Source organism: Salmo salar, chromosome 04 (genome assembly GCF_965601325.2).
Source record: "Salmo salar chromosome 04, fSalSal1, whole genome shotgun sequence".
NCBI lineage: Eukaryota > Metazoa > Chordata > Actinopteri > Salmoniformes > Salmonidae > Salmo > Salmo salar.
Genome location: NC_138294.1, coordinates 70,315,146 through 70,420,827, shown reverse-complemented (window position 1 = coordinate 70,420,827; position 105,682 = coordinate 70,315,146). Strand labels below are relative to the sequence as shown.

Genomic DNA, 105,682 nt, shown 5'->3' with positions numbered 1-105,682 from the left:
TATGTTTATTTTTTGCTGCCTCTTGGGCCCCCCACGGGCCTGGGCACAGGGGCTTTAGCCTCCGTAAGCCACTGCATTAAGCTGGCCCTGGCTGCATTGTCTTTCATGTATTTCCTAGTTAATGTACAGAACATGGGAGTTTATCTCTTACATAATATGTAGGCCTAGGCTGTGCAATATGCAATCATGTGTACCAATGTACCACGGTTCTATTTGGGATTATAAACTGGGTCGTTTGAGCCCTGAATGCAGATTGGCTGAAAGCCATGGGTTCTCAGACCATATACCATGGGTATGACAAAACAAATTACTTTTTACTGTTTTAATTAAGTTGGTAACCAGATTATAATAGCAATAAGGCACCTATGGAGTTTGTGGTATAGGCTATATATGACCAATATACCATAGCTAATGGCTGTATCCAGGCACTCAACATTGCGTTGAGAGCAAGAACAGCCATTAGCCGTGGCATATTGGCCATATACCACATCTCCTCGGGCATTAATGCTTAAATAGAACTGCTGCACCGGTAGTGCGCGTGGAATTCCGAGAGGGTGTTGCTAATGAGCACAGGTGTCGCTCGTTGAGGTGGCAGGGCAGAGCTTTCTCATGATGACAACTGGTTTATCCAAATATTCCAAAGGCAAAAGGGAAAGTTGACGGAAGACTTTTTTTTGTAGGCTTGGGCACTTGCCGAAGTAGTTCACTGGAATAATTCCTCGCGCCCGATGCTGAACGCCAAACGCGAGTCTGTGTCACGTCAACTGCCGCTGAGGTTACATTGCCTACTGTAAACGCGCTACCCCTTGTCTTTTCTCTGGCGGAAGGAAGCAAATTGAAAGACTTCACCACATTACCCAAAGTGAAATTGCGCACAGATAACGGGGAGACCGTATACATTACGACTGGAAACAGCGATTGTGGGGTGACCGAAGGCGCATACTGAACTATGGAGACGTATACTAAGCGGAAATGTGGCACCTTGCTGTCACTTGCATTTCTCTTGTATTTTCCAGGTAAGACAATGGTCATTTTGAGTTTGAATTAACGCATTTTTTCCCCTTAAGTGGTAGTTGATTTTCAATAGCTTATTGTGGATATTTTAAGGTGTTTGTAACCAACCAAATATTGTCGCGTTAACAACACCGACAACAGAAACAATTTTCTTGGTGCCTCTGAATGACAGGAACCTACAAGACCTAATAGCTAGTAATACTAACATGAATCATTGAATTATGGAGAAGTGGACGATTAATGTTCACCAATTTAACATTCTGATTTAAATCTGAAACACCGGTTTGTTTTCCATGGGATTTGAAACAAGTGTGTTATGCATAGTTCTGCTGGCTGAGGCAGGGAAAAATAATTCCTTTATTAGATGGACAGACACTGCCTGAACAGCAAAGTGTTGTTTCGTCACTGTCTAGCATTCTAACATCAACAGTCTTGGTCATACTAGTGAGATTACTCTTACAATTTAACCACGTTTTAAATAAAACCTTAAAACATAAATAAGATAATGGTGCTAGGATTGCAAAATTCCAGTAACTTTACCCACATTCTCAGGTTTTCCAGATATCCTGGTTGAAAGAACTGGAATAAAGAGGGAATAACAGGAAATCCAGCAATCCTCCAATCAGGTTTTCTAGAAGTCCTTGTAATTTTGGGAAAGTTTACTGGAATTTTGCAACCCTAATTATGGTACTAATTCTGTGTTTATTGATCATGTAAAAAAAAAGGCTGCCATTTGTCTATGGTTTTAGAATTGGACACACTATTCAAAATATTGTACACTTTAACTAACCAACAATTTTAAATCGGTAATGTTTTTGTCAAATATTTATCCTTCCTTCAGTTTATACCCTTTTGTTTCCAAAACAATCACATGTGCTGATGCAGGCAATCTCACCCTTAGCTTATTTCACCTTAACAAGGTGAGGCATTGCCAATAGTATTTCAAATAGTAAGGAGTATTACAAGGACTCATTCCTTGACACATGGTTAATGCAATCTATCCTCACACTCGTGTCTTGAGTATGAAGTGCAGAAAAAAACTGCTAGGTAGCTGAACAATAACCTGTCGGACTTACTGCTATTATAATACATATTTCTCAACATGAGTTTTCGGCCTTTACTTCAGCTGTTTGACTCTACAGCAGGTGTGTCCCCAGAGGGCCAAATTATGGGAGGAAATGGTTGTGAATAGCATCCTGCTAATAGGAAGATAGCTCATTCTCTGGGCAAGCTACAGATTGTTACACAAGCTAATGTGATAACACCATGTTCTTGTATACATTACTTGGAGTTACAGGTTAGGTACTGTTTGGTGTAGCACAGATAATGTTCGACCAACCTTGAAGGGTAATGTCGTATTCATCATCTCCAGCACCACCCCAACAACATAAGTGAAAATTGTGAGTCTATGTTTTGTAGTAAAGTGTTTCCAATGACTACATTGTTGTGCATTGTGATTTTAACCAATTATGAGTAGGCATTGCCTACTAATTGGTTGATGTCATTGGAAACACTACTTTTATCTGTTTTATTGCAGAACATAGAAATGTGCTATTTTCACATGATGTTGGGGTGGTGCTGGAAAGATGAATATGAAGTTGAACATTTTAGAAATGTCCCTTTTTAACTTGGCTATACATCTTCATTCTCGATTCGGCCAAACATGCATCTTCTAAAATGTCTGTGTCCAGTTGCAGGTGGTTCGTTTTGAATTTAGAAAATGCTCCGTTACTAAAATAAATTCTCCATGTAGTAATCCAGCAATGTGTACGCCGCCATCTTGTCTATTTCAAATCTTCTCTCGTTGACCGAGACGGGTGAGTGTCATCATGACATGCAGCACCACCTGTCTCAATCAATGAGAGATTCTCCATTTAAAATATGGCGGCACAAACATTGTTGGACACGTACATTTTAGAAGATGCATGTGTGGGCGACTTGGTTGGTCGAAAATTCTGTGCTACACCAAACGGTACTTAAACTGTAACTCCCAGTACTGGATACCAAAACTCTGTGGTAAAATCACATTATCTGGTGTAACAATCTGTAGCCATCTCCTGGCATGCCTTCATCCCTATGGCTATGTTTCATAATTAGTCATGTAAGGAATTTAATTGTGTTCTTGATAACATGTGGTGGTGTTTTCTTTTGCCTTTTCAATGAAATGATTGAGTAATGGGTAATGTAAATTAGTTTTGTGTATGAAGTTGGGAAAACTAGTGTCTTGGAACTGAAGTCTGGAGTTAAAGTAGGCTACATTAGACTAATGAGTATTGTTAGTACACTGCTGCACTGTGTGTGTGTGTGTGTGTCATCCCATTAAAATACTATCAAGCCAGGCGCCAGCATTGTTGTTTTCATGGCAGCTTCTTGCGCAGTTGGTCATTTAGAATCTAGGTTTGTTTAATTTGGGACTTTAGCATGCTCTCTGTTCTTTCAACACAGCAGGACATGTTGCCATGTCAGGCACTATAAGACATACAGTAATCATATTTCATAGGACCATCACATTGTGTTAGTTACATTGTCCCGAGATCCCTAAATCAATTAGGATTGTCAAGTCAGATCCTAGTCATTTTGGTTTAGCTCATTTGAATTCCATTAGTCTCAGTTCAATTGGTTGACTATATAATTATGTTGTAATTGTTTAAATGACCTTGTGGTGTTTCCAGTACTTTACAAAATCTCATTCCAAAAATAAATGAGTTTCATTTTTCACCCACAACTTGATGTCCCTGGACTTGTTTTTGCTAATTACTGAAGTGGGTAAGGTGGGTCAAAGGAAAGCTGTACCAGTATTGTTACACTTGAAAGCTTTTTGCTCTTTCAGTCTGATCGCAAGAGGTGGTTCAGGGTTATCTGGATAATTTGGATCAGTAATGTATATGGAGAATATACGGTTGAAGTTGGCAGTTTACATAAACTTATGTCGGAATCGTTAACTCATTTTTTCAACCGTTCCACATATTTCTTGTTAACAACTATAGTTTTGGCAAGTTGGTTAGGACATCTACTTTGTTAACGACACAAGTAATTTTTCCAACAATTGTTTACAGGCAGATTAATTCACTGTATCACAATTCCAGTGGGTCAGAAGTTTACATACACTAAGTTGACTGTGCCTTTAAACAGCTTGGAAAATTCCAGAAAATGATGTCATGGCTTTAGAAGCTTCTGAAAGGCTAATTGACATCATTTGAGTCAATTGGAGGTGTACCTGTGGATGTATTTCAAGGCCCATCTTCAAACTCAGTGCCTCTTTGCTTGACATAATTGGAAAATCAAAAGAAATCAGCCAAGACTTCAGAAAAAGATTGTAGACCTCCACAAGTCTTGTTCATCCTTGGGAGCAATTTCCAAACGCCTGAAGGTACCACGTTCATCTGTACAAACAATAGTACGCAAGTATAAACACCATGGAACCACGCAGCCGTCATACCGCTCAGGAAGGAGACGCGTTCTGTCTCCTAGAGATAAATGTACTTTGTTGCGAAAAGTGCAAATCAATCCCAGAACAACAGCAAAGGACCTTGTGAAGATGCTGGAGGAAACAGATACAAAATTATCTATATCCACAGTAAAACGAGTCCTATAGCGACATAACCTGAAAGGCTGCTCAGCAAGGAAGAAGCCACTGCTCCAAAACCACCATTTAAAATAGCCATACTACGGTTTGCAACGGCACATGGGGACAAAGATCGTACTTTTGGAGAAATGTCCTCTGGTCTGATGAAACAAAAATAGAACTGTTTGGCCATAATGACCATCATTATGTTTGGAGGGAAAAGGGGGATGCTTGCAAGCCGAAGAACACCATCCCAACCGTGAAGCGCGTGGGTGGCAGAATCATGTTGTGGGGGTGCTTTGCTGTAGGAGGGACTGGTGCACTTCACAAAATAGATTAAAATGATGTGGATATATTGAAGCAACATCTCAAGACATCAGTCTGGAAGCTAAAGCTTGGTTGCAAATGGGTCTTCCAAATGGATAATGATCCCAAGCATACTTCTAAAGTTGTGGCAAAATGGCTTAAGGATGACAGTCATGGTATTGGAGGGGCCATTACAAAGCCCTGATCTCAATCCCGTAGAAAATTTGTGGGCAGAACTGAAAAAGCGTGTGCGAGCAAGGAAGCCAAGAAACCTGACTCAGTTACACCAGCTCTGTCAGGAGGAATGGGCCAAAATTCACCCAACTTATTGTGGGAAGCTTGTGGAAGACTATCAGAAACGTTTGACCCAAGTTAAACATTTTAAAGGCAATGCTCCCAAATACTAATTGAGTGTATGTAAACTTCTAACCCACTGGGAATGTAATAAAAGCTGAAATATCATTCTCTCTACTATTGACATTTCACATTCTTAAAATAGTGGTGATCCTAACTGACCTAAGACAGGGAATTTTTACTAGGATTAAATGTCAGGAATTGTGAAACGGAGTTAAAATGTATTTGGCTAAGGTGTATGTAAACTTCTGACTTCAACTGCACTTATTGAATAATTAGACCTAATTTTAATGACCTTTTTACTTATATTTTATGAACAATAAATAATTTCAATTCAAAATGCTATACTTGTTAGACGATGTGATAGGGAGATGGAACAAGCAACACGCTGGTTGATGACACAATACAGTCCTAACTTATAAACTGACAGTGCACAAGCAAATGTTAATATTACCCAGCTCGACGATAATGACTATCCTCATTAATGTTCTGCCAGAACGATTTATCACTCCCCTGTTTCTAGAGACATTGATTGACATTATGTGCAATGAAGTTGCACATGTTCTGTGTGTGACATTGTAGACCATGTGTCGAAACGGAGAACAGATTTTGGGGTGTGTGAACACCCGATAAGACCAAATTACAGGTCCCTTATGGAACCTGTTGTTCACAACCATGGTGTATGGAGCCCACTTTATCCGAGAGCCAAGCCAATCTCTGTGCAATTAATCTTCCATTCCAAACACCATCCCTGGGAAGAGAGGATCTTAATTTGTTTTCCAGGTGTTCTCCACAAAGGACTGACATATTTAACAAGATCATCCCATTGAGCTTGATGATTGGAGACTCGTCCCTGAAGACGCAATTCCCAGTTCACCTACTTCAGTGCCTTTAAAAAAAATGGTAATAATGATCAAAGTTCTCTGAGCAAAAAACAAAGTTTACATTTTTGTTTTTTGAGGGGTTGTGGGGGGGACAGACATAAGAATGTAAACACCAGGAAATCTGCTCCAAGTGATTTTAATTGTAATTTGTTCTACAGTATTCTCACACATAATAGAGATGTGATCGTATATAAATGTAAGCAAGGTTTAAAATGATTGTTTTAGTCAAACATATCTGCTTGGTCTTCTTGCGGTCAATTTGCAGTCTACTTATTATTTGTAATTGTTCCCCTGTCAATCCCCACATCCCAAAAGACCACTGAGGGGAGGACTCTGGAATGCAATCGATCAAAGTTGTAACTTTGCCTTATCTCTAATTGCTTATTTCTTAAAATAATATGGACTGAAGGCTTGCCAAAGGCCCTGTGTTTAGAGCCTGAATTACAGGCCCAATTTGAAGTCGCTGGTCCCTTGTGTGGGACTCGAGCAACTGGTATGCTTTTAATTTGTCACAGGGGATTGCGGATTTATCTGGACTATTATTACAGATGTAATGACTAAGAACAACAACCTGTGGCACTTGTTCTCACAAGGTGAAATGAGGGTTGTCTAATTTCGAGTCCAAGAGAACCGTGGTCAGTTGTGATCCTGTGTATTGCCTCTCGCATATACAGTGAGCTCTAAAAGTATTGGGGTAGTGACACTTTTTTTAAATTTTTTAATATTTTTTTTTGCTCTGTACTCCAGCACTTTGGGTTTGAAATGATACAATGACTGAGGATGAAGTGCAGACTGTCAGCTTTAGTTTGAGGGTATTTTCATACGTATCAGATGAACCATTTAGATATTACAGCACTTTTTTTGTACATATTTTGTGTCCAATAGAAACTAAGTCAATGTATTCTTTATTTTTGTAACTTTTTAAAATTCTAAATAAGAATATAATATATTTCTAATCATTTCTAAATGAATGTGGATACTGCCATGATTATTGATAGTTCTGAATGAGTGATTGCGAAAGTTAAGACTCCCATCATACCCCCTCCCAAAAAAATGCTAACCTCTCCTGTTATTGCAATGGTGAGCTGTTGGCATGTATTGGGGGTATGATATTTGTGCATCAAACTTTCTCAGTCAATTGGATTATGAAATGTTATAGCCTACAATGAATGCATTTTCTTTTTCTCCCAGTGCGGGAGGAAGAGGGGGAGTGAGTGGCTCGCTCATCACAGCAGCAGGCCCCAGCAAAACAGGATCAGTGCAGATACTTTTAATTATGAGGATAATGCGCATTATTGTTTGAACAAATCATGGTTTTAGTCTCTCCCCAAACATGTGACAGTTTGCGTGAGGTGACTATGTAGAATGTGCAGCTTTCTGATGCAACCAATTAAAAATGTAACTCTCACAGCCAAGTCAAAGGATTTACAAAATATGCCTACATGGTCGCAGTCTGGAGCCCTGCTATAGTGATCTCTGATCCACAGAGGGAGCGAATATGGGGGGAGGGGGCAACCTTTTCGAATGAATCTCAGCCCAACTAGTGGCTTCTACCACACAGGCCATCCCCCGGACGACTGTCTCAGACAGACGTCACTTTCCTGCTGCTCTGCTCTACGACTCCCGGCATGCACTGTCCCACGAAGTACGGCAGACTCCACGCCGGCCAGGGGTCATGAGAAAAGCAGTGGGCGACTTTCCCAAGTCCCAACACTGAGCCTGGCCTATGGCTTCCCTTAAAGACACACCCACTCTCCCCTCTTTCTTGCTACCTCCCACTCTCCCTTTGCCCATTCTTCTCCATCTTCTTTTATGGAAAAGGAAATGGACTGAGCCAGCACTACCGATGGGCAGAGGAGGGCTATGCTTACAATAGCTTTCACATTACTGCCCCCATTAGTGAGTGATTCATGACTGCTGTGTTAATCTTTCCTGAGAAAAATGTTATTGTATATTGCTTGCATATAGAGGACTGAGTGTTATTTTGAGTCTCCAGCAAAGTTTTTATGGCTAACAATTAATTTGTTCCTCGGTATGGCATTGTATATCCTTCTGAAGACACCAAACAAATGCCGGGAGATATTTATAGATGGGCTATACTGGTTTTGAAAGGGCTCTTCTGACTCCTAATGAAATGTCTTAAAATTACATGTCAAAGCCACAGAATAATTTTGGTCAGTGACAATTTGGTTACTAATGACTATTTACACACCTTCAAGCTTATCGGATGACATGACAGGCTGTCGAGCTGCTTTGTTATCAACTCTCAGTTTACGTATCCCGACAGGCTGCTGATGTCAAGCCTCTCCCATATCGATCTGCCTTTTAGGAAGCATTACAGGAAGTGCGGCATAAGAACTAATAGGTCATCAACTGAGATGACACAGACAGATGTTGTCATGCATCAGATTCCAGCTGCGACATTATATTCTCCTGACACGCTGTCACTCGTCCTTAAAAACGCTGAGGGACTGAGTGGGGTGGGGGAAGGGAGAGGGAGCGAGAACATTATGAAATCCCTCTTAAATGCACAGTAGGCCTACATGGAGTTACTGGTGTGTGTGAGCATGATTGATTATGATTTAGTATTAATAATACTGACAGTTGTCTACCTCAGATGTTATTTAAACTACACTGCTCAAAAAAATAAAGGGAACACTTAAACCACAATGTAACTCCAAGTCAATCACACTTCTGTGAAATCAAACTGTCCACTTAGGAAGTAACACTGATTGACAAATGTCACATGCTGTTGTGCAAATAGAATAGACAACAGGTGGAAATTATAGGCAATTAGCAAGACACCCCCAATAAAGGAGTGGTTCTGCAGGTGGTGACCACAGACCACTTCTCAGTTCCTATGCTTCCTGGCTGATGTTTTGGTCACTTTTGAATGCTGGCGGTGCTTTCACTCTAGTGGTAGCATGAGACGGAGTCTACAACCCACACAAGTGGCTCAGGTAGTGCAGCTCATCCAGGATGGCACATCAATGCGAGCTGTGGCAAGGTTTGCTGTGTCTGTCAGCGTAGTGTCCAGAGCATGGAGGCGCTACCAGGAGACAGGCCAGTACATCAGGAGGCCGTAGGAGGGCAACAACCCAGCAGCAGGACCGCTACCTCCGCCTTTGTGCAAGGAGGAGCAGGAGAAGCACTGCCAGAGCCCTGCAAAATGACCTCCAGCAGGCCACAAATGTGCATGTGTCTGCTCAAACGATCAGAAACAGACTCTATGAGGGGCCGACGTCCACAGGTGGGGATTGTGCTTACAGCCCAACACCGTGCAGGACGTTTGGCATTTGCCAGAGAACACCAAGATTGGCAAATTCGCCACTGGTGCCCTGTGCTCTTCACAGATGAAAGCAGGTTCACACTGAGCACGTGACAGACGTGACAGAGTCTGGAGACGCCGTGGAGAACGTTCTGCTGCCTGCAACATCCTCCAGCATGACCGGTTTGGCGGTGGGTCAGTCATGGTGTGGGGTGGCATTTCTTTGGGGGGCCGCACAGCCCTCCATGTGCTCGCCAGAGGTAGCCTGACTGCCATTAGGTACCGAGATGAGATCCTCAGACCCCTTGTTAGACTATATGCTGGTGCGGTTGGCCCTGGGTTCCTCCTAATGCAAGACAATGCTAGACCTCATGTGGCTGGAGTGTGTCAGCAGTTCCTGCAAGAGGAAGGCATTGATGCTATGGACTGGCCCGCCCGTTCCCCAGACCTGAATCCAATTGAGCACATATGGGACATCATGTCTCGCTCCATCCACCAACGCCAAGTTGCACCACAGACTGTCCAGGAGTTGGCGGATGCTTTAGTCCAGGTCTGGGAGGAGATCCCTCAGGAGACCATCCACCACCTCATCAGGAGCATGCCCAGGCGTTGTAGGGAGGTCATACAGGCACGTGAAGGCCACACACACTACTGAACCTCATTTTGACTTGTTTTAAGGACATTACATCAAAGTTGGATCAGCCTGTAGTGTGGTTTTCCACTTTAATTTTGAGTGTGACTCCAAATCCAGACCTCCATGGGTTGATAAATTGGATTTCCATTGATTATTTTTGTGTGATTTTGTTGTCAGCACATTCAACTATATAAAGAAAAAAGTATTTAATAAGATTATTTCATTCATTCAGATCTAGGATGTTATTTTAGTGTTCCCTTTATTTTTTTGAGCAGTGTAGTTTATGGACTCACAACTACTGTGATAATTGAACTCTGGAGTCTGGTCTTTATTTCAAGTGCGCTATCCCCCTCTGTAGACTGTCTATTCTGTCAAATGAGCTGGGTTTTCGGTTCACTACAACCCGCTGTAACTTGTTTTGTGCACACTCACCTAATCACTATAATAACGGGTTATCTGGATACTTGGGTAGCTACTATTGAACAGAATCCCGGTCTTTTGTTGGGTCTGACATTTCTCCTCCCCAAACTATGTAAATTGCTTTGAGATACTGGAAAAGTGTTATATACATCTAATTGATTAACCATTATGATAGAGCAGTTGATATCAAATGGTGATCATCGTATATTGTCATGTGCAAGCTAAGTTTTTGTGGTTTGTCCCTTTTTTTTTTTTACAATGACGAAAGCCATTAACCTGGTGTTTAAAATAATAGTTGTAGTGTCATCTTGACCTCTGCGTAGGTTCCCCCCCCCAAGCTGAATCCCCTACACCCCTTACAAACATGCGTTGTTTTGATGAATGAAGGACGGATACCAGTGTTAATCTTATCCCTTGTCCCCTATTTGTCATTCTGGTTGGGACAGGTGATATAGCTAGGAATCTGAGTCGATTTAATAGGAATTGGATAAATGTGCCTTATGCCTGGATTTCCTTTATGGGCAAAACCCCACTGTCTCCCCTCTGCTATAAAATGACTAATGTCCTCTGAAATCCTCTGCAAATCAAGGCCCAGGCTCCATCAGCCAATCCTCCTACTGCAGCATACAGGAAATGTCAGAGAACAATATGCAAATGAATGCTAGAACATGCCAATATGATCTCACTAGCTGGTGCTTGGCTCTGTCCACATCCATGCTTGTTCTGCCCACTATGATTAATTTGCGCCTATTGGAAACGACAGGCTGTCTATATTGGGTTAGTTATAAAAATGTTTGACCTCTCTGAAAGCCCCAGCTAGCTAGACCAGAGCCTTACAGGCAGGAGGGAATAGCATTGCAATAGTTCTGGTGAATCTCTCTCTTAAACAACAAATATAAATTCAGCAAAAATCTTGGAAATTGTTGTTTTTCATTAGGCCCTAATCTATGGATTTCACATGACTGGGAATACAGATACCGTTTAAAAAAAATAAATGGGTAGGGGCGTGGATCAGAAAATCAGTGAGTGTCTGGTGTGACCACCATTTGCCTCATGCAGCGTGACACCTCTCCTTCGCATAGAGTTGAGCAGGCTGTTGATTGGAATGTTGTCCCACTCCTCAATGGCTGTGCGAAGTTGCTGGATATTGGCGGGAACTGGAACACACTGTCGTACACGTCGATCTAGAGAATCCAAAACATGCTGAATGGGCGACATGTCTGAGTATGCAGGCCATGGAAGGACTGGGACATTTTCAGCTTCCAGGAATTGTGTACAGATCCTTGCGACATGGGGCCGTGCATTATCATGCTGAAACATAAATTGATAGCGGTGTATGAATGGCACAACCATGAGCCTCAGGATCTAGTTACGGTATCTCTGCATTAAAATGCAATTGTGTTCGTTGTCCGTAGCTTATGCCTGCCCATACCTTAACCATGTGGCACTCTGTTCACATCGGTAAACTGCTCGCCCACACAACCTCATACACGTGCTCTACGGTTGTGAAGCCGCTTGGACATACTGCCAAATTCTCTAAAATGAGGCAGTTTAAGGTAGAGAAATGAACATCCAATTATCTGGCAAAAGCTCTGGTGGACAATTGTACGCTGCCTCAATTTTAAGACATCTGTGGCATTATGTTGACACAACTTCACATTTTGTGGCCTTTTATTGTCCCCGGCACAAGGTGCACCTGTGTAATGGTCATGCTGTTTAATCAGCTTCTTGATATGCCACACCTGTCAAAGGGATGGATTATCTTGGCAAAAAAAGGAAATGCTCACTAGCAGAGATGTAAACAAATTAGTGCACAAACTTTTGTACGTATAGAACATTTCTAGGATCTTTTTTTATTTCAGCTCATGAAACATGGGACCAGCACTTCACATGTTGCATTTTTTGAGAGGGAGGTGGTTGTGTGTGCACTCCAGCTTTTGCAACAGCACTGTAGCAGCCACAATATCCACACTATTAAGTGAAGCCCTTCCCAGGGCGGAGTGGATGCTGCATTTTCCTAGTGAGGTGGAGTAGGTCATCAAGCGGCACTGGGTAAAGCGGGCTAGGAGCTGCTCCAAGGGTCACGTCGCTGTGCTCCACACCCGTCATACACCTTCAACCCCTCTGCCTCCCATACATTTGTATACCACGCACATTCCTCAGTCCAGCACCTCCATAGTCAGTAGCATCTTGCATATCTTTCACACCTGTCACAGGTTGCCCCTCTGCCTGCTCAGCAGAACTTTACCCCAGGGGGGACAGGTCAGCCTCCCTCCTCTCCATCCCCAGAGGGCTGGAGCTCAAGCGTCTCATCAGCACATCTTAGGTCAGCCATGAGGTTAAAACAAGTACACCTCAATACACTGAAAACAAGCTGGGAAAGTTGTGTGTGGGTGTTATATAGATCCATAGGCAAGCCTTTACTTTGTGGCTTTAACCTTTTTTTTTTTTATTATTTGCTCTTACCTTCCCTCCAGTCCTCTCAGCCTTTCCATGGTGCTGTGTAATTATAGGATTTGTGGTTTTTGGTCACACAACAGTCCTCTGGAGCCATAGTGTGTGTGGGGCTCGGAGGTGCAGCTTTCTCACTTTAACCTGTAATTGTTGTTTATGTAAGGCATCATCAGTGTGCTGTACACACATTGTATAATGTGCTCCTTGTGCAGAAAAGTATGAAAGATATCTCCATTTCACCATTTCTATCAATCTCAATCTGTCATTGTTGTCTGAGAATTGTCATAATTAAATCATACTCCTTAATTCTACAGAGAAGTGACTGCAGCCTTGAGATAAAACATGGAATGCTAATCAAATTAGGAACCTCGAGTGTATTGGTGGTTTCCCTTAAAATTCTCACTAAAATAGTATTGTACAAATGTAATTTCCTTGACCCTTGCCAAAGGAAGTGCTTGATAAGCTGTTTTTGGAACCAGAAGTCACTTTCTGTCATCACTTGTAGTAGAGACAATAGCCCACCAGAATTAAATGGCCATTAAAGGCATTGATTTGAGGACTATTTGCCTCTGGGGTTGACTTTTCCATCGTTGTCGCCAACTGTTTAGTCAACGTTGCTGTGGCCCCTTTCAGTTTTGAATGGCCATGTTGGCTTCAGTAGCTTCCCTTGCTGTATTAGGAAGTGATGAAAAATAAATGTCTAAACTAAATGCAAACTATGCTATACCTTTGTAAGACGCTGCATTAGCATAAAGCAGTGATTCCCAAACCTCTCTTTGAACGCTTCCTCCTCCCCTATATCTTTCTCTGCCTTTTTGGTTTGTCCCCTTCTGCTAGCGATTGAGGAATTTCCCCTCATTTTGGTGGTTTCTTGCTTTTGATGTATGCATCTACAGTAGCCTACAAAGGCACAGCACCGTACCACACAGAGAGCCTCCATAATCTCTCTGGATGTCTTTTGAAGAGGTAGAAGTTTAAACTGAATGCTAAACAGGATCTATTAGGATTGTCTGGAGGCAGTCTAGTGTGACTTCAATGTTTTACTGGCAAGTGGAAGGAAAATATGTAAATGCTACTGTTAACCAACCTCAGTACAAATAATACATTTCCCTGAGGGGGAACTAGCCACCTTGAGCATGGGGATTCAAAAATATGCATAAGATCTGTAGGTAAATGGGTGTGCTCTGCTCTGTAGGTTTAGACAGCCACAAATGGGGCTTATAACGTGTACATTACAAATGCTTTGTACTGAGACAAACGGTTTATGCAAAGACAGTGTGATGGTCGAACATTTGTTGGTCTCAACGTGGTCATTGACGTTTTGAAACTTCATTAGTGACTGTTCATTACAGCGATTGATTTCTCAGGGAGTTACAATCCATGGGAGTCATGTCCATTAACCTAGTCATTAAGCTCAGTTAGCTAGGTTAGTGGGCCACTTGGTTTAGATCTTGTTTGGGTTTCCACACCAACTCTTTGCCCTGAAATATATCCATGACACAGTAATTGACCTGGTCTCAGCCTCTACCCAGGACAGACTTGTCGTGACCCGTGATGCTGCATAATTGCACTCATTTTGAGATGAGGCTTGACAGAAAGCAGTAATACTTGAATCCCCAGAAGATTGTTTGGTTTTGACTGTTATCCTGAACTGGGAAGGAGTACGCACACATTCAGACACACACAAACTCTAACAGTCTCACAGATCCATGTGATGAAAAAGCACTGTAGAAATGCAATGCAGCAATCATCCAAGTTACATTCAGAGACCAACTTCTAATCAGTCCCCATAACGCTCTTTGCATACCCTACTGCTATTTGCTCTTCCATTGCAACCCGCTCACCACCAGCGACTCAAGTTTCATCCATTTATCTCTTCATTTTGCCCATAGCCAGTCGTGTCACCCGAGAGGACGTCTCATACTCTTCCTTTTAATCTCCTCCTTAATCACTCTGGGTCTCCCCACCTCGGCGGTTGAATTCGTCACCGACAATAATAACCTCCCATCGCAGTTAATAACACACATTTTCGGATTCCTAAATGGCAACGGTATTACCCCCTAACATTACCTGTCATCAAAGAAGACCTAAGGAAGACATATCGCCTCATTTCTCAACGAGAAATTATCAGGCCCCTAACAGTGCTAGGAGGCTCATCGCCTCATCGGTCTTCACTGCCAGTGTAAAAATAGCCATGTCGCTGTCAAGGACATCCCACAATATTATTTTCCTTGACAAGCTTTCAATAATTCAGTCTAATTATCCCTCGACTTGACCAAGAGACCCTACTCCTTCAGATGAACTGTTTCGCCCATTACCTGCCAATCATAGGGAACACAGCTACTATGTCTTTCTTTTGGAATACTGATATAAAGCAATACGGATCTAAAGGCACAATGTTGCTACTTTCACGTGACGATAGACGAACCGGTAGTCCAGTGTTATTGTTGAGTCTTATCATTATCGGAGATTGGGATTGTTTTCCCTGAAGACTTCAAAGTTGGGTGTACGGTTATACACTAAGTGTACAAAACATTAGGAACACATTCCTAATATTGAGTTGTACCCACTTTTGCCCTCAGAACAGCCTCAATTTGTGGACTCTACAAGGTGTCAAAAGTGTTAAAAAGGGATGCTGGCCCATGCTTCCCACAGTTGTCAAGTTCGTTGGATGTCCTTTGGGTGGTGGACCATTCTTGATACGCATGGTAAACTGTTGCGGGTGAAAAACCCAGCCGCATTGCAGTTCTTGACACACTGAAGCCAGTGTGCCTGGCACCTACTACCATAGGCACTTAAATATTTTGGCTTTGTGATAGGAGGGGGGGGGGGGGGTGTGTGTGTGTGTGAATGATATAGTATTAGGGGGATGGGAAGTGTCTACTGTGTAATCTTATGGTGGTGGAGGGTGGATGAGACTCACTGACTCGCCTGGTCCAGTTTATACTTTATTTTGTGTCTTAGCATTGTTTTGACTTTATATCACTAGCCAAGTCTTTATTGTCATCCTCAGACACTTAAACACATCTAATATTTTACAGCTGTTACACTTAAGTCAACATAAAATGAACTCTCCAATAAAAATTACATTGAAATTACCTCCCAACGCAATGAGGATACAGTGTGCTTTAGCAGCCCTAGCCACACATGTTCTAACGTACAGATACAGGAAGACTCCAGTCCAGAATTACCTAGAGACCGGTGAACGATGTGTGTAGGACATAACCAGAAAAAAGGAACACCATGGATATGACTTCTGAAAATGGAACAAATGTAGACTAATAAGCCTTACCACCGGAGCAATGCTTCATGAATACCATTTTGAGAAATGAACGGCCACATAAATTACGTCAAATACCTATTTTTCCCAGATTTTTGAAGTGAAAGCGGGACCACCTCAGTACTGGCTGCGATACTTCCAGTAGTGAGCAGCAGCCTTTCTGAACCCTGCTCGGTGCAGATAAGTCACAGACCCATGAAGAGTGGAGGTGGCCCCGTCAGCCAACCGAACACCTACCATACATTTTGCCACCAGAAACAGAAAAGTAAGGTACATCTCATGCCATTCACATGATTGCACCTCTACAACAAGAAAAAAAATAAACATCTGACACACAACCTTATTAATGCCTCGAAGATGTGCAGACGGGAAGCCAGTTGCTTACCCAAATAGTTTACAACGTACTGACTAGCACCATTTATTAATATTTCTTAAAATCCCCCCCGTGTGTCTATTGCAATCAGAGGAATAGGCATATGCATTTTCTGCCTGCTCCGCTGGATGCAGGTCTGTCTGCAGCCGGTTAGTCCGTCTTACATTTGCCCATGCCATGCTTCACTCTGCACCAGAAGCCTCAGAGTAGTTGCCAGTGTATTAGAACTCTTAACTAGCACACCAAATAACTTTTTTATGTAACCGAAACACTCAAGGTATATTAAACTCTATTTACTGTCTTAAGATTTGAGGTAATGCGATGGCAGGCAATTTGCGTTGGTTTCCTAATGTATAGGTTTGTGGCGAGCATATTTATTCACATAGCGTACTGTATTGTTGAATGGCTAGGTTATTCATCTTTGTTTCTTTAGGAATAAAATGTAATATAAGACAGGTGACCCATCCAGTTCAAATGTGGACTATTCAGAGGAAACATTCCCGTTTTGATTTCCTGCACTGATACAATTTCCCCATTAGCCTTGCATCATAGCAAACTTTTGACCGCTGCTCTCGTACATATTATATAATGTGGCCATCATTTTGAAGGTGTATAAAGGGGCTGGTGTGGTGTAACTAAGTCTACACAGCCTAGTTTTCTTTGCTCGACTAATCCCTCTCAATCAGTGATTTGTTTGTTTTAGTGTATAGGCGTGCGGGGCAAGGCCCAAAATCTCCACGGGACATAGGAGTGCAGATCCATGCTATTCCCACATCTGAAGGGAAGGGAGGAGCCCCATGCATAGTGACCGCACCACACACGGGCAGAACTCTGAACAGACACCAGGGTGTGTGTGTGTGTGTGTGCCCACACATTTTAGTCTTTTACTGGGGGTCCTAGATATGTATTTACTGTCCCCTCTCCTGCAGTACTCATCTTAGCCACTTTTGGTGTGTGTGTGTCTCGGTCATAAGAGAAACTACTATGAAGGCCCATAGCATTTCCATCTCAACCCAATAGCCTAGCTTCCCTTGTGCAGGGGAAGAGGACTTGCAGTGCCTTTGGAAAGTATTCAGACCCCTTGACTTTTTCCACATTTTGTTATGTTACAGCTCTATTCTAAAATATATTTGTATATATCTATACACAATACTCCATAATGACAGTGAAAACCAGGTTTTTAGAAATGCTTGCAAATGTATATTTTTTTTAAATGATACCTTTGTGTTCAGACCCTTTACCAGAAGAGTTGAAATTGAGCTCCGGTGCATCCTATTTCCATTGATCGTCTTTGTTTCTAAAACTTGATTGGAGTCCACCTGTGGTAAATGTTTCAATATATTGGACATGATTTGGAAAGGCACACCTGTCTATATACGGTCCCACAGTTGACCGTGCATGTCAGAGCAAAAACCAAGCCATGAGGTTGAAGGAATTGTCCGTAGAGCTCCGAGACAGTATTGTCGGCACAGATCTGGGGAAGGGTACCAAAAACTTTCTGCAGCATTGAAGGTCCCCAAGAACACAGTGGCCCCCATCATTCTTAAATGTAAGAAGTTTGGAACCACCAAGACTCTTGGTAGAACTGGCCGCCCAGCCAAACTGAGCAATCATGGGCTAAGGGCCGTGGTCAGGGAGATGACAGAACTCGATGGTCACTCTGACAGAGCTCCAGAGTTCCTCTGTGGAGATGGTTGTCCTTCTGGATGGTTCTCCCATCTCTGCAACACTCCACCAATTAGGCCTTTATGGTAGTGGCCAGACGAAACCCACTCTTCAGTAAAAGGCACATGACCGCCCGCTTGCAGTTTGCCAAAAGGCACCTAAAGACTCTCAGACCATGAGAAATAAGATTCTCTGGTCTGATGTAACCACGCTTGAACTCTTAGGCCTGAATGCCAAACGTCATGTCTGTAGTAAACCTGGCACCATCCCTACGGTGAAGCATGATGGTGGCAGCATCATGCTGTGGGGATGTTTTTCAGCGGCAGGGACTGGGATACTAGTCAGGGTCAAGGGGAAAGATAAATTGAGCAAACTATAGAGATCCTTGATGAAAACCTGCTTCAGAGCGCTCAGGCCCTCAGACTGGGGTGAAGGTTCATCACCAGGACAATGGCCCTAAGCACACAGCCAAGACGATGCAGGAGTGGCTTCGAGACAAGTCTCGATGTCCTTGAGTGGCTCAGCCAGAGCCCGGAATTGAACCAGATCGGACATCTCAGGAAAGACCAGCAAATGGCTGTACAGCAATGTTCCCCATCCAAACTGACAGAACTTGAGAGGATCTGCAGAGAAGAATGGGAGAAACTCTCCAAATACAGGTGTACTAAGGTTGTAGCGTCATACCAAAGTAGACGCAATGCTGTAGTCATTGTCAAAGGTGCTTCAACAAGGTACCGCGTAAAGGGTCTAAATACTTATGTAAATGTGATCATTTTATTAAATAACTTTTTGCTTTGTCATTATGGCATATTGTGTGTAGATTGAGGGGGAAAAATGCAATTTATTCAATTTTAGAATAAGGCTGTAACGTAACAATGTCAAAAAAGTCAAGGGGCCTGACTACTTTCTGAAGGCACTGTACATGTGGCAATATGATTCCAGTCGTACAGAACTGAGTATAGAATTCGGATACACTAGTTGGTCTGAATAACTGGTGATTTCTTCAACATTCACCTTCTGCTACCATTTCTGTCAAGCAGTCTACGCATACAGTTTGAAGCATACTTTCAATAAATCCAACGTATGCACCACACAGAACGCACTGCAACTGCCTCTGCAATGCTGCAAGGCAAACACAGCGTTCCACTGGAAATTGATGTACTTCTGGTGTACCAAAATGCAATAACGCTGTCGGTGGGATTGAGGCATAAATTGTTCATCTAGAACAGGAGTGTCAAATTCATTCCATGAAGGGCCTAGTGTCTGTTTTTGGGTGGGGTTCCTTTTAATTAAGCCCTAGACAACCAGGTGAGGGAAGTTCCTTACTAATTAGTGACCTTTTAATTCATCAATCAAGTAAAAGGGAGGACCGAAAACCTGCAGACACTAGGCTCTCCATGGAATGAGTTTGACACGTGATCTAGAAGCCTGGCACGTTGCATACGATGTCCATACCTGTAAGCTTAGAAAGCATAAGTGGGGAAGAGTCCCTCTGGAGTGACTTGTCGAGCCACTCGCTGCTCTTTCCATACAGAAATTGTGGTTGGCCACGTAGCCTCTCAGCTAGCTAGCATCTCTGATAGCCTCTCATGCCTTTGACGCGACCACAGTCCACCTGTGTGCATTCAGCAGAGAAAAGACTGATGGTGGTTACTGGTGCCCAAAGATTCAATTTTCCCCTTGGTTTCTAAGAACTGTACTTAGTTGGGTCAGGGTGTTGTATTCTTATTACTGCAGGTACATTTCGTCTGCAGTTTGGGGAAATTGTTTACCCATCCAAACGTTTACACCTAGATATGTTCTAGTGCTTTTGTGCCCTTCAGACAGACACTTTACTCTTCTTGTATTCATGTCCAGCGGTTTAAAATGGTAGCTTAAAGGCTTTAAATGTTCACCCTGGAACATAATTATGACAATTCCCAGCTTCTGCAATCCACACAGGGAGCAAATTTGCACGTATTTGTTCATTGCAGGTCAGACAAACCGAGTTGAGATGAAGAGAACCTGTGAGGCTGAGCAATACCTAATGATTTGCTGAGCTATCAGTTACCTACTGCCTGTCCCATGCCCTTCTCTCTTAACACTGTTGTGTACAATCACTGAGTGGTGTTTGTTTAGCACCTATCAAGTAAAGGGTACTGTACATTGCAGCTCTATTACACTGTAAGCTCTAACTTGTCACAAAAAATGTTATGCCAGCTGTTTCCACTGCAGAAAATGCATTTCACTCATGGTATTTGTAGGTCTAGATATCACATGATCATGGCACGTGTGTGCGCAACGTGTATTGCCTTATAACGAGGAAAGTTCAGAAGGCTAAGTGAATTCTAATCAGAGTTAAGGTGCAATCCATTCACCAGAGGATTCATTGACCACTTGTTCACCCCACCCCATGAATAGTTAAAGGGATGGAAACAAAACTCACATTCTATTAGACCTGTCATAAACCAGATCCCTTTTGGTACTACATGTACATTGAAATAAGTCTCTTCACATTTGTTATTCTGAATGCAAGCCAATGGACAACAAATCACACTGCCTTTTTGGCTGCATTTTTTTTAAAGTTCAATTTGGACCCTCCGATACAGAAGGGGGAAGAAAAAAAAACGAGAGGGGTAAATGGAATAGTGAAATGCGCCGGAGAAGAGCCGATCCCCTGGTGCTGTCTACCAGCAGGAAAGCTCTGCGTCCTGGCCTTTTCCTCTTCCCTGACACTCCACTTCCTCTCCTGGCATTCCTAGATAAACTCCCGGGAACATTCTGCGGCCACGCACAATTCCATCCGCACTGATCCCACCCCCGATAACACAGAATGCCTTTTTCCCCAAGTAAATACATCTCTGGATTCTCAATTTAACACAATCTCAATACAGGAGACTGCTGGTCTGGACCAGAGCGTGAGCACCAGTGAATCCTCATTGTAGCTGGAGAAAAGCATCCGGGGGTTTTTATGATGAAATATTGAAAAGCTGGGATCTGAGGGGTAATTGTGTGGATTGGGGTCTGAAGAGCAACAAAGTATTCTTTGCCCAGATGGAGGCTACCAATTCAAAGTCATCAGTTTGTCCCAGCTTTATCATAGGTTGCACTGGAATTAAATATTCACTCAGAACTACATTTCCTACAGCATATCAGTCATTCCTAGTAGAGAATACCACTAAACCATTGTTGGTGGTTTAGTCATTCCCGTGAAGAGATGACATTCCGCCGATCGTTTATGAAAGGATGACAAACCAGCAAACTCAAGGATGGGAAAACCATACACAGAGGAAGACTTTGTCGGCGATTGCACTGCAAAACCAAACAGCAGTCTTCATTTGATCAGTTATACACTGAACAAAATATAAACGCAATATGCAACAATTATATAGTTTGACTGATTTACTTATATGAACTAACTCAGTAATTTAAATAAATTCATTAGGCCTTAATCTATGGATTTCACATGACTGGGAATACAGATATGCATCTGTTGGTCACCGATGCCTTAAAAAATAGGTAGGGGCATGGATCAGAAAACCAGTGAGTACAGTGGGGGGGGAAAAGTATTTGATCCCCCTGCTGATTTTTTTTTTTTTACGTTTGCCCACTGACAAAGAAAGGATCCGTCTAATTTTAATGGTAGGTTTATTTGAACAGTGGGAGACAGAATAACTACAAAAATATCCAGAAAAACGCGTGTCAAAAATTGTATAAATTGATTTGCATTTTAATGAGGGAAATAAGTATTTGACCCCCTCTCAATCAGAAAGATTTCTGGCTCCCAGGTGTCTTTATACAGGTAAAGAGCTGAGATTAGAGCACACTCTTAACCTCTTACATCTAGATGTTTCGCTAGCGGAACACTGCTCCAATATCCAATGATAGGGCGTGGCGCGAATTACAAACTCCTCAAAAATCCCAAAACTTCAATTTTTCAAACATATGACTATTTTACACCATTTTAAAGACAAGACTCTCCTTTATCTAACCACATTGTCCGATTTCAAAAAGGCTTTACAACGAAAACAAAACATTAGATTATGTCAGGAGAGTACCCAGCCAGAAATAATCACACCCATTTTTCAAGCTAGCATATGTCACAAAAACCAAAACCACAGCTAAATGCAGCACTAACCTTTTGATCTTCATCAGATGACACTCCTAGGACATTGTTATACAATACATGCATGTTTTGTTCAATCACTGCAGAGTCATCATTCCCCGTTCTGGCGCCTTCTGAGAGCCTATGGGAGTTTTAAAAGTCACGTTACAGCAGAGATCCTCTGTTTTTGATAGAGGCTATAGAAGGCCAAGAAATGGTCAGAGGGCACTTCCTGTTTAGAATCTTCTCAGGTTTTGGCCTGCCATATGAGTTCTGTTATACTCAGACACCATTCAAACAGTTTTAGAAACTTTAGGGTGTTTTCTATCCAAATCAAACAATTATATGCATATTCTAGTTTCTGGGCAGGAGTAATAACCAGATTAAATCGGGTACATTTTTTTTATCCGGCCGTGAAAATACTGCCCCCTATCCTAAACAGGTTAAAGGGAGTGCTCCTAACCGTAGCTTGTTACCTGTAAAAGACACCTGTCCACAGAATCAATCAATCAGATTCCAAACTCTCAATAATGGCCAAGAAAAATGAGCTTTCCAAGGATGTCAGGGACAAGATTGTAGACCTACACAAGGCTGGAATGGGCTACAAGACCATCGCCAAGTAGCTTGGTGAGAAGATGACAACCGTTGGTGCGACTATTCGCAAATGGAAGAAACACAAAAGAACTGTCAATCTCCCTCGGCCTGGGGCTCCATGCAAGATCTCACCTCGTGGAGTTGCAATGATCATGAGAACCGTGAGGAATCAGCCCAGAACTACACGGGAGGATCTTGTCAATGATCTCAAGGCAGCTGGGACCATAGTCACCAAGAAAACAATTGGTAACACACTATGCCGTGAAGGACTGAAATCCTGCAGCGCCCGCAAGGTCCCCCTGCTCAAGAAAGCACATATACATGCCCGTCTGAAGTTTGCCAATGAACATCTGAATGATTCAGAGGACAACTGGGTGAAAGTGTTGTGGTCAGATGAGACCAAAATGGAGCTCTTTGGCATCAACTCAACTTGCTGTGTTTGGAGGAGAAGGAATGCTGCCTATGACCCCAAGAACACCATCTCCACTGTCAAACATGGAGGTGGAAATATTATGCTTTGGGGGTGTTTTTCTGCTAAGGGGACAGGACAACTTCACCGCATCAAAGGGATGATGGACGGGGCCATGTACCGTCAAATCTTGGGTGAGAACATCCTTCCCTCAGCCAGGGCATTGAAAATGGGTCGTGGATGGGTATTCCAGCATGACAATGACCCAAAACACAGGGCCAAGGCAACAAAGGAGTGGCTCAAGAAGAAGCACATTTACATTTTAGTCATTTAGCAGACACTCTTATCCAGAGCAACTTACAGTAGTGAATGCATACATTTCATGCATTTTTTTTTTTTGTACTGGCCCCCCGTGGAAATCGAACCCACAACCCTGGTGTTGCACACACCATGCTGGCATTGCAAACACCATGCTCTACCAACTGAGCCGCAGGGAAGTGGCCTAGCCAGTCTCCAGACCTTAATCCCATAGAAAATCTGTGGAGGGAGCTGAAGGTTCGAGTTGCCAAACGTCAGCCTCGAAGCCTTAATGACTTGGAGAAGATCTGCAAAGAGGAGTGGGACAAAATCCCTCCTGAGATGTGTGCAAACCTGGTGGCCAACTACAAGAAACGTCTGACCTCTGATTGCAAACAAGGGTTTTGCCACCAAGTACTAAGTCATGTTTTGCAGAGGGGTCAAATACTTATTTCCCTCATTAAAATGCAAATCATTTTATAGAATTTTTGACATGTGTTTTTCTGGATTTCTTTTGTTATTCTGTCTCTCACTGTTCAACTAAACCTACCATTAAAATTATAGACTGATCATTTCTTTGTAAGTGGGCAAACTTACAAAATCAGCAGGGGATCAAATTATTTTTTCCCTCACTGTATCTGGTGTGACCACCATTTGCCTCATGCAGTGTGACACCTCTCCTTCACAGAGTTGATCAGGCTGTTGATTGTGGCCTGTAACGATTTCCCACTCCTTTTCAATTGCTGTGCAAAGTTTCTGGATATTGGCGGGAATCTGGAACACGCTGTCGTACACCTCGACTCAGAACATCCCAAACATGCTGACTGGGCGACATATCTGAGTATGCAGGCCATGGAAGGACTGGAACATTTTCAGCTTCCAGGAATTGTGTACAGATCCTTGCGACATGGGGCCTTGCGTTATCATGCTGAAACATGAATTGGTGGCGGCGGATGAATGGCACCACAATGGGCCTTAGGATCACATATATATATTGCTCAAAAAAAAAGGGAACACTAAAATAACACATCCTAGATCGGAATGAAATAATCTTATTAAATACTTTTTTCTTTACATAGTTGAATGTGCTGACAACAAAATCACACAAAAATAATCAATGGAAATCCAATTTATCAACCCATGGAGGTCTGGATTTGGAGTCACACTCAAAATTAGTGGAAAACCACACTACAGGCTGATCCAACTTTGATGTAATGTCCTTAAAACAAGTCAAAATGAGGCTCAGTAGTGTGTGTGGCCTCCACGTGCCTGTATGACCTCCCTACAACGCCTGGGCATGCTCCTGATGAAGTGGCGGATGGTCTCCTGAGGGATCTCCTCCCAGACCTGGACTAAAGCATCCGCCAACTCCTGGACAGTCTGTGGTGCAACGTGGCGTTGGTGGATGGAGCGAGACATGATGTCCCATATGTGCTCAATTGGATTCAGGTCTGGGGAACGGGCGGGCCAGTCCATAGCATCAATGCCTTCCTCTTGCAGGAACTGCTGACACACTCCAGCCACATGAGGTCTTGCATTAGGAGGAACCCAGGGCCAACCGCACCAGCATATGTTCTCACAAGGGGTCTGAGGATCTCATCTCGGTACCTAATGGCAGTCAGGCTACCTCTGGCGAGCACATGGGGGGCTGTGCGGCCCCCCAAAAAAATGCCACCCCACACCATGACTGACCCACCGCCAAACCGGTCATGCTGGAGGATGTTGCAGGCAGCAGAACGTTCTCCACGGCGTCTCCAGACTCTGTCATGTCTGTCACATGTGCTCAGTGTGAACCTGCTTTCATCTGTGAAGAGCACAGGGCGCCAGTGGCGAATTTGCCAATCTTGGTGTTCTCTGGCAAATGCCAAATGTCCTGCACGGTGTTCGGCTGTAAGCACAACCCCCACCTGTGGACGTCGGGCCCTCATGGAGTCTGTTTCTGACCGTTTGAGCAGACACATGCACATTTGTGGCCTGCTGCAGGTCATTTTGCAGGGCTCTGGCAGTGCTCCTCCTGCTCCTCCTTGCACAAAGGTGGAGGTAGCGGTCCTGCTGCTGGGTTGTTGCCCTCCTACGGCCTCCTCCACGTCTCCTGATGTACTGGCCTGTCTCCTGGTAGCGCCTCAACGCTCTGGACACTATGCTGACAGACACAGCAAACCTTCTTGCCACAGCTCGCATTGATGTGCCATCCTGGATGAGCTGCACTACCTGAGCCACTTGTGTTGGTTGTAGTCTCCGTCTCATGCTACCACTAGAGTGAAAGCACCGCCAGCATTCAAAAGTGACAAACATCAGCCAGGAAGCATAGGAACTGAGAAGTGGTCTGTGGTCACCACCTGCAGAACCACTCCTTTTATTGGGGGTGTCTTGGTTATTGCCTATAATTTCCACCTGTTGTCTATTCCATTTGCACAACAGCATGTGAAATTTATTGTCAGTGTTGCTTCCTAAGTGGACAGTTTGATTTCACAGAAGTGTGATTGACTTGGAGTTGCATTGTGTTTAAGTGTTCCCTTTATTTTTTTGAGCAGTGTATGTTATATATATGTATATCTTCAGATTGCCATCGATAAAAAGCAATTGTTCGTTGTCCGTAGCTTATGCCTGCCTATACCATAACCCCATCACCATAGGGCACTCTGTTCACAACGTTGATATCAGAAACCTGCTCGCCCACCACGTCATACTTACTGTCTGCCCTTTGCCCGGTACAGTTGAAACCGGGATTCATCCATGAAGAGCACACTTCTCCAGCGTGCCAGGTGTCATTTGAAGGTGAGCATATGTCCACTGAAGTCGTTTACAACTCCAAACTGCAGTCCGGTCCAGACCCTGGTGAGGACGACAAGCATACAGATGCGCTTCCCTGAAACAATTTTTGCACAAACTGTCAAACCATTAGTTAAATCCATTTTCGTCAGCTGTCCGGGTGACTGGTCTCAGACAATCTATCAAGTGAAGAAGCCGGATGTAGAGTCCTGCCAAATTCTCTAAAACATTGGAAGCGACATCTAGCAATAGCTCTGGTGGACATTCCTGCAGTCAGCCTGCCAATTGCACGCTCCCTCAACTTGAGATGTGACGTTGTGACACAACTGCACATTTTTAGTGGCCTTTTATTGTCCGCAGCACAAGGTGCACCTGTGTAGTGATCATGCTGTTTAATCAGCTTGATATACCACACCTGTCAGGTGGCTGGATTATCTTGGCAAAGAAGAAATGCTCACTAACAGGGATATAAACAAATTTGTGCACACATTTTGAGAGCGAAGCTTTTTGTGCTTATGGAACATCTCTGGGATCTTTTATTTCAGCTCATTATACATGGGACGAAGACTTAACATGTTGCATTTTTGGTTTAGTATAGAACTGTGAGCGTACAATCACACACGCTTGGAAACGGAAACATGAACCCTGATGCTGCAAACCAGCACCATGCCCTATCCTTCCTACAACTGGGTACCCAACTGTGGATAGTAGTAGAGAAGAAAAGCTTGTGGAGAGAATGGATGAGTGGGGGGGGAAGTTGTTGGAAATGGATGAGTGGGGGGGGAAGTTGTTGGAAATGGATGAGTGGGGGGGAAGCTGTTGGAAATGGATGAGTGGGGGGGAAGCTGTTGGAAATGGATGAGTGGGGGGGAAGCTGTTGGAAATGGATGAGTGGGGGGGGGGGGAGCTGTTGGAAATGGATGAGTGGGGGGGGGGGGAGCTGTTGGAAATGGATGAGTGGGGGGGAGAGCTGTTGGAAATGGATGAGTGGGGGGGGGGAGAGCTGTTGGAAATGGATGAGTGGGGGGGGGGAGCTGTTGGAAATGGATGAGTGGGGGGGGGGGGCTGTTGGAAATGGATGAGTGGGGGGGAGCTGTTGGAAATGGATGAGTGGGGGGGAGCTGTTGGAAATGGATGAGTGGGGTGAGGCAGGGGGTAACTCGAGTCCTACTTTCAATGTCTATTGTCTTGTGGGAAGGGCGCTGGGTGATGCCAGAGACAGACTGCCAATGCTCGTCATTCATCACGGTGACACATTCTGGCCCAAATGGCACCTCATTTCCTATTAGTGCACTACGGTTGAACAGGACCCATAGGGATCTGGTCAAAAGTGCACTATATATTGAATAGGGTGCCATTTGGGACACAGGCTCTAAGGAGCTGGGCCTGGACCCTTATCTGGATAGGAGTAGAGCACTGTTCCCTTTCTATCTGGCTCCCCATTAGACTACCAAGCCTTCGGAATCTCTTTTCAATTAAGCATTTCAGAGATCCAGTAAGTGAACCCAGAGAGGGAGGGCTCTGGAACAGCTCTGTCTCCCAGACTTACTTTATAAGAAGATATCATGTTTGACATTACTTTGATGTCGTTGTGGGCTTCATGTATGCCTACCTGGTTATACTGAAATTGTACACAATGAACATTAACCGTTTGGCTACTCCATGTAATTCCTTTTATCAATTCAAAAACACCTCAGACCTTCAGCCAAAACATCATATTCTGTGCCAACCACTAACAGTCTTAACTGGCAGGTGTTAATATTGCTGGCTTCTTGTGAATTCTCTCTCTGGGTGAGTTGGCTGTCAGTCATGTGATGTATTTATAGCCATGTGTGTTCATGTCTGCATGCATGTATAGATTTATTTTGTTTTTTTGTCAGACTTTTTTTTTCTTGGGAGTCATCACTAAGTCATACTTTCCATCTGGCCTGAGGTTCTGCCTGTCTTTGGGGGCCTTACCTTCAGAAATGGCTTTGAAAGCTGATAGGATTAGAGCGTGACGAGCAGGTTTAGCATGGGCCCAGCACTCCCAATCTCCAAGTGTGCGATAGGACTGGGTGCAAGGAGGAAGGAGGTGGAGGGTGGAACTGTCACCAACCCCTGTGCCCACACACCCCTTATCTCGCTTGGTGCATCTAGTCATCTTTCATCAAAGCAATATTGTCCACTGTGCCCCCCCACCCCCCCCCCAATCTCTCTGGGTGTCATACACTGTCACTGTGGAAATGGTGCCTTCAGAAAGCATTCACACCCCTTGACTTTTTCCACATTTCGTTGTTACAGCCTGACATTTAAAACTGATTTAATTGAGATGTTGCTGGATCGAATCCCTGAGCTGACAAGGTAAAAATCTGTTGTTCTGCCCCTGAACAAGGCAGTTAACCCACTGTTCCCCGGTAAGCCGTCATTGTAAATAAGAATTTGTTCTTAACTGACTTGCCTAGTTTCTCAACTGATTGCCTTGCCTGGTTTACCAACTACTTCTCTGATAGAGTTCAGTGTGTCAAATCGGAGGGCCTGTTGTCCGGACCTCTGGAAGTCTCTATAGGTGTTCAATTCTCGGGCCGACTCTTCTCTGTATACATCAATGATGTTGCTCTTGCTGCTGGTGATTATCTGATCCACCTCTACGCAGACGACACCATTCTATATACTTCTGGCCCCTCTTTGGACGCTGTGTTAACGAACCTCCAGACAAGCTTCAATGCCTTACAACTCTCCTTCCGTGGCCTCCAACTGCTCTTAAACGCAAGTAAAACTAAATGCATGCTATTCAATCGATCACTGCCCGCACCTGCTTGCCCGTCCAGCATCACTACTCTGGACGGCTCTGACTTACGTCAAATACCTGGGTGTCTGGTTAGACTGTAAACTCTCCTAAACTCTCCTAAGCCCCATATACTACCCACCATTGCGACCTGTACGCTCTCGTTGGTTGGCCCTTGCTTCATACTTGTCGCCAAACCCACTGGCTACAGTTTATATACAAGACTCTGCTAGGTAAAGCCCCGCCTTATCTCATTTCACTCCTCTGACTTCTCCACTGTCTGTCGCTCACAGTCTCACATATTCATATTACTAAACGCTTGACAATCAAGTGCATCATCCACTGATGTCTACACAGGCTATTCAACACAAGTCTGGTTTTGATGTAATGGAGATTGTTCTTTGGCTCATATCACACAATCTTTGTGGAGGATTTTGTCATTGTTAATATTGTTACATGACGTCTGCATTTCCATATTGTGGTATTTGCGCCATAGCATCACATTGAGCAAGTTCTTTCCCCCTGATGCTTGGCTATGTCACGTCCTGCTGTACCACTGACCCCTCAGTGGAAAGTGGCTTCTCATAGCAGCTGGGGACCGTATAGAGTCAACACTCACTCACACTCCTGCTGGTGCAGACGGTTACTCAAATTGTGTAATAATCAACCTTGCTGGATCCAGCTTATTTCACAAGCATCAGTCTGTCATTGTATATTTAGTCAAACAGATGTGCATGTGGTTCAAGGGTCCTATTGTCAGAGCTTTGAATGGTGAAAGATACAAATGCACCTCCCTCTTATAGTGTACAATTGTAGCACCTCGTTTTGCCCACCAGCGTCTGGTGGCTGGCGTGAGAACCGACCGACTAGGCATATGAACATGGCAATGACCAGTCGTATCTCCCATAGCCATTCCGAGGTCTCTTAGCAACTCGGCACAAGCATAGTTCCCTTGTGGTATATCTGTAATAAGCTGCATGTACCGAACAGATTTCAACCCCCCCCCCCCCCTTGTAACCTTGTCTAAAAACACATTTGAACAATCACCATAACAATGGGGCTAATATGTCTGTGTATTTATTACATGACGTGCCTCAAACGCTTCATATGCAAAAACTTGGCCCATATCCCCCACAGACATCGAAAGGCCACTCCAGCTGTGCTGACCAAATTCAACAAATTTGCTTATCTTTTTCTGAATGTTCAGGGGAGTTGTGTATGAAAGCTAAGCCCTGTTAAGAGTCCTAAGTAGGGTTAAGCAAATGCTTCTGGTGGGCTTGGCGGTGAACAAACAACTACGCATTTCAGCCCAGTAAAGCGGCTCTCTCAAGGTCAGAGCTACATTACTGTGCAAATTACTTTTTTCTGCAAGGAAAAAAATGCTTGCAATGCTAAAAACCTCACAGGCAGATGTGACTCCCAAGTGGAAATGTGATGTCCGGAGCGTGTTTGTTTTATAGGCTCTGTAACAATCAGTACATCTTCCTGTCGACTGAGGATTTGTAAAAAAATGTTAGGTTTGAAGTCTTTATTTATTTTTTATTTTTTTACTACTCGTTGTGGAACGTGTTCAAAGTATTTGCTAGAACAGTGCTGATATGAGGTCATGACAAAGGAAAGTGCTACTTGCTTAGAAAAGCGATTGTAGAGTAAACATTGAGCATTACTAAATTGATCCTTCCATACCTTTCACAGGTTACTATGACTCCTATCAACCAGCCTCATAACACATTCCATCAAAATATGCAACAATGTCCAACTCAACTGACCCTGCGTAAGGAAGACTCATGCATTTGCTCCTCATACTCTTTGCTTATTTACTCCATGGGCCTCAGATTTCTCTCTTTGGCCACGTTGTCATTGTTGGTCAGCCAGAAACTGGAGACATTGAGCGACTGGATATTTTTCCATAAAGAATTCCTCGCAATCCAAAGATTCTGCCAAAAAGTGTCTACAGTACACTGCAGTTATTCTGCAATTACTTTTTTGTAAGGGATATGCGAACCTGTTCCAGTGGCATTATGACTTTCTAATCTTGGCCAACCAGAATGTTTCTTCTTTGTTCAAGAGGGGGGTGAAAAAAAGTTTACTCAAAATGACATCACAGATTGCTTCTATGGGGTGTTATTAGCATGTTGAACAGCCCCAATTAGTATTGCTACACCAGGCCTGTGTAGTCACTGCCATTCGAGTGAACCGTTATCAGTGGCCACGTCAAAACAAGATTAATGCCTCACTCCGCCTTATCTTTGATATTGAATCCCTCTCCTGCCTTCTCAAGTGTGTGTAAGTCAGCCTCTTAAATATTTAACACATTGTAATTATCGTTTCTGTAAGATTGAATCAAGGTCTGACACAGCTGCTGTCAAGAGTATAGCAGGTGTAGAATACCATAATCAGCCTGAAATAGTTTGGTGTGTGTGTGTGTGTGGAGTGCTAGCTTCGTTAGCCTAGTTCTGTAGTGTCTTGTCTTCCTAGGAGCACTATGGGATGGGCGCTAGGAGTAATAAGCACTTGGCTACATGGACATGACAAGGCCATTAACAACATATGGTCTTTTGGGGTCTGGTGTTCCCTTAGGTATTAGCCACCTTGGTAAGGTGATTATGCTGATGTCACGCCAGTGGGGCTGTCCTCACACGTTCCACCCTGCTTTTAACTCTGTTCTGGCAGCCACAGGAGTCCACCCTCTGAGGTCTGTCTGTGGTCCTCCCTGCCCAAAACATTTTTATTTAACTAGGCAAGTCGGTTAAGAACAAATTCTTATTTACAATGATGGCCTACCGGGGAACACAGTGTTGTTCAGGGGCAGAACGACCGATTCTTACCTTGTCAGCTCGGGGATTCGATCCAGCAACCTTTCGGTTACTGGCCCAACGCTCAAACCACTAGGCTACCTGCCGCCCCAAAGCCTAGCCCTTCGCCAACCTTTCACTCCTTCATCAAAGACTCATCTTTCTGCTACTGGCCACTTTTATCACGATAGTCCCTGTGCTCTAAAGACTGTTTGCTCTCCACTGAGCCTCTATCCACTACTGAACTCTCACTAGAAACTCCTAACCAGAGGTTGTGTTGACATTTTGGCTGAGGTTGGTGGAACAGCATTGAAAATAGATAGGCTTTCGGTAACCACACTGTTTGATAAGTGATCATTTATACTTTTTTTTTTCTCCCTCAAACTCCATTCTACTGCATCCCTACCTAATGTAACCTTTTCCCCCTCCAGCATAACCCCTCTCCTGTCCCCCATAAAGCCTCTATTACTGTCATGCACATGTCAAGACACAATCAGCTTCCCTAGTGACCACTTTGATGCCGACCACCCATACCCGACACCAAACTACAACGGAGAACCATGACAGCCCTGATGACATCTGCCAGATGATCCCAGCCAGAGTTTGTGCATGTGTGTCTAACTTTTCTACACTAATCACTCACAGAAATGTACACAGTATCTCTCTAACTCACACACCCACTTGCTCTCACACAGCACACTAGAATCAGGTATTGAATCCGGTGTGTTGAAATGTCACAGCCTAGGCTTCATCATGGCTATAATCCAATGTGTCCTGAGAGGATTGTCACCTGCCACCTTTCAGTATTGTGCAGATTGATCTTCCCGTCAGTCTGTCTGATCGGAACCCTGAAGAGATCAGATGGCGTTGTGGAGGCCGGGTAACGTTTCAATCCATTGCCTAACACCATGTTATTTATTTTCATCACCATGGACTGAGACATGATGGCTTGTTTCAAAATGAAACACATGGGTTTCGACGAGTTGAGGTTGTCTACCTTGTGTGGCGTAATGAATGGATTATGCACTGTGTTCCGTTACTTTACATTTTGAGTGATGTTTTTTTTAAATCTAGATTGTATTTTTACACGATCCAATCAAAGTAGTTACAGATCATATGGATTAGTGATATAAGTATTGTAGCGAGCTGTGAATTTAATTATATTTATGCTTTTACAGTTCTACCTTTCCCCAGTTCCTACACTGACTGAGTGCAGCATACATTTAGCCCATCTGATATGACATCACAGGTCACAATTGTGAGGTAAGTTACCAGAGGTCTTGGGAGGAAGTCGTATCGCAGAATGCCTGTTTTTGAAGCCAGGTGTCCACAGCTGTGTGTGACTAGTTGGCTTCCTGTCTGTCACTTCCATCTTGACCTGTGCTTCTCTGACACACCGCTAATTCTGGAGCACGACCCGATCCTGATCTCTCTATCAGAAGGCCCAGGTTTTTCCTGTGCGCCTCGATCTGCACAATGTAAAGGAAGTGTGTGAGGGAGGGGGGTTTCTTTCATTTTGACCCTGTGTAGAGGATGCTGACTTCTGAGCTTTGTAGTAGATCAGCAGCACTCTACTCAAAACACTTCTCTCAAATGAGTAATCTTCTTTCAGGACTTGTAACTCTTACTATTGATTGACATGATCATGTAAAATTGTGTGGTCTGAGGCAGCATTCATTCTTTGGAATGGAAACTGAGCTGTTGCTTTCACATCATCATACTTACTTATCGTCAAATGAATATAGCCTATTGGGAATATGAAGGCTTTTTGTTATCTATGTCTATATGAAGACCATTAAGCTTCGGAAGTCTGTACCTGATTTCCCTTCGCCAATACACATGACAAGCGCTCGGTAATACCCACCCTGTCTCTCACTCTGTCCCCCCAAAAGACCATCCCAATCAGTTCCAACTCAAAGCTGTCATTACCGCTTCAATTAACCTCAACGTCTCTGCTCAGAGCTCCTCCAGGCTCAGCCTCTGTCAACCCCGCACATCACCGCTACACATACACACTACGCTACACATGCACACAAATATACTCCCACTAAACACACATTTACAAATATACTAGCACACATGCGCAGTAAACATGCATGTGCACACCCGATAAACTTTGTACTCGCCCCTGCAATTAAACTAATGACTAAAAATGTTTTCTTGTCTCTCTCGACTGGAAGGCTGTACAGATGAGCCAAGAAGGGAGCAGGTGAAACTGTTTCTGGGAGATGGGGTCAGTACTGAAATCTGCGGTGTCTTTTAGTTATACTGGAAGACTGGGCTGGGAACGAGAGAGCCTTATCAGATGATGAGCAAGTCTTCACTGTCACCGAGAGGAGTGTGTTTGGACAGACTACAGTAGATTGCCTACTGGCCTCAATTCTGCATGGTTATCGCCTAAAAGTCCAGTCATCTCTCACACACAGTTTAAATAACTTGTCTATCAGATAGAATCAGACAACTATCACGCCACCAGTCTGTCACACTCAGTGTATGTGCTGTTAATCTTGTATTTCCTGATCAATATTTAGACCTAGTACTACTATCGTATAATTTAATTGCTCAGACATCATGTACTTACAGGGAATCTTTTGTTGTGAGTCTGTTTCAGCCCTTAGCGCCTACTGCTTTGATTTGGAGACGCTGATCCCCAATCTAGGACATATTCATTAGGGTGTGCAATTGAAAACATTTTTCAATGGAAAACAAGTGAGTATTTCTTATTGGAAGCCCCTCCCTGTTTGTGTTAGTTTTCTTCCGTTTGGTGCCTGGTGTTAGTGGGTTACTTTTCCCTGGAGCCCGTTTGGTGCGTTATCTCCATGAGAATTGTGCTACTACCCCCATCCTATTCGATGTGCCTCTCTCTCTGTAGCGTGTCCAATCCTCTTCAGAAGAAGTACTTGGACTGTTTCGCCGAACAGTAATCATCAGATCGACTCAATTTATCTCCCCCTCTTTTTCTCTCACCCCCCTTTCTTCTCTGAGTTGTGCGTGGATTCATCTTTTGCTTTGATTATTATCGATATTCCCCTAGATTGTCCCCAATCGTAATCACCACGATGACGTAACAAGTTCTTTGAAAGTACACTTCTTCATCAAACCCAATCACTTATGAGAATTTCATACAGGCTCTAAAAGATCTTCCCCCAGTTATCACCACCATCCATCCATCATAATACAGGGACGAGACATTCCTACAAAGTGACTTCCTCTTAACTTTGTGCTGTTGAGGAAGTTAAATGGGTGCCTCCCTCCACTTAGCTTTAGCTTTTAGCATGACGGGACGCTATATAAACCAGCACCTCCTTCAAAGAGCTAGCTACAGATTTATCTACTGGTAGGATTCTGGAGTGAGTAAACAGGACCTAGCTACAGCCCTTCCTGTAACTTGGGTTTGCTTACATGAGACACGCACTGCTTTTCCCTGGGGGGGGGGGGGAATAATTATTAATCTTCACCTCTGCAAACCTGCCCCTAGACTGATGCTGTCCTAATATGGACACCATTCTACTCCCATTCACTATCCATTAATCCCACACCTCTGTGATCAAAAAGGCTATAGCTTCTCAATGAGTCCTTGTTGGAGAAAATTGACTTAATATACGTTTTGAATCTGTAATAGTTCATTGAAGCTAACAAAACATCACCCTCCTGTGTTTTGGTAAAAAGCTGAGGGAGGGGCCTGGAGAAATGTAACCAAATTCAAAGCGAGCGCTATGTATGCAAGGACTGACTATCCATGATATCTGAAGTATAGTTTTGAGGCTATACAGTGTTTAGTTTACTTTCACTTTGTTTACAAACATTGGAGTTAAGCTACCTGTAGCTTATATTTTGACTTCTGATTGGGTATCAAAGTGGAACTAAACTCATTGAACATTTATATATGTTGTATCATAACTTATCTATCATGACACTCTTAACCGCAGCAGGAAGCCTAGCGGCTAAGAGCATTGGGCCAGTAACCGAAAGGTCGCTGTTTCGAATCCCAGAGCTGGCGAGGTGAAGAAATAAAATAATCTGCTGTTCTGCCCTTGAGCAAGGCAGTTAACCCTCAACGACAACTGCTTCCCGGGTGCTGATGACGTTAAGGCAGCCCCCCGCACCTCTGATTCAGAGGGTTTGGTGTGAATGCATTGTTGTGGAACTCACTAGGTATCCCCTTTTCCTGCCTCTCGACACCTGTCACTCCAAATGCAGGTGCTCTCACATTACCTACTGACTAACTAGATACTGATGGTGTCAAGGGCCTCCCCTCCAGTGAGGTTCTCAACCTGATATTTCAGTCAGCACTCATTTGAGGCCCACATCAGGAGTATTACCAAAGTCAAATGTGTCCATCTACGGAACATTGCCAGGTTAAGATGTATATTAATTATCACGACCTGCAGCTGTGCGACTCATCCATGCCTTTATCCCGTCTGGACTATTGTAACAATCTTTTTGTTTGGCGCATCTGCCAAGTCCCTAAACAGGCTACAATATGTCCAACTGTGCTGCACGTGTCCTCACCCATAACTCCCCCCACGAGCGCATCACTCCAATGCTGTTCAACCTCCACTGGCTCCCCATATGCGCATGCATCAACTACAATTTCCTGGTTCAAACCAAGCTATCCACAACTCTGTGCCCAAATACCTGTCTGACCTCATTCTATCCTCCTGCCCCACACGCACCCTTTGTTCCTCTATGTCCGTCTCCCTTCAGCAGCCTTGCAGCACATACAAAAAATATTGGTGACGGGGCTTTCAGTTGTGCGGCTCCGCTGCTGTGAAACGCACTTCCAGACACTATTAGGGCTGCAGAGACTGTCCTCCATTTAAGGCACAGCTCAAGACCATGCTGTTTAGAAAAGCTTTCAAGGACCTCTGCTAATTCTGTTCTCTTGTCTTCAGGTGTTGTCAGATCCAGTATATGGCTTTGGGTTGTTGGGATTTTAAATGTATTTGTCTTTACCATAGCTATACTGAACATTTAACACATGATTCATGAGCTGAAATGAAAGATCCCAGAAATGTACCATACACACATTGATTTGTTTACATTTTATAAAGCCCTTTTTACATCAGCCGATGTTACAAAGTGCTATACAGAAACCCAGCCTACAACCCCAAACAGCAAGCAAAGCAGTTGTAGCTGCACGGTGGCTAGGGGAAAAACGAAAGGCAGGAACCTAGAAAAAAAACCTAAAGAGGAACCAGGCTCTGAGGGGTGGACAGTCCTCTTCTGGCTGTGCTGGGTTGAAATTATAACTACATCGCCAAGATGTTCAAACGTTCATAGATGACCAGCAATTAGTAAGCATTTCTCTTTTGCCAAGATAATCCATCCACCTGACAGGTGTGGCATATCAATAAGCTGATTAAACAGCATGATCATTACACAGGCGCACCATGATCTGGGGACAATAAAAGGCCACACTAAAATCTGTAGTTTTGCCACACAACACAATGCCACAGATGTCTCAAGTTGAGAGGGAGCATGCATTTGGCATGCTGACTGCATGAATGTCCACCAGAGCTGTTGCCAGAGAATTTAATGTTCATTTTCGCTACCATAAACCGCCACCAACATCGTTATAGAGAATTTGGCAGTACGTCCTGCAGACCAAGTGTGGGCGAGAGGTTTGTTGATGTCAACGTTGTGAACAGTGCCCCGTGGTGGCGGGGTTAAGGTATGGGCAGGCATGTGCTACAGACAGTGAACACAATTGCATTTTATTGATGGCAATTTGAAGGCACCGAGATCCTGCGTCCCATTGTCGTGCCATTCATCTGCCGCAATCACCTCATGTTTCAGCATGATAATGCACGACCCCATGTCGCAAGGAATTGTACACATATCATGGAAGGTGAAAATGTCCCAGTTCTTCCATGGCCTGCATATTCACCAGACATGTCACCCATTGACCATGTTTGGGATAATCTGGATCGATGTGTACGACAGCGTGTTCCAGTTCCCGCCAATATCCAGTAACTTCGCACAGCCTCTGAAGAGGAGTGGGACAACATTCCACAGGCCACAATCAACAGCCTGATCAACTCTATGTGAAGGAGATGTGTTGTGCTGCATGAAATGGTGGTTTTATGATCCACACCCCTACCTTTTTTTAAGTTATCTGTGACCAACAGATGCATGTCTGTATTCCTAGTTATGTGAAATCCATAGATTAGGGCCTAAAATAATTTATTTCATTATGAACTGTAAAATCATTCAATTGCATCTTGTTTTATAGTTTTGTTTGCATACATCCAATGGTTTCTGTGTTTTTTTTATAAGAGAACAAGGTCGTATTCTGTACACCAAATGCTAGAAAATGTACAAACGGAGGGACTACCTGAACTTGCACAATAAGACCTGCTTGTTTTCATATCCATTGTACAATGTAGAGATACAGTAGTTGAATGCAGCCCGCTGGACCTCTGACACTGGACTCCAGTCTCTGTCTACGCAGCAGCAAGTAGCAGGCTCTCTCACCTTTCCTCATACCACAGCCAAGCAGCTCGCCTTACCCAGGTTGCTGTATCAAACACAGCATGGACCAGCACACAGTCACACTGTGCAGATATACACATGCAGCGGGTCCTCTTATTAGTTTGACACACACACACACTGGCTCCTGAGCCTGGAGGATCCCTACCCCCCCCCCCCCCCCCCACCTCCCCCTATATGAGTCTGCTAAGTGACTCCTGCCTTCACAGCCACTAGAAGGTACAGCAGCAGGGGGGAGAATCTCAAGAAAGGCGTTAGGCCAGCTAAAACTCTTGTAGAGGGAGAGTGGCTAGAAGAGGAGAGGGGGATGATTAAAAAGGAATGGAGGAGAGCTTCTCCACTTAATGACAGCAGTCTGTTGTATACTCTGGTTCCCCCTCGCCGTACGTCCCTCTGCTGGGTTATTCCCCCCTTAGCAGACTCTCAAATAGCGGGAGGGGTGTCTCTCCTCTCTCTCTCTCTCTCTCTCTCTCTCTCACACACACACTCACACTTAGCCTTACAAGAGGGGGCAAAATACATTCATTAGACTATTTTAAATACTGCTAATTATAGCAAACATGCATTAAACACACCCACACACCCTGTAATCATGAATATTAACACGTGGACTCCACTCAGAGCACCTTCACTTCTCACATCTGCAACCCACTATGCCTTTTTTCTTCTGTTAAAGCGATGAAATGATACTCTAAAGGATTTAGACATTTTAAGACGGGAGTGAAGAAATATTTATTTCTTTCACCTCTTGAGAAATGAGACTGCTCGTAATGTTACTATCTTTGACACTGTTATGCAAGCAGACACCCTGAGGAAGGCACAGTGATGCCGAAACATTGGTAAATACCCATTAAATTGCTGGGAGGTTATACATGGAGTGTGCGACTTTCTTTATTTTGATAGTTTATGCAAGCAGACAACCACATAAAATATGCACCTAAGACGAACTGAAGACTTATCAAAAATGTGATTCAAATCAAATTTTACTAGTCATGTACTTAGATGTTATTGCGGGTGTAACGAAATGCTTGTGCTTCTAGCTCCGACAGTGCAGTAATATCTAACAAATTACACAACATATACACACATCTAAGTAGGAATGAATTAAGACCTATATACATATGGACAAGCGACATCAGAGCGGAATGGACTAAGATATAGAATACAGTATATACATATGAGATGAGTAATGCCAGATATGTAAACATTAATAAAGTGACTAATGTTCCATTCCTTAAAGTGGCCAGTGATTTCTAGTCTATGCCTATAGGCAGCAGCATCTGTGCTAGTGATGGCTGTTTTTAACAGTCTGATAGCCTTGAGATTGAAAAATAGCTTCTGTCTCTCGGTCACAGCTTTGACGCACCTGTACTGACATCGCCTTCTGGATGATAGCGGGGTGAACCGGCAGTAGCTCAGTTGGTTGATCTTTTTGGCCTTCCTGTGACATCGGGTGCTGTAGGTGTCCTGGAGGGCGGCTAGTTTGTACCCGGTAATGCGTTGGGCAGACTGCACAACCCTCTGGAGAGCCTTGCTCTTGTTGAGTGAGGTTGTTTTCCAGGCACCACACTTCCAGAGCCCTCACCGCCTCCCTGTAGGCTGTCTCGTCATCGTTGGTAATCAAGCCTACTACTGTTGTCGTCTGCAAACTTGATGATTGAGTTGGAGGAGTGCATGGCCACGCAGTCATGGGTGAACAGGGCGTACAGGAGGGGGCTGTGCACGCACCCTTGTGGGGCCCCAGTGTTGAGGATCAGCGAAGTGGAGGTGATGTTTCCTACCTTCACCACCTGTGGGTGGCCCGTCAGGAAGTCCAAGACCCAGTTGCACAGGGTGGGGTTCAGACGCAGGGCCTCGAGCTTAATGATGAGCTTGGAGGGTACTATGGTGTTAAATGCTGAGCTATAGTCAAACAGCATTCTTACATAGATATTTTTCTTGTCCAGATGGGATAGGGCAGAGTGATGGTGGTTGCATCGTCTGTGGGTCTATTGGGGCGGTAAGCAAATTGAAGTGCGTCTAGGTTGTCAGGTAAGTTGGAGGTGATATGATCCTTGACTAGCGTCTCCAACCCCTTCATGATGACAGAAGTGAGTTCTACGGGGCGATAGTCGTTAAGTTACCTTTGCCTTCTTGGTACAGGAACAATGGTGGTCATCTTGAAGCATGTGGGGACAGCAGACTGGGATAGGGAGAGATTGAATATGCCCGTAACCACACCAGCCAGTTGGTCTGCGCATGCTCTGAGGACGTCTGGGCCGCCAGCCTTGCGAGAGTTAGCACGTTTTACTCACATCGGCCATTGAGAAGGAGAGCCCACAGTCCTTGGTAGCGGGACGTGTTGGTGGCACTGTTATCCTCAAAGCGTGCAAAGAATGTGTTTAGCCTGTCCGGAAGCGAGACGTCGATCTCGGTGACATGGCTGGTTTTCCTTTTGTAGTCCGTGATTGCCTGTAGTCCCTGCCACAGGAGGCGGTTGTGTGTTTGTGTGTGGGGGGGATGCGGCGGTGTGTGTGGGGGGGGTGCGGCGGTGTGTGTGGGGGGATGCGGCTGTGTGTGTGTGTGTGTGTGTGTGTGTGTGTGTGTGTGTGTGTGTGTGTGTCTGGGGGGGGGGGGGGATGCGGCGGCATGGGGGGATGCTGTGGGGTGTTGTGTGGGAGGGATGTGGTGTGTGTGTGGGGGGAATGATGCGGTGGTGTGTGCGGGGATGTGAGGGTGCCCTGAGTGGACCATGGACTGAATATACTTACTCGTTTTGGCCAAGCTGGCGCACCAGACGGATGGAGATTGATCCACTTCCTTTTTCTCCCTCATATTTATTCATGTTCTTTTATTTCACAGTTGATCCACTTCCAACTGGACAAATAAGTGCTGCCTCGAATCCATTTCTACCCCGTGTGTGTGTGGGTGTGGAGATGCGGGGTGTGGAGATGCGGGTGTGGGGGGGTGTGTGTGGGGATGCAGCGTTGAGGATGCGGCGGTGTGTGTGTTCGTGGGGATGCGGCGGTGTGTGTGGTGTGGGGGGGAATGCGGTGGTGTGTGTGGTATATGTGTGTGGGGGGGATGCGGGTGTGTGTGTGTGTGTGGGGGGGGGGGTGCAGTGGGGGGTGTATGGACGTGTGTGGGGATGCGGTGTTTGGGGATGCGGGATGTGTTTGGGGATGCGGGATGTGTTTGGGGATGCGGTGTGGGTGTGTGTGGGGGGATGCGGTGTGTGTGTGTGTGTGTGTGTGGGGGGGGGTGTGGTGTTTGCGGGTGGGGATGAGGTGGCGTGGTGCGTGTGGGGGGGATGCGGGGGTGGGGATGAGGTGGCGTGGTGCGTGTGGGGGGGGATGCGGTGGTGGGGGGTGTGGGGGGGGGTGTGCGGTGGTGTGTGGGGGGGGAATGCGGTGGTCGGGATGCAGTGTGGGTGTGTGTTTGGGGATGCGGTGTGTGTGTGTGGGGGATGCGGTGGTGTTTGTGGGTGGGGATGAGGTGGCTTTGGGGGGGATGCGGGTGTGTGTGTGTGGGGGGGGGGGTGTGGTCTGTGTGTGTGTGTGTGGATGGATGGGATGCGGTGGTGTGTGTGTGTGTGTGTGTGTGGGGGATGCGGTGGTGTCTGTGTGGGGGATGCGGTGGGGTGGGGGGGGGGGGATGTGGTGTGTGTGTGGATGGATGGGATGCGGTTGTGTGTGTGTGTGTGTGTGTGTGGGGGATGCGGTGGTGTCTGTGTGTGGGGTGGTGTGTGTGTGTGGGGGGGGGGGATGCTGTGGGGTTGTGTGTGTGTGGGGGGGATGCGGTTGTGTGTGTGTGTGTGTGTGGGGGGGATGCTATGGGGTTGTGTGTGGGGGGGATGTGTGTGTGTGTGTGTGGGGGGGATGTGTGTGTGTGTGTGGGGGGATGCGGTTGTGTGTGTGTGTGTGTGTGGGGGGGGGGATGCTATGGGGTTGTGTGTGGGGGGATGCGGTGGTGTGTGTGGGGGGGGGGGTGCTGTGGGGTTGTGTGTGGGGGGGTGGATGCGGTGGTGTGTTGGCGGGGGATGCGGTGGTGTGTGGGGGGGGATGCTGTGGGGTTGTGTGTGGGGGGGATGCGGTGGTGTGGGGGGGGGGGGGATGCGGTGGTGTGTGGGGGGGGGATGCGGTGGTGTGTGTGGGGGGGGGGGGTGCTGTGGGGGGGGGGGGGGTGCTGTGGGGTTGTGTGTGGGGGGGATGCGGTGGTGTGTGCATGGTTGTGTGAGGGTGCCCTGAGTGGACCATGGACTGAATATACTTACTCGTTTTGGCCAAGCTGTCGCACTGGACGGATGGAGATGTGTTTTATTTCACAGTTGATCCACTTCCAACTGGACAGCTAAGTGCTGCCTCGAGTCCATTTCTACCCCTCTGCTTCAATGACATCATGAGATGTCTTTTTTTTTTTGTATGTAGGTTAGTCGCTGTGACTTGTTGGGACCGAGTGACCATCTAGCATGGGGTTTGTTGTTCTGAAAACCTCCCCAAGTGCTTGTCTGTTTGTATATTTTCCCATCTTTGGTTGGTAGGAACAATTGTTTCATGATGTTTTATGGGTTGTGCACAAAGTGGATGTCTCCATGAGCTGTGGTTGGCAAGCCTGTGATGGCTTATTATTGGTTCCAATAGCTCTGGAAGAGAGCGTCAAATACGTTTTTTGTCTTTGCAAATTGTTTCCCTGTGTCCCTACTAAGCATTGTCATTTTTTGTTTTCATAGCTGTTTTTTTACAGTATGAGGAATCTCGTGAAGTAGATGTGGCTTGTCAACATTTTGACTTGGCAAGTGGCAGTCTTGTTTTTGTTTTGATATGAAAGTGGACTGTACATGTGATTGATTGCCTCTGTGTCCACCGATAATAGTTCTGAGAAAAGACGTTTTGACATGACATGTTTTAAGTGCTTGTCAACAAGCCACAACCGCTACAGCTTTTCCTTATCAAAACTTGTATCTTGAGAAAATAAACATGCTTGCAGTGTGTGAAACAAAAGCATGGCAGGTTATCAATTCAAACACATCTTGGGAAAAGCATGTCTTATTGTTTTTTCCATTCTGCCAGAAACAATTGCAAAACGCAGGGGCTTTATTTAATCTATTAAGCCAGATAGTCACAACCACACTCGGACAGGTTCCTTAAGTAAGTACTCTGTTTTTCCCCTCCTCCTCTCCGTCCTCCAGGTGTGCTGGCCCAGATCCAGATGCCCCAGAGTATCATGAAGGTGATCGAAGGTCAGAAGGTGGTGCTGCAGGCCTGGTACAGCACCAGCTACAGCATCGGCAAGAACACCGTCCTCTGGAACTTTGTAGCCAATAACTCTCAACTGGTGAGTGTTTGCGCTCTGTTATGTTCTGTGTGTGGTGCCTTTAGCATCTGTGCTGATTGTCTGACGGTTTGGGGCCGTTCTTACTTGAGACGTGTACAGTAAGTTGAACTTTCGCACCAAACATTAAGGCAATGGCATATTTGTGCGAAGTTAAAGTTTGTGCGTCTTGGGATGTGTGAAGATCCCTTTCATCATGCAGTGGTCATGATTAGTCTGTGACATCCTAAGGCTACAATATAATGTCCCAGAGGCCAGTAAGGTACCTGCATTAGCTCTGCATACCAGTTAAATCCTTTTTTTAAATGTATTTTTATTTAACCTTTATTTAACTAGGCAAGTCAGTTAAGAACAAATTCTTATTTACAATGACGGCCTACTCCGGCCAAACCCTGACGACGCTGGGCCAATTGTGCGCCACCTATGGGACTCCCAATCACGGCCGGATGTGATACAGCCTGGATTCGAACCAGGTACTATAGTGACGCCTCTTGCACTGAGATGCAGTGTCTTAGACCGCTGCGCCACTCGGGAGCCCAGAAGTACTTTATACATGAAAGTTTATTTTTTGTAAAAATGTATCAAATCTGTAATATGACTTTTGTAAGTCAACTTGAAATGATGAATGTGTTCAATTTTGTTAGGGTTTGTTTTAATGTTTAACTCAGACTTCTGTGATAATTATCATTTGTCTGTTGATTATTACAGATAATATGTTTGCTCTTTTGTGCAATTTCTGCTCAAAAGCTCCCAACTGCTAGGACCAAAAGGCTCCTCAACAGCTTCTACCCCCAAGCCATAAGACTGCTGAACAATTAATACAATTGTCACCGGACAATTGACATTGACACCCCCCTCCCCCCTCCCTTTTGTATACTGCTGCTACTCGCTGTTTATTATCTATGCATAGTCACTTCACCTACATGTACAAATTACCTCAACTAACCTGTACCCCCACAGACTGACTCGGTACCGGTGCCCCCTGTATATAGCCTTGTTATTCTTATTGTGTTACTTTTAATTCTAACTTTTTATTTTAGTCTACTTGGTAAATATTTTCTAAACTCTTCTTGAACTGCACTGTTGGTTAAGGGCTTGTAAGTAAGCATTTCACGGTAAAGTCTACCCTTGTTGTATTCAGTGCATGTGACAAAAAATTAAGTTTGATTTGAACTACAACTGAAAATCTTTCTTGCTTGGCCATCTGTGGCGGAACGTGGGGGATTATTATCATGAAGGATGTTGACTGCTGTTAATCTGGCAAAGCTCTTCCTCAGGAAACCCTCAGAAATGAGTCTAATAAAATGCTTAGCTCTCCATCTATCCAATGTATTTTAGCCCTGCTTGAAAATGCATAAATATAAAATAGCTTGTTTTTGGCTTTTTCCGACCATGACATTTCAGAAAATTAGGCCATGAAGTGATATGACTCTAAACCACTTGAGTTTCTATTTTGGGGTTAGGTTGGGGTTAACCCTTTACAAAACAAAAACAAATTAAGCTGGTGAAAGTGGGCAGTTGGCCATAAGGCTCTCATCTGACTTGGATTTTCAAACTTGCATCCACAGACAGTACTATCTAGGGACGTGCATGGGCTTATATTTGCTAATTACAGATTTGTTTTACAGTAGTATACAGATGGACCAAGTCCCAAAGGGGAAAAACAAAGAGAAAAAAATCCAGTTTGAGTCTAGTAGTTACCATTCCACTACAGTAGCACTCACCAACAGTAGATTGGGAGATTGCAGTTGTTGACTTGAACAGAGCAAGCTGCTTTGGCTAAAGGTCCAGTCATGGAGTGGTAGTCGGATTTCACTACAGAATGTCTGAGTTGTGCGCCATTATCTCTACTCTGAATCAGACTGTTCGTCTTTAGCTCCAAATGATAATTCTGTCTTGTTTGTTTGCATAATGATCTATATGATATTTTAAAGTACTTTACTTCTATTCATACTCCAATGCACTAAATATTGCCTTGTCATGGCTCTATTAAGAAAATAACATTAGCTAAGAGAACCTCTTAGTAATGGTAGACCACATGGTGTAAAATAAAGAAAAAGAAAAAGGATATTCTAGGGACCTTTTCAACAATCTTCATGGATCTTGTCCCCTCCATCCAACCCACACAGATAATCTCCTACACCCTAGACTCAATCAGTTTAGGCAGCCCGCAGTTTGAGGAGCGAGTGGGCTTCACAGCCACCATGCCCTCGGCCAACCTGTCTCTGTACATCAACAACACGAAGGAGTCAGACTCGGGACGCTACTTCTGCCAGGTCATCATCCCCGGGGCCCAGGGCTTGACCGGGGAACTTATCCTCGACGTCATTGGTAAGGACGAGGGGACCCCTTATGTAGTTCTTGTAGTCATGCAGCACGCCATCTTTGTATTCTTATAAGCTGTACATGTAGAATGAGGCATGCCTGCATGTATGTATACAGTGCATTCAAAGTATTCATACCCCTTGACTTATTCAAAATGTTACAGCCTGAATTCAAAATTGATTAAATTGACGGACTGCTTTCGCTCACCAATCTACACACAATACACCATAATGTCAAAGTGAAAACATGTTTTTAGGAAAGTTGGCTAATTTATTGAAAGTGAAATACAGATATTGAATTTCCATAAGTATTCACATCCCTTTGCTATGACACTCCATATTGAGCTCGGGTGCATCCAATTTCCTTTGATCATCCTTGACGACACTAGAACTTGATTGGAGTACATTTGTGGCCAATTCAATTGTTTGGACATGATTTACAAAGATACATACCTTTCTACAGTATATAAGGTCCCACAGTTGACAGTGTATGTCAGAGCAGAAACTATACCATGAAGTCAAAGGAACTGTCCACAGATCTCCTAGATTGGTACTGTATGCCTCATCACAATTCTGTCAAAGTTTGGACACCAATTCATTCAATGGTTTTTCTTCATTTTTTACATTGTAGAATATAGTGAAGACATCAAACTATGAAATAACACACATGGAATCATGTAGTAAGCAAAAAACTGTTAAACAAATCAAAATATTTTATATTTGAGTTTCTTCAAAGTAGCCTTGATGACCACTTTGCACACTTTTGGCATGATCTCAGCCAGCTTCACCTGGAATGCTTTTCCAACAGTTTTGAAGGAGTTCCCACACATGCTGAGCACTTGTCGGGTGCTTTTCCTCCATTCTGAGGTCCAACTCAACCCAATTGAGATGGTTTGGGATGAGTTCGGGTGATTGTGGAGGCCAGGTCATCTGATGCAGTGCTCCATCACTCTACTTGGTCAAATAGCCCTTACACAGCCTGGTGGGGTGTTTTGGGTCATTGTCCTGTTGAAAAACAAATGATAGTCCCACTAAGCGCAAACCAGATAGGATGGTGTATCGCTGCAGAATGCTGTGGTAGCCATGCTGGTTAAGTGTGCCTTGAATTCTAAATAAATCAGACAGTTTCACCAGCAAAGCACCATCACACCTCCATGCTTCACGATGGGAACCACACATGTGGAGATCATCCATTCACCTACTCTGCGTCTCACAAAGACACGGCAGTTGGAACCAGACATGTGGACTCATCAGACCAAAGGACAGATTTCCACCGGTCTAATGTCCATTGCTTGTGTTTCTTGGCGTCCTTTTAGTAGTGGTTTCTTTGCAGCAATTCAACTATGAAGGCCTGATTTATGCAGTCTCTGAACTGTTGATGTATTTTACTTGAACTCTATGGTGCAATCTGAGGTGCAGTTAATTGCTGATTTCTGAGACTGGTAACTCTAATGAACTTATTCTCTGCAGCAGAGGTAACTCTGGGTCTTATTTTCCTGTGTTGGTCCTCAAGACAGCCAGTTTCATCATAGTACTTGATGGTTTTTGACACTGCACTTGAAACGTTCAAAGTTCTTGAATTTTTCCGGATTGACTGACTGACTTCATGTCTTAAAGTAATGATGGACTGTCGTTTCTCTTTGCTTGTTTGAGCTGTTCTTGCTATAATATGGACTTGATCTTTTACCAAATAGGGCAACTTCTGTATACCCCCTGACTGGTACTGTATATCTGGGGAAGAATATGAAACAATTTCTTGAGTGTTGAAAGTTTCCAAGGGCACAGTGGTCTCCTTAATTGGGGGGGCTTTGAACTACCCAAACTCTAGAGCTGGCCAAACTGAGCAACCGGGCAAGAAGAACATTAGTCAGGGAGGTGACCAAGAGCCCAATGACCATTGACAGAACTACAGAGTTCCTTGGCTGAGATGGGAGAACCTGCCAGAAGGACAACCGTATCTGCAGCACTTCACCAATCTGGGCGTTATGGGAGAGTGGCCAGACGGAAGCCACTCCTGAGAAAATGGCATATCGCAGCACACCTGGAGTTTGCAAAAAGGCAAGTGAAAGACACTCAGCATAAGGCAAAAGATTGTCTAATGCAAAGGGCTATGTCTTGAGAACCAGGCACAGCTCATCACCTGTCAAACACTATCCCTTCCGTGAAGCATGGGAAGGCTTTTCATCAGAGGCAGGAATTGGGAACCAGGTAAGGATAGAGGGAACAATGAATGGAGACAAATACAGGCAAATCCTTGATGAAAACCTGCTTCAGAGTGCAAACTACCTTAGACTGGGGTGAATATTTACATTCCAACAGGACAATGACACCAAGCATAGAGCCAAAGCAACGCTGGAATGGCTTCAGAACAAGAATGTGAAAGTCCTTGAGTGACCCCGACAAATTCTGTCTTGAATCCCATTGAAAATCTGTGGAAGACTTGAAGATTGCTGTTCACCGCCACGCCCCATCTAACTTACAGATTTTCTCAAGCTCTGTTAAGGAAGAATGGGAGAAAATTGCAAAACACAGAAGTGCAAAGCTGATACAGACATACCCAAGATGATTCAAAGTTGTAATCGGCCCCAAAGGTGCTTCTACAAAGTATTTACTCGGGTGTGAATACTTAACTAAATTAGATATTTTTCTCTCTAATTTTCAATACATTTGCTAAATTGTATCAATTTTGAATTCCGGCTGTAACCCAACAAAATGTGGAATAAGTCAAGGGGTATGAATACTTTCTGAAAGCACTGTATATGATCAAATGCTGATAAGACACACACACTTACAGATGTGCTCTACTTGCACATATACCCGCACACAGTACATGCGCACCCGCATACCTGTACACACGTTCCTGTATGTATCTTAACACAATAGTTTCACTGTTTGCCACTACCCTAAATCCTTAACATTATTTTATCTATCATTATTCAAATACTGTAGCTTAGCATCTCATCACAAATGTTCAATCTCTCTCCTATATCTCAGTCCCTCCTGCTGTCCCAGAGTGCTCTCTGTCGGGGAAGCCAGTTCTGAAAGGCAACGTCACGCTGAGCTGTAAGTCCAAGTCAGGCAAACCCATCCCCATGTACAAGTGGCAGAAGACCAGCCCCACGTCTGAAGTCTTCTTCTCTCCCATGCTCAGTGAGTAACTAACTGCAGTCTGACATCTGAAACGTGGAGGTCTAACTTTATTAACCAACATCATAAGCAAAACCTTTTGTTTACTCAGAAATAGTGTATTTATTGTAAATGTACTGTATTTCAGGGAGAGCTTGCTCTCTTTCTGCAATTGGATAAGACTTTGAACTTAGAGTACTGTAATAGTATGTCGTTCAGCCAAGTTGTTGTGCACACGTAATGTGAGTTGCTCTGGATAAGAAATGTACACAGAATATACCATAAGCAAATGTAATGATAAAGCAGAGGGTATAATTTAATGACAAAGCAGAGGTTAATATTTTGCCAATGGCAAAGGGATTTTGAAAAAGTTAAATTTGAATTGAGGCAATCAGGTCTCACTTTACGTTAAGTGTCCTAAAGTTACAGGTACTATGTATTGTGTAACCACACAACCAACTGGGTATAATTTGTGAGTGTGTTGTATCAATCTGTACTTAGTAATACACTATACATACATACGTGTGTGTGTGTGTGTGTGTGTGTGGCTGCCATATACAGTTGAAGTCGGAAGTTTATATACACTTAGGGTGGAGTCATTAAAATTTGTTTTTCAACCACTCCACACATTTCTTGTTAACAAACTATAGTTTTGGCAAGTTGGTTAGGACATCTACTTTGTGCATGACACAAGTAATTTTTCCAACAATTGTTTACATACAGATTATTTCACTTATAATTCACTGTATCACTATTCCAGTGGATCAGAAGTTTACATACACTAAGTTGACTGTGCCTTTAAACAGCTTGGACAATTCCAGAAAATAATGTCTTGGCTTTAGAAGCTTCTGTTTGACTAATTTACATAATTTGAGTCAATTGGAGATGTATTTCAAGGCCTACCTTAAAATGCAGTGCCTCTTTGCTTGACATCATGAGAAAATCAAAAGAAATCAGCCAAGACCTCAGAATTTGTTTTAGACCTCCAAGTCTGGTTCATCCTTGGGAGCAATTTCCAAACGCCTGAAGGTACCACGTTCATCTGTACAAACAATAGTAAGCAAGTGTAAACACCATGGGACCATGCAGCTGTCATACCACTCAGGAAGGAGACACGTTCCGTCTCCTGGAGATTAACGTACTTTGGTGCAAAAAGTGAAAATCAATCCCAGAACAACAGCAAAGGACCTTGAAGATGCTGGAGGAATCAGGTACAAAAGTATCTATATCCATAGTAAAACAAGTCCTATATCGACATAACCTGAAAGGACGCTCAGCAAGGAAGAAGCCACTGCTCCAAAACCTCCATAAAAAGCCAGACTACTGTTTGCAACTGCACATGGGGACAAAGATTGTACTTTTTGGAGAAATGTCCTCTGGTCTGATGAAACAAAAATAGAACTGTTTGGCCATAATGACCATTGTTATGTTTGGAGGAAAAAGGGGGAGGGTTTACAAGCCGAAGAACCCCATCCCAACCGTGAAGCACGGAGGTGGCAGCATCATGATGTGGGGGTGCTTTGCTGCAGGAGGGACTGTGCACTTCACAAAATATATGGCATCATGAGGAGGAAAATTACGTGGATATATTGAAGCAACATCAAGACATCAGTAAGGAAGTTAAAGCTTGGTTGCAAATGGGTCTTCCAAATGGATAATGATCCCAAGCATACTTCCAATGTTGTGGCAAAATGGCTTCAAGACAACAAAGTCAATGTATTGGAGTGGCCATCACAAAGCCCTGACCTCAATCCTGTAGACAATTTGTGGGCAGAACTGAAAAAGTGTGTGTGAGCAAGGAGGCCTACAAACCTGACTCAGTTACACCAGCTCTGTCAGGAGGAATGGACCAAAATTCACCAAAAACTACCCAAAACGTTTGACCCAAGTTAAACAATTTAAAGGCAATGCTACCAAATACTAATTGTGTATGTAAACTTCTGACCCACTGGGAATGTGATGAAATAAATAAATGCTGAAATAAATAATTCTCTCTACTATTATTCTGACATTTCACATTCTTAAAATAAAATGGTGATCCTAACTGATATAAAACAGGGAATTTTTACAAGGATTAAATGTCAGGAATTGAGTTTTAATGTATTTGGCTAAGTTGTGTGTAAACTTCCGACTTCATCTGTATCTATGGATTTAAGGACACTTAATGTGAACTGGAACAGGCAATCAAAAGGAGTTTCAGTAGGCATAGCCATGTCATTATTTTGTTTTTGTTTTGACTTGGAGATTTAGGGGCTAATCTGTTTGGGACTAGATTAAAGCACACAAGGTTGCATCCTAATGTGACTCTGCTCAAATCCACTATTTTTTTCCCAAACCCATAGTCAGTGTTCCCATACTTAGATAATGTATTTCCTCTCATTTATGGGGTGCACGAATTGGATAAGTATCTCACATTGTTTGGTACATTTGAATTTTCTGGTTAGTAGTGATTTAATGATGAGGGAAAAGCGCATATAATCAATGCACAGTGTCCATATAAGGACAGCCGCAGAAGTGGCAGGACTGACAATGCTGTCCTAATATGGACACTGTATGGGTGAGTAAGGGGAGGACCATCCTCATCAGTGAATTTCATAAAAATAGTGAAACATTAAGTTACCCTTTTACGCTATACTACATATATTCACGTCACCAAATAATTGATTAAAACACACTGTTTTGCAATGAAGATCTATAGTAGCTTCAACATCACTCTGTAGGGTAGCACCATGGTGTAGCCAGAGAAATGCTCCTTTCTGTCCTCTGGGGACATTGACTTCAATACAAAACCTAGGAGGCTCACGGTTCTCACCCCCTTCCATAGACTTACACAGTAATTATGACAACTTCCGGAGGACATCCTTCAACCTATCAGAGCTCTTGCAGCATGAACTGACATGTTGTCCTCCCAATTTTAAAGGATCAGCGAATTAATGTAGTGCTGAAAGCATAAGCTACAGCTAGCTAGCACTGCAGTGCATAAAATGTGAGTAGTTGACTCAGAGAGAGAAGACAATAGTTATACAGTTTTGAACAAATTTAATTTATTCAAAAATGAAGGAGATGCAAGAGATTTGTTTTTACACTTTCACTTAGCTAGCGAATTCAGTGAGCTAATTTCGCAGACTCAAAGTCCCGGCTCCCACAGAGAGGGATGCTATGTTAGCTAGCTGGCTATGGCTATCCAACACTGGAACTCTTCCAAGTCAAGGTAAACTTTTGGTTTTATTAATTTATTGCCACGAGACCCACCTGTGTAACTGCTTGCTGATGACTGTACACTCTATTGCATGATTGTATGTGGTTTACTATAGCATTAGTTTTAGTAGCTATGTTGACTGACGTTAATATGGTGACAAAGATGTATAGCGGTTATAATATGAAGGTTTGGCTTGGAAATGTTTTTTTTACAGCTGGTCACAGAAAGCTGATGTGTTGTGCACTGAAGTCCACAAGCGAATTAAAAAGGTGCGAGAAGGAATAAAACGACCAAAGGGATTATGTTGTTATGTGACTGCTATGAAAGTGAACTACACTGCTCAAAAAAAATAAAGGGAACACTAAAATAACACATCCTAGATCTGAATGAATGAAATAATCTTATTAAATAATTTTTTCTTTACATAGTTGAATGTGCTGACAACAAAATCACACAAAAATAATCAATGGAAATCCAATTTATCAACCCATGGAGGAGTCGCACTCAAAATTAAAGTGGAAAACCACACTACAGGCTGATCCAACTTTGATGTAATGTCCTTAAAACAAGTCAAAATGAGGCTCAGTAGTGTGTGTGGCCTCCACGTGCCTGTATGACCTCCCTACAACGCCTGGGCATGCTCCTGATGAGGTGGCGGATGGTCTCCTGAGGGATCTCCTCCCAGACCTGGACTAAAGCATCCGCCAACTCCTGGACAGTCTGTGGTGCAACGTGGCATTGGTGGATGGAGCGAGACATGATGTCCCAGATGTGCTCAATTGGATTCAGGTCTGGGGAACGGGCGGGCCAGTCCATAGCATCAATGCCTTCCTCTTGCAGGAGCTGCTGACACACTCCAGCCACATGAGGTCTAGCATTGTCTTGCATTAGGAGGAACCCATGGCCAACCGCACCAGCATATGGTCTCACAAGGGGTCTGAGGATCTCATCTCGGTACCTAATGGCAGTCAGGCTACCTCTGGCGAGCACATGGAGGGCTGTGCGGCCCCCCCAAAGAAATGCCACCCCACACCATGACTGACCCACCGCCAAACCGGTCATGCTGGAGGATGTTGCAGGCAGCAGAACGTTCTCCACGGCATCTCCAGACTCTGTCACGTCTGTCATGTGCTCAGTGTGAACCTGCTTTCATCTGAGAAGCGCACAGGGCGCCAGTGGCGAATTTGCCAATCTTGGTTTTCTCTGGCAAATGCCAAACGTTCTGCACGGTGTTGGGCTGTAAGCACAACCCCCACCTGTGGACGTCGGCCCCTCATACCACCCTCATGGAGTCTGTTTCTGACCGTTTGAGCAGACACATGCACATTTGTGGCCTGCTGGAGGTCATTTTGCAGGGCTCTGGCAGTGCTCCTCCTGCTCCTCCTTGCACAAAGGCGGAGTTAACGGTCCTGCTGCTGGGTTGTTGCCCTCCTACGGCCTCCTCCACGTCTCCTGGTGTACTGGCCTGTCTCCTGGTAGCGCCTCCATGCTCTGGACACTACGCTGACAGACACAGCAAACCTTCTTGCCACAGCTCGCATTGATGTGCCATCCTGGATGAGCTGCACTACCTGAGCCACTTGTGTGGGTTGTAGACTCCGTCTCATGCTACCACTAGAGTGAAAGCACCGCCAGCATTCAAAAGTGACCAAAACATCAGCCAGGAAGCATAGGAACTGAGAAGTGGTCTGTGGTCACCACCTGCAGAACCACTCCTTTATTGGGGGTGTCTTGCTAATTGCCTATAATTTCCACCTGTTGTCTATTCCATTTGCACAACAGCATGTGAAATTTATTGTCAATCAGTGTTGCTTCCGAAGTGGACAGTTTGATTTCACAGAAGTGTGATTGACTTGGAGTTACATTGTGTTGTTTAAGTGTTCCCTTTATTTTTTTGAGCAGTGTATATTGGCGTGTGATCAGGGGTGTATTCATTCTGCCGATTCTGTTGAAAAATGTTTCTTAACCTACCGAAACGGGGATTAACATACCTGAATTTGTCCAATAGAAAATGTAGTTTGCACACCCTAGATCAGCTAGATGCAGGGAAGAGTGCAAGGTGGTATTGAATGAGTCAATGTCTGTCACCTTGATTGCTCAAATGTACCGCGACCTGTGCACCTACCTATGTTGTAAACTTGAATTCATAGGCTAGGTTGTAGCAACCTCATGATAGGTATAGGGAAAATGAGTGTCATGTAGAAGCCTAAACCTATCGATGTTACGTTGAGCTGGGTGAATGGAATATGAATGACAGTCATCCAATATGCTGTAATAGAAATAAGGCCATGCTTATACAAATAATAATCATCCTCCCTAAACGGCATGACCACCGTGTGTGTGTGTGTGTGTGTGTGTGTGTGTGTGTGTGTGTGTGTGTGTGTTACAGATGAGAAGACAGGCACCCTGAAGCTGAGCAACCTGAGCAGCAACATGTCAGGGAAGTACGTGTGTTCGGCCAGCAACACGGCCGGCACAAAGAGATGCTACATCAACCTGGAGGTCATCACCTGTACGTACTTTTATAGTGCAACACTGGACACACACACGACTCACTATACACTATGTGGGCCAGTCAGAATGTAGAGAAATGGGCTTCCTAAAACAGTTGGCACCTGGTACGTGAAACGGCTTTGAAAACCAGAGCATGCAGATATCCAGAGCAAGTAATTAAGAATGCATTTTAATTGGGACTGATTCACTGCCTTCACTTAAATTGAGTTTTCCTTCATCTAATGTGCACTTAAAAAACAAATGATAGTCACACTAAGCGCAAACCCGATGGGATGGCGTATCGCTGCAGAACACTGTGGTAGCCATGCTGGGTAAGTGTGCCTTGAATTCTAAATAAATCAGACAGTTTCACCAGCAAAGCACCATCACACCTCCTCCATGCCTCACGGTAGGAACCACACATGCAGATATCATTCGTTCACCTACTCTGTGTCTCACAGACACGGCGGATGGAACCAAAAATCAGAAATTTGGACTCAAAAGACCAAAGGACAGATTTCCACAGGTCTAATGTCTATTGCTCGTGTTTTGTGGCCCAAGCAAGTCTCTTCTTATTATTGGTGTCCTTTAGTAGTGGTTTCTTTGCAGCAATTCGACCATGAAGGTCTGATTCACGCAGTCTCCTCTGAACAGTTGATGTTGTGTCTGTTATTTGAACTCCGTGAAGAATTTATTTGGGCTGCAATTTCTGAGGCTGGTAACTCTCTAATGAACTTATCCTCTGCAGCAGAGGGAACTCTGGGTCTTCCTTTCCTGTGGCAGTCCTGAGAGCCAGTTTCATCATAGCGCTTGATGGTTTTTGACACTGCACTTGAAGAAACTTTCAAAGTTGTTAATTTTCCGGCTTGACTGACCTTCATGTCTTAAAGTAATGATGGTCTGTCTTTTCTCTTTGCTTATTTGAGCTGTTCTTGCGATAATATGGACTTGCTATTTTACCTAATAGGGCTATCTTCTGTATACCACCCCTACCTTGTCACAACACAACTGATTGGCTCAAATGCATTAAGAAGGAAAGAAATTCCACAAATTTAACTTTTAACAAGGCACAACTGTTAATTGAAATTAATTCCAGGTGACTACCTCATGAAGCTGGTTGAGAGAATGCCAAGAGTGTGCAAAGCTGTCAAGGCAGGGTGGTGTACTTGGAAGAATCTCAAATATGAAATATATTTTGATTTAGCACTTTTTGGTTACTACATGATTCCATATGTGTAATTGCATAGTTTTGATGTCTACAATGTAGAAAATAGTACAAATAAAGAGAAATCCTTGAATGAGTAGGTGTGTCAACGTTTGACTGGTAGTGTGTGTGTGTGATAGATGTGTCTGTCTGTCTGTCTGTCTGTCTATCTATCTATCTATCTATCTATCTATCTATCTCTACACACACAGTGTGTCTGTATGTGTCAATTCCTACACTTGGTAGCTGTCTCTTTCTGTTATCTATTGCCCACTAACATTTCTTTCCTTAAAGTTTGCTGGGAGACTACAGTATAGAATAGGACAAATGCAATTAAGCTTCTTTAAAGGAAACCTCAATTTGGTGGAAAAGGGACATTGGCTGGTGCTACTCTGTTAATTAAATTGACTTTTAATTTAGACAGATCTCTGCCTAGTCATTGAAAAACACTGAACGGTCACAGGCTGCTGTACTTGCACTGTTGGGTTAAGAGAGCTGGGTATTGAGTGAATGTAAGAACAAAACTAATGTACAAATAACATGATGCTGCCGTAGTTTTATTATCTTTTGGACCGCAAAGGGTAAATTACTACAGCATCTAAACAGTGTATTTATTAAATTTTCCCTGGAGAGTGAAGGTGCTATACCACAGATCTGTAGTGCAAGTGTGTTTTAATGTTGTGTGTTTCCCCAGCGACCAACACAGGGATGATTGCTGGGGCCACGGTGGGCTCGGTGCTGGGCTTAATCTTCATCATCCTCTTCCTTGTTGGTCTCCTGAGGAGAAGGAGAGACTCTGAGGAGGACCTGGCCAATGACATCAAGTTAGATTCAACTTCACGTGTGTGTGTGTGTGTGTGTGTGTGTGTGTGTGTGTGTGTGTGTGTGTGTGTGTGTGTGTGCAAATATAAGTAAGCTATACAAAGAAAATACCATATGTATACTGTTATATACCTGTGACGTGAAGGTGTGCATATGCCAAATGGATGTCAGCCAGTCTCTCACCCCTTCTCTCCCTCCTCTCCACCCCCAGGGAGGACGCTCAGGCGCCCAAGCGCGTCTCGTTGGCCAAGAGCGGTGGCTCTGGCCCGGACGTGGTCTCCAAAAATGGCACACTCTCCTCCATCACCACTGCCAACAGACCCCACCAGAGGGAGCCCTCTTCCCAGCAGTATCCCCAGCGCCCTCCCTCTGACACCGCCTCCATCATCACTGCCACAGGCAGCGTCTCTGGCTACCACCTCGGGCCACGCCATGGAGCCTCCACACCCACCCATGGCCACGCCCTGCCGGGCTACAGCTACAACATTGATACAACCCTGCCCCGCGGACAACTGGCTAATTCTGCAGCACCCAGTGCCAACGGTAGTCCCAGAACCCAGCACCCACAGACCTATACCCAGCCCCAGACAGCACGTCCAGCCCCGCGCCCGCCACCTCTGCCCACTGTCGTGACCGCGTCCAACATTTCCCGCATGGGAGGGGTTCCCATCATGGTGCCAGCTCAGAACCAGGCCGGCTCGCTGGTGTAGTGCCAGTCTGTCATGGTGCAGTGTCCCTTTACCCTTCAACTGTACTTACTCACATAGATTTTCAAAAGGAAAAGATTCAACTGCCACAAGGATATAGCTAACTCGAGGGTTAAAGCTTGAATTGGCCATCGAAGATGGAGCATTTGACTCTCACTCAAAATGCAGTGAGATCATTGGTAAGACCTTAAGAGATGGACTGTGTTGCTATACAAGGCTAATTTATTTAATGAAGTATACGGAAGTACATTTATTTTTTTTTTTTTTAAATGTATACTCCGTATGTATACAAAATATGTACAGATCTGGATTTCATACATTTGGGAAGTGTTTTGTATTTTTTTCTATTGCACATTCAATCAGTGTATTTTTTTTACAAAAATTTACGAAGTTTTCCAATGCAACTATTTAAGTAATCGGTCTTTCTCTGACAAGATTGTTTTCACTCTATCTATCACGTCCTATCAAGGCCATTGTATGATGTCACTTTCAAAACGGGGACTTGACAAGATGTCATGGCATACTGGTGTTATTGCGTAGATCCCCTGATTTTACTTCTTCGTGCATTCCTGCAGATGTATATGACAATTTAGATTATGAAGGACCAAATTAGTTAGAATAAAATGAATAATATGCTGTTCTTCAATCTATTTTAACTTCTCAAATGAGTATATTAGTATAAAAATATGGTGGACTACTGCTGAATACCTGCCTAGCATCATGCAGTTAAGAGAAGAAAATCACCAGGCATACTAGATTGAACATTTGCTACTACATTTTCTAAATGCAAAGTACACTTTTTGCCTTTTCATGTTCCTTGTTTCAAACTTCATGACAATTCTCTTTAGACACAGCCCTTAAAACGTAGGTCTTTTACTACATAGGAATAGCTTTTCATATTAAATAAAATACAATTTGACACATTTTGTCAATTACATGGACTAAGTGGTTATATGGTTACACCATCGGGCTGTAATGATTTTGGGTCGCTCTCTGCAAGGAAATTGTAAATAAGGTTTGCTTTCAATTGTATTTGAGGCTGTTCATTAACACTTGTGACTGACTGGATACAAAAGCAGAGTTTCTACTTGTCAACATCCCAAACATCATGTAGTAACCAAAAAGTGTTAAATCAAAATATATTTCATATTTGAGATTCTTCCAAGTACACCACCCTGCCTTGACAGCTTTGCACACTCTTGGCATTCTCTCAACCAGCTTCATGAGGTAGTCACCTGGAATTAATTTCAATTAACAGTTGTGCCTTGTTAAAAGTTAAATTTGTGGAATTTCTTTCCTTCTTAATGCATTTGAGCCAATCAGTTGTGTTGTGACAAGGTAGGGGTGGTATACAGAAGATAGCCCTATTAGGTAAAATAGCAAGTCCATATTATGGCACGAACAGCTCAAATCAAATCAAATTTATTTTATATAGCCCTTCTTACATCAGCTGATATCTCAAAGTGCTGTACAGAAACCCAGCCTAAAACCCCAAACAGCAAGCAATGCAGGTGTAGAAGCACGGGGGCTAGGAAAAACTCCCTAGAAAGGCCAAAACCTAGGAAGAAACCTAGAGAGGAACCAGGCTATGAGGAACCAGACTGACCCTAGCCCCCCGACACAAACTACTGCAGCATAAATACTGGAGGCTGAGACAGGAGGGGTCAGGAGACACAAATAAGCAAAGAGAAATGACAGCCCATCATTACTTTAAGACATGCAGTCACAAAAACCATGAAGCACTATGTTGAAACTGGCTCTTGTGAGGACCGCCACAGGAAAGGAAGACCCAGAGTTACCTCTGCTACAGAAGATAAGTTCATTAGAGTTAACTGCACCTCAGATTGCAGCCCAAATAAATGCTTCACAGAGTTCAAGTAACAGACACATCTCACCATCAACTGTTCAGAGTAGACTGCGTGAATCAGGCCTTCATGGACAAATTGCTGCAAAGAAACCACTACTAAAGGACACCAATAAGAAGAAAATACTTGCTTTGGCAAAGAAACACAAGCAATGAACATTAGACTGGTGGAAATCTGTCCTTTGGTCTGATGAGTCCAAATGTGAGATTTTTGGTTCCAACTGCCATGTCTTTGTGAGAGGCAGAGTAGGTGAATGGATGTTCTCTCCATGTGTGGTTCCCAACGTGAGGCATGGAGGAGGAGGTGTGATGGTGTGGGGGTGCTTTGCTGGTGACACTGTCTGTGATTTATTTAGAATTCAAGGCTCACTTAACCAGCATGGCTACCATAGCATTCTGCAGTGGTACACCATCCCATCTGGTTTGCGCTTAGTCCCACTATCATTTGGTTTTCAACAGGACAATGACCCAAAACACACCTCCAGGCGGTGTAAGGGCTATTTGACAAAGGAGAGTGATGGAGTGCTGCATCAGATGACCTGGCCTCCACAATCACCCAACCTCAACCTAATTGAGATGGTTTAGATGAGTTAGACCACAGAGTGAAGGAAATGCAGCCAACAAGTGCTCAGCATATGTGAAACTCCTTCAAGACTGCTGGAAAAGCATTCCTCATGAAACTGGTTGAGAGAATGCCAGGAGTGTGCAAAGTGGTCAAGGCAAAGGGTGGCTACTTTGAAGAATCGAAAATATAAAATGTTTAACACTTTTTTGGTTACTACAGGATTCCATTAGTTATTTCATAGTTTTGATGTCTTCACTATTATTCTACAATGTAGAAAATAGTAAAAATAAAGAAAAACCCTTGAATGAGTAGGTGTGTCCAAACTTGTGACTCGTACTGTATATTTTTTGGATGTTGTGTATCCCTGGGGTAAGTTAAGCCACGGGACAGGGTACATTTAATCCGCATACAAATTTGTGTACTTAATGAAATATTACCACAACCTTTTTAAAACCATGTCTAGCTTTATTTCCCAAACTGAATTCAACACAATCACAATACCGTTGTTTTATTTTAATCTTTTATCACTGACTTAACACCAAACAAACTTTGTACTGTCACCTCATATCCCAGCGATAATGCCTTGCTTTGCGCCTCGGAAGGAGACACTTAAACTTGCCATTGGCTCAATTTACCCCATGGCCATTGACTCAACTTACCCCAATGCAAACATTTTGACTAAATTAGCCCACACTGCTTCAAGGATGCACTTTCATGCTAAGTTTAGGATCTCATATTGAAGATTATAGAGACTCCAGCTGATTTATAGAACAATATAAAAATGACCTATTATGGTTTCGATACAAGAATTATGACACCTCTAACACAATAAATTGGACCTAACTTACCACTTTTTCCATGTGGTTTCTTCAGGCTCCATGAAATGATGATCTCTTAAATATTTGGTGAAATGGTATATGTTGTGTATGATTTCCTAGAATCAACGTTGGCTCAACTTACCGTACCCCTTTTCCTGAACATCCAACTCTCCCTTATTGTTCAACGATGATTAGGTTCAGCTTTGTAGATGTTATTGACTGCTACCAACCTGACCTTGCAATTTGATAAAGTGATTTGGCTGTCACTGATCAAACTACCCTCGAGTCAATCTGGTGTTATTTGATACCATTTACTTTTGCAAGGCTCTACTGTCCAGTTTTCATTCTAAGTCTTGATTGATGTATTCAGACATGTTTGTGTAGCAAGGTAATGGTGTTCCCCTAGGACCTAGGTTATGAACAAGACTTGTAAGCGATCCAAGAAACTAAATGTTGCACTTAAGACTACCCTTTAAATATGAAAAGGTGGAAGTTTGTGTCACTTTAAATTGGTGGACTGGTTCATATTAATGGCTGGATTGAAATGAATACAGTTTCATTGAAGCATGTCATTTTTGCTTCTAACCCTACTCTCAACATCAACCTCTATCACTTGAGAGTATATATTGTCAGTACACTTGAGCAGAGAGTGACACTGTCTTGTGTCTGTTTCCATGAGCACAGAGGGTCAGGCTTGGGGAGGGAAAGGCATATGCCAAAAAGGATTGTGTGTTTGTGTGTGTCCTGTAGCTTTGAGTATGGAGACTTGCTCAGACTCAAAATAAGTATATGTAGTAGTAATCATCAACAGCAAATTATTTTGTATTAAAGGGAAAATATGAATACTGGCCTTTTTCATTTTGTGATATTGTAATGTATATGCATTGTAACACAGGAATAGAATTCAAAAAGAGAAAATAATTATATAAACATTGAATGTTACAGAATATTTTTTAAATACTAGCTTAGTTTTAACTGATAATGGAACAGCCACACTGATGGCCAAGGTGGTGGATATATGCTCAACCATAGACCACTATGTGCATGAGTTTCTTATACTTTTATGTATATGGAAAATAATTGTATCAATTTTATTAAAAGATTAATTGTGTGTAATAAAACATTTGTATAATTGATTTATTTTACCTCCTGGAGAAGCATTACGATTGTATGATCCAATAACATCTCAAACAGGAAGAGTTAACAATATATTGTATGCAGATCCCAGTTGTGTGAAGGCTTACAAAATTATGGCCTCAATCTTGACATTGATGCATGATTTTATTAATCGAAAGTGAGTCACTATGTCACCACCCTGTGGCCTAAATAACTTAGCATTTTGTGTTCATAACAGAGGTTTTGAGTCCAGAACTAATCAGTGTCTGGGAAACAGATCTTCATTGCATTGTGTTGCGTTGATTCCGTCAACAGAGAGGGGAGGGACAAAAAAAGCACTTCTGGCACACAGTTTTAGGGTAGCATGTTTATTTGAACTTGTGATTAGCAATGTAGTATTCTCATACATGGCTCAAAGGAATTCATAAAATGAGCCCATTTCATCATTGACAAACTCCATGATATAACTCCATGTGGCAGAATGGGGTGACACATACACTATTCATTAAATAAAAGTATAAAATGAACAAAACAGTATCATGATGACCTATATCAAATATCAGATCACAGTAAAAATAAATTATCAAAAGAGCACTGGATATTCAAACATCATTGGCTGAAAAAAAACATTCAAATATACAGCACCTGTAATAAGCTACAGTGCTACCATGGCAGGCAGAAAAGATAAATGGCTTTTTTATTCAAATGAGTTAAGTTTGTCAAATAATGAGAGAACTGTTCAGTCCAAATTTCCTACATGTGAGTGAAACCCATCAGTCCTCAATCTTTTTTAAAACATTTTTTTAAACTTTTACCCCTTTTTTTCTCCCCAATTTCATGGTATCCAATTGGTAGTTACAGTCTTGTCTCATCGCTGCAACTCCCATACGGACTCGGGAGAGGCAAAGGTCGAGAGCCGTGCGTCCTCCGAAACACGACCCTGCTTCTTGACACAATACCCATTTAACCTGGGAAGCCAGCCGCACCATTGGGTCGGAGGAAACACCGTACACCTGGCGACCGTGTCAGTGTGCACTGCGCCCGGCCCGCTACAGGACTCATTAGTGCATGATGGGACAAGGACATCCCTGCCGGCCAAACCCTCCCCTAACCCGGACAACGCTGGGCCAATTGTGCGCCGCCCCATGGGTCTTCCGGTCGCAGCCGGCTGCGACAGAGCCTTGACTTGAACTCAGAACTCCTCTATAATCTTTACAATGTGACATTTGGGTCTACAGACAAAATGGCATCCGAACCAAACCCCTTTGGGCCTGAGGTACAGTGAAGTAAAACATAGCCGTGTGAATATCTGATAACATCAAATGATCTCTGTAAAAACAATTCAACAAAACAAACTCTTCCCTGTATAACTGTGTGGTCACTGGACAGTATTTGCTTGTCATGCTCTGAATAGAGATGAGTTAGTCAGTTTTTCAGTGGGGATACAGTGGCCCCATAAAGTAGTTTTCAGGAGGCAGCCATTTTGGCTCTGGATGGATCTTAGTGTGCAGGAAGGACAAGGTGAGCTCAGCAAAAAGGAGTAGTTTTATTAGATGAGTAAGGTACAGAGTTTTAGATGGTAACGATCCATGGCTGACAATGAAAGCGGGGGTAGCTCATGCAGCTTGGACGGGTGGAGGGTTGCCAGATTGGAGAGTCCCCTCCAAAGTCTCCGTCAGACAGCAGCCCATGGCTTCAATTCTTTAAGTAGGACACAGCACTGGAGAATTAATTTTTTTGTTAATTAGGGATACTTCAATCATCGTTATAATAATTATATGCTTTGTCAACTATCAAATTAGCTAAACATTATCATTAGCCTGTATTTTTTTTACAGCCTCATTTCACATGACATAAGTTTAGACAGGAAACACATTAATTTAACAATTTATTAGAAAATAGATGACAACACATGTGGTCTTGGCGTTAGGCTCTGCTCCTTCAGTGGAGCTCACTGCCAGAGCCATGTGTCCATTAGTGCCATTAGAATAAAGGCAGTGAGCGAGATATACCAATCCCCCAGACGGGAACAAAAGCAGAACCAAACAGCTGGAGGCTGGGGTGGTAGTAAGTAGGCTAACAGAAAACAGACAATAAATAGCAGGTGGCAACAATGGCTGCAGCAGCAGCAATATTAAGCAGCAAAGAGAAGCCAATCATATAGGTTAGCACAGCAGCAGATGATGTGTGTGAAGAACTGATCAACTCAAATAGAGCCCCACAGTGGAGGTGTCATAATACCAATAAAACTTAGCGGTCAAACAAGGAAATTGTTCCAATTGTTTTTCCACCATTAATTTTTCCCATAGGTGATTTTCGAAACACTTAAAATAAGGGCTCTGTTTCGTGTAGGCTTACCCTGGCATAACATTTTGATAACTGTGTAAGACAGTTCACAGAATTGTCATTTTTTAAAGAAATGTGGCCAATTTATTCATTACTAAATGTAGCTAACATTAGATCGTTAATCCAGAGATTCTTACCTTTGTCTCAATTCGGAAGTCTCGTCCAGATCATCATGGCCTTTGTAGTTATTTATGATAGCTACATTAGCAGATAATTATTTCATTTTTGGAGGGTAAATACAGGCGAATATATGGATAAAAGTCACCTTGTCCTAGAGAGATTTACAGTTATCAAAATGTCACGCCAGAGTAAGCATACACGAAACACAGCCCTTAATTTAAGTGTTTCTAAAAACAAATGATGGGAAAAAATGAATGGTGAAAAAGCGATTGGAACAATTTCCATGTTTGACCGCTAGGGTTTATGGGTATTATGACTCATACTGTGGTACTCTATAGACCTCCATATTAAGGTAGGAAGTGTTGTTTGAATCCGATTGGTACGATTTCAGCTGATGCTATCAAACACACTATGTAAACACTCGAGTTCCCCGTCTGAACTGGCTTCTCTTAATTATTATACCAGTATAGCCCCTTTAGGTACCATGTATCAGGTTATGTTGTACTTTCCACTTTTGTTGACCCTTACTTGGACAATATACTGTAAAGGCTTTTCAATTAGTTATTCCCTTACACTTAGAGTAATACCTATGTAATGTTAAGTGTTTCTAAACCTAATAAAGCATCAGTTACCTTTTAATATGTAGTCAGTTAGCAGTGTAGGCACCTTCTCACTGTCCTCCTTCATGGCATAAAGAACTGTGGGGAGAAAAATAAAGCAAGGTGGCTCTTAGCGCTGAGTATAGCACTGCTGGGGATTGACACACTTTTGGAGTTCTTTGAACATTGTAGGTATTGACTTACAAGTTACCTAACAGACGGGACACAGACTAACCAAATAGAAAATTAGGTTTGTACCAGACTATCTGAACAAAACTAACTTTGAGGGTAAATTTGTTTGTTTAAGGCAGCGTTTCCCAAACTTGGTCCTGGGGACCCCAAGGAGTGCACGTTTTGGTTTTTACTCTAGCACTACACAGCTGATTCAAATAATGAACTCTTCATCAAGCTTTGATTATTTGAATCAGATGTGTAGTGCTTGGGCAAAAAACAAAACTAGGAAACGACCCATTAGCTTAACATTAAACTACTTACTATTAGTGATCATCTGAAGGTCGTCCACAGTTGGAGGAGTTGCTTTCTTGTCATATGGAATTACCGTGTTTAGATACTGAACAATGAAGACAAAGAGAGACAGTTACGGAAGAAATGTAGCAGTGTTGAACCCACATGCTTCATTGTAGATTTAACACACTGATATACTTGGTGGCTAAGAGCTGTAAATGCTTAAGTGTCTGACCAGTTTGTCCATCCCTGTGCTGCCAAATGTCTGTCTGATGCCTGTCTGCAGGATGTTGGAGAGACCCTCCATACTGAAACGCTGGAACACAGACAATCACTAGCGGTGAGTAACAACAACCCTCTGTCATCACAACACAGATTTAGTAACACTTTCTATGAGACAGCTTTCTTGTGATGCATTCTAAATACATTATAACATTTCTCTATGCATTCATACAGCTTATACGGAGTTATTATGAATATAGTATATTAGCCTGTTTTGTAATGAGTGAAAATTGCGCCAGAAGAAATGGCAGCAGTTTTATGGGCGCCCAACCAATTGTGCTATTATGTGTGTTTTTTCACGTTATTTGTAACTTATTTTGTACATAATGTTTCTGCAACCGTATCTTACGGCAAAAAAGAGCTTCTGGATATCAGGACAGCGATCACTCACCTCGGATTAGACGAAGATTTTGTCTTCAACAAACAAGACGCACAAGACATTCTCCAAACACCCGGTAGGGCTGACATCCCCGTTATTTTCAAGAGGAAGTGACGCAGCTACAGAGGACAAAGAGCCGGATGCCTGGTCAGGACCCGGAAAAGGCGAGTGGGAAAGCTGCCGTTACCGTCAATACTACTCGTCAACGTGCAATCATTGGACAATAAACTAGACTAGGTACGATCACGAATATCCAACCAACGGGACATCAAAAACGGTAATATTCTATGTTTCACGGAATTGTGGCTGAATGACGACATGGATATTCAGCTAGCGGGATACACGCCGCACAGGCAAGATAGAACAGCACACTCCAGTAAGACGAGGGGGGGGGGGGGTCTGTGCATATTTGTAAACAACAGCTGGTGCACAAAATCTAAGGAATTCTCTAGATTTTGCTCGCCTGAAGTAGAGTATATTGTGATAAATTGCAGGCCACACCACTTGCCTAGAGAGTTTTCAGCTATACTTTTCGTGGCTGTTAATTTACCACCACAGACAGATGCTGGCACTAAGACCACACTCAGTCAGCTGTATAAGGAAATAAGCAAACAGGAAACCACTCACCCAGAGGCGGCGCTCCTAGTGGCCGGAGACTTTAATGCAGGGAAACTTAAATCAGTTCTACCAAATTTCCATCAACGTGTTAAATGTGCAACCAGAGGGAAAAAAATTCTAGATCACCTGTACTCCACACACAGAGACGCGTACAAAGCTCTCCCTCGCCCTCCATTTGGTAAATCCGACCACAACTCTATCCTCCTGATTCCTGCTTATAAGCAAAAATTAAAGCAGGAAGCACCAGTGACTCGGTCCATAAAAAAGTGGTCAGATGAAGCAGATGCTAAACTACAGGACTGTTATGCTATCACAGACTGGAACATGTTCCGGGATTCTTCCAATGGCATTGAGGAGTACACAACATCAGTCACTGGCTTTATCAATAAGTGCATCGAGGACGTCATCCCCACAGTGACTGTACGAACATACCCCAACCAGAAGCCATGGATTACGGGCAACATTCGCACTGAGCTAAAGGGTAGAGCTGCCGCTTTCAAGGTGCGGGACTCTAACCCGGAAGCTTACAAGAAATCCTGCTATGCCCTGCGACGAACCATCAAACAGGCAAAGCGTCAACACAGGGCTAAGATTGAATCATACTACACCGGCTCCGACGCTCGTCTTATGTGGCAGGGCTTGCAAACTATTACAGACTACAAAGGGAAGCACAGCCGCGAGTTGCCCTGTGACACGAGCATACCAGATGAGCTAAATCACTTCTATGCTCGCTTCGAGGCAAGCAACACTGAGGCATGCATGAGAGCATCAGCTGTTGAGATGACTGTGTGATCACGCCCTCCGTAGCCGACGTGAGTGAGACCTTTAAACAGGTCAACATACACAAGGCTGCGGGGCCAGACGGATTACCAGGACATGTGCTCCGGGCATGTGCTGACCAACTGGCAGGTGTCTTCACTGACATTTTCAACATGTCCCTGATTAAGTGTGTAATATCAACATGTTTCAAGCAGACCACCATAGTCCCTGTGCCCAAGAACACAAAGGCAACCTGCCTAAATGACTACAGACCCGTAGCACTCACGTCTGTAGCCATGAAGTGCTTTGAAATGTTGGTAATGGCTCACATCAACACCGTTATCCCAGAAACTCTAGACCCACTCCAATTTGCATACCGCCCAAACAGATCCACAGATGATGCACTCTCTATTGCACACCACACTGCCCTTTCCCACCTGGACAAAAGGAACACTTATGCTATTCATTGACTACAGCTCAGCGTTCAACACCATAGTACCCTCAAAACTCATCACTAAGCTAAGGATCCTGGGACTAAACACCTCCCTCTGCAACTGGATCCTGGACTTCCTGACAGGCCGCCCCCAGGTGGTGAGGGTAGGTGGCAACACATCTGCCACGCTAATCCTCAACACTGGAGCTCCCCAGGGGTGCGTGATCAGTCCCCTCCTGTACTCCCTGTTCACCCATAACTGCATGGCCAGGCACGACTCCAACACCATCATTAAGTTTGCAGACGACACAACAGGAAAAGGAGGACCGAGCACGCCCCCATTCTCATCAACGGGGCTGTAGTGGAGCTGGTTGAGAGCTTCAAGTTCCTTGGTGTCCACATCAACCACAAACTAGAATGGTACAAACACACCAAGACAGTCATGAAGAGGGCATGACAAAGCCTATTCCCCCTCAGGAGACTGAAAAGATTTGGTATGGGTCCTGAGATCCTCAAAAGGTTCTACAGCTGCACCATCGAGAGCATCCTGACTGGTTGCATCACTGCCTGGTATGGCAATTGCTCGGCCTCTGACCGCAAGGCACTACAGAGGGTAGTGCATACGGCCCAGTACATCACTGGGGCTAAGCTGCCTGCCATCCAGAAGTCCCTAAAAATTGTCAAAGACCCCAGCTACCCCAGTCATAGACTGTTCTCTCTACTACCGCATGGCAAGCGGTACCGGAGTGCCAAGTCTAGGACAAAAGTATTCTCAACAGTTTTTACCTCCAAGCCATAAGACTCCTGAACAGGTAATCAAATGGCTACCCGGACTATTTGCATTGTGCCCCCCCACCCCTCTTTTTACGCTGCTGCTACTCTCTGTTTATCATATATGCATAGTCACTTTAACTATACATTCATGTACATACTACCTCAATTGTGCCGGCCAACCAGTGCTCCCGCACATTGGCTAACCGGGCTATCTGCATTGTGTCCCACCCGCCAACCCCTCTTTTACACTACTGCTACTCTCTGTTCATCATATATGCATAGTCACTTTAACCATATCTACATGTACATAACTACCTCAATCAGCCTGACTAACCGGGGTCTGTATGTAGCCTCGCTACTTTTATAGCCTCACTACTGTATATAACCTGTCTTTTTACTGTTGTTTTATTTCTTTACCTACCTATTGTTCAACGAATACCTTTTTTGCACTATTGGTTAGAGCCTGTAAGTAAGCATTTCACTGTAAGGTCTACACCTGTTTAATCAACGCACGTGACAAATAAACATTGATTTGATTTGAACCCAACAGCATTTATGAAGGCTGTTAATTTAAGAGGAGTGGTTATGAATGCTTATGATATTAAAATCAGACATCACCACAGGTCAATGGTATATTGACTGGTTGTACATTATGATGAGGGCTACAGTAATTGACTCTAGCCTCCATTCTTACATTGTCATTACTAAATAGATAGAACTACCATGGTATTGGACAGGTACAGTACCAGTCAAATGTTTGGACACACCTACTCATTCAAGGGTATTTCTTTATTTTTACTATTTTCTACATTGTAGAATAATAGTAAAGACATCAAAATGATGAAATAACACATATGGAATCATGTAATAACCACAAAAGTGTTAAACAAATAAAAATACAATGCGTCAATGTGACAAAATCTGAAATTTGGATTAGTCAGACCAAAGGACGGATTTCCAATGGTCTAATGTCCATTGCTCATGTTTCTTGGCCAAGCAAGTCTCTTCTTTCTCTTCTTCTTATTGGTGTCCTTTAGTAGTGGCTTCTTTGCAGCAATTCGATCATGAAGACCTGATTCACACGGTCTCCTCTGAACAGTTGATGTTGAGTTGTGTCTGTTACTTGAACTCTGTGAAGCATTTATTTGTGCTGCAATTTCTAAGGCTGGTAACTCTCTAATGAATTTATCCTCTGCAGCAGAGGTAACTCTGGGTCATCCTTTCCTGTGGCGGATCTCATGACAGCCAGTTTCATCATAGCGCTTGATGGTTTTTGCTACTGCACTTGAAGAAACTTTCAAAGTTGTTGAATTTTTCCGCATTGACTGACCTTCATGTGTTAAAGTAAGGATGGACTGTCGTTTCTCTTTGCTTATTTGAGCTGTTCTTGCCATAATATGGACTTAGCCCTATTTGGTAAAATACCATCTTCTGCATACTATCCCTACCTTGTCACAACACAACTGATTGGCTCAAACGTATTAAGAAGGAAAGAAATTCCACAAATTAACTTTTAACCAGGCACACCTGATAATTTAAATGCATTCCAGGTGACTACCTCATGAAGCTGGTTGAGAGAACACCAAGAGTGTGCAAAGCTGTCATCAAGGCAAAGGGTGGGTACTTAAAAGAATCTAAAATATAAATTATATTTTGATTTGTTTAACCCTTTTTTGGTTACTACATGATTCCATATGTGTTATTTAATAGTTTTGATGTCTTCACTATTATTCTACAATGTAGAAAATGGTAAAAATAAAGAAAAACCATTGAATGAGTATGTGTGTCCAAACTTTTGACTGGTACTGTATGTTCGTTGATAATCTGTTCCTGGATATGGACGGGCTGGTCTATGCTGTTTCTAGGGTTGCACATTTTGGGGAATATTCAGAGGTGGAAACTTTCCGTGGGAATATATGGGAATTAACGGGAATATATGGGAATTAATGGAAATATATGCAAATGAATATTAATACCATTTAAATGTAGATGTTTTTTGCATTGGATATATTTACCGTATCATATGGAGACAGAAACATAAACCTTTTACCTTATCCTAAGTAGACATCATTTGCAAATTATTAAATCCTTCCAATAGAAAAAAAAACGATTTAGTTACGAATTGAACTTTAATTGAGTTGACTCTTCACATAGGATGATTTCACTGAACAACACAAGAAATGGAATATTGAATGATCCCCAATGATCCATCGCATCTCCCAAAAATGTTTGCTTCATACATCTGTAAAATGATAGTCTAGAAACGAAAGCTTTGGTTGTCTTCCTCTCAGGCTTCCATGTCTTCTTCCTGGGCCTCCTCAATGTCCACCTCTTGAACATCAGACTCTGAGGCCTCATCTTCACTGTCACTTTCCAACCTTGTTGAGAATGGCTCGTTGTCAGGCTCAAAAAGCCTCAAATTTGCCCGGATGGCCACCAATTTTTAAACCCTTGTATTGGTCAGCCTGTTGCGTGCTTTTGTGTGTGTGTTCCCAAACAAGGACCCAGTTGCGCTATGAGGTGGCTGATGTTGGTGGGATTTGGAGGATGATGGAGGAAACAGAGGAAAGGGCCTCAGATTCACAAAGTCCCTTCCACCAGGTGGCTGTGAGATATGTTGGCATGACTGCCATCCCAAATAGCTTACTTGGAAGTGTACTTCGCCAGACTGCCAAGAACCTTGCCCTCATCCAGGCCAAGGTGGCGAGACACGGTAGTGATGACACCATAGGCCTTGTTGATCTCTGCACCAGACAGGATGCTCTTGCCAGCATACTTGGGGTCCAACATGTACGCTGCGGCGTGTATGGGCTTCAGGCAGAAGTCTTCTTCAGGCAGAAGCCGCTTTTTGATGTATTTCAGAACTGCAGTTTCCTCTGCTTGGAGCAACAGTGAAGTGGGCAGGGCAGTACGAATTTCTTCTCTTACATCTGCAAGCAGAGTCTGTACATCAGACAGGATGGCATTGTCTCCCTCAATCCGTGCAATGGCTACTGCTATAGGTTTCAGGAGTTTCAGACTGCTTACCACTCTCTACCAAAATACATCATCCAGGAGGATCCTCTTGATGGAGCTGTCCATATCGGCAGAGGGTGATATGGCCATTTCCTGGAGATCCTCCTTCCCCCCCAGGAGACTGTCAAACATGATGACAACACCACCCCAACGGGTGTTGCTGGGCAGCTTCAATGTGGTGCTCTTATTCTTCCCACTTTGCTTGGTGAGGTAGATTGCTGCTATAACTTGATGACCCTTCACATACCTAACCATTTCCTTGGCTCTCTTGTAGAGTGTATCCATTGTTTTCAGTGCCATGATGTCTCTGAGGAGCAGATTCAATGCATGAGCAGCACAGCCAATTGGTGTGATGTGTGATGTGAGGGTAGGACCCCTCCACTTTAGACCAAGCAGCTTTCATGTTCGCAGCATTGTCTGTCACCAGTGCAAATACCTTCTGTGGTCCAAGGTCATTGATGACTGCCTTCAGCTCATCCGCAATGTAGAGACAGGTGTGTCTGTTGTTCCTTGTGTCTGTGCTCTTGTAGAATACTGGTTGAGGGGCGGAGATGATGTAGTTAATTATTCCATGCCTACGAACATTCGACCACCCATCAGAGATGATTGCAATACAGTCTGCCTGCTCTATGATTTGTTTGACCTTCACTTGAACTCTGTTGAACTCTGCATCCAGCAAATTAGTAGACAAAGCATGTCTGGTTGGAGGGTTGTATGCTGGGCGAAGAACATTCAGAAATCTCTTCCAATACACATTGCCCGTGAGCATCAGAGGTGAACCAGTTGCATACACAGCGCGAGCAAGACATTCATCAGCATTTCTCTGACTACGTTCCTCCATTGAGTCAAAAAAAAATTCTGATTCCAGGAGGACCATGAGCTATTGCTATCGATAAGGTGTCTGATTCATCATTTTCACCTCGAATAGAAGTAGAGGGACTTTTGTCAGAGGTTGCTTGTTGTGAGCGCTGAGGGAACTTTAAGCACTTGGCCAGAGGATTCTGCATCTTTGTTGCATTCTTCACATATTATTTGTCACAGTATTTGCAAATGTACACAGCTTTTCCTTCTACATTAGCTGCAGTGAAATGTATCCACACATCAGCTAGAGCCTGTGGCATTTTCCTGTGAAGATTAGAAAAAAATGAGTAAAAAAAAACAAATATAATTCCATGTACAGATAAATAGTTAAGCACTTAGATTAAACAACTCCTTTGTAAGATAAATGTTTTAAGATGAAACAGGTGAATTAACCCTCCTCAGTTAGTAGGCTCAAGCAAGCTAAAACTCACATGGTAGCAAAAACTAACTAGCAGAAATTGTTAACAAGTTAGAAATTATTTAAACACACTTTGCTGTAGGCTACTATTTACTAGTTAACAAAAAATCATGTATGTCATTTAAAATATATTCACACCACCCAGTATTGTAATCAATAGCATCTCATTAGTGTGCAAGATCTTGAGAATGAGCTTTACATGTGATCGAAGACTGCACTGCACATGTGATAGAAGAGTGCACTGGGCATGCAGAGGGTTGCAATTCCATTGAATTGGGGATAGTTTAACCAAAATATGCCACAAGACCTAGAATTGCCTTATGTGTATCCCACAAAAAAGGTTCACTGTTATAAGCTAACTTTTTGATGAATTTAAGAAAAGTTCCCCAAATTCCTGGCCTCAAATTCCCATGGAAAATTTCCGACCTTTTGCAACCCTAGCTGTTACTGTAAGAGAACCTATGGTCACTTCCTCTGTGAGTACTCTGTCTGTTCTTCCCGTAAGTTCAGTTAGTTAGGACCTAATGGTATCTCGGTCCATTATCTATGTTGATGTGTGAGGGAGAGAGAGAGAGAGAGAGCTGTCTGGCTTGGAAATGGATGTGTATGGACATTAAGCCCACATGCGTGTGTGTGTGCATGCATGTGTGTTGACAGATACACGCATGCACGCACACGCGCACACACACACACACAGAAAACTACAGGAAAAGGAGGACCGAGCATGCCCCGATTCTCATTGATGGGGCTGTAGTGGAGCAGGTTGAGAGCTTCAAGTTCCTTGGTGTCCACATCACCAACAAACTAACATGGTCCAAGCTAGAGGTCAACCGATTAATCGGAATGGCCGATTAATTAGGGCCGATTTCAAGTTTTCATAACAATCGGAAATAGGAATTTTTGGACGCCGATTTGGCAGATTTTAATTTTTTTTACCTTTATTTAACTAGGCAAGTCAGTTAAGAACACATTCTTCTTTTCAATGATGGCCTAGGAACGGTGGGTTAATTGCCTTGTTCAGGGGCAGAACGACAGATTTTTACCTTGTCAGCTCGGGGATTCAATCTTGCAACCTTACGGTTAACTAGTCCAACGCTCTAACCACCTGCTTTACATTGCTCTCCACGAGGAGCCTGCCTGTTACGCGAATGCAGTAAGAAGCCAAAGTAAGTTGCTAGCTAGCATTAAAGTTATCTAATAAAAACAATCAATCAATCATAATCACTAGTTAACTACACATGGTTGATGATATTACTAGTTTATCTAGCCTGTCCTGCGTTGCATATAATCACTTAGGTACACGTTGCTCCAACCATAAACATCAATGCCTTTCTTAAAATCAATACACAAGTATATATTTTTAAACCGCATATTTAGTTAATATTGCCTGCTAACATTAATTTCTTTTAACTAGGGAAAATGTGTCACTTCTCTTGCAAAGCTCAAAATTCAAACTACAGAATTATAAATATTTAACTTTCATAAAATCACAAGTGTAATACATCAAAATAAAGCTTAACTTCTTGTTAATCCAGCCGCTGTGTCAGATTTCAAAAAGGCTTTACGGCGAAAGCACACCATACGATTATCTGAGGATAGCGCCCCGCACACAAAAGCATGAATTTTAACCAGGCAGTTGCGCCACGAATGTCAGAAATAGCGATATAATGAATGCCTTACCTTTGATGATCTTCTTCTGTTGGCACTCCAAAAGGTCCCAGATACATCACAAATGGTCATTTTGTTCGATAATGTCCTTCTTTATATCCATAAAAATTCAGTTTAGCTGGCGCGCTTCAGTCAATAATCCACCCAGTTTCCCTCCATCAAAATGCATACAAAATGAATCCCAAACGTTACTAATAAACTTTTCCAAACAAGTCAAACAACGTTTATAATCAAACCTTAGGTACCCTAATACGTAAATAAAGGATACAATTTAAGACGGAGAATCGTTATTGTCTTTACCAGAGAAAAATACCAAAGAACGCGCTCTCTTCCACGAGCTTGGAAACACTACAGCCAAAATGGGAGCCACCTAGAAAAATTACAATTTCTGGCTCATTTTTCCAAAAACCTTTATGAAACTCTTTCTAAAGACTGCTGATATCTAGTGGAAGCCCTAGGAACTGCAATCTGGGAGGATTTCACCTTATAATAAAAGTGACAGCCATTGAAAACAGTGGTAGGCTGAAATGTTTTTGGGGGGATGGTTTGTCCTCGGGTTTACGCCTGCCATATCAGTTCTGTTATACTCACAGACATTTTAACAGTTTTAGAAACTTTAGAGTGTTTTCTATCCAAATCTACCAATTATATGCATATCCTAGCTTCTGGGCCTGAGTAACAAGCAGTTTACTTTGGGCACGCAGCAAGAGCGACATCGCTGATATATACAGAGAACAGAGTCTGCCCGAGAATTGAACCCTGTGGTACCCTCATAGAGACTGCCAGAGGTCTGGACAACAGGCCCTCCAATTTGACACACTGAACTCTATCTGAGAAGTAGTTGGTAAACCAGGCGAGGCAGTCATTTGAGAAACCGAGGCTGTTGAGTCTATCGATAAAAATACGGTGATTGACAGAGTCGAAAGCCTTGGCCAGGTCGATGAAGACGGCTCCACAGTACTGTCTTTTATCGATGGCCGTTATGATATCGTTTAGTACCTTGAGCGTGGCTGAGGTGCACCCGTGACCAGCTCGGAAACTGAATTGCACAGCAGAGAAGGTATGGTGGGATTCGAAATGGTCAGTGATCTGTTTGTTAACTTGGCTTTCGAAGACAACGAAAGGCAGGGCAGGATGGATATAGGTCTATAACAGTTTGGGTCTAGAGTGTCACCCCCTTTGAAGAGGGGGATGACCGCAGCAGCTTTCCAATCTTTAGGGATCTCGGACAATACGAAAGAGAGGTTGAACAGACTGGTAATCGCGGTTGCAACAATGGTGCCTGATAATTTTAGAAAGAGAGGGTCCAGATTGTCTAGCCCAGCTGATTTGTACAGGTCCAGATTTTGCAGCTCTTTCAGAACATCTGCTATCTGGATTTGGGTGAAGGAGAAGCTGGGGAGGCTTGGGCAAGTAACTGCGGGGGGTGCGGAGCTGTTGGCCGGGTTTGGGGTAGCCAGGAGGAAAGCATGGCCAGTCATAGAGAAATGCTTGTTGAAATTCTCAATTATCGTGGATTTATCAGTGGTGACAGTGTTTCCTAGCCTCAGTGCAGTGGGCAGCTGGGAGGAGGTGCTCTTGTTCTCCATGGACTTTACCGTGTCCCAAAACTTTTTGGAGTTAGAGCTACAATATACAAATAAAGCTAGCCTTTGCTTTCCTAACTGACTGCGTGTTTTGGTTCCTGACTTCCCTGAAAAGTTGCATATCGTGGGAACTATTCAATGCTAGTGCAGTCTGCCACAGGATGTTTTTGTGCTGGTCGAGGGCAGTCAGGTCTGAAGTGAACCAAAAACTGTATATGTTCTTAGTTCTACATTTTTTTGAAAGGGGCAAGCTTATTTAAGATGGTGAGGAAATTACTTTTAAAGAACGACCAGGCATCCTCTACTGACGGGATCCTCTACGGAACTTAATGATGGTGTTGGAGACGTGTTTGACCATGCAGTCGTGGGTGAATAGGGAGTACAGGAGGGGACTAAGTACACACCCCTGAGGGGCCCCAGTGTTGAGGATCAGCGTGGCAGACATGTTGGTGCCTATCCTTACCACCTGGGGGCGTCCCGTCAGGAAGTCCAGGATCCAGTTGCAGAGGGAGGTGTTTAGTCCCAGGGTCCTAGCTTAGTGATGAGCTTCGTGGGCACTTTGGTGTTAAACGCTGAGCTGTAGTCAATGAACTGCATTCTCACATAGGTTTTTCTTTTGTCCCAGTGGGAAAGGGCACTGTGCAGTGCGTCATCTGTGGATCTGTTGGGGCGGTATGTGAATTGGAGTGGGTCTAGGGTATCCGGGAGCACACTGTTGATGTGAGCCATGACCAGCCTTTTTAAGCACTTCATGGCTACCGATGTGAGTGCTACAGGGCGGTAATCATTTAGGCAGGTTACCTTCGCTTCCTTGGGCTCAGGGACTATGGTGGTCTGCTTGAAACATGTAGGTATTAGACTCAGTCAGGGGGAGTTTGAAAATGTCAGTGAAGACACTTGCCAGTCGGTCCGCGCACGCTTTGAGTACACATCCTGGTAATCCATCTGGCCCCGGGGCTTTGTGAATGTTTAAAGGTCTTGCTCACATCGGCTACCGAGAGCGTTATCACACAGTCATCCAGAACAGCTGGTGCTCTCGCGCATGCCTCAGTGTTGCTTGCCTCGAAGCGAGCATAAAAGTAATTTAGCTCGTCTGGTAGTCTCGCTCACTGGGCAGCTCGTGTCTGGGTTTCCCTTTGTAGTCCGTAATAGTTTTCAAGCCCTGCCACATCCGACGAGCATCAGAGCCGGTGTCGTAAGATTCAATCTTAATCCTGTATTGATGCTTTGCTTGTTTGATGGTTCGTCTGAGGGCACTAACCACTAACCCACACATTGACTCTGTACCGGTACCCCCTGTATATAGTCTTGCTATTGTTATTTTACTGCTGCTCTTTAATTACTTGTTCTTTTTATTTCTTATTCTTATTCGTATTTTTTTAACTGCATTGTTGGTTGGGGCTTGTAAGTATGCATTTCACTGTAAGGTCTATATCTGTTCTATTCGGCGCATGTGACTAATACAATTTCATTTGATTTGATTTTGATACACACACCATCATCATCATCATCATACAATATTGGTATGTGTCCCTCCCTCAGTGCTAACCTTCATAGGCATGGAGGCGGGCTTGGAGTCTGTGCAGGCGTTGATCATAGTAGGTGTACCACCAATCACGGTCGTGGTTATCGCGTTACCCTGCAGACTGAGGCCCTTGTCGACCCGGCGCCTGCGCTTGCCCGTGTCCCGCTGCTCCTTCTGGCGGTTCTGCACCTCCATGAGGGCCGTGATGAATGTGTTCTTCACCTCCTTCTCAAACTCCAGCTCGTCACGACGCGCCAGCTGGGTGACCAGCTCCTCAGAGTACTCCCTGATGGCCGCCTCCACCCGGCACAGCAGCTCCACCAGGGCCGAGCTGGGCATCACACTCAAGCCTGGAGGGAGAGAGAGGCATGGAGGTCAGGTATAGAGCTACAGTAGCCTGGAGCCCCGCTCTGCATGAGCTGAATAGCCAAATCCTATGGCCATTGTCACAAACAGACAGATCTGAACCCAGGCAAACTGACATAGGTCTGGAGGGAGGAGGGGAGGAGACGTTGGTTGTAATCAGGTATAGAGCTACGCTACATTAGCCTGTTGATTCCAGATGCTGTATAGCCAACTCTTACGGTCATTGTTACTAATAGATCTAGGACCAGGCTAACTGTACATATAGGTGAACAGAGATTCAATATGCATAATGTTATATACTGTATAAGGGATATCAAATTGCTTTCCTTGAGGGACAAAGCACAATGACATAAACTGCTTGGGAAAAAGAAAACCTGGGCCTGCATTCATAAAACATCTCAGAGTAGGAGTGCTAATTTAGGATCAGGTTCCCCCTGTCAATATAACAATATTCATTGTGATATAAAAGGCAATACTGATCCTAGATCAGCGTACTTTGAGACACATACTTTGAGACACTTTATGAATATGAGCCCAGTACCACTTCAGGCCTCAAGGGCAGGAATTGAATAGTCCTGCTGTATACATACAGTCAGTGATGTGTATTCATGGATGCCATGGGAAGTCAGGCTTCACATTTTTTTTGACCAATAATAAAAATGTATAATAATAATACAAATATTTATTTTATCTCTCTGTGTTTCATAATTGTACTTCAATTCACAAGAGGCTGAATGTATCTTAAAGGAGAAAGCATCCGAGCGAGCGAAACAGCGCCCCTCTGTCTCTCTACATGTAGGCCATCAAGCTGATGCTGTCCGGTCCAAACGAGTATGACATTGTTGCCGCCTGTAGCATTGAATGCAAGGGAAGCCAGCGAGTATCTGGCCTCCCTTGACAAAAAAAGTATAAAAAAATGTACCAATCAGCGTTGAGCTATACTGAGTGAGCTCAACTGTGAATGGTCCTGGCGCACCAAAAAAAAGTGTCAAGGGAAGCCAGCTTGGATTTGGCGTCACTCCTATCAAATCCCATTGAGAGCATACTTGAACTGTTGCACCTCGTTGTGTTGTTGTCCTCCGGTGGCTAGCTAGCCAGATTGCTAAAATTGGCATTTTCCTAAATTAGCCATGGATGGAAATAGGGATTTGGACTTGTGGTTTTAGGGATTTGGACTTGTGGTTTTACTTCATTCTCCGTACTGGCCAATGATTATAACGGTGATTCTGATCCAACCATTAATTCATACATTGTTGTGCCCCTGACCTGGGAGGATGGAAGTTCAATATGTAGCTAGATATAGAAGGCTAATGTTAACTAGCTAATGTTTCCCAGAATGGAAGTTAGGGTAGCGAGCTAGCATTTTAGCCAGGTAGCCTAGGACAACAAAAAATAAAAGCGTGTACAGGTATGACAGAGTGATAGACTGTTTCGTCAACATGAAAGAGAGGAGGATGACATTGGAGTTTCTCTACGAGTCAAAATGTTTTTCTACATTCACAAACACGCACGCACACACATAAATCAGAACCATGGACAGCCACATCACATTTAGCTTATGTGGATTGAACAAAACATTTTTGGGTATCTTTTAGTTGTCACTCTATTAGGCTAAGCAGAGGTGAATTGATGATGTTGAAATGTTGAAGTTAAAATGGTGCTGGAATAGTGGAGGCAGCTGCTGTTTTCTTTGCGACTTGCAGTAACTCTCTGAGGTTCTAAATCAATAGTTGTTTAGTGGTCTGAAAATGTCAGAAACATTAACTTGCTTGTACAAGCTTTAGGTCATGTAACTGTCTGTTACTGTACATGCAATATGCTTTGTGGACTTTTGTTTTATTTTTTATTTAACCTTTATTTAACTAGGCAAGTCAGTTAAGAACAAATTGTTATTTACAACGACCGCACTATGGGACTCCCAACCACGGCCGGTTGTGATACAGCCTGGATTCGAACCAGGATTCGAACCACTTCACTGGACAGAGATTGCTATCTGGTTTTGTGATAAAATAAAGGTGTGGTTGAATTTATTCTGGCCACTGTCTTCTTATTTCTCGGCCATTAGGCCTATATATCACAGTCGCAAGGCATATGAATTAACAGGTTATAGAGCAAACAATGCAATTATCACAACACATAGATTGTAATGTCTTTATTGGGGGGGTGGGCTTGGCTTCCCCAGTGATGTTACCCACACACCGCTACTGCATACAGTATATGAATTGATTACATAAATGGGAGGAAAGTGGGATGATATCACCCGTATGTCACCTATGACGTTTTTCATTGGTCTTGACATTAAATTCTGAGAAGAGGAACTGGCCTTTGACGGTTTCTGTGACTGTGGGTGATACTGTCCAATACTACTACTATTTTTGGAAGTAAACACACACAAACACACACCAAGCAGGACAAATAAAAATGTGTCTCATGCAGGGGAGCCACATGGTTACACAATGTCTTTCCACAGGGAACCATATTGAGTGTGTGACATGGCCCTCTGAAATGATCGACTCATACAAAAAATGCCTGCTGTAGGTTTGTCCAGTTATTCATCCTATATTGACCATAGAGGCTGAAGACTGATGAAAGTTCCAGATGTTTACTCAGGTAAACTGATAAGACAACCATATTGTCTGAACTATGAACCCTCACCCAATCAAAGTCCTATAAGCAGGGCGTTAGCCTACTGAGCAAACCCTAGCCATTAACTCAAACAAGTTTACATATTTTTGTCTCGGAGAAGGTTACTCAGTGACACAGTCACAGCTCATAGCACATCTTTAACCACTACAAGATCGGTCAATTGTCACTTTCTTTTTACACACTGTTGTATGAACAGGAAATAGATTTTGGAAAAGGTGTCTGTCCACAACTCCAATGAAAATCTCAATTGGACCTTGAATTGCTACAATTTTCATTTAACTCCTTGGTATATGTGACTTGGTGTTTAACCCTTCAGGCAACCTTAGTTTTTGGACACTTACCTTCATAAGAAGGCATGTTGTTATTGGAGGCCTGGGACAGCTGTCTGATCTCTTCCAGAAGGGATGGGTTGGTCTTGGGTGAGGAGTGTCCACTCTCCTCCTCGTCGTCCTCCTCTGTCTCACCAGGGTCCGGAGAGTTCTCCATCATCTCAACTATCTCCTCAATGACCTTGGAGAGAGAGAGATGGAGGGAAGGTAGATGAATGTACAGTAGCCTATGCTATAATGCAGAAGGGAGCTACTTGAAATAAATAGTCTTGCTATACATTTAGCCTTGGCCTAAATTGCCTTGGCCTTTCTAACCACTATTATTATAGTATATGGGGGGGTTAATGTATTCTACTTTTGTATGCTTTAAACTGTCTAAATTAGATTAAAGTAACTGTCCAGAGAGAATCTCACATTTAAAAGTTAATATTCTGTTAACTCATACCCAAATAATGTTGTTGACTCATCTTTTATTCATATTTGTGGCCAAAACATAAATTGGAGAAAAACCCACCTCTAACTTATATCTCAAACAGACCATTTCAAAAATGTTTGCTACTTCCTCATAGAGGATGATGGTCAATAAGCGGTCTACTTGCATTAATATTTTTATTGACCGGTATACACCAACACCATTCTATTGTTGGGGTACGCACACACCATTCCAACACAGAAAAGCTGCTTTTTAACATACTTATTACAATTTTCTTTTAAGGAAAACTATTTAACTTGTGTTGTAAATAATTATAGGTCATATTTCATAGAAATCTGGAAACACTGGACAGTTACTTTAACTAAACCCAGTAATATACAGTACTTAACTGGAAGTCCTACCAAGTCCTTTGGATAACAGGAAGTACATGTTTCTTTAAATATTTTTTTTATAGGAAGTACATGTGTCTGTAGTCACCTGATCAGCAGTGAGGAGAGGCTCCTCGCTCAGGCAGTTGGCATTGTCGTTCTTCTCGTTCATCTCCTCCTCTTTTTCATGAATCTGTAGAATACAAGAGAGAACGAATGAAACCATGGAAACCCATTCAGCCACATTAGTCCTACAGTAGCTTAACTTCTTAGTATTGGAAACAGAAACCATGGAAACAAGGTTTATAAATAAGAGTACAGAAAAGCCATTCACCTATATTGGATTTATCTTTAGATTATTAGCATTGACATTTAGGGAGCTAGTGAACATGGCCCAAATATGACCCCATTATCCCCCTCTCTGCTCTTCATCTGAAAATACAATTTATTACCCTCGAGTTTAGCAGCCAATTTTAAAGTGTTTGGGTTGTGCTTAGTCAGACTCAAATTGCCCCAAATCTATCTATTGTCCATTGACTGTCTATTTTGTACTTGATTGCTTTTGATGCTCATTGTTTTTATGCCATTGGCCTCACCCCAGTTAATCACTACAAGGATGTCAATCAGTAATACACTAAACCGGGGGCATGGAAGGGTAAATGCTGATGGAATGCTTTCCACTGTTTGGAGAGTCGCGTATACAGTAGCTTCCTGCTGGGGACTGTTTGTCTGCGTATTGGCCCTGACCCAGCCCTGGTGCCTTGGCCCTGACCCAGTGCCTGCAGTTGCATGTGAGAGCAGACTAGATGAGGAGAGGGAGAGAAGGTGTAGGAGGGTGGTGGTTGATTGACAGATACTAAGTAGCATGCAGTCAAGGCAGTTCAGCCTTGATTTTTGGTGTCAGGTCAGGTGACGTTAGTACCACAAGCACAAGGCATGAATGAACATCCAGCCAGCCAGCCAGCCTGCCAACACACTCTAGCTAGCACGTTTGCTAAAACGTTGGTCTCCTACAGCATGTTCTCCCACATTGCCTCACTAAAGAACACACTGCAGTCAGTCAAACATATCCATTCAAATAAAAGTCTAAAGATCTAATGAAAAAATGTACTTCCAAGATGTTGTCTCAGAATGTTGTCTTTCCAGTTGAGAAGAAAGGGGGTTGGAAAATGGAGAAACATGATTCTTCCGATGACCTTAAAGTATTTTGGAGTATATTGGAGGGCGTTACCTCCTGATCGGAGAGGTTGCCGTTGAATCCCTCTGAGTTGGGGTTGTCCCAGCTGGAGACAGAGGAAGGGACGTAGTTATCCATCAGCGCATCCCACACACTGAAACATGGACATAACAAACACACATTCAGTCACCAACACTGCAACGCAACAAAAATACACTGTAAAAATGCAACAAACAAAAAAAAGGAGATGTAAACACACTTAGCCACCAACATTGTAACAGGACATCTCATTTACTCAAATACAAGACAAACACTCAGTCACCAATCATGGAACGGTCAGGACATCCCACACACAACACAGCACAAAACACTATCAGTCCTCAAGGCTGTAACTATCAGGAAACAGGCTCTTTTGGGGGGGGGGCATAGAATGGTAATTCAATAATAATCCCAAATTCTGTGGTGGTTTGTGATTAAAAGAATTTAAGGAGGAGGATGGATTACATCATGAAGAGAACCATCCTTCTCTTCCTCCCTAGATGACCCTCCTCTTCCCAAATCACATTTGATAGAAATTGTCAATTGTATATCTGCAGCCATTTTCTTCTATCAGTGTTCCGTTGAACATTTGCAGACAGTGAATGCAGAGGAAGAGATGTTCACATCACTTTATTGTGCTTCATTCTCATTTGTTGCTCTTTTATTTCACTCTGTTTTGAGCGGTCTCTCAAAAATGATGTCCCTGAACTTGTCAACATAATTAATCAAATCAAAATGAACATCAAAATCCTCCCTATTGCAGTCCAGGCTGCAATGCACACAGTCAACTAACAATAAAATCTAAACTCACAGTTTACACATTTTTAACAGGTGTCCAATGTGAATAAGTATAGATAAAAACAGCCCCTTACAGTATTGTGCAGGTCCTCCTCGAACTATAAGATCCTCGGTCCAATCAAGGCTTTAGCCTTGTGAAAATGACCAGAGTAGAACTCTCCCTTTGTTTCCCCTTTCCGTGTTTTTCCCCCAGCTTGGCATAGCACCCAAACCCTACCATCCTCTTAGTGGCACTGCCCAGCCATTCACCATGCAGGAAACAAGCAGCCATTCATCAGGACTCATGACCTTAGAGGTCATGCCTGTTGTGTTGTCCCACACACACACAAACACCCACACACCAGCCATCTCTCCATCTGCCAAGCAGGAACTAGCTGGTACAGCACCGTCCCATATGTTTGCAAACCTTTAGTTCATCTGGCCATTAGATTGAACCGATCATTCCATTAACTGTGTTGCATAACATAAATAATCTATAAACTATCACATTTGGCTAGATAAAATAATGCTTGGATAAATGTGTATATATTCCTTGCACCACTACAAGGATAAGGATAGGGGAACCAATTTCAAAACATTCAAATCAGAAACATCATATGATGCAGTTTCTAACTCTGCAGTGCAATGTAGAATACAGTAGATCATCAAATGCAAAACAAGGTCATTAATGCACCCCCACATGCTAACAACAGCATCCCCAACATACATCTTTGTATATCATTATATATCATCAATACTTTGTCCTTCGGTCCTATGTACTCTGAATATGGATCAATAGGCATACCCAAGGGCACCTACAACCAAGCTATTTTTAGCAAGAGGGTTTATTTCCACCCAATGCGAGAATGTCTGTGTTTCTGCTTCAGAGGCTGTTGGCGAATGGGAGTGCTAGCTGCCTGCTGGTAGAAGCAGGGACAGACCAAAAGTGCGTTCAAAAATACATTTAATAATTCAAGGCCTATACCAGCTGTGGACTTACTGGGGTGGGCAGGGTCACACGGGTGGTTTGTGTTTTTGTGTTTTCTCGCCTGGTGGGTGATTTGGTCGCTGTGAGGTGGGCTGAGTATCAGGATCTGAGTGCTGGGTCATGAGCTATCCAGTGGTATTGTTATAACAGTAGTGGTATATCAGCCAATGCTCTGTTTAGCTGATAGCTGTGATGACTTGTGGTATTCTATCTAAACTGTAATGAATGCATAGGTGTAGTGTTCATAGCTGCTCCTTCACACCATACCCAGACTTTACATGCTCTGTTTGCAGTAAATAGTGTGCCTTATGGATAGGATTGTATAGTCACAAAAGTATGCAGTATGAAGACAGAAGAGGAAGACATCATCAGACATGATGGACTACCTAAACAAGTAAGCACTGACCAATGCTTTGTTCAAAAGATTGCTGCAAAGAATGTGCCATATTATCAAAAAGATTACTGGGGTGCATTGTACAACCCAAAAGGTAAGCAGCTGAAGTGAAAAATCACTTCCCCCGTGATACACCATTTGTATCTTAAGCTCTTATCACAAAAGCACAGACCCTTTATGCTGAGGTCAGACTTAAGCTTAAAAACCCCAAAGGTGGTGGCCGACACTTACTCTTCATCCTGCAGCCGCTCCTCGTCCTCCTCGGTGTGAGACTGGTTGCGTACGGGGGCCAGGCCCTCTGTCTTGGTGTTGTAGTTGTGGAAACAGACATTCAGCTTCTCGTCAAACTCGTTGACCAGGTCCTCCATGGACTTGAAACTCATCATCTCAGAGAAGTTCTCCAGTTCAGAGAAGTCCTCACGGGTGATGGGGACCAGGGGGGCCATGGGGGCCAGGGGGACAGTGCTGTAAGTGGGTCGGCTAAGGGGCATGTCCTCTACCCGGCAGGGCCTGAGGTCCTCGAACTCCTCATCCAGGCACACAAGCGGGGCCTCCATGGTGGGTGTCCCCAATCACAAGTCAATGACAGAGAAAGGAGCCCTAGCATAGGGAAAAAAGAGACCAAAATTTGAAAACAACATGGACTTTACAGGGGGTTGCTTTTTTGAATTTGCGTCATTAGATCATACTCCAGAAACACTGTCAATACCACTGACCCAGAATTTCTGGGTCCCAGCACCGGCACCAGTACTTCAGGTCTCAGGAAGACATTAGCGATGCTAATTCGGCCATCTGCTACATCAGCAGTAGCACATCTGATTCAACAAACAAAGGCTTGGTGGTTAGTTGAATCAGGTGTGTTAGTGCTGGGCTGGAGTAAAAATACTTGATTACATGATAAATTCACACATCAGTTAAGAGTAATTTCAATTGGATATTTACCAATAAAATACACATAGAAATGTTGCAGCAAGTCTGGAATGGCAAAGTCCCTCCCAGACAAAGAGGAAGGGACTCAGCTGGACCAGGAAAGACCCAGTCCCCCAGGGAGCCAAAATGGTTAATTAAGCAATACTGGTGGGATTTCATTGATGAGGAAAGGGATTCAGGGACTGACAGTCATTATAAAGACACTACAGTGTCCACCCATTATGTTGTCTTAAGAGCGATACTCAACAAAAGAAAGGGCATAGCTAGCCCTAAATTTAGACAATGTGCTAATTATAGATTTTATCACCGTGGCAAATTCTGTTTCACAGCAAGATTGTACCAAGCACCATGAAACTTGGGAAACTGTCACGTCCTGACCAGTAATAGGGGTTATTTGTATTGTAGTTTGGTCAGGACGTGGCAGGGGGTCTTTGTTTTATGTGGTTCGGGGTGGTTGGTTGTTTAGAAGGGTGTTTGATTTATTATTTCCAGGTTTTGGGCTATGTTATATGTTTTGTATTTCTATGTTCATTCTAGTATTAGTATTTCTTTGTTTAGGTCATTGGGTGTTGGACTCTCAATTGGAGGCAGGTGTTTCCTAGTTGCCTCTGATTGAGAGTCCTATATATAGGTATGTGTTTGTGTTGGTAGTTTGTGGGAGATTGTGCTAGGTATAGCTTTTATGCCTTACCGGCCTGTTATTAGTCATTGTGTTTTGTGTACGTGTTTATTTTGGTTTTTCCTTCTTTGCCAATTTAATAAAAGAAGATGAGTGCACATAACCCCGCTGCGTTTTGGTCCGACAATGATTTTTCTTTATCATCTGACGAAGAAGAACATGACAGAAACATTGTTCAAGACGGACACTAACCAACTTAAGTACAAATCCTAAACACTTAAATCTACAGTATATGAGGTCATATAGCTATAATTATCAGACATCCTCTGATGAATTACTCTGTATGTAATTCTTCATATTACTATCCTGGTAAGTATGGAGTGATCTGTACGAAATTAACAACAACAGTTGATTCTTGTGGAAGACTGTTGGATGAAAGTTGTGTTTCAGTCCAAGTTCTGATGCAGTGCAATTACAGGAGTGAGAGCTAAATGTACTAATGTTTTTCCTGGATCTTTGCATATAGCCAGGGAGTGTCGTGGAAAGGAATCCATTTAAAACAAGATTGTGTAAGCCTCTTCCTTTCTCTCATCACATTACTTAGCAAAGTGCCACTTCATCAAAAGACAGATATTAATCTTTAGCCCCTCCTTTGTGTCTCTGTCTCTTTCTCCCATCATACCCACCCTTATTTTCTGCAGAGAAGCCTCTGAGTATGTATTCATATAGCATCTCAAAGTTGGAATGCTGATGTAGGATAAGTTTGGCCTTTTCATACACGTCGACCTAGAGCATTCCAAACATGCTCAATGGATGACGTCTGGTAAGTATGCAGGCTGGAAGAACTGGGACATTTTCAGCTTCCAGGAATTTTGAGCATATCCTTGTGACAAGGGGCTGTGCATTATCATGCTGAAACATGAGGTAATGGCGGCGGATGAATAGACAACAATGAGCCTCAGGATCTCGTCACGGTATCTATGTGCATTCAAATTGCCATCGATAAAATACAATTGTGTTCGTTGTGCATGCACATACCATAACCCCACTGCCACCATGGGGTTTACAGCCGCAAACGGATCGCCCACACGACTTCATACACGCTACCTGCCATCTACCCAGTACAGTTGAAACCGGGATTCATCCGTCAAGAGCACACTTCTCCAGTGTGCCAGTAGCCATCGAAGGTGAGCATTTGCCCACTGAAGTCGGTTACATCTCTGACGATGAGCTTCACTGAGATGGTTTCTGACAGTTTGTGCAGAAATTCTTCAGTTGTGCAAACCCACAATTGAATTAGCTGTCCGGGTGTCTGGTCTCAGACCATCCCGCAGATAAAAAAGCCGGATGTGGGGGTCCTGGCTTGGTGTGGTTACACGTGGTCTGCTGTTGTGAGGCCAGTTTGGATGTACTACCAAATTCTCTAAAATGACATTGGAGGCGGCTTATGGGAGATACATTAAATGTAGTAAGAGATATTTGCAGCTTTTCATGACTACATGAGAAGCTTTGAACTTTTGTTAGTTCTTAGTCCATGTGTAAATGAACATCTTGCAGGTAGATACAAAGAAAAGACTGAAAATAGCAGAACATTATTTTGTTCTGGTAGACTGCCGTGAAATCACGGCTGAGAGTGACAATATGAGTTTGTTTGCGTTTGTGTATGTTTGTATATGTATGCCCATGTGAATGTATATGCAGTGAGTGTAATGGTGTGCATGCATGTGTGTGTGAATGGGACATTTGACCTTCACCTTAACCAATGGACCCAGGTAATGGTGGTGTTAACCTACCACTGTTTTGCTCCTTGCCTGGGGCCAAAACACCCACAAACCACCAAGACCAAAAAAAACATTTACATTACATTTACATTTACGTCATTTAGCAGACGCTCTTATCCAGAGCGACTTACAAATTGATGCATTCACTTTATGATATCCAGTGGAACAACCACTTTACAATAGTACATCTATATCTTTTTACATAGTACATCTATACAAACATAGTATACAAATATAGTACATCTATATAAATCTATATAAAACAATCACAGAATCTCATCAGATGTCCTTTAATACAATGTAACCAAATAGCTGTCCCCATTTTAAACTGGCAAAAACAAACGCTAGCACACTGACTGGAGAATAAATCAATATTTGTTGTTATGCAAAATCCATTGCCATAATTTCATTCCATAAGATCTTATGGCTATAAAATAAAAATATATAATCATTTTTGGACATATTTGGGACAATTCAATTGATACAGCGATGGGTGGATCATATGGTTGCATTTATCTCAGAACAATACAAACACGTCTTCTGCTATTCATATTCATATGGCTGTGTGGCTGCCTGCCGAAGCCTCTCTCTGTGGTAAACATGAATATTAATAGGAATATGTTTACATCTATTACTTTCATTGGTTACATGAGAACATGCTTGTCAGTTCCCATAGCCATTATGGAAGAAAATGGATTTGGGGTAAGAAGAGAAGCGAGAGGGAGAGGATGAGGGGACGAAGAGATGGAAGACAAGACCATGGTTACATAAGAGGGAGGGAGATGATGGAAAACAATGATGGAGGGAGAGGTGGAGGTAGAGAAGGATAGATAGAATGATAGATTACCTGCAGTAACTGTGCCTCCTGTAATATGGCTTAGAAACAGAGAGACGGTCCCTCCTTGTCCTAGGCAAGGCAGATCTGCATTACAGCACCTTCCTCTGCAAATCCCAACACTGGCCAACCAACAGCAATTACAGTCGTTCCAGAGACTTGAGAGAAAAAGAGGACGAGAGAGAAAGAACCATGACAATGTCCGGTGCTGTTCTGTCCGTCCGTTCTACTCCACTAACACACAGCCCCCTCGCTTATCTCTTTCTGCTGCTAGCAGCGCGTTGTTTTCGAATCAGTAAGCAGCCTCAGCCACAGAGAGAGAAAGAGAGAGAGCTACATCACCTGCCTGCCTAACAGAATCATCATCCCCCTCTCCCCTCCTCCTTCTCTCCCTTTGTCCATACCTCCCTCCTCCCCCTTCCTTCCTTCCTCCTTCCAAGGCTCAAAGCCCTCAATATTAATGAGGAAAAGGGCAGGGGGAAGGTGAGGAGGTGAAGGGAGAAGCAGCTGCACCATGTGTGTACTGTAGAGACCAGGCAGACTGTGTCCGCCATGGCTACATTATTAGGTTGTCCTGGAACCTGCTACTTATCATTCTATGTGTAGAATGGCAGGAAAACTAGCTTCATTGACCAGAGCCTGTGAATACGTTAGCTAGGCTGATTAGCATTTTGACAGGGACAGAATACTGCTGGAACAGAACAGAGCTGAAAGGAGGGACCCTGAGATTGGTGGTGGTGGTTAGTTTGCTTGCTAGCCTGTGAAGGAAGAAGGTTATTATTAACCTTATTGATGTCACTTGTTAAATACACTTTTTAATCAGTGTAGATGAAGGGGAGGAGACAGGTTAAAGAAGGCTTTTTAAGCCTTGAGACAATTGAGACATGGATTGTATATGTGTGTCATTCAGAGGTTGAATGGGCAAGACAAAAGATGTGTGTCTTTGAACAGGGTATTTTTTTTAATTTATTTAACTAGGCAAGTCAGTTAAGAACAAATTCTTATTTTCAATGACGGACTAGGAACAGTGGGTTAACTGCCTTGTTCAGGGGGAGAACGATAGATTTTTACCTTGTCAGCTCGGGGATTCGATCTTGCAACCTTTCGGTTACTAGTCCAACGTTCTAACCACTAGGCTACCTGCCACCCCGATGGTTAAGGTGCTATGGTGGTAGGTGCCAGGCGCACCGGTTTGTGTCACGAACTGCAACGTTGCTGAGTTTTTCACACTCAACAGTTTCCCGTGTGTATCAAGAATGGTCTACCACCCAAAGGACATCCAGCCAACTTGACACAACTGTGGGAAGCAATTGAATCAACATGGACCAGCATCCCTGTGGAACGCTTTTGATACCTTGTAGAGTCCATGCCCCGGGGGGAGTGCAACTCAATATTAGGATGGCGTTCTTAATATTTTGTACACTTAGTGTATATCTGTATTTATCATAGGTCCTGTGATAGAAATATTGAGAGCGCCAGAGAGAGACAGAGGGAGATAGAGACTGAAAGGCAGTGACAGATTGAGATAATGCCAAACAGGCAGCAATACACCTCTATTCCACCATGCCAGAAGACGGTTGTAGAGGGATTGCTGCCAACTTGGTTTTTGTCACCCTGTGAGCTACAGATGGCTTTACACACACCCACACAACGTAAACCCACTCAGCTCCTCGTCAGTCCCTGGCCTGTTCCCTGTCCCTAATCCCTGATTGGGTTTAATCTGATTCTGTAGTGGAGGTGAAATCCCCTTTGAAAGGCTCATAGCCGACATAGGAATAGAAACACATGCTCATGTAAAGGCTTCACGCACTATTATAACACCATGGCAGCACAGATAGTGATACAGACACATATGGCCATGCCATGATCTCTTCTTGGTACAGTTGGGCTATACTCTTCTGCTAGCCGCGCTAGCTGGTTTCACATAGCAGATTAGCATAAATCTGTTATGGGGCTAATCACTGTGTTTTGTCGATGACTTGATGTAATGTTATGGAGTTGAGTGTCTAAGCGTAACATCATCACCGTAACGTATCGATCAGAACCTGGTAATGGTCGGTCCGGTGCTTAGGTTACACAATTCCAATGTTCCCCCACCCTCTGTGGCAAAGTCATACAAGTGATAATGAGCTTTTATTGTGTGATTTAGTGTGCTTATTTGACACTAGACAAATATGAGCAAAATATATATCTTCGTTTCTTTCCCTGATATGACCTGGGGTGTTTTCACTAGGAACCAAACAGAAACAAATGGACCGAAACGGAGAGGAACCTTCCTGAATCTGTCCAATAAGAAACTCACATTTTTGTTGCAAAACATTTTACTACGATGTGCACTAATGAATACACCCCAGAACATATGAAATATACTTTGTTTCAAAAGGAAGGAAGGAAAGTTCAAATATATTTCCAAACTCCATGACACCCAAACATCCATCCGAATTCATCTGAAAGCTATGGCTTTTTCTCAATTGTGAAAAGTCTGTCCTCTCCTTGACCCCTCCATCCTCCTTTCCTCCCTGACCCTGGTCACTGTAGAAGAGGATAAATTTGTTAATAGGTGAACGAAGGAGTTGGCTCTTCTCCTCGATTGCCTCCTCCGGCGGAGGATTCACAGATGTATCCTACCACAGAAGAGTTTTGAAATCCGCCACACCCCCTTTGAATCAGCTGTGGTTTTGTCGGGGAAAAGCATGCACACATTTAAAAACGATACGCTACTTATCCTTCTATCTATAAAATATCTAGCACAACTAACTACACTTCTTTTGCATTTTGGGACCCTCCTCTGTAAACGTAATTTGCCTGATAACGCTAGCGGAGAAAGAGAATCTAATTTCATACGAATACATTTGATTCCACGTTTCCTCTCCTCGCCTCCTCTCCTCGTTTACCTTTTACATTTTTCAAAAGGAGGCGAGGAGAGAACAGAGGAGAGGACACGAGGAATAAGTGTTGGAAAATGAAATACATTTTCCCAGAAATCCTGGTTGGAAAATGTCGGATTTCCTTGCTTATTCCCTCACGATTCCGGGAATCTTCCAACCGGGATTTTTGGAAAACTAGGGAATTTAAGGAAAGTTAATGGAATTTTGCAACCCTTCGAGGAATCAAGTAAATCCAATTGAGATTCTCCTTAAACTAAGGTGTATCTTGACTTAACACTTCCTTTGATCATAATGTTGATTGTTCTTCTACAAGCGTTCTCATGAGCCAAACCCGTTATCGACAGTCTTGACTACTTCACAATTGCATTGCACAGACAAAAAATAAGCCTTAATTGAGAAGAGGGGAGGCAATGCTTGGTTTTTAATCAAATAAAACGAAATGGAAAAAACATTTTTTTTTATGTTTCTAAATATGAAGTACAAAGGCAACAAAAACACATTTGGCTACTCTTGTTTTATTCGCGTCCCAGGATTTCTGGAATCAACACTGACCAACGACCTAATTACTCTCCATTATAAGCCCCCCCCCCCCCCCCCCCCCCCTATTCTACACCCCCCCCTTCTGCATCCCAAAACAACACAGTCAAAAAAAGAACTGCTTGCCCAACAGAGGCACCTGTTACCATGGCAACCTTTTATGCTTGCTTCAAGGTAAAAAAAAAAACACTGAGTCACGCATGGAAGCCCCTGCTGTTCCAGACGACTGTGTGATCTCGCTGTCCGTGGCCGATGTGAGTAAGACTTTTAAACAAGTTAACACTTGCAAGGCCACTGGGCCAGACAGATTACCAGGACGCGTTCTCAGAGTATGCGCAGACCAGCTGGCAAGTGTCGTCACTGACATTTTCAACCTCTCTATGTCCAAGTCTGTAATTTCAACATGTTCAAAGCTGATCACCATTGTCTCTGTTCCCATGAACTCCATGGTAACCTGCCTAAATGACTATCGTCCCACAGCACTCACATCTGTAATCAAGAAGTGCTTTGAAAGGCTGGTCATGGCACACATCAACACCATTATTCCACCATTATTCCAGAGACCCTGGACCCACTCCAATTTGCATACCGCCCCAACAATTCACAGATGAGACAATCTCAATTGCACTTCACACTGCTCTCTCCCACCTGGACAAGAGGAATACCTATGTGAGAATGATGTTCATTGACTACAGCTAAGCATTCAACACCATAGTCCTGTTCCAAGCTCATCACCAAGCTTGGAACCCCATCTCCCTCTGTAACTGGATGCTGGACTTCCTGACTGGCTGCCACCAGGTGGTCAGGGTAGGCAACAACACCTCCACCACGCTGATCCTGAATACGGGGGTCCCTCAGGGGTGTGTACTTAGTCCTCTCCTGTACTCCCTGTTTACCCACGACTGCGTGGCCACGGACAACCCCAACACCATCATCAAGTTTGCTGACGACATGAAAGTGATAGGCCTGATCACCGACGGTGATGAGACGGCATACAGGGAGGAGGTCAGAGACCTCCCAGCTAGCACATTTGGTTCCTTGGAAGTTGTGGGAACATACGTTTTTGGTTTCCCATTGGTGCTGGGAACAAAGCCAAAGTTTCCTGACCGGTAAAACCGAATGTTTTTTAAATGTTCTGAGAAAGGAAGTGAAAATTTGGTCTGTTCTAGAGGTCTCAAGGAGGTTCTGGGAACGTTCTACTATGGCCCTGAACGTTTTCCTGGGAGGTTTTATTTAAAAAAAATAGAGTCGATGTCTGTGGCCCCACAAAAAAATTGGCATAAAAAATCCCCATCAAAATCTGTCAGTTTAAGCTAGAGATATCTTTAGCTGCATCCGCCGATGTCGCCCTTCCGCATCTGCGGTGAAAAGTGGCAGAGCTAGAGCGGTGTTTGTCAGACCATGAGACATCCTGAAAATCGGTCTTCTCACAAAAACGTGTATTGCATCCAAACACATTAACTATACACTATTATGACCACTCTATGGAAAGATGAGACTCCGAAGTCGTTAGATCCGATCTGCCAACTTCTGTATGCAGCGTCTGAACCGTTTGGGCTACACACTAATACCTCTCTGTGTAAAGATGAGTCTCTCACAAACACGTACATGTCGTTGTTTTGCACTAGGATGCACACAAGCCCAACAAGACTAGTCTCAAGGTATCCAGGTACCATTTTTTTTTTAATGAATGGAAGTATATATGGAGATAGTTTAGTGTCTAAAATAAGGGGTTAAATACATCATATATATATATATATATATATATATATATATCATTTCCTGATCTTTCTTATATCTCTCAGATATAGGACAGACACTTCAGAACAATCTTCCTTTTGATTTTTTGGGGGACTATCTATTTATCCATGTATGAAGCTGTTATTCAATGCATTTCCATGGGCTAAAAGCAATAAGGCCAAATTCAATGTTTCATCAAATAGTTTTGTATATATTTTTTGATACCTTAAGGGGTCCTAAACTCAAAATCAAATATCTAAATGATTACTGGTATGACCATCTTAAAATAATTCCATGTTAGTCGTTTTCTTGTGTTTTTTTTGTTACGTTATCTTAATGTTCTGTGAACATGACTGGAAATAGAACCACGAGGAAACCTGTAGGAAACGTTATGCTGAAGTACTGAAATTCCCACAGAAGAACGTTGTTTGTTAATGTTCTCTGAACATTCTGAGAACATGACTTTAAATATATCCATGATTAAACCTGGTGGAAACGTTATGCTGAAGTACTGAAATTTCCACAGAACAACGTTGTTTCTTAACGTTCTCTGAACTATTTGAGAACATTCCCAAATTCAAATCAGTTGGAGAACGTTCCTAGGACATTACAGAAAATGTATTAAGTGTAACCATGTTTGACCTTTTCGGAAACATTGTGTCTAAGTAATGATATACCAAGAAAATATGTTTTTTTTGTCAAGTTCCTTAAATGTGCTGAGAATGTTCCAAACCCATGCAACTATCCTGCACCATTCCCAGAACGTTGTGGGAAGGTTGTATGCAAAATGACCATAGGACAACCACTCTCTCACCAAGCATTAGGAAACATATACAGCAGTTCTCAGATGCAGTGCTCTTGACTTTTTCCACATTTTGCTGTGTTAAAGCCTGAATTCAAAATCAATTAAATATCAACACATCTACACACAATACCCCATAATGACAAAAATCAAACATATATTTTGATTTTTTTATACATTTATTGAAAATGAAATACAGAAAAATCTCATTTACACTCCTGAGTCAAACCTTTGTAATCAAATCAAATCACATGTTATTAGTCACATACACATGGTTAGCAGACATCACCGGATTCCTGCCGTAAGCTCTGGACCTTTGCATCGGATCATCACAGCTAGCTAGCTGCTACCGAGTGGCTATAGTGGCTAATGCCCTTGTCCCGAAGCTAGCACCAGTTAGCCTCGAGCCAGGCGCATCTCCCGGATAGCAAACAAAATTACTCCAGCTACAATATCTCTTTTGCCAATTGGCCTGGACACTTTGTCGACACGGAGCCCCGCCGAACCATCACGACTGGTCTGCCGATGTAATTCCGTCCAATGTGCCCTCAACCGGCCTTTGTCGTACGTCGGTGAAGATGCTTCTGCTAGCCCCGGCCTGCTAACTTTAGGAACGCGGTGTCCCCTACTTGCTAGCGTAGTAACGACTACCTAACGGCTTCCCTGTTTCATCTATTGCTGTTCACTGGACCCTATGATCACCTGGCTACATAGCTGATGCCTGCTGGACTGTTCATTAATTCACTCCATTTTTGTTTATTTTGTTTATCTGTCGGCCCCAGCCTCAAACTCAGGCCCTGTGTGTAGTCAACTGACCCTCTCTGCCCATTCATCGCATTTTACCTGTTGTTGTTGTCTTAGCCATTGTTGTCTTAGCTAGCTCTCCCAATCAACACTTGTGATTGCTTTATGTCTTGCTTTATGTCTCTCTCTAATGTCAATATGCCTTGTATACTGTTGTTTAGGGTAGTTATCATTGTTTATTTTACTGCGGAGCCCCTAGCCCCACTCAACATGCTTCAGATACCTCTTTTGTCCTACTCCCACACATGCGGTGACCTCACCTAGCATAACTAGTGCCTCCAGAGATGCAACCCCTCTTATTGTCACTCAATGCCTAGGTTTACCTCCACTGTACCCGCACCCTATCATACCCCCGTCTGTACATTATGCCCTGAATCTATTCTACCACGCACAGAAATCTGCTCCTTTTATTCTCTGCCCCCAACGCACTAGACGACCAGTTTTGATAGCCTTTAGTCGTACCCTGATCCTACTCCTCCTCTGTTCCTCAGGTGATGTAGAGGTTAACCCAGGCCCTGTGTGTCCCCAGGCGCTCTCATTTGTTGACTTCTGTAACCGTAAAAGCCTTGGTTTCATGCAGGTTAACATCAGAAGCCTCCTCCCTAAGTTTGTTTTACTCACTGCTTTAGCACACTCCGCTACCCCTGATGTCCTTGCAGTGTCTGAATCCTGGATTAGGAAGGCCACCAAAAATTCTGAGATTTCCATCCCCAACGACAACATTTTCCGTCAAGATAGAACTGCCAAAGGGATAGGAGTTGCAATTTACTACAGAGAGAGCCTGCAAAGTTCTGTCATACTTTCCAGGTCTATGCACAAACAGTTCAAGCTTCTAATTAAAAACATGAATCTCTCCAGAAATAAGTCTCTCACTGTTGCCGCCTGTTATAGACCCCCCTCAGCTCCCAGCTGTGCCCTGGACAACATATGTGAATTGATTGCCCCCCATCTATCTTCAGAGTTCGTTCTGTTAGGTGACCTAAACTGGGATTTGCTTAACACGCCGGGAGTCCTACAATCTAAACTATCAAGGAATCCACCAGGTACAACCCTAAATCTGTAAACATGGGCACCCTCATAGATATTATCCTGACCAACTTGCCCTCCAAATACACCTCTGCTGTCTTCAATCAGGATCTCAGCGATCACTGCCTCCTTGCCTGCATCCGTTATGGGTCCGCAGTCAAACAACCACCCCTCATCACTGTCAAACGCTCCCTAAAACACTTCTGCGAGCAGGCCTTTCTAATCGACCTGGCCCGGGTATGCTGGAAGGATATTGACCTCATCCCATCAGTAGAGGATGCCTAGTTGTTCTTTAAAAGTAATTTCCTGACCATCCAAAATAAACATGCCCCTTTCAAAAAATGTAGAACTAAGAACAGATATAGCCCTTGGTTCACTCCAGACCTGACTGCCCTCAACCAGCACAAAACATCCTGTGGCGTACTGCACTAGCATCGAATAGTCCCCACGATATGCAACTTTTTTGGTAAGTCAGGAACCAATACACACAGTCAGTTAGGAAAGCAAAGGCTAGCTTTTTCAAACAGAATTTTGCATCCTGTAGCTCTAACTCCAAAAAGTTCTGGAACACTGTAAAGTCCATGGAGAATAAGAGCACCTTCTCCCAGCTGCCCACTGCACTGAGGCAAGGAAACACTGTCACCACTGATAAATCCACGATAATCGAGAATTTCAATAAGCGTTTCTCTACAACTGGCCATGCTTTCCTCCTGGCTACCCCAACCCCGGTCAACAGCTCCGCACCCCCCGCAGCTACTTGCCCAAACCTCCCCAGCTTCTCCTTCACCCAAATCCAGATAGCAGATGTTCTGAAAGAGCTGCAAAATCTGGACCCGTACAAATCAGCTGGGCTAGACAATCTGGACCCTCTCTTTCTAAAATGATCTGTTGCCATTAGTGCAACCTGTATTACTAGTCTGTTCAACCTCTCTTTCGTATTGTCCTAGATTCCTAAAGATTGCAAAGCTGCCACAGTCATCCCGCTCTTCAAAGGGGGTGACACTCTAGACCAAAACTGTTACAGACCTATATCCATCCTGCCCTGCCTTTCGTTGTCTTCTAAAGCTAAGTTAACAAACAGATCACTGACCATTTCGAATCCCACCGTACCTTCTCCGCTGTGCAATCCAGTTTCCGAGCTGGTCACGGGTGCACCTCAGCCACCCTCAAGGTACTAAACAATATTATAACCGCCATCGATAAAAGACAGTACTGTGCAGCCGTCTTCATCGACCTGGCAAAGGCTTTCGACTCTGTCAATCACCATATTCTTATCGGCAGACTCAACAGCCTCGGTTTCTCAAATGACTGCCTCGCCTGGTTCACCAACTACTTCTCAAATAGAGTTCAGTGTGTCAATCGGAGGGCCTGTTGTCAGGACCTCTGGCAGTCTCTATGGGGGTGTCACAGGGTTCAATTCTCGGGCCGACTCTTTTCTCTGTATACATCAATGATGTTGCTCTTGCTGCTGGTGATTCTCTGATCCACCTCTATGCAGACGACACCATTCTGTATACTTCTGGCCCTTCTTTGGACACTGTGTTAACCTCTCTGGTAACAGCCAGTGAAATTGCAGGGCGCCAAATTCAAACAACAGAAATCTCATAATTACAATTCCTCAAACATACAAGTATTATACACCATTTTAAAGATAAACTGCTTATTAATCCAACCACAGTGTCCGATTTGAAAAAGGCTTTACGGCGAAAGCACACCATGCGATTATCTGAGGACAGCACCCCATCAAACAAACACAGACAATCATATTTCATCCCGCCAGACGCAATACAAAACTCAGAAATAACGATATAATTCATGCCTTACCTTTGAAGATCTTTTGTTGGCACTCCAATATGTCCCATAAACATCACAAATGGTCCTTTTGCTCTATTAATTCCGTCGTTATATCTTCAAAATGTCAATTTATTTGGCGCGTCTGATCCAGAAAAACACTGGTTCCAACTCGCACAACATGACTACAAAATATCTCATAAGTTACCTGTAATCTTTGTCCAAACATTTCAAACAACTTTCCTCATACAACTTTAGGTATTTTCTAACGTAAATAATCGATACAATTTAAGACGGGATAAACTGTGTTCAATACCGGAGGAAAACAAAGTGGAGCGTGCTTTCAGGTCATGCGCCTCAACCACAACAGTACACTTCACTCGACCCTCGTTCTGAACAGGGCTACCTCTTCATTACACAAAGGAAAAACATCAACCAATTTCTGAAGACTGTTGACATCCAGTGGAAGTGATAGGAACTGCAAGCAAGTGCCTTAGAAATATAGATCTCCACAGAAAACCCATTGAAAAGAGAGTGACCTCAAATTTTCCTGGTTGGTTTGTCCTCGGGGTCTCGCCTGCCAAATAAGTTCTGTTATACTCACAGACATCATTCAAATAGTTTTAGAAACTTCAGAGTGTTTTCTATGCAAATGCATATCCTAGCTTCTGGGCCTGAGTAGCAGGCAGTTTACTCTGGGCACGCTTTTCATTTGGACGAGAAAATACCGCCCCCTATCCCAGAGACTATATGTCAAACGGTTTTGATATGTTTCAGTCTTCTGTGATACAGTTGAAGTCGGAAGTTTACATACACCTCAGCCAAATACATTTAAACTCCGTTTTTCACAATTCCTGACATTTAATCCTAGTAAAAATTCCCTGTCTTAGGTCAGTTAGGATCACCATTTTATTTTAAGAATATGAAATGTCAGAATAATAGTAGAGAGAATTATTTATTTCAGCATTTATTTATTTCATCACATTCCACGTGGGTCAGAAGTTTACATACACTCAATTAGTATTTGGTAGCATTGCCTTTAAATTGCTTAACTTGGGTCAAACGTTTCGGGTAGCCTTCCACAACCTTCCCACAATAAGTTGGGTGAATTTTGGCCCATTCCTCTTGACAGAGCTGGTGTAACTGAGTCAGGTTTGTAGGGCTCCTTGCTCGCAGACGCTTTTTCAGTTCTGCCCACAAATTTTATATAAGATTTAAGTCAGGGCTTTGTGATGGCCACTCCAATACCTTGACTTTGTTGTCCTTAAGCCATTTTGACACAACTTTGGAATTATGCTTGGGGTCATTGTCCATTTGCGACCACGCTTTAACTTTCTGACTGATGTCTTGAGATGTTGCTTCAATATATCCACATAATTTTCCATCCTCATGATGCAAGCATCCCCCTTTTTCCTCCAAACATAATGATGGTCAGTATGGCCAAACAGTTCTATTTTTGTTTTATCAGACCAGAGGACATTACTCCAAAAAGTACGATCTTTGTCCCCATGTGCTGTTGCAAACCGTAGTCTGGCTTTTTTATTGCAGTTTTGAAGCAGTGGCTTCTTCCTTGCTGAGTGGCCTTTCAGGTTACGTTGATATAGGACTCGTTTTACTGTGGATATAGATCATTTTGTACCTGTTTCCTCCAGCATCTTCACAAGGTCCTTTGCTGTTGTTCTGGGATTGATTTGCACTTTTCGCACCAAAGTACGTTCATCTCTAGGAGACAGAACGCGTCTCCTTCCTGAGCGGTATGACGGCTGCATGGTCCCATGGTGTTTATACTTGCGTACTATTGTTTGTACAGATGAACGTGGTACCTTCAGGCGTTTGGAAATTGCTCTCAAGGGTGAGCCAGACTTGTGGAGGTCTACAATTTATTTTCTGAGGTCTTGGCTGATTTCTTTTGATTTTCCCATGATGTCAACATCAATCATCATTTCCCATGATGTCACATCATGAGAGGTTCAAGCCAGGCATTGAATAAAAACATATAATTTCAGGCTCTCTTTTAATCAGAGAAATAGGATTAAAAACCATTTTCAAAAACAGAAACACAAAATTTAACTATTAAAGGTAAAATATAACAGTGTGTACTTGTATCCTGTATGAGCATTTAGCGTTTAGCCTACAGTGTCACACCCTGATCTGTTTCACCTGTCTTTGGGCTTGTCTCCACCCCCCTCCAGGTGTCGCCCATTTCCCCATTATTCCCCAAATCAAATCAAATCAAAGTTTATTTGTCATGTGCGCCGAATACATCAGTGAAACGCTTACTTACAGGCTCTAACCAATAGTGCAAAAAGGTATTAGGTGAACAATAGGTAAGTAAAGAAACAAAACAACAGTAACAAGACAGTAGCAAGGCTATAAAAGTAGCGAGGGTACATACAGACACCGGTTAGTCAGGCAGAACGTACATGTAGATATGGTTAAAGTGACTATGCATATATGATGACAAGAGGGTAGCAGTAGCGTAAAAGAGGGGTTGGCGGGACACAATGCAGATAGCCCGCTTGGCTAATGTGCCTCAGCACTTGTTGGTAGGCCCAATTGAGGTAGTATGTACATGAATGTATAGTTAAAGTGACTATGCATATATGATAAACAGAGAGTAGCAGCAGCGTAAAAATAGGGGTTGGGGTGGGCACACAATGCAAATAGTCCGGGTAGCCATTTGATTACCTGTTCAGGAGTCTTATGGCTTGGGGGTAAAAACTGTTGAGAAGCCTTTTTGTCCTAGACTTGACACTCCGGTAACCGCTTGCCATGCGGTAGTAGAGAGAACAGTCTATGACTGGGGTGGCTGGGGTCTTTGACAATTTTTCGGGTCTTCCTCTAACACCGCCTGGTGTAGAGGTCCTGGATGGCAGGCAGCTTAGCCCCAGTGATGTACTGGGCCGAACGCACTACCCTCTGTAGTGCCTTGCGGTCAGAGGCCGAGCAATTGCCGTACCAGGCAGTGATGCAACCAGTCAGAATGCTCTCGATGTTGCAGCTGTAGAACCTTTTGAGGAGCTTAGGACCCATGCCAAATCTTTTTAGTTTCCTGAGGGGGAATAGGCTTTGTCGTGCCCTCTTCACGACTGTCTTGGTGTGTTTGGACCATTCTAGTTTGTTGTTGATGTGGACGCCAAGGAACTTGAAGCTCTCAACCAGCTCCACTATAGCCCCGTCGATGAGAATGGGGGCGTGCTCGGTCCTCCTTTTCCTGTAGTCCCCAATCATCTCTTTTGTCTTGGGATAGAAGCTGTTTTCAGTCTCTCGGTTCCAGCTTTGATGCACCTGTACTGACCTCGCCACCCCGCTAACATCCAGAAGGCGAGGTCAGTACAGGTGCATCAAAGCTGGAACCGAGAGACTGAAAAACAGCTTCTATCTCAAGGCCATCAGACTGTTAAACAGCCTTCACTAGCATTGAGTGGCTGCTGCCAACATACTGACTCAACTCAAGACATTTTAATAATGGGAAAATTGATGTAATCAATGTATCACTTGCCACTTTATATTATTTATATTAGATAATGTTTACATAACCTACATTGTTCATCTCATATGTATATACTGTACTCCATACCATCTATTACATCTTGCCTATGCCGTTCGGCCAGCACTCATTTATATATTTTTATGTACATATTCGTATTCATTCATTTACACTTGTGTGTATAAGGTAGTTGTTGTGGAATTGGTAGATTACTTGTTAGATATTACTGCATGGTCGGAACTAGAAGCACAAGCATTTCGCTACACTTGCATTAACACCTGCTAACCATGTGTATGTGACAAATACATTTGATTTGATTTGGTTACATTGAGGGATAGGTTGTTATCCTGGCACAACCCGGCCAGGTCTATGACCTCCTCTCTATAGGCTGTCTCGTCGTTGTCGGTGATCAGGCCTACCACTGTTGTGTTGTCTGCAAGTGTAATGATGGTGTTGGAGTCGTGCCTGGCCATGCAGTCGTGGGTGAACAGGGAGTACAGGAGGGGGCTGAGCACGCACCCCTGGGGAGCTCCAGTGTTGAGTATCAGCGTGGCAGATGTGTTGCTACCTGCCCTCACCACCTGGGGGCGGCCCATCAGGAAATCCAGGATCCAGTTGCAGAGGAAGGTGTTTAGTCCCAGAATCCTTAGCTTAGTGATGAGCTTTGAGGGTACTATGGTGTTGAACGCTGAGCTGTAGTCAATGAATAGCATTCTCACATAAGTGTTCCTATTGTCCAGGTGGGAAAGGGCAGTGTGGAGTGCAATAGAGATTGCATCATCTGTGGATCTGTTTGGCAGTATGCAAATTGGAGTGGGTCTATGGTTTCTGGGATAATGGTGTTGATGTGAGCCATTACCAACCTTTCAAAGCACTTCATGGCTATGGACGTGAGTGCTACGGGTCTGTAGTGTACTTATACCTGTGTTCTCTGTTGCCAGTTCGTTTTGTTTCGTCAAGCCAACAAGTGGTTTTCCCGTGCTTCTGTCTTGCTCTAGATCCTGTTTTCTAGCTTTGCTGGTTTTTGACCATTCTGCCTGCCCGCCGTTCTGTACCTTTCGGACTCTGCTCTGGACAACTGACCTCTGCCTGCCCGCCGTTCTGTACCTTTCGGACTCTGCTCTGGACAACTGACCTCTGCCTGCCCTTGACCTGTCGTTTGCCTGCCCCCGTTTCTGTAATAAACTTTTGCTACTTCAAAACTGTCTGCATCTGGGTCTTCTCCTGAGCCTTGATAAACAGCTTTGTCTGTATACTAACATTCACAAATGGGATAGTACCTTATAGCTTGCTATGAAAGATGAATTACATTTATTTTAGGTCAAAATACACATCAATTACTGTAAATACAATTAAGGCTACAGCGTAGGATTGGGGCATCATTTTTTTTCTCATAAATGAATGATATATAGTCATACATTTTTGAAGAATACAAATCATGAGCTTGTTTTACTCAATTGATTGTAAACAATACCATTGTAAATAATGTACAGTCGTGGCCAAAAGTTTTGAGAATGACACAAATATTAATTTTCAAAGTCTGCTGCCTCAGTTTGTATGATGGCAATTTGCATATACTCCAGAATGTTATGAAGAGTGATCAGATGAATTGCAATTAATTGCAAAGCCCCTCTTTGCCATGCAAATGAACTGAATCCCCAAAAAACATTTCCACTGCATTTCAGCTCTGCCACAAAAGGACCAGCTGACATCATGTCAGTGATTCTCTTGTTAACACAGGTGTGAGTGTTGACGAAGACAAGGCTGGAGATCACTCTGTCATACTGATTGAGTTCAAATAACAGACTGGAAGCTTCAAAAGGAGGGTGGTGCTTGGAATCATTGTTCTTCCTCTGTCATCCATGGTTACCTGCAAGGAAACACGTGCTGTCATCATTGCTTTGCACAAAAAGGGCTTCACAGGCAAGGATATTGCTGCCAGTAAGATTGCACCTAAATCAACCATTTATCGGATCATCAAGATCTTCCAAGGAGAGCGGTTCAATTGTTGTGATGAAGGCTTCAGGGCGCCCAAGAAAGTCCAGCAAGCGCCAGGACCGTCTCCTTAAGTTGATTCAACTGTGGGATCGGGGCACCACCAGTACAGAACTTGCTCAGGAATGGCAGCAGGCAGGTGTAAGTGCATCTTCACGCATAGTGAGGCAAAGACATTTGGAGGATGGCCTGGTGTCAAGAAGGGCAGCAAAGAAGACACTTCTATCCAGGAAAAACATCAGGGACAGACTTATATTCTGCAAAAGGTACAGGGATTGGCCTGCTGAGGACTGGGGTAAAGTCATTTTCTCTGAATCCACTTTCCGATTGTTTGGGGCATCCGGAAAAAAGCTTGCCCGGAGAAGACAAGGTGGGCGGTACCATCAGTCCTGTGTCATGCCAACAGTAAAGCATCCTGAGACCATTCATGTGTGGGGTTGCTTCTCAGCCAAGGGAGTGGGCTCACTCACAATTTTGCCTAAGAACACAGCCATGAAAAAAGAATGTTACCAACACATCCTCCAAGAGCAGATTATCCCAACCATCCAGGAACAGTTTGGTGACGAACAATGCCTTTTCCAGCATGATGGTGCACCTTGCCATAAGGCAAAAGTGAGAGCTAAGTGGCTCGGGAACAAAACATTGATATTTTGGGTCCATGGCCAGGAAACTCCCCAGACCTTAATCCCATTGAGAACTTGTGGTCAATCCTCAAGAGGTGGGTGGACAAACAAAAACCCACAAATTCTGACAAACTCCAAGCATTGATTATGCAAGAAAGGGCTGCCATCAGTCAGTATGTGGCCCAGAAGTTAATTGATAGCATGCCAGGGCGGATTGCAGAGGTCTTGAAAAAGAAGGGTCAACACTGTAAATATTGACTTTTTGCTTCAACTTCATGTAAATTGTCAATAAAAGCCTTTGACACTTATGAAATGCTTGTAATTATACTTCAGTATTCCATAGTAACATCTGACGAAAATATCTAAAGACACTGAAGCAGCAAACTTTGTGGAAATTAATATTTGTGTCATTCTCAAAACTTTTGGCCACAACTGTATAGCTTCAAAACTGTCAGTCCTTGCATCTGGAGCGCTGTCTATG

At 43.4% G+C, this 105,682-nt stretch overlaps 2 protein-coding genes across 4 annotated transcripts; one reads left to right on the top strand and one right to left on the bottom strand.

The window, feature by feature from the left end:
* The first annotated feature begins 558 nt into the window (after window positions 1-558).
* On the top strand, window positions 559-61,980 carry LOC106603670 (endothelial cell-selective adhesion molecule). Its single transcript, XM_014197628.3, has 7 exons — window positions 559-1,016; window positions 43,595-43,740; window positions 45,867-46,068; window positions 49,056-49,211; window positions 54,776-54,898; window positions 56,778-56,907; window positions 57,117-61,980. Exons 1-7 carry the CDS (start codon window positions 950-952, stop codon window positions 57,613-57,615), a joined length of 1,323 nt encoding a protein of 440 aa, XP_014053103.3. The 5' UTR covers window positions 559-949; the 3' UTR covers window positions 57,616-61,980.
* A 347-nt stretch (window positions 61,981-62,327) lies between these two features.
* Window positions 62,328-89,901, bottom strand: LOC106603671 (fasciculation and elongation protein zeta-1). 3 transcript variants are annotated; one of them, XM_014197632.3, is made up of 10 exons: window positions 89,518-89,901; window positions 85,572-85,940; window positions 83,197-83,248; window positions 82,075-82,158; window positions 81,177-81,345; window positions 77,848-78,173; window positions 65,741-65,821; window positions 65,536-65,611; window positions 65,074-65,139; window positions 62,328-63,676 (listed from the first exon to the last, which is right to left on the bottom strand). In XM_014197632.3, the coding sequence occupies exons 2-10, from the start codon at window positions 85,895-85,897 to the stop codon at window positions 63,651-63,653; spliced, it is 1,206 nt and encodes a 401-aa protein (XP_014053107.1). In that variant the 5' UTR covers window positions 85,898-85,940; window positions 89,518-89,901; the 3' UTR covers window positions 62,328-63,650. The 3 variants fall into 3 exon arrangements, with proteins under 3 accessions (XP_014053107.1, XP_014053106.1, XP_014053104.1); XM_014197631.3 differs by having other exon boundaries at window positions 62,328-63,695; window positions 83,197-83,296; window positions 89,518-89,900; XM_014197629.3 differs by having other exon boundaries at window positions 83,197-83,296; window positions 89,518-89,900.
* Window positions 89,902-105,682: the final 15,781 nt, after the last annotated feature.

Coding starts and splice junctions, on each gene's coding strand:
- LOC106603670 (XM_014197628.3), top strand. CDS start 950: ATGGAGACGTATACTAAGCGGAAATGTGGCACCTTGCTGTCACTTGCA. Junction 43,741..45,866: donor TAGCCAATAACTCTCAACTG/GTGAGTGTTTGC, acceptor CAACCCACACAG/ATAATCTCCTACACCCTAGA. Junction 49,212..54,775: donor CTTCTTCTCTCCCATGCTCA/GTGAGTAACTAA, acceptor TGTGTGTTACAG/ATGAGAAGACAGGCACCCTG.
- LOC106603671 (XM_014197629.3), bottom strand. CDS start 85,897: ATGGAGGCCCCGCTTGTGTGCCTGGATGAGGAGTTCGAGGACCTCAGG. Junction 83,297..85,571: donor GAGCGGCTGCAGGATGAAGA/GTAAGTGTCGGC, acceptor TCCATGTTTCAG/TGTGTGGGATGCGCTGATGG. Junction 82,159..83,196: donor GCAACCTCTCCGATCAGGAG/GTAACGCCCTCC, acceptor TGTATTCTACAG/ATTCATGAAAAAGAGGAGGA.